Source organism: Ischnura elegans, chromosome 10 (genome assembly GCF_921293095.1).
Source record: "Ischnura elegans chromosome 10, ioIscEleg1.1, whole genome shotgun sequence".
Classification (NCBI taxonomy): Eukaryota; Metazoa; Arthropoda; class Insecta; order Odonata; family Coenagrionidae; genus Ischnura; species Ischnura elegans.
In genome coordinates, this window is record NC_060255.1 from 78,752,933 (window position 1) to 78,866,998 (window position 114,066).

The 114,066-nt window shown below is 36.0% G+C and overlaps 1 protein-coding gene and 1 long non-coding RNA gene across 7 annotated transcripts; one reads left to right on the forward strand and one right to left on the reverse strand.

The window, feature by feature from the left end:
* Positions 1 to 8,101: 8,101 nt before the first annotated feature.
* On the forward strand, positions 8,102 to 94,292 carry LOC124167344 (zinc finger protein 345-like). 6 transcript variants are annotated; one of them, XM_046545341.1, is made up of 13 exons: positions 8,102 to 8,336; positions 8,801 to 8,878; positions 12,239 to 12,382; positions 15,722 to 15,898; positions 16,617 to 16,881; positions 20,724 to 21,186; positions 27,638 to 27,691; positions 34,312 to 34,648; positions 52,051 to 52,218; positions 61,193 to 61,360; positions 66,124 to 66,291; positions 75,683 to 75,850; positions 88,487 to 94,292. In XM_046545341.1, the coding sequence occupies exons 3-13, from the start codon at positions 12,320 to 12,322 to the stop codon at positions 88,796 to 88,798; spliced, it is 2,343 nt and encodes a 780-aa protein (XP_046401297.1). In that variant the 5' UTR covers positions 8,102 to 8,336; positions 8,801 to 8,878; positions 12,239 to 12,319; the 3' UTR covers positions 88,799 to 94,292. The 6 variants fall into 6 exon arrangements, with proteins under 6 accessions (XP_046401297.1, XP_046401299.1, XP_046401302.1 ...); XM_046545342.1 differs by lacking the exon at positions 8,102 to 8,336 and adding an exon at positions 8,432 to 8,668; XM_046545343.1 differs by lacking the exon at positions 27,638 to 27,691.
* Positions 94,293 to 97,510: 3,218 nt separating this feature from the next.
* LOC124166655 lies at positions 97,511 to 106,131 on the reverse strand. Its single transcript, XR_006866472.1, has 3 exons — positions 105,410 to 106,131; positions 104,815 to 105,007; positions 97,511 to 103,607 (listed from the first exon to the last, which is right to left on the reverse strand). It is a non-coding gene; the product is annotated as an uncharacterized LOC124166655 (long non-coding RNA).
* Positions 106,132 to 114,066: the final 7,935 nt, after the last annotated feature.

Sequence of the window (114,066 nt, forward strand, 5' to 3'; positions counted from 1 at the left end):
AAAAGAAAAGGTACATGAATTGGATAGAGGTTGCTAACAAATTATTTTAAAATCACACGAGAATATGATACATAAAGAAAATGCCATGGGACGTAAGAAGATACTCAGGTATCTGTTACATTTTCCTCGAGGATGATGATCATCAGGTGTCTGTACATTATGATGGCAAAGCTGATTTGCTGAAATGCATCGTATGCTAATAAAAACTGTGGACATACACAGTTTTTTCATTTATCATTACAACATGTTCCACAACATATCACTGAACACCGTTGAATATAACAGTGGCGCTCCTGAGGAGGCCCAAAAAAATTCGTTACGGGTGTGAGGAAAAAATGTGTCAGACTAGTCGATTTTCCCCAGTGTCCAGATATCAAGATTCGAGTTAACAGGGTTCTAATGTTGATCATATGACTCTTCTAAAATGCTTAAAAAACTTAAAACTCACTACTCATAGAATTTCCCGGGGAAAGATCCCTGGTCAACCAGATCAATCTGGAAGATGAGATCAAAAATAGATTATTTGAATTTAAACGATCGTAATAAGCATGTGCATTTCTGAATCTATACTTGCACAGATTGTTCCTGCAGTGCTCCTTAGTAAAGAGCTGTTGCAGTTACCTGAAAATGTTGATTTCACTCACCTTTTCCATGCTTAAATCTTACCTTCAACTTGAACAACCATGTTTTGACCCCCCCCACCCCCAGTTTTGATACTGGGTACGCCCCTAAACGTCATTCTTTGCTTGCTAGAGCTAGGAAACTAAGTGGGATTCAAAGGAAAGGTACATGAATGAAAAAACAAGAGTCTGGCCAACATAAAGAGGAAAAAATGGAGTATTGTAGATAGTATGAAACCATTTTCGTAATCAGAACACTGTTATGATCATCACTCGAGTGTATTGAACGAAAAAAAAATTTCAAAAAGACGCGTGTCCGGAAAGTACATAATTACCGAAACGTCATTGGTGTTTTCCAGAAAATTGCGTTCCAATTGTCATTGTAAAGAAGTTTTACTTGAAGATTCTTCTTGAAGTCCCCAAAAGATTCATGTATCGGCTCAGTTGGGAAACGAGTCAAAGAAAGGGTAGTGTTCTTCAAAAATTTTTGTCTCACTTACCAAATACAGGCAGGAATAAATAATTGACCTCATGATTATCGCAGCAAACATAACGCCATCGCTTTGTTATGTAAGAAACGCGTTCAGGGCCACATTAGCCTACTTGATATCTCTTCATCCAAAATGAATTATTTTGGCAACCAGGTGGCATTTCTATAAACTCATTTCCCACAATTTGTTTTATTCTGGAAGAATATAGAAGCTTTATTTCATGAGCGCAAATACCAAGGAGGTAAATCAAACCTTCTTGGCAAATGCCACCAATGCCACAGTTACCGAATATACGCGCGTATTATTTAACATTCAATTGTTGTTAAGGCAAGAGGGAAAAGAGGCGCAAGAGCTTAGACCATTTAAGTAACTGCCGTTCGGGCGGAACGCTGTGGCCAACATCGCAGGGCGGGGAAGTGAGTGGGATGAGGGATCGTGACGTCACGGTTGGGACTGCAGACGATATTCCTTATGCGCGCTTGAGATATTTTAACGCTCATACGCTGCAAAGTCGCTGAAAAGTGACGATATTGGGCACGCAAAATGATTATACACTTAATAAACATATTTTTACGATGAACTAAGGCATTTTATAGCCTTGACTCTGCGCAAAAAGCTAAATAAATCAAGACGAAGCGATCGCATTAAATACATTTATTAAGAATGTAATTTTAATAACTTTGCATGGAGCAATATTCATGAAAATTGGCACACTTATGGGGAGAGGGCCTAAGATTTTTTGAGTGCAAGCAATATTTTACAATTTTGACCTTTTGACCTCACAATGTGGGTCCAAATTTGAATTTGCCCTATGGGGTTTAAATGTTTAAAAAGTCGAGATAGAAAAAGTCTGAATTTCATTGACCAAGATGTCAATTCTTAGGTTTTCGGACACGAGAAACCCGAAAATAACACTTTTATTTACGAAAATTTAACCGTTGACCCAGTAAGGTCACCGTCAAGGTCATAAAGGGTGGCAAAAAGAGTAGCATACCGACAAAGGTGTCGATCCATGGATTTTATAGGGCACCCAAGTCATTGGTATTGTCCAAATACCCGTATTATTCAATAATCGACCTCCAAGGTTAATACGGAGGTCAAAGACCATAGAGGTAAACGACCGGCCATCGTGACACCCAGGTTTCGAACCATATGTTTTGAAGGGTGCCAAAGTCGATTTTTCAGTCAATAGATCCGTATTGTTGATTTTTTTGACCACCGAGGTCTCAAAGGTCATAGAGTTAAATGTCTGGCCATCATGACAACCAACGTGTCAAACCATAGGTTTTGAAGGGTGCCAAAGTCGGTTACGCAGTTCATTCATCCGTACAACGATTTATTTTGACCTCCGGAAGTCGTAATGGGGGTCAAAGGTCATAGAGATTTTAGCCGACCGCTTTGACTTTCTGACTTGATTCAGATATTTTAAACTTCATTCACTAGATTACCAAAATTTTATCACCCTCAATAACTTCAATAGCATTTTAAAAAAAGGTGATTGATTGTTTTTAAACTCTAGCTAAATTTGAGGATTATTTTTCAAAACTATCTTCTACAACTGTAGAGCATTAAGCCTGATATAGAAAGTAGGAATTCATGGTGTGGTATAATTTAAAAATTCTATCTACAGCTGACGAAAGAGGTAACTAGCGCGTTTTACAGTAACCAAGCATTTTCTTATACATGCGACTTCCGCAGTTTCACAAAATTCTTTCAGCATTTGAAGACGCACAGTGTAATGTAAAAATAGAAATATATTTTAAGGACAATATTTTTCATATCTGCGGGCAAAAAAACAGCAGCTGTTTGAACGGCGTTATGTATCATGTGCGCTGCAAAACCGATCTGATAACTTGTGATGTACATGCCTTTGATCTGAAGGAATGACCATAGAATGACTATGAAAAATAGCATGGAAAGACATCCTAATGCTAGTTTCTTTTCTTCGTCTCCATAAATTGTTTTTACTAAAAATTTCTGTATTTTGGAGGAAGATGCAGCAGTATTTAAATATCTTTTATGCTCTTGCGTCTCCAAGTGCTTCGAAATATTATACTGCCGTGAAAAATAGAAAATTATCCGTTACATTTCATACATTTGACAGAGTAATCGCTTCTGGATTTTTTAATAAAATGAGATTTATTTCTTAGATGATCGTTGAATCCGCATCCTCTTTTCTTAAGTATTGTGACAAGAATATAAAAAAATAAATTATGTCGTAAATTGTTTAAAAAAATTAAATTGAAAACTCTGTAAGTACATACGTACAACATTACATGAAAATATTCAATAGTGCTATGCTAATTTATAGAGCTAAAATGCTAATGAAGTTATTCAATTTATTTAATATATTTGATTGTTATAAAGAAAATTTATATGTAAAATTATTTTAATCCAATCCTCTCTTCCTTTTTAATTATAAATTTGTTAATAAGTATTATGTATTCCCAGATTTTCCGTAGCGTACGTAAATCGTAGGTGTCACTTGCAAAGTCGGCGCTTTTCCGCCGACGACCTTTTTCCACCATCGCAAAATATAAATAACACGAGAGCTTTCTGCTAAGTAAAAAATTATGCATTCATGAAATAACTAAATTACTTACCTAAATAATATGAATGCTGATTTGTTGACATCCCTTTTTAGTAGCGCTAGCGCGCATTTCAATTTGCTTCGCATAATTGACCGTTTAAAAATTACTATATGCGAAGGCGTTACCGCGTTACTTCGTGGACGACCGGCAAATTCTTTACACCATTACCCTTTTCCTCTCTAAATTTCCCCCCGTTTACAACTTTTGTGCAAGATTTCATGTTTTTATAACAATGTTCCGAATGATGCTAGATCGCTAACGAGACAAGAAAAAAATCTGCGGAAGTTTACAAAGGGCTTTGTCTTCATTTTACTGCCACAATAATTTTTCGTCGCTGCCAATGCCGAAAAAGGCCACTGTTCATTAATTGTAAGTTCTTCAATCCAACCATGGCTGAGAGAATACTTCTCGTACATAACGCAATAAATATTAGTACTTTTAATTGAAAAATCGCGAAGAAAATGGTCAAAATACCCCAGTGATACAGTGAATCCCCATTCGTAGCCATGCGCTACGACGATAAGCGTCCCAACCGTGACGTCACGCCCCTTTAAAAGTGGGCGGGGAAGGAAGGGAGCGGAGGGGAATGTTGGCCACACGGCGAGACATGGGTAGGGGTGGGGAATGGCGGGTCTAGTTCTTATATGGTCTAAGCGCAAGAGGGAAGTATGAGAAATTTCATGAATTGGATGAGAAATATTTCAAGCATACAAGCTGATGGAAGCTTAACCGATGGGATGTACTACCATTCCTAACTTGCTCTACATTCGTTGTCTTAAGTTTCAATAAAAATAGGAGTTTAGGCGATCAAAATTGAGTGCAAGTAGATTTTTCTATCTTAATGGCCGCCAAAATTGATGGAATGTGTGTGATCCTAGACTGTTCATCCATGGCCAACTTTAAACAGGCCGGAACATGGAATTTTGGCAACGTTGTGCCGGGGTCCTATCGTGTTTGTTTGAGAGCATGGCGACTTATGCGTGAAGAGTATCCGTGTAACCGAAGAAGCATTAAATCTCTTGTTAAAAAGGCAGAACTGGACTTCTTTTGTGGATATCATATTGACTAAAGGTACGTACAATAGTTTTAAGATAATTTTTGGGAGCTGAAGGAGGAAAATCACGTTTATTACTTCAAAAGTGTCGCGGTCACATGCCGGCCGGCCATAAATGGTGGGGAATTGAGAGTGCAACAATACTGGTTTAAAAGGGGGAACAAGAATTATTTTTCTGTACTTTGTTTTGCCTTACGGTAAGTAAAATAGTTTAAAGATATTCTCAGTGAGTTGTGAGTGGATATTCAACTGTATTTCATCCAAAGCATAGCGTCTGTTGGCGGCCGGCCACGAAGTAACCTTGAGAGTACACAAATGAAACGAGGCGTATTTGTCGGGGTATAAATGCTGCGTTGTTTTTACAATTTTATTATTCTCGGGTTAACAGTGATTGCTATATTTGGTGTGCCTTATGAATAACTATGTGTAGTTGTGTTTATAATAACGTCGTATATTATTGAACGACGAATGGCTTCTCGTTTACTCTGTTAATATATGTTTCCAGGTACTGATGTTATTCATATTTTCCAAACTTATCATGAATGCACTGCTTTTTTTCTGTGATCAGCGAAACTATCTTTATTAATGCAACTTTCCATTGTTTTCATTAAAGGGGCCCAAGCGTTGTTGTGTGCATATTGCAGAAGCAACTACCTATCCACCAAAAACAAGGGGTATGTGACTGTGTTCCAGTTCACCAAAGATGAACGCAGTAGACAGAAGTGGCTGAAGAATATCCCTCGGAAGGATTGGAATCTTTCTTCAAGCGCAACAGTTAGCGTCAAGCATTTTGCTGAGCGGGATATCATACACCGAGTAACTTACATGAATAAGAACGGTGGAGTGAAAAGTTACGAGTTAGATCGCCTAAAGTTGTCCCCTGGTGCTACTCCCACAGTGTTTCAGGCCCTCTCCTCTTCTTAAAACTTCTTATTGTGATCAGTGAACCATGAAAATCTGTGAACATAAGTAGATGAGTTGTACTTCTAAGAAATGAAATCAGGAAATATTGTATGAATCAGAGGAACATGAAAAGACTGCTGATGAAATGACAATATATATCTTTATTTCCGAAAGACATGCTAATTTGACATCTGGCCGCCTTCTAATACTGAAGGTACATTGGAAAATCAATTGCTACTAAGTGATATGGAATATATAAGTGGTATTTTGAACTAATTCATCTTTCCCTTCCAGGTAAAACTTCTTGTTGTGATCAGTGATCTATGAAAACCTGTGAACATAAGTAGATAAGATCTTGGAAATGAGATCAACAAATATTTTATGAATCAGTGGAACATGAAAGAACATTGATGAAATGTCAATATTTGTTCTCGTATCGATAAGGGTACCTTAATTGATATTTATCTGCCGTACTATACTCTAGGTATGTTGAAAATCCAAGGGTACTGAGTGATATCATATATGCGTGGTATTTTTGAACTAATCCATCTTTGTATTGCAGGTAAAACTCCTTATTGTGATCAGTGAAGCATGAAAATCTGTGGAAATAATTAAATATGAATTATTTCTTGGAGATGAAATGAACGAATATTGTATGAATTAGTGAGAACATGAAAGAACTACTGAGGAAATGACGATACAAGTTCTCATATTGAAAAGACTTAGTAAATTGACGTCTAGCCGCCTTCCAATACAGTAGGTATATTGGAAAATCTATGAGTGCTGAGTGAAATTATGTATATATGTGGTATTTAGAACAACATAATAATTTTCTCTGCAGCTAAAACTTCCTTTAGAGTGAACTTTGAAAATTTGGTCTTATAATCAATTATTAAGAACCTGGTGTGGCTACCATTATCGAGATTAATTCAATAATTTCCTTTCGTTTGTAAAATTTGATTTGATTTTAATCAGTATTGAGTTATACGGTAGTATAATGTTATTTGTTGAGACATTTCTCCAATTCGGAAGTCATTATTATTTCATTATACTGGTCTTGGTGTTTAGAAATATTTGATTGACAATATATTTATCTTCCTTGTGGCTTCATATTTTTTACACATTTTTGTCTAATACATAGAATGTTAAGACTAGTTTTTTTGTTATATCACATAAAGTTTTCTAATTAGCCCTTACATTTGTACTAATCATGTTTTTTTCATCAAATTTTTCCATCAGATAATGTGGTGCCTGTGAAACTGATAGCTGTTGCTGGTGACGGTTCATCGGTGAACTTCAAATGGCACGATCTATGGAGGTTGTTTCCGGCTGAAATTGAAATTAAGAACCTGTGGCAGCTTTTATTTATTCCACTTTCTGGAGTAATATTTATGCTTTGATGGCCATGCCTTGTGACATTGTGAGGTTGTTTGATATGTTGTTTGACCTCTTCAATATGAAATGTTTACCGGAAAATGTATATATCTGATTTTTATTTTAAATAAATGTTGTTAAACGTCATACATTTTTTTCTCTCCTGAAATACCGTGGCGAAAGGTGCTATAAAATAACGCATTACTTTTTAACATGTTAATTTATTAGGTTATTCAGGGAGGTGAAATGATGTTTATTTTAAAGCCGCTCTTTATTTCTAAGTCAATAAATTTTATAGGGTGCTATTCTATATAAACAACCAATGGGTTAAGCGGTATTTCCTTCTTGGTCTGAATTTCTGGGTCGTCGATCGCGGTACTTAAATATATTTCCGTGCATAATCTCGTATCCCTTGCCTTGTTATTAGTTCTCACGATTACTTTTAATAAACAGCTGTTATAATACGAAATACAACCACTCGAATAACTCAACCCTACCGTAGTTTTTATCTTAACTTTAGGGAGGGTGAACGGATGTCCATCCGTATTTACATCACACAACGTCAACAGCTGAGAGGCCGATCCACCGGACCCCAGGCAGTAGGACCCCTGACGTCACGTAAAGCGCTGTCGCCAAATTGCATGTTCCGGCCTGTATAGAGTTGGCCATGGTTCATCGGCATTCGTGACATTATTTCGGAAACCTCTACATCATTACATACTTTATTCCTCGGTATTATAACTAAAAATATATGTGTGTGTGTGATATTCCGGTGTATTCATCACACCTCCCGTAGTACCATCTTGAAAGTTTGGAATTAATGCAGCGATAAGTTCATGGTTAAATCAATATTTTCCTGGCTGGCTTCCCTACAATGTTTCCTAAATGAAGGTCTTTCGTAAACATTCTTAAAATATGTCTAAAGGCACCCTCTTAATCCTAAATAATTTGGTTCCATAAGTTTTACAAAAAAATTATTCTTCCAATGGAAATGAAACTGGAGTTCGAAGCGATGGTCATTGGTCACACTTTTGCGATATGCTTTAACGAAATGAGAACCCATTGACAGCGTACATTCTATTCTTGAACATTCACAAGCAGCTATGGTTCGCTACTGAATGCTACGGCCAAGTATTCATAATGATTATTTTGTTGCATTTTTTTCGGTGGAAAAGGTAAAAAATGAATGAGTAGCTACAGTTGGTATCCCTGAAAAGTTGGGCATGTATGTTGATTTCCGTTGCCGATTGTTAGCTGAAATAAGGTCAATAACTTCAGTTCAATAGCATAACCAAACATAAAGGTGAGTTGTTTCATGTTTTAAATGCTGCATACGCAATTGTAATTTAGGAGTCAGAACCTTAGCACTTATTGCATTCACCTAAAAAAAGTATGGGCGCACGTAGCGGACAAGTACGCTGAGCACATCTCTCTAGGGTCAAATATTTATATCAAGTGGCATTCCATGATGACTGTCTCTATAACTAGATTTAGTTGTAATCACCTACCGCGTAATGTTAATTATGTTTCTTATGGAATTTTTACCTTTTTTAATACTGCTTCACTACCTGTTGTGCTTTGAAATGGAATAATGTGCAATTGATTGCGGTATTTACGTCCATGAATTGATGCCAGGTGCGAAATGCAGTATTTCATTAAAGAATTGACTGTGATACTGATTCCCTTACCGTATTTAAGTCGTTAAATGTACGGCTGTACATATATCTTATTTTAGTATTACTTATCTCTCGCTGTATTGTGTTATAGGGGAAATTGCTTCCAAAGATGTTAACATTGAAAAGTGTTTTTGGTGTTCTGCGGACGTCTTGAACGGAAATGGAGATGGTGAGTTTTCTTCGTCCAGTTAGATTAGCTTTGGAATGATTTTGTTTAGGCCCGTGTAAGTGCAAAGTGTTTAACGATTCAATTATTTCCATTGCGGAATTTTTGGACATCGTTATTTTATCGCGAAGTGGATTCCAGTCGAGATACAGTACAAAATTGTGCGTTGAATAAATATATTTTATATTAATTGAAAATCAGATGCGTATCGTTGTGGAATTGATTTCGTTTTCCCCCTTGACATGAATTTCGGTTGAAGCGGCTGTGTTATTAATTTTGGTGGGCGTATGATGGATCATTGAAATGACATCGTCGCGGATATTGCATGCTGTTTTAAGGGAGTAAAACCTTTTTTTACTCTAAGTGCGTTGTGATCAAACCAATTTAAGACTTAGTGGACATCCAGAGCCTTTTGAAATGGAAATTGTGTTTCGTTTCGTTGCCAAGCCTGTTGAATGCTATTTGAAAAAGTCTTTGTGTTCATATTTATTCTAAGGCTTTTGGAATTACTTTCTTAAATTCAAACTTCTATTCCTTTTTTCTTATCGATTTGCCCTCTTAATGTCATTTAAATATCCACCCTGCATTATTTTTGTTTTTGCTGGTATTAGCAAACAATAGATCCTAATTTGAATTAAATTTCTTCCATCATCTCTTGACTTATTCTTTTAATATCACAAACGGGAGTACTTAGTTGGTAGTGAGTCACTGAGAGATGTATGCATTTGCTTTTTTTTTGTAATTTTTGCTCAATCATGTGAAGGAGACCCAATAACATGTGTGTGGGAAAGTGATGGTAATATCTTAAACATGCTGCTTCTAATGTAATGTGTATCCTCCTCTTAACCCTACCTTAGATCCTCCCTCCTTAATCCAGTACATGATGTTGCTGTCCCCTATGGGAGAGGGATAGGGTTCATGGCACATAGTGCCCCATTGAAAGTTTTGGGAGGATGCTCAAAAGTTATATTTGTGGAGAATCTTCTCTGGATTGCTACTATGTGAGATGGCCGTTGCACACTTAAGAAGAATTCGCTCATATTATGTGCCAGGAAAGGGAAAAATCCTGCATATATTAGGGGGTTAACAAACTAGAAGTAAATAAATGCATTACTTAAAATGTGTCTGTGAAAAGAAGGATAAATATTACCACCACTACAAATACGAGCCTATGGAAAAAAAGCAAAAATTCATGTAGTTCAGTTATTGAGTTTGGAAGGGATTGCAAGGGGGGGCCATCCCTGCATATTATAACATGATATTGGTATTGCTTCTTCAGTTCCTAAGTTTTCCCTACACATTTATTTATTCCTATGACAACGAAAAAAGCATTATTGGCCTTTAAATTGGAGCTTTTAAGTTAAAAATCAAACATACATGAACGTCATAAACAAACATACATAATGCAGGTGGGACTCGAACCTGTGACCTGTTGTGTGGAGGACAGGGACTTTACTCCGCCGCCACTTAGGCCAGCAAATGAAGTGCCATGCATGGTTTTGGACAAAAGTTGACCTTTTTTGTAGGTTATTCTTAGGCTGCACACAAGAAGATTGCTATTCAAGCACAGTAATATTGCATAATTGCTAGGGCCCTGCATAGCGGGACATCTTTACACATGGTACAACTTTGGAGCAGGTAAATAGGCTTCAATGTAAGCATACAGTTTATTCAGAAATTCAATTAGAAAAGATTTCTTACTCTCAAATAAAGTGTGGGAAATACATATTGCATGGAGCCAATGGAAGGGAAAGTCGTTAAATCGCTAGCCCATTTGACCTTGAAAACGGTGCAAATATTCCCTTAAGGTTTCCCATTAGTATCTACAAAAAGCAGTTGAAATCAAATTCCTTAGCCATGTAAAATACAGAGTGATGATGGCTGGCAGTTACCTTGTGCCTACAGTCATCATTTGGACCTCACTTAGTGCACAAAATGTTATTTAACGGACAAAATACACATAAATTTGAGGAAGATTATTGTTAAGGCCTGGTTACACAATGCATTAGCAAGTATGAGTTAATGTCTAATCATAAAAACGCGAAAATACAAGCATTGAAATTAGGAAACAATTCATCAGATACTACATATAGATATATACAATCTTGGAAGGGCAGGTAGAAGGTATGGCCCCAGATGAGTCACATAAGACAGGTTATAAAGAATGTCAAAGAGAAAAAATGTCACTATGACAAGGCTAGTGGATAGAATAGCAGAATGGAGAATTGCATAACATGGATCTTTGGATTGTTGAGTTATGATGATGATGATGATGAATGAATGCAAAAATGCACCGTGCAACTTCCTAACTCGTGTGAATATATGAACAGAAAATAGAACCTGTTATAATTTGGTTAATGCACTTCGTAAATGTTCTGTACTGGTCCACAAAAATCATTCATGCATTTAGAAGTTGGCCGAATTCCAATCCAATTTGTAGTATACTAGGCAAACTTAAATTTCCCTAGTTTACAAAAATGCCATCAAGTTTTCACCTTCGGGTTAAACCTTTACCTTTTCAACCTTTACCTTTCATGTCCAAAACAAGATGTAGAGTGGCTGGTACAGTTTTAATTGCATTTCTGCTGGAGATGTATCAGCCTTACCTAAAAAATATGGTGTGCATGGGTCAGACGCATGACCATATTATTTGTTCATAAAATATTACTTTATCTCCCTAAGCTTCATTTTTAGATTTAAAATGGTTTCTAAACATTGTGTAACTATGTTTAAAAGCTTCATGTAGAAAAATTGTTGCCATTTTTTTTACTCATATTTTTACCTGGTGTGTGGGCGAGCTTTCAAAATTTTCAAATGATGGTATGTTATTTAGATTGAATTTCATGCATTTATTTATGTTACTCTGACAGTCAGCTATGTACAAATCACCATTTTTATCCATTAATTTAATGCATATCCTTCACCACAGTACAGTGCAAAGCTATATGTCTTGGTTTATGGTTCGTAAATGGCTGCATCAGTTTACAAACACTTCAGTCGAATATATGTTGGTACATTCCAGTATGCCCTTAAGATACACTTGAGTTAGTACGTGGTATTAACTAAGGTGGTATACTTGGGATTGGAATTTAACCGTGAACTTGTTCATGTTAATGCCATTTTTAACATGCACGTAAATTTTGAAAATCTAATTTTGATAGTATCACATATGCATATATATATATGCTTCAAAAATCATTTCTGAAAGAGATTCCATAGGTATTATTCACTTTCAAGCTATTCTTTTCATATCATGCTAATTGAAATTTATAGTTTTTCTGAAATAATAATTTTAATTACTCAGGAAATTAAGTTACTTCATAATGTACTTGTTTGCTTCATATTTGTCGTCTTGTTTCTTAGGGACAGAATCATCTTCATGATCAGGTGGGGGGATTTAATCAAAATTGAGCATTAATATGTGGAGGCCATTGAACTGAAACAATGTTTGAACACGCTGGTCTCCAAAGTGCTTCTCAGCGAATGTACATTGATGATGGCAGTAAGGTCAGTATTAAGTTTTACTTTGTTTGTATTTCATGCCTCTCTACTACATTTTTTTAATGGTATCGATAACATTGGCTTATTGGGAAATGGAATTTATGAAACATTGGTGTGCAGATAAGCTAAAAGGTGAAATGTACTTATTGTGTCAGTACACGTATACTTCTCTCTTTTAATAAAAAAAGGCTTACCAAACCTGACGTCTTGACAACAAGTGGAACATAATAATCATTTTCCTAATCATGTCTGAACTAATCATTCCCCACCTCCGCGACTTTGTACTGACGTAATGGTCTTATTCATCGGGTTGTATCAGGCTGTGTAAATGATTCCTTAACATCTAACAACGTGGGCTGATTTTGAGTGATGAAGAGTGACAGCTAACTGATTGTAAATGGCCAAAAAAAACTGTCAGTTTATGGGTTTCAGTTGATGTAACTTGCTTTAAAGTTACAAAGTTGGTGAAATATGACTATGCAATTACCCGACACATGGACTATAAGTTGTGCTGAGTTGCACAGCATGATGGATTTATCTTTCCTTGGTGGACTGACTTTTCCTGCATTTTGGCTTCTAAATACAGTGGAACTTGGTTAGTACGTTCCTCTTTAGCAGGTTTTCCTCCTAAACACGGTGATTTCTCTTGGTCCTGGAACCATCTGAACGAAGTACAGTTAAAACAATTTGGTTCGTACGTTTCAGATAGTGGCACTTTCCTGTGTAGTACGCTCAATTATTTGCCATGACGCAACCCGTAATTCGTTTCCTTATATCTTCTGAAGGTGTTTAGACCTTTGAATTCTTAAGTTATTTTACTATTTTCAGCCGTTTACCTTCTTACTTTCATTCCACACCTCTCTTTCTACAACCATGATGCATCCTAATGGATTTCCCAATGCGATAGTGACATGCCTCACTTGACAAGTGTCACGTGAGCAGACGTTGCTTTGGGTCTCCACAGGAAGCGTAACTCAAAAATACTTTATCTTGGCACAAGAATTAGAAAGTGGACTCCATTTGACAATATTTTTATGTGAATTTAAACTGTAAAATATTAAAAATGAGCTTGTAATAATCTTTAAGAGAGTTATTAATCGTCATATCAATATCGATGCATCAATCGATACAACAATCTATATGGTTTCATTCCAAGAATGAAGGCAGTTGCCGGGAGTTATGGTAAATAAAGTTTTGCCTATTTTTATGATGTTTTAACCCATTAGTGCATAAAGTTAATTTTTGTCAAATGTTCATTAAAACAGTAATTATTCTGGCTAGTAAGGTTCTTTTTAACTTATGTATGCCATTTTAAATTTTTACAATCAATAGTTTAAATAATACAGCTCGTCCGATATATCGGATGCCATGCACAGGGGGCAGTTGTGTGGAGCAATAGTGTGTGTTGTAGTGCATTTCTATGGAAATTTTGCTAAAATTATTTAATAAATGAGTACACTAATCATGACAATGATTTGTTATTAGCAAGGCAATAAGTAAACAGCATATCAAGTGGCAACATAATTTATTTTGATACTTTTGCATGATATTCACGGAAACATTTTGGTGATGATGCCCAACGTTGCATTTACCACAAATGAATTTTGCTCACCGTTACACTATATGCTACGTCTATCGGTAGCAATAAATAATGGCTAGAGGTTTAAGCGATCAAATCTAACAGAATTAATGGGAGCAGAGGTACATTTTCCCTTGGATAGATGATTTTCAAATTGTTTTTAGCATAATCAAGGCAAGTGACCTGCAAAATTTCAAAAGAGAATCTTTTCTGTTCAGTTATTTTTCGATAAATAAGTCACACATTTAGGGCACGAAAAAATTGGCCGATGTTACCCACCACCATTTATTCTGGACCTAGATGAATCAATATTCAAGTCCATTTTATCAGTTACACCCATTCCTAGGCTATGAGATAAGAGCACTATTGGCTGAGGTACAGAAATCTTGCTTTTTTTTCTCTCTAGCACTTCTTAGCACAGACGGAAAACTTTTCATAGTTTGATGCAATAGTGACGACACAATATTCTTTTCACCTGACAAGTAGAGCAATATTACAACTTTTAAAGCATTAAGCACCTCTTTGTTCTTTGATCATCATCAACATTATCACGAGAGGACAATTTTCTGCTCTATTGTACCACTTGCACAGATATTTAGGGAAGCAAGGTGCCTAATGAGTTTCACCGAAATGCACTTAGTAATAAAAAAAAAATCTCATATCTTAAATCTTTTGGTATATTAGCAGCATTTACCAGGGGTACAAAAGCATCTTCACTTAGACCAAATTGTCGAGGTTTGTGGGCATCTGTACCGGTGTACAAAAACTTCAATAAAAAATAACTTACTTACCCTGAGTGGATGACTGAAAATTCTTTCAATACCATGTCTCACATAAATGTTTCTCAAGTCGATAAATTTAAGGAGGCTTCTAAAATATTAGCATAATGGTGAAGACAGACATCCATTTGAACTTAATTAATTATCACAATGTAGCGCTTGTCAACTGGAGGCCAGAAAAAAATTCATACATCGGACGCTATGCACTAATGGGTTTAAACAACCAAATGATTTACACAGAGTTATCGTCATATTCTTCTAGTAAGCTAAGAGAAAGAAGAAATTACTTTGCTTAACTTTTCCCCTTATTTCCATGTATAAACGGAAATGGAACAGGCTCCCTACCCATATGCTAATTGTATAGTTTATGGTGAGCTCTAACTTCACCCATTCAAACTAGCCTTTGGGCTGAATCATTGATTGAGTGATGTTTTAACTCAATACCTGGTAGACAAACCTTTCATTTCAAGAAGATATCAATGGAGGTTGGCATTTCAGTTCATCCACTAGTGTTCAGATGAAAGAAAATCTACTCAACAGGTACACCTTCGCCACCACTCCCAGATACATACAAACATACATGACAAATCACAGGAGAATGATGCCGTTTTTATGTAATTTTCTCAGAGAAATCCATGAAACATTGATTTTCATTCACATGATACTGTTTTTACAATGCAGTGCTCATTCTTTTTATTTTTAATGTGGAAAGAGTTCAGGAAGGCGATCCTACGAAAACTTCCGAAAGTAATAGTAATTATGATGACTTTTCCACGGAGTGCAATTACCGTGATTGCTATTATCTACTAACTGGTTAGCACTTTTTCCTGGGTAGCATGTTCATTTTTGTGGTCCCTTCAGAAATGTACTAAACAAGTTCTACTGTAGTTGGGAAATGCCAGACATGCCTCAACCCTCACTTATATGCGTCATACAGTCTTCATGCAAAAGATGTTGACTTGCTGGAATCATGCATTCTGTTTTCAGGTGTTTGGATTCCAAGCTAAACAGCAGAAGGAAATGGAAGAAAAGTACAAGGTTGAAATGGGGGTAGTTGCGGCCAGTGGAGGGCCAGTCCCATTCTGCTACAATATGAATATGCTGCCAAAGGGAGTGGGGGCAATAACTGGGCCCCCTCCGGATGACCTTAAGCAGCCACATCATGTAAAAGGCTAAGGATTAGATGCTAACTAAATGCGATGTCAAAATATGGAATTTATGCGACCCAGTCTCTAATTGAATAAAATGTATTGTCCTAAGCCGTACTCTTTAGTAAGGAAGTTTAAAGTTGGGATTGGGTAGAAAGGAAGTGGATGAAATAGAAAATGTGGAAAATGCAGCATAGAATCTGTCTCCAAGTTTCTGGGGAGTAATTGATGAATAATCTCCACTTGTATCCACGATGTAGGCATTTTTTGGCTAACAACATTTTCGCCATTTCCTCAAAGTCTTAAAAGAGACTTACAATCTTAGAAATTATCCTGTAAGAAGGACTGCGTGGATGGTGAAACTCCTGGTGTCAGTTTATATTTTGCACATTGATATATTTCATTCTCACTTTTTTATCCAGGTCCATTCCTAAACTTGTTCCTTAAAAAGTACAGTTTTGGGGAACTCATACTATCCAACAAATTCATTGAGTTCTGCAAGTTGTCAAAGAATGTTGGGGTTTGGAAGCATTGTATTTATTTAAGAAAAGGAAATTGATTCCATTGAGAAATGCATAAGCAACCGAATAGCCCTATAACAGGTGTTCCTTCTATGCCATGTTGCAAGAACTAACATATTTGACAATTTCACATGGAAAAGTACTATTTCAATGACAGTCTAATGAGGGTAAGAAATGAATGAATGTCAGTCATGTGCTTTTTCTGTGTTGCAGGTACAACAGCAAGCACAATCAGTGGTTCAACAACCACCACCTCAGCAGCAGCAACCCCAGCAATGCTACAGGTTTGATGTGTGCAGTCAGCAGTTCAGTTACAACTATGCACTGGTCAATCAGATGTCCCTGGCTGCCCCTTACAAATGTGATGTGTGTGGTTTAGGATTTGCTCATTCATCCCTGTTGTCCCATCACAAGAGGGTGCATGCTGCAGTTGCATCAGCAGCAGTAGCATCTGGGAGTGGTGGCGAAGGTGTACCTGGTGAGTAGATTTTCTTTCTTCTGAACACTAGTGGAAGACCTGAAATGCACACCTCTGTTGATATTTTCTTGAAATGAAAGGTTTGTCTACCAGGTATTGAGTTAACGCATTGCGTACGGATGGCGAGAATTCTCGTAATTTTTTTCCCGAACGTTCGGGATGGATGACGAAGATTCTTGTCATTTAGGCGCGTCAACCTAAACAATTTTAAAGCGTACAATACGTATTTGTTAGTATGTTTTCAGTTGCTGTTCATTATTCATAATGAATTGATGCATCATAATGTTTGATTGGGTAAAGTTATATTCTAAACATTAGCTTTTTAACCATGTTTAAACCAAAGGCATTACGCCCTAATAGGCACATATTTCCAATCTCAACACCTCCACCCAGAGTCGGTGTTCCTAGGAATTTAAATACCCGGGTACGCAACTTGTTAAAATATCACTCAATGATTCAGCCCAATGGCTAGTTTGAATGGGTGAAGTTAGAGCTCACCATAAACTATACGATTAGCATCTGAAATACACACATTCAAGGTAGGGAGCCTGTTCCGTTTCCTGGATCACCATGAACTGAGAGGATTTTGTTTAGCACTGTCCAAAGGATTCACGATAAATTAGAGCCCAGCCCCCTTTGATCAGTAGCCAAATCGTAAACCCAGTTGGCTACCTCACCTCCATGGAGGACAGCACCATCGAAGTTAAAACTCTTGGTCGAGTCCTCTTAGAGTGGATTGTGCCATGTGGTCTCATTTTTTATTTCTTTTTCTCTTTCAGTTAAGCACTAATTGATCAACTTAATTCCATGATAAGAATTGAATAAATAAATTTATATACAGTAAAACTTTGATTTTACGCAGTTGGAGGGACCGAAATATGGGCACTGTGTAAAATCAAAGTGTGTAAAATCAAGAGTTGGTATTGAGGAGAAGTATAACTTTCAGGATAACACTTGCTCATTATTTTTAGAAGGCTTAGTCATACCTTTTTGTACATACAGTTCTCATATAAGCCAGAAACGGAACCAGAAAAAGTCTCATATGTGTAGTTTTACGGTAAATGAGCATGAAATCCTTTTCAATCACATCAGATATATGTTTCCCAGATTCAATTACTCATTTGGAGGCAAGAAAATGAAGGCTAATTATTTACTCACCAGCAACACCACGGATGACGTGCTACCCTAAGAGAAACAACGTTGCATTCCTGAACAAATTTCCCATGGTTGAACAAAATGGTTGAATTGCCAGCATTTCTGGCACTAAGATTACTTCTGTTACCCAGGAGAAATTTTGGAATGTTGACGCTAAATGCTCGCAGAGAAGCTAATTTTCAAAAATATTCTCATTACAAGCAGTTTTCAGGAAATCCGTTTAACCACCTGCAGACAAACAAAGATTGGAGATTGAAGAAATGAGGTATATGAGGATAGTCATCCAAATTAACCCCATTAACAGGGAGCAAAATTTCACTAATATATCACAAAGGCTTTACACCCTGTGGGCCTGGGTTCAAGTCTTGGTAGTAGCAGAAACTTATCAGAGATGGCCCTATCCCTCCTTAAGTGTAATGTGGAGAGCACTTCCAGAGCACCACTCTGTCCATTAGATGGGATGTTAAGTCCTGGTCCCTTTTGAGCTTATCATTTCAACCTGGCTAATGCCAACATAGGGTTCCTATCCCCTCAGCCCTTACTTCATGGCGCTGATGACCCCAGCTGTCGGTTACCTCCTTCCAAATGGCATACCGTAGATAATACGGAGCACACAGGACCCGGGATATTTGGAAATTTAGATTTTTCCTGTGTTTAGATCACTTTTTTTAAGAGAGCTATTTAAAGAACCGCGCAACTGCCGTCATGCCGCCAGTGATGAATAAAAAATGATTAAAAGTCCGGAACAATTTTCCCTCTTTATTATTTTTACGCATTAAAAAAGCATTTTCCCATGAAATTTTAGCATTAGTAGATTGAATCTACCGGGTATAGCTTCTCTTTCGGCATTCTTCCGCGAATTCAGCGCCGGGACCTTCGATTTACAAGCCGTGTGACTCATCTTCACGTAATATTTTGCTTCCCCATATCTGATAACAACATCGGACACTTTTTGTATTTCGATTTAATGGTGCTAAGCCATTCCTGAGTTTAAAGGGACTGCCTTATCACTCACGTCTTGAATTTGACGTCAATGATTACATGACGATTCGCGACGTGAGTTATTCTCCGAGGGCATTAGCTCCCGTTCCGTTAAAAATAAACGCTTACCACGTAGCGAAGTTAAGCTAATAGCTATTCAAGTTCCAACCATGCTTCATTTAAACCCACTGACAATGGCATACAAGTTGAGTCAGTTCTGTTAAGTGCGCCACGCAAGCAACTTTCCCTCGCCTCAATTCGTCCCGCAGGTGTGGGGTTAGCCCGCCGTACAAGACAACGCATGCTGCTTTTACCATCGTGTTGAATCACCATCAACTTACGTCCATACTAGACATACGACTATCTTTTTTCTTGGAAGCCAACATTTTGGCACAGGAGGATTTTTAACGGCTCATTTCGCTGGGGCGACGGAAAACATAGCGTTGGCAAAATTCTAGAAAACCTTATGTTAGGGATAGATATTCCGTAGTTCATAATTCCGGATGAATGGCCATCTACTGTAATTATAATAAATATGCTATAAAGAGCGTAGATCTATAAGTTGAATAATAAACGAAAGGTGATAATGTTAATATCTCCGGCGATCATGTCTTAATCAAAAGTATTTACGCATACACGACAATTGCCGTATGTTTTAGGTTTTGATATCCTTCTCCGGCAAATTTGAACTAAGAGCAATATTCGCGTTCGTAAAGGTGCAGTGGGAAGCAATAATTAGATACGCGATGTTTTTAGTTTCATGCTCAACTGCGCGACGTCATTTCAACCGATCCTGTATTCATTTTTGCAACTCATTGAGACAAATAAATAACCTAACTTCATATTGCTCCAGTTGGGATTTTCAAAACAAGTCGAAAGACAACTGCGTAAAATCAAGATTAGCGGCCTCTTTGGGGCTGGGGTAATGCTGCGCAAAATCGAAAAACTGCGTAAAATCTAGAAAAGATGTAAAATCGAAATTTCACCATTGCAATTCCCTATGCTTTCCGGCCGGACTTGAGTGTCGCTGCGTAAAAACGAGACTTGATGTAAAATCAAAGTGCGTAAAATCGAATTTTTACTGTTCATACATATTTCTCTACACTGCAATGCGTGTTTTGGTGCTTTCTCATCACTTTAGACACATTGCACACCACAATTAAAATAATGTGGAAGTATTGAAATGTTCATTATAATGTAGTGAATGAAGTTTCTTAGTGGAACCTGAAAAATCTCTTTCTTTTATGATATTTATTTATTTCCATTACCCCATAAACAGCACATTTTCGGCCTTTACAATCAGGAATTAACAATTAACAATGAAGGACAATTCACACCCCCCGATGCCCTGGATAAGGGTAACTAACCCAGGTGGGACTCGAACCTGCGACCTTTGGTTTGGCAGGGGAGGACTTAACCCCGCCACTACCAAGGCCGGCAATATAATATAAAGATCAAAATGATAGAGTGAAAGAGTCGGGGAAAATTAATATATTTGTCTGAGCAAAGTATGGAAAGGTTAGGGTATTGGAATTTGGTAATCATGCCCTGTTCACCACCCACCATTTCCAGTACTTCCATCTCATTTTCCTCTTCCATCTTGTCTAATCCTAAAATTCCAATACTTGACAATTGTTCATATAAACTGTTTGTTTTTCACATCCTGGCATACCTCTTTGAATGTGTTTATTATTTTAAATCTTCAGGTGACAAAGCCTATGGTGCTGCAAAGTTGAACAAGTGTGAAACATGTGGTGTGGAAATAGAAAGTCCTCATGGAAGTCCTAGCTCAAAGAAGAAACATGGGAAGTATTCATCGATAGAAGGCAGGATAAAGTGTGAGTCTTGTGAAGCAACAGCATTTGCGGAGGCAGCTGTCGGGGGGGGACACCACCCCCAGAACAATCATGATGGACCAGTTGCAGGACCATTGCCCGGGGGTAAAATGCACAATAACAACCGGAGGGTGGGGATAGTTGTGGGGGGACACCACCCACAGGTTCGGAAGTGCCAGAAATGTAATGGGTCGGGAATGATATTCATGGGAGGTGCTCATGGGGGGGCTGGGAATACTACATCAACTGTTTCCAGTGGGACTGGGAGGGGCGGTGGAAATGGAGGTGGTGAGAAGCCATTCACCTGCTCTGTTTGTGATAACACCTTCTCCAGGTACGTTACCTCCTCCTATGCCATCTATACTATGGAGTCCCTTAGAGAGGCTGTTCACTGCTTACTCCCTATATTTGCTCTGAGATAATTACCTCATCTATTTTATTGGACAAACCAACAGCTGAATAAAGTTGATGACTTCTGGGATAAATTTGTGGCAATGTTGATCATTCTTGATGGAATCATCTGAAATTTGCATTTTCCACTGAAATTTATTTTAACCTTTAACAGCCTTCTTTCTACTCAGCATTTCTCCCACTCCCATTCCATATATTTCTCCCACTCAACAATATATACTGTATTTCTTCGAATATAGTCCTTTTTGAGGCTTCAGTTCCAGGAAAAAATTTAAAAAATGCGTTTGAATATAGTCCCCCCTTTACTTTTACCATGGAAATTTTTGGAAAAAAAGAGGGTACTATATTCAGATAAATATGGTACCATATCAGCAGGGTGCATGGCTGCTGCAGAGAGGTGAAATACAGTGTGCAAGTAAAAATAATTGATGTGGAAAATACATAACTAAGATCATTCCATCATGAGATACAGCATCCTAAATCTAAAGTTCCATGTGAAATACCTGAAGAAGGGCTGCTTTCTTTCGGTGACTGAAAAAATTATACTGAATCATCATGTGAAGGGAATACCTTAATGCGATTGTGCTTCGAGTCATACTTGAGTTCATGTATGTAATTATAATTAAGAGTATGTTATGATTCATTCAAAGGATTTCATGGCAACTTGTATTTAAAGCTCTTCAAAATATAGTGTAACTCATATATCCTGTGAGGATAACTCTTTAATTACAAAAATATTATAATCTACTGACAGTTTTCCATACGACTCAGTGCATAAAATAACATACAAATTAGGCAACACTGATGTTGCGTAGAGCTAAGATTACAGTACTTGGTGTAGGCAGAAAAGGGGAAGAAATAAATCAAGTTATATTTGAGTTAAACTGAAGTCAGGAAGCGTTAAACCCCAAGTCCATGGGTGACAGGTAATCCCATACCTAATAGACCAAGGAGACTGTAGCTCATTTAGATGTGATGTTGTCTCTTGCATGTATGTAGTTTGTTCAGCAATTGTTCTCAGATGTTGGGTAGGAATGTGGTGATTCCACAAGTTTGGATTCAATGTTGCTTTTTTGGAGCATGGGAAGGCAGTGGGCCTGTTTGAGTATTTTTCTGGTGGTGCTGCTAGAGGTGCTTGGCTTTGAGGTAGAGAAAAATATTAGCATTCTATTAATGAGAATTCTCATTTATCACCATTGTATTCAGTGTGTGACTTGCCAGGCACCAAGGAGATCATTTCCATGCAGAAAATCTTTTATCCTTAGTGAAAATCGGTTATTTTTAATGATGTGACTGTGTACAGTTTTTGTGCAACAAGGTGAAAGTGAGTGCATCATAAATGACCTAGAAGATTCGTATGGTAGCTCAAGGTACAATTGGCATGGGGACAAGAAGAAGATACTGAGTAGTGCCTGATTCCAATTAGAAATATCAACCCAAAAGTTCAATCAAATGACTTTAGCTGTTGTTGTGAGTATTTTTATCATGAGGATTTATATATTTGTATTCTGTAACTCGAGAGACAAGTGCTAAAATTTACTCTCTACCCTATTGTATTCTGAAACTTGAAGAATAAGCTAACTTCTAGCGCTTATGAATTAAATATTCCACTGAAATACTGTCTCATTAATAATCCTCTTAGTAAACTAAACATAATTGCCTTCTATTTATAAGACATTAGTTCATATAATGTCTCGCTGGTGCCAGTGGTGGCAAGGTGAAGTCCTATTCCTAATCCGGGGGTCGTGGGTTTGAGTCCCACCTGGGTGGGATTTTTCCTCATCCAAGGTATGACTAAATGTCAAGCTTTGTTGGTTCAGGCCACATAAAATCTGATAGTAAATGATGGGATTCCAGAGGCATAAGGGCCAATTGAATCATCCGGGAAATAATCTTATAAGCATAAAATAAAAAATTACCATGTAGTAAAAAAATAAAGGCATTAATAACGTGAACCTTGATGTTGTTGCAATGTCCCTCTATTTTCAACAAATTAGTGCAGGTATGCCTTACTTTTAACTCCTCACTGTACTGCTATGGGGAGAGATGTCCAATCCATACCATACTTCAATCAAACACAAATTCGAGCCTTTCAAAAGATGCAGTAAATTCTATGATGCACAATGTGATTTATGGAGTGGGAGCTTCACCTTATAACCTTTTGTTGCATTTTAGAAAAAAAATTTGTTGAGGAGTATGATGTGTCAGTAGCTTGACTGGATAAAGCAGTTGGTGCATAAAAAAGGATCCTCGTTCAAGTTCCATTGTAGGCGAATGATTTTTCCTCTTTGTAATTATTTAGCACATATTACTACGTCTTCACTTCTTTTCTTTATTTCCTGCCAGAAGGTTTATATTGCAGATATTAATTTGATACTTTAATTTTTTTATAAATTTGATACGTAACACATTCAATGCGGGCCTGATTTTCATGGAAGTCGTCAGAATCTGCCGATAAAAATTTTTTTTTGGCTAGTTTGTATTTAGTACAGTTCCTTATGCATGTTTATGTATGATTTGACCAAAATTTCAATCATTTTTTGCAAAAATTGGCACCAAGTTACCTAACGTGCCCCGTATTTCAATTTCGCCAGACTTAAAAAAATGAGTGTGTTGACTATATTTCAGGATAAGTACAAATGTTTATGAAGTTTGCAGTAAAGCTATTTTTGTTGCTTTGACACTGGGTTTTTGTCATTGGTGTCGGGGATTATCAAAAGTAAAGGAAAATGCATTGACTGTGCTGTAGGGCCACACTGCTCTGAGTTATGAAATCAACATATGATGACATGATCCGAATCAAATGCAATGAAGTTTTTTTGTCAAGCATAACGTATGCTGGACTAACGATAAAATATGGTTTCATTATGCACCTTGATTTACAAGTACTTAAAACTTTTCACCAAATTTAATCAGAGGATTCGGAATTACTCGAAGGAAACAAATGAAATATGAGCTTCAATTTTATGTACTGGCAGAACCTTCCTCTCTTCGCCAGTATGGATTCATCTATACACAGACTCTGCTGAGTGTAATGCTCTGTTTCTGTAATTTAGTGAAAGTGCTACACTATAGGTCTAATCTTGAAAATGGTGTCCTTAGATGTTCCATCCACCGGATTTCTAACGGAATGCAGAACATGTCTCACCATCATGTCCCGAATTACGCGACATGATACGAGAGAAATAGTGATGCCCAAATTTTGCATTAGTGCCCCAGTAGTCGGCTAGCTGTTGTGGAGAAATAATCCCCATGTGGTATGTAAGTCTCAGGAAAACTTTGAACTTCTCTGCTGATAGAATTTTTCCAGTCCGTCATACGAGCTCTTTTGGAGACACCTCTATGAAAGAGTTCCTCTGCTAATATGTTTGCTTCTACGACAACTGACTGAAAAAACCTTCCCGTAAATAGGAGATCAAAATAATCTTGTAGCATGTCCTCTTTCCAAAAGAGATATTTGGAGGGTCCAGCAGATTATCAACCCACTCAATACTGCTTGGTTGAGAGGTTGTTGAAGGTCGAGGTTCAGGGTAGGAGAGGGAGGTGGGATGGGAGAGGGAGGGTAGGAAGAAGCAAAGATAGAGATTGTGGTTAGGGGTGGAATTTCTGGAACCGCTGGCTCCAGAAAATGGGCCCAAAGATATTTTCAATAACTATTGTCTCCATCCCTGATGCGTCCCTTATGTTTTCTTCTACCTCATCCTCAGAACTGCTCTCCACATTCGTATTTCCATCATTTGCCGAATTGAGTAAAGAAAAAAATGTCCTCAGAGTATATCTCTGTCACTTTTCAAAAGGAAACCTCTTTGAGAAGTAAAGAATGTCACTGCAGTTTAGAGAGAGAAAAAATGCATTTATTTTTAGAATAAAAAATGTGAGAGCCTTAAAACATAATGTGTTTATTTAAAATTCCGTAAACAGACATGTCTAATAAATCTTCAATACGTATAATTCTTTTGAAGCAACACCTACTTCTAAATTTATAACTTTCTGTACATCACTATAAATATGAAGGCAATTGACTATTTAATAAAATATATAATATTTACGCAAAGTTGGAATGAAAATTTACTGCCACTCTTACCAGGTGCTACGGAGAAATTTTTTGTGGAAAAATAAGATGTCCTAATATGCTAACAAATGCAACAATTAATTATATGTACTTATGGGGCTTAAAAAATGGAGAGCTATTCCCCTTTATAGTTCTTTAAATTTAGCAAATGAAATAAGCAATAATTAGAAAAGTACTAAAAATATTTAATATACAATGGAAATTTATGGTTTAAAAATGTGTATTTGAGGTAATTTGGTGTGAAAAAAATGAAAACAACGAAAAAGATAAAATGGTAACTATAAACTACAAAATTATAAGTACATATCTCATCCGTAAATACTTATAAAAGGTAATGACATGCACTTATGCGGAGTGCCAAAATTGGATGAAAAACAGAGGGAGATTTTGAGGCCATAACTTCCGTTCGAATACTGTTATGTAGTTACAAACACCGCACACTGTATGAAATAGGGAAGCTTGCTGAAGGCCTTACACAAGATCAGAACACTTGGAAGTGGATATAAGTTACGTAAGGAGGTGGAGAAGTGGGCTCCCAGACCGCACTGAATGTGTTAACAGCTCGAGCAAAATAATATTGTAGGTATTTATTGGGTTTTGGGTGATGGTGGGATTTCAAGCAGTTGGCATCTCCCATTGAAAATTTATTAAAATGTGCTCTGATAAGACTAGCATTCTTAGGTTTTTCAAGCCCCTCATGTTATTTGTACTCATTTAATGATAAAATTAAGGGCTTACTAATATTTTTTTGGTAAATTATATTGGCAATTTGTAATAAAGTTAATAATCAATACTAACTCAGCTTGTGGAATCCAAAGTATTTTACTTAGATCCTGTTCTTGAGTTTGAAAAAATAATCATTGAGAGGTTTAACTTAATTATGAGGGGAATGCATGCAAATCCAACCCTACAAGCTTGTTGTGCACAAAGAGGACTTGGGCCTTTTCATCTCAAATCAGGCAGAGGGTAGTTGAGTGACCATCACCGATTTATATGAAAGTTATATATATACATATATGAAAGCAGTATCCTTATGATGAATAATGATCACTTCATCTCAGCTCAGAACTGAACCATTATAAAGTTACCATCCTTTGAACATTGCCGAGTCAGGCCTCTAGAGTAAAAAATGAAGGAATGTTGAATCCAACTTTTTTGTGCCTCATTCCTTATTACATTTCATTGAATTTAGAAATCAACTGGGTGTATAGTATAAGACCAATCCAGCAAGAGCTCTTGGGAGGTGAAAAACATTTGTTATATGAAACCCCCATTAATCATAAATAATATCTTTTAGAAAGTTAAAAAAATTTCTTGACAAAAACAGCCCTTTTTCAGTTATTTCTTGCAAGTCGCTTAAATATTGTAATGATAAAGCTTTTAGAACTCCATTGTGATCATTTCTTTGACCAAATTTCTGATATATTTCAATACCACTAATCCTATGTTTCATGATTTATGCTGGGATGTAATAAGTCTAATCATTTCATATGATCATTGGTAGCAGCAGTTGTGTAATGTTGTAGATACTTACGGATTAGGTAAGAGTTAGTTTTTTTATATATCCCATTTCTTGTTGTTAGATACTTCATCAAATTTTTATTCTGTGATTTCTATAGAGTTTAGTAGACTTTTAACTGTAATTTTAATGCTAAATAGATGCATTGTCTGCTTTAATCATCTAAAATGAAGTTCAATGTCTAGGAGGTAAGTTGTTGGTGATTGTCTTTCACTGTTGCTTTAAATTCTGCTTTATTAGATGTTCTGATATATTTCATAGAAAATTAAAATGACATAAACTTCCATTTCTGTGGTCATTTTCAAAATTTAACTTATTTTGTACTGCATTAAAAATATACTTAAAATAATTTTGGTGAATAATTCTATTTTATTTGCTCTGCAAAAATATTGCTTTTTTATGTCTAAGATGTATGAGATAGTCTTCATATAGTGTTTCATCTCTAGAATTTGCATTTTTTTCTTCAGGTTCAGAAACCTTATTTTTCTAGCCATAAAAGTGACTCTAAATATTTCTTCTTGGAATCTCCTCTTAATAGGTGAATTTATTTAGTGATGAATTTTGTTTTGCTCACAATACAGCAAAAATTTGTCATCAATAAATGTAACTTAATTATTAAAAATTATTTGTTTATAGTGCGATATGTATTTAACTTTTTTGCGTTAAATTTTTCCTGTTACAGAAAAACCATTATTTTTTGGGATATATTGAAGTGAATTAAGCTGATTTCGTCTTGTTTTTTTCTGTGAATGAGGCATTTTTAAGTTTTTCACTTTACCATAGGGACGATTCCAGCCAAGGTGATTGTCAGGACAAAGCAAATATGGAAATGCCTAAGTATGTTATCCCTTAGTTTTTCTTCACATTTTCTTTGCAGATGTTATTTTACCTTTTTTGCTGCTTTTGTTTCAGACAGTTTATTTATTGAATTTTCTTGTGTCTGTAGCCATAAATTTTCAGAATTTGAATTTGGGACTGACATAAATTGTTTTTATTTATTTTTTAACGAGTGGGTAAAATGAAAAATATGATCATTGTTTCTCTGCTTTCTTCCAGTATATCAGCATATAATAAAATTTAAACTTAGACTTAGGGACAATTAGGGGTAATTTAGGGGAATTTTTGAAAAAATAACAGTAGTGGAATTTGGGGGAATTCCACAACTGTTGTGCTATGAGTGCACTCTTTGCCTCAAGTGAAGCCTTGTTGAGTATGGCATTAATGATATTGTAAGAATTGTGTAACATTTCAGGAATGGATGGCCAGTGTCACCTCCACAAATTCCAAGTGACCGAATTCAAGAATACGTACTGTCCCCTTATTGAATATCATACGTTACCTCAAAATTTAGGTACTAATGCTTGTGCATTTTTGATAAAATAGGCGTGCATTTTGGAAAAGGTTGTGTGCTTTTATAGTGCATACCAAATTATCAATTTTGATTCATGGTGTGCATACCTTCATACAGTTTTCATTATACTTATTCTTAAATTCCATGCTTGAATTAATTTTGGCTGTTAAAAACTCATTTTTAGGTTAAAATTTCACGTTTCAGGAGGTTCCTAGGGGTGGGGACTATGAGAAAATGACTTTAATTTGTAAAAATCCTACCTATCATCAACTAGGGGAGCCTTGAAAGCCTATGGATTAAAACCTTAGTTGCTACGCTTCTATTTATGTAACCTCTATAGCCTTGAGAGTAAACACCATTGGGGGCAGAGCTAGGAATTAAGACTAGGGAGGTTTTAGGTGCAACTAATACTGGGTGGTCTGGGAATATGGATTACCTGCCAAGCTAAGTGGGAGATATGGGGGCCCTCCCCCAGAAAAATATTAAGATAAATTGTTTGAATGGTGAATTTTACGGCTTTCTGAGGGATATTTTATTAATTTTTACACTATTCTAGTAATTCACTAGTGATATTACCCAAATTAAGTTAAATAGATTAAACTTAAAATTTATCTTATCTCTGGGGGGATTTTACCCCCCAAAACCCCTTGCTGTACCTATGAACACCATTATGACCTTACAGAGGTTTCGACAGAATTTTAGCGGATTAAACTAATTTTATCATGTTTCACATTCCCTGTATCTGGGATAGTGATATTTACATATGATAATTCAGACATTTTCCTTGGTTTTACTTTTTAAATCCCTGGATGGAAATTTTTATTGTGGATTTCTTTTTCTGTGATGTGGGAGAAAAGGTGAAGACACATAATTGATTTTGCTGTCCAGCAGGCCATTATAAAAAATTTAGAGCAAAGGGAAATAAAATTGTAAAAGCCAATAAAGGCTTATAGGTGTGTTCATATGAATTTTTAACCTCCTGAAAGTATGTAGACAAAATTTTTGCTAAACACGTAAAATCATAAAATGAGAGTGCCCACCCCGTGGCTTGTATGCTTTCCCTCTTATAGAAATGAGCAATCATTGCGTTAAGAATAGTAATTAATATTATTAATGCTCCATACAACTTGTGATTTACCATGCTAATGAGAACAAAACTGTTCGGAGCCTGTATTTTGAAAATTCAGGCGCATTTGCAGTTTCCCGTATGTTTTTCCGCGACTTTTTTTGTTTGAAAATTATTTACGTTTAGTTAAAATATTTTTCTAGTGATGGGTATCTTAAATCCCAATCAAATTCCGGGCTTTGCATTCCGTGCCGCGCCTGTAATCACTACTATACGGCATTACAGGTTTCTGAGAAATAACGCTTTAGACTCAGGGTAATTTGTTTTGAGCACTTTCAATGATAGTATTTCGAGGTTTTGTTTACTGGTCGTTTTCTACTGCTGCGTATTGTATAATCTACAAATGTTATAACTGTCAGTGCCCCAAGGAACGTCCTCAGCAGCTGACGACCCATTATCGATTTTCCTACTGTTGGTAGCATTGCGTTTGGTACAGCAGAAACAAGTGAATAGTGCACCGCATCTGCATCGGAGGAGTAAAATCTCAACTGTTGTTTGCATGGCGTTTTTAAACCGTGTGTGTATTGCGAACGCGTTTTTTCAGTGTGGATTGCGTTAAAACTACGGCTTTTCTTTATCCAGTTAATTTCAATATCCCCTGGAGCTCCAGTTCGTTGGATATCTGACCCATGTAAGAACTATGGCGTACGTATACCTTGTATCACTGTAGCGCAATGAATAGACGCCTTCTTTTGGAAAGTATTTGGTCTTGTCAGAAATAAATGTAAATATATTTGGGGTGTATCGAGGAACAAAGTAAATGAATTTCATGCTTTCGGAACCTGTTTTACCTCGCGAAATATTCCAAGGACAAGGATAGTATACCGTGACCTATGTAACATTAATAATGTTGGGTATATGATGAATTATGCAAGAGACGCATGGAGTAAATATTCTGATGTGTTCTCATATTGATGGTTGCAGTTCGATTATACTGCCTTATGGCATTAAATTTCTGGAAACAGCGGGCCTAGCCAGCTCCAAATCCTCCCCAGCTCCAAATCCTCCCCTTACTTCCATGGTAAGAGTTGTAAAGCTTTGCTTCGGGAATGAGTTCACCGGCCAATAAACTTCCTCTTCGTCTATCTATCGGAAAGTGGGATTGATAATTTTAATGTTTTATTACATTACTAATTTTCTGCGTTTATTGATTGTTGTTAGCAAAGAGATTTTACTCGTCTCACTACGGAGGAAAGGTTGACGGATTCATAATATATTTCCTCAAGTATCCTTTAATGCTGATAGCATTGCCTTAGTCGAACTAGTGTTTCGCAACGGTTAAGTGTATGGCTATAATGAAGGCTGAGCGTTATTAATTGAGTTCCGTTCGGTTAGTGTGGAGAATGTGTGCGGAATCTTCCTCTTCTTTCCCTCACTTCCTTTTTTTTAGGAGTAAGGCATGATTTGAGTTCATTTATTTTGCTAAAAAAAATTCGTTCGCTCTCCCCGGATTTCGAACGAGAATCCACCTTTTTTGTTCCAAGTGCGTGAATTCTATTAGTATCACGTACTGGTTTAAACTACTTAGGTTTTCCTGGATATCACACAATTACTTATACCACTTCTTATTTTCTGAGCGCGACCAGGGTTTCAATCAATTATCATCATCTTCAAGAGCAAATTATGATTTGTTTATCTTGTTATTGTTACCTAGTTACTTGATGAATTTTAAAACGGACGCCAGAATAGGGGAAAAGGATGGGTAGAGATATTCATTTATAAGAGTGCTGTCCTGACTTAAAATAATTTTGAAAATTTCTAACTGCTCCCTAGAGTCCAATTCACCGTGGTCATTACAAAAATAAATAATAATTAAAATTACAATGGAGTAAATAATTAATTTCAATTATAATGGAATACCACAAAGTTAATCAAGAGTTAGTGATTTTTTTTAACTACTTGGCGCAAATTTGGTTCGAGTTCAGGACTAGGCAAATTAGTTTTTGTCAAAAATTTTTCCCGCCTTAAAAGTTATAGCAGGTTGTAAAATCCCTTAAACTTTACTATAGTTAAGTATTTTGCATGACAATTCCTGTCATCAGAGATGAGTAACTTGCTTACCGAGCTATAATATCAATTATTAATAATATTCATTTTGGAGGAAAGGCATTGTTATCGAACAATATCCCAAGCAAGGCATAAATTAATTTTACTTCATCTCGTCCTAAGCATATTTTCGAATTATATCTCTCTGGGAGCTATATCCACCGATTTCTCATAATTCAATCAATCATAAGCGTTCTAGCGTTTCTCTCGGTATTTATACTGTAGCCAACCACAGAAATTTTAGTTATACCATTTATTCTGAAATTTGAGGTTAACGTATATGCACAAATTATCTTCAATTTGAAGAAATGTAAGGAACGACATGCCTAAAAAATGTATTTCTCTTTGTTTGTGAATATTTACTATTTTTTATAGTCTTCTCAACTAACATTAGCATGTCACCTGATCAGACGAGAAAGTTTCTTTTAGGAAACGTAAGGCCATAGCTATTTCGAAATGGCAGTAATCGTTGTGCATCCTTTGGAAACATCCATATTTAGGCTGACCCGCTATCCGGATCTCTCCTTGGATACCCTGATTTTTTAGTTGTATGTGACTGTTTGGCATCTTATTTGATTGAGTCAAATCATCTGGCTGTATCAATTGTGAGGCAAATTTTTTTAAAGTATGATGTATCAGATGCTGGAAACATATATTAAGATAAGCAAATTACGGTATTATTTGAGTCTGTTAGTTACATGATACATCTGAAATTGAAAGAAGAATTAGAGTTTGTAAAAAAAATATGTGTTTAGGTTGTTTTCAGGTATCAGATGCAAGGCGACAAATGAGTCTAGCAAGTGTTGCATTATGATTAGTTTTCACTTCTTGCTCTCCGATAAATATATGATTGATTAAACTTATAATATCACCTCAAATTTTCTATTTGGGAGCACAAGTTGTGATGCATTTTGTGGAGTCTTATAAGCTGCAGGAGGAAATTTCCTTTTCTTTAAGGAGCATTGAAAAATACTGTTAAGAAGTTATATATCTAAATTTATTCAGTTTATTTTAGCATAAAGGAAAGGGAAATGCCATTATTGTATTTTCAGGCATTCATTCTGGGTACATCATGTGCCAGTTAAAATTTTGTTGAGTTAAAAAATCAAGTTAACGATTTCTTCCATGTAAGGTAATGAATTTTATTAGCTGTTTTTCAGAACCACTTTGATGCAATAAAAATTTCAAATACTCTCACGTGCATTTTGGCATTCATTCTTGCATTCATACATCTAGAAATTGACTCATATATGTTATGTATCGTAAAACCAGGCTTTTAGTGCTGTTAAGTCATGAGCATGATTTAATAGTAGCTCAATTTAACACGACCTTGCCATTAACAGCAGTAATGTTGTCAGAGGACAACTTAAACATTATTCCTAAGGGGTTTCTTTTTGTGTGGCTTGTCAACACTGCCTAATTTGTGGATGTTAGGAGATATATTTGTACAATTTTTCATCTACTCACAGAATTTCAGGAAACATTTTCATAATTTTGTTTCTTTTCACAGCTAATTTTTAGTAATAGATAAGTGATTAATGGGGAATTCCCCTGAAAATGGATGATTATGCGATAAAAAATATCCTTCGTGCTGAAAATTACAGTGAAAGCAGTTCTTCTCTAACCTGCGTATTATTCGTAAAATTCCAATTTGAAAATTGTATATTAATCTTGAGCTCAAAACAACCCATTGCCATGTTGGCTGAGCGTGACGTCAGAGTCCAGTTAACAATAGGTTCATGTGGTGTCAGTAGACTATTTGTCCCAGTTTTAGAAAAACCTATGTATCTCTCTATACAATTAATTTTTTAATATGTTAATTCCGTCATCAGTCATGTGAAATATTTGTCCTGAATAATTGACAGGTTTAAAGAATGTATGCATACTGGAAGATCCAGCACAATCTTGACAAATAGCGTTTATGTATTACTTTTCCATCCTCCTCATCCACGGCGATTTCCACTGTGTGAGATTATTGTTCTCACTTAATGTTCTGGTGTCACCTTAGTCCCAACAGTGCAAACGCTCAAATTTATTAACACTTGAACCTAACAAACTATTGAAATACCATATGTCTTTCTTCCAGACCTTACGAATGCTTAGTAAATCGGCGTAAAATGTGATCCGTTGTATTTCTCCTAAACGTTATCTTCACATATTCAAATATTGCACCAAGTATACATTAAAAGCAATGAGCTAATAGCAATAGTTAAATGAGAGACAAACCAAGCTTTAGATTTCTAGGGAACGTAATTATTAATTTAATTTATGTTACAATTCAATTTTGCGGCTTCTCACCTCCGCACCGAGAAATCTTCATTACTAGAGAAGAAATAAGTGGCCATGAATTAATCTACCATCAGAATGTTCCCAGAATGCATCTTTACGAAGTCAGAGTCAACCATTGTACTATACAAGTACCGTAAAAACTTATAAACTATTCACATCTGTTTTTCACATACCCTTCACGTTATGAATCAGTATCGTCATAGATGTTTGTTATCGTCGTTACTGTTTTGTTATTGCCATGGAGCGAGTCTGCTTACTCGCATTCTGACATCACAGGGCGTTTTTGTAGTGCGAAAGAATTTAGTAATTTTTGCGAACTTTGAAGATCTCTAGCAACAGGAATATTGAGAATTATGAATTCATATTTTGCATATATTAATAACTTTAACTTACTTATCTAAACTTGTAAAAAAAATACCATTTAATTTTATGAGAGCACCCCATTAAAGTCTTCTTAGTTGCATTCCATTGGCCAATTATTTATACTTTTAAAATACTATGAACTAATGGGTTAACCGGTGCAGGGAAATTCTACGATTCCCAATGTATCACAATTAACTGGAATGCACTGTATATTTACTGATATGATGAAAATTTGTTTGCCTCCCACAAAATGTTTATTTTTTGTTATTTATTGCTCTGCAGGTATTCTTCGCTGTGGAGCCATAAGCGCTTGCACACTGGTGAAAAGCCGTATAAATGTGAGGTATGCGGCATGGCATTTGCCAAGGCGGCATACCTGAAGAATCACGGTCGTGTCCACACTGGCGAGAAGCCCTTTAAGTGCGAGGTTTGCGGTATGCGCTTTGCGCAGGGCCCGCACCTCAAGAACCATGAGCGAATCCACACGGGTGAAAAGCCCTATGCCTGTGAAGTGTGCGACAAGGTCTTCTCGAGACACTCGACCCTCTGGAACCACCGACGAATCCACACTGGAGAGAAACCATACCGCTGTGATGTCTGTGGATCTGCATTCTCTCAGGTAAGAAGTGACTGCATGCCATCAAGTCTCACACATTTAATTTTTGTTCCCATATTATTGTCCCGGTGTTTGTGGCAGATGCTTGTATCCAGATTGGTGAGAGCTGGGATCTGACTACCAAAACATTCAATCCTATTTGGTTCTGTACTTTTGTATGTTGTTCTATAAAGTAGTGGTAATAGCCAGATTTCAGTTGACCGTTGAAAATTTTTCTTGCTAATTAGGGGTTGGAGTACGCTTGAGTTGAATAAGTTCAGTTTTTAGTGTTTATAAGATTTTCTTGGAGGAAGGAGTTGAAAATATTTCACTTGCTTGAATATGAATTGTCCTCAATAATTAAATGCCTTAGAGAAGGAGTTGGGCAACTTTAAAGACCATTTTACATGATGAATGATCTTGTTAAAGGTCATTTGAATGGTTATGAGAATGAAATTCATTCACATGAATGCTTGAAACTTCTACTTTTACATGGTGGATGAAGAAAGATTTGGTTAACGAGGAAAGATTTTGTGCTTTCCCTTTGAGTAGATATCGTGAAGAGTTCTAGGGATTGCCACCAAGTCAGGAACTGCATTACTGCCGACGTTTCGATATCCGACTCCGCTATTATCTCAGGGCTATGAGTAATCACTCATAGCCCTGGGGACGATGCAATTTAGTGAATCCTGCAGATAGATTGTGGCAAATGAACATCAGTGCTCTTCAGAACATGTTCCACCTGCAAGCTTAGCTCTTTAGGAATCTAAAATCTCATCAGGTCTGTGCTTAGAAGTATCATTAGTGTGCCTACATGTGCCACCACCCACAGTCTAGAGCAGCCTTTGCCCTTCACCGCTGCTCTAGTATTGGGTGCGAATCCCCCTGGTATAGCAGGAGATGACCTGTTGATCTGCTGTCTCACCTTGCCCTCTTTCTCCAACCGGGTGAAAAATCTGCTGGGTATTTGAACTCCCTAATAGTATAGTCCCTACACAGCTGTTGTTCAAAGCTGTGTACCTCACAATGTTATAATCGCTCAGGGCCTCACTAATAGTAATTAACCATTGTCATAATACCATAATAATAATAATATAATGATAATTGTTATTACCTTCTGAAAATGAAATACGTTATTAAGATGAGAAACCAACTACCGATGTCAGGAATTAACTGCAATTGAAACTGACAAAAAAGAGGAACCAATCTCCTCTTATATCTAGGGATGGGTTGGCTCTGTTCTCTCTCCCACAAGTTCTTTTGGTTGGAATCAGGACCGTAACCAATGACAAAAAAAAGGGTTACAGTAATAAATTGTAGGAAAACCTGTTTGAACCCTGTTTTTTTGTTGAAAGTTAAGACTTGGAATAAAACTGTGAAATGATGGACAGTTTAAGATCACTGCATCTGCTGATGTAGAACGGATCGTTTCAGCGATTGCTCATTTTCATACACCACTCATTCATTGCTGTGTGTCACACAATGCGTAGCGACGTAATCACGGATCTGTTGCAGTCGGAGATTGGTATAATGCTTCCAATCGCTGCGTGACAGCAGAAACCTTATTGCAGACGCCCCATCAAACAGTTGCATTGCTTAAAGTTGCAAAAGCGGCAGTGTTAGAACCTCAGAATCCACAATACTCAGATATAATAAACAAACTCTTGATTGATCAAAAATTGATTAGGGCAAAGATAAATGCAATGCTGAGTGGAAGATTCACCCCAAATTCACAATAGGGTATGTATACATATTTCCATTCATTTTGTCTTAATTAAAAAAAATATATATATGTATACACATAAAGGTGATAAGTAAATTTAGTGTGTTTTTTTATGAACTTGAATTTGCTCAAAGTTATTAATATTCTTTGAACATCATACAGTTGAAGGAATCTATTTTAAAAAGTGATAATTTTTGCCTGTGAAACATCAAGTAAGTGGTGTCAGTGAATCTCTTCTCCATGGTCAATTAACAACCTTGTTGCATTTTCCAGTGATATTTTTATGAAAAAATGTGTAGGGAATGCAATAAAATTCTGTTTTGCAGTTTCTCAATACCTAGTCATACTATTGCAATAAAACAATAACATAACTAATAGTTAAGCAGGCCACATAAAATTGCTTTGGGATCACATATGACTGTCTTGCTGCAGGTTGCCGAAATCTGATATCATATATGTATACAGTAAGAAAATAACAAAAGTTTTGAGAAACCTCCCTATATCAAAGTCATAGCCCTAGTCTCGGACTCTTCCAATGGACAATGCATGTAGAAAAACCTCCCGTAGTGAACCTCTTTAATAACAAAAAACTCCGGGCATCGAAATCTGCCCCTGGGCTTTAAACCAGATAAGTGCACCTTTATAACGAATTTTTGTGGAAGCACTTGATATTTTAGTGTTTACAGGTACTTTTTTCCATCAGTGTTAACGCAATAGGTGGGAAGAAGAACAGGAGGGCACTACGTTTTAACCCCTCCTAGCTTTAATTTCCATGGGGCCTTGATGATATGCAATACCTCAAAGTAATTATGTGTCTGAAGTCTGGTATGCTTGGATGAATATAGATATTATACAATATTTTAAAATATTTTTTGTTCAGCTGGCAAAATAACAATTTCAAGTGAAGAACCACAGTTAAGATCAACATCTTTTCAATTTTTCGAGAAATTATGGGCTACCCCCATGTAATTCCCCCATCACTGCTGTGTCGATGCCGAGGCGACGTGCAAACATTTTTTAGCGAGGTGACGTGTTCCTTAAGGATATTTGAAAGAGAGATTTTTAATCAACAACTTTTCAAAATCGTGCATTCCCTGCTACATTAGCAAAAAATCATGTTTCATGTTACACAGGCAACCCATTCAAACATTCCCGCGTTCATCGGTTTTTTTCCATCCCCTTTGTAAAACGATGGATCAGGGTTCCACTGATGAACGTCAATATTTTGCTCCTCCAAATTTTTAAGCATGAATCTTATGCAAATTCTATGTCATTTTCATGACTTCTAACATAAACTTATCGGCAATTATCAAATCATTTGGTCGTAGGTAATCCCACATTGAATATGTCGCTGTAAATAATGAGTGATTGTGAATTTCAACTCTTCAACTGAATATTAGTTGTTGCAGCTAATTATATTAATGCGGAAAGTGCGGTATTTTGAAAAACTACTTGGCATTAAATTCATTAGCAATCTTTGACTAGTCCCCATTTATCATACAGAGAGTGGCCCTTCAAGCAATTGGCCTTGCGGCGGGGTCACTCTCATAACAACCATCTCGAGAACAAAATGCAGGGTGGTCTTTCACTCTGCTTATCTCACTCCCAGGTTTCAAACGCGGGTTCAAAATTAGTCATGGATTGGGAAGGGTTAAAAATGATTTGAGAATATCTACTCTTGGAAAGGGATTGACGTGCAGTATGAAATTAATGCTAAGCTCCCGCACTAGAAGCAACTGGCTATTCCACGCATGGATTTTCAAAAAAAGACAAATCTCTGGTCGGAAATGAGTGCTTTCACCTATGAGTGCATGTAGGTAAAAGACATTGGTGGAATTCCTCCCCATGATGGCTGGAGCTCAATGAATGAAAAAGTAGGCCATTCTATTTCTAGGAGTTAAATAATTATTATTTATATGCTACATAATGTTTTTAAAAATACAGATCTCCTCAGATAGATTTTAAGTAATGTTGCGCGTGGGCAAACGCAATGTTAACTTTAACCTACTTGCAATATTCTCCTAATTGACTCTGGAAAGTTTAAGGAATAGAAATCATACACATTTTGCTATCGCATAAATACGAGTTTCTGTCTTCATCGACGACAATAGCAGCAGTGACGTAAATCCTTCTCCATTTTTGTGTCTTCCAGCATTTGCTTTTCGGCTTCGCTATGGTGGTCGCCCGGGCGAGCGTCGCCTGGGCATCATCATCGCTGAAACATTGTCGCAGTTACAGGAACCAAAATTATTGTGAACTCGGCGAAAAAAGTTACGACAAAAACTCCGAGATCTACACGGAAAAATGCCTTGAAATCACTTTTTAGGTTCCTGAAAACCATTATGTCAAGTAAAACCTTGCGCACCTACGCAAGAATTCATTTTGCAGAAATTTTTGCTAGAACCGTATTCGCAATTATCAATAAACAACACCGTTTTACACTTTGTGTAGACTGACTACATTACCGCCCACAAAACGAACAACCTGCAACGCCCGCCGCTTCGCCTTTTTTTTCGCGCGAAATTTAAAATACTTGACGTTATCGTGAAGCGTAAGTGCGATAAACGAATGACGGTCTCAAAATTTTCGTGACGTTATCGCGAAATGACGTTAAACGGGGTGACGTAGAACGAGGACTCACTGTAACTGTATTTTTAGCGATGCAACTTAAACATATAGAAATTTTGAAAAACTTTTGGAAAACCTTTCATTGTTTAGATCATTCTGTTTTTTAGTTCTCCTGATTATCGATCTTCTACTGTACTAAAGTTGTGCAGTTTGTGAAGCTTGGAGGGTAAGGAATTTAAGGTTTTATATTTATCATGTGATCACAAAATAAAGAAGTTGGGGAATGTTTGAGTATTACCTAAGCATTGGGAGAGGAGGTATAAGAATGTGCTTATTTTTGGGGTTCAAAAATAGCTTATTTATGCTTACATGGGGGTAAGGGGTGAAAAGTGTTCTTACGTAATATTTGAATGCTCTGTATGCAACAAATTCACTGTTTCTTATGGTTGTTTCAGTAAATTATTTCTTATACCTCATACTTTTTTACAATTCAATTCAATTTTTTACAATGGCAGACATTGATATCTCAATTCATCTGTAATACATATTGCTTATTTCTCTGTTTCTTGGAGCATTAAACTATTTGGAGAGTATGTATAATTGAAGATAACAGTTGTGGAGAAAAGGGTATCAGGAAGCAAAGGAGGCAAGTATGCTTGAAAATGAGTGATGAGAAGATCAGGGTCGGCCTTAGGGTGGGGCGACCGCCCCGGGCCCTGTGTTCATGGAAAAAAAATTAAAATATACGATAGTTTTGAAAACGCAATTTCAACTATTACTGTATTGTTAAGTCCGTGCTAGACAAAAAATAATATTATGAAAAAGGAATAATAATGCAGTAATTTTTATTGTGCAATTGCGTTTGTCAGTACAGTACTGTGTCGTGTGAATGATAACAATGAGTGAGAGAACTTGACATGAGTGAGAGCGGGCGCGGCTAGGTAGTGGAAGGCGTAGTGTGGCGAGGGGAGGGGAATTTGGGAGGGGAACACATACTTAGCCAGAGAGTGGTAGGGATTCAAAATGCTCGAGTTTGTAGATGGGGTATAGAAGTTTTATTTAAGTGAAGGGCCCCGCACTGAAGGTTTGCCCCTAGCTCCGCACCTGCTAAGGCCGGCCCTGGAGAAGATCATTGTGTTTGTTAAATTATTGCTTGTCAAGAGCTATTATGAAGCATAGAATTTAATTTGGTGGAAGCATGGACACGTATGACCATGGTGAGGAGAGACTATAAATGATAGTGGGTGAGGAGAGGATACTAGAGAAGAAAAGAGGTAGGGTATAATTGGAGCCTGTATAAATGAGATGTTAGTTCCGAAATGTGTTTTAAGGGAAGGGTTTTAGTTATGGTGAGAAAGGAAGGGGACAAAGAGGTTCAGAGACTAAATAAAGAGTTATGGATCTCCTGCTATACTTAAGAAGAAAATTCCATGGAGAGTTCAGGAAAGGCCCGAGTGATTTATAAAATGTTTGAAGCTTACTTACCTTAATCAATGGAATACTTTGAATGATTAATCAATTTTGGTCTAGAGTGGGAAGCTTTTCTTGTTTTTAAATGGTAAATGTCAGATCCCATCTTTTACTTATTCCAACTTAAAAGAATTAAATTGGTATGAATGCCACCTGTTCTGCATCTAATCTTAGTGCAAGATTTTAGGTCCGAGAAATCCTTGTGTACTCTGTTGTGTGTTGTATCTATATTCATTATTCACATAAAGGGGATATCTAGCATCACTGATTACCCACTATGCTAAGTGATGCATAACAAATAGATGCTGCAGTGTTTTTTGGTTCTTTTGGGGTCCTGGAATTATTTGTGTCTTTTCTACATTATTTTGCCTTGGTTAGTTTTGATTTTTGGGCATAGTTATGGGTAAATGAAGCATTAGTGTAGTGCATTATTCTACTCCTGGTCTATCTGTAAATATTTTTTTGTTCTTTCCCTGCTGTCTTAAGACGTTGTACTGTTTTTATTGTTTTCTTAGGGTACTGTTACTTTTATTTGTAAGCTGGGGTTGAAATCATTTACCCTGCAGTGTGTCTTTTTGTTCTCTTTGTATTTCACGGCTTTATTTAAAAATTGATGACATTGTTCACCAGTGATGATATTAAGTAAATGCCATACAAATTTCAAAAGAAAAGTTACTTTTTAAGTGTGTTAAAGATATAAAGTATGTGTTGTAATTATTGATTTTTGACTTTTCATTTTAATGTACGTAATGGTTATACTCCATTGGTCTTCCTGTGTTGGTTGTGAATCATCCCTTACGTGCCTCTCTTGTCAGATTTGCCTCAAATTTGGCTCGAATAGCATTTGACAGCATTTAATTCTTAGGATTATTCATATTTTTGAAAAGGTGGACTCTTTGTATACCAATTCATTTTGTAACATCATTTTATAATTTTGGCAGTTACAAATGTTATCTAAATTTAATGTGAAATTTCATTATCATTATCTCTTTTGGAATTATCTCAGTGCATCCAAACACCCAGTAAAGTAGTTTCCCCATAAAAATTAGAAATGGAGGTGAAGTGGGGAGTAGGAATGGATAGAGCCAGGAGTTGTATAGCTGAAAAAAATTTCGCTGAAGTCGAGGGAAAGTTTCAAGTTACCTGAGCACAATGGGAAGTGGTTTCTTTCAAATGGCTTCTCCCCCTCTCCTTCTTGCCAACTCCCCTTTTTTCATGCGACCTGCCATCCTGGTTCCCAATTTTTTAAACACGCTGATAGCATGAGTCTCACATGTACTGTGTTCTTCAGTGACAACCAATAACTTTGGGAATAAATGGGAAGTGGTTTCTTTCGAATATCTTCTCCTTCTTGCCAACTCCCCTTTTTTATGCAACCTGTCTTCCTGGTCCCCAATTTTTGAAACACGCCGATACCATGAGTCACATATGTACTGTGTTCTTCGGTGACAACCAATAACTTTCCGCTATTAGTGTTTTACCCCTGTATGATTTCAAGAATAGGAATGTGCACCAAATATAAAAAAGAATGAGTACAAATATGACGAATTTCCGACAATTTTTACCTTGTCAATCATGGTTCTATCCCTTTTATCTATCGATTTACCTATAAATCATGAGTTCCTATGTTATACTGCACCCAAAAAGCGATGAGAAGTCTTCAATACAACAGCATAATTTTGCTTAAATTAGCATAATATTATTAATATAATTTCCACTGATATATCCAATGATGAAAGTAGCAAGGATTACATGCAATATTTAGGAAAAGCAGGTATGTGCACATTACTTTGTATTTAATACATTAGTACACATATAATTTTGCATCTTATATTTTAGATTTTCTTCCATATATAGCAGTTTAGAAATTGACAGATGGCAAATTTTTAAAAAAGTTCTGATTCAATCTAGCAAAAATAAGACAGTTTTCGGATTCAGCACTCAAAAATGTATAATACTCCATCAACAGAACTTGAAAACGTGGTTGAACTGTAAAAAATCAGGCCTGTGTTATTATAAGGCCAGATCCCACTTGAAATAATTTTCGGAGATCATCAAGAGCATCCTCATAGCTCTCAGCATGACAAAAAATCCAGGAAGTGTATTTTTTCTCACCTGATATTACGTGCCTCTCTTGTCTAGTTGATATTTCTAATACATGTCTAATACATATGTTGTTTATTTTGTGATTCAAAACGAGTAATTATGTTTGAATCCCTTTCTACTTCAGAAAAAGCACAAAACTCTTAACAGTGATTTGAATATTAGAAATTTGTGAAGGGAACACGCATCAGAATGATAATTGCCATAATTTATGATAGGCAAAAAAAACAGTAAAAATGGATTAGTAATTCAAAACTTACATTGAAGTTTTACTGGAACACACGCATATTTGAAACAAAAAGCATAAAAAACTGGCTTTGCAAAAGTTGAAGCTGGAAAATCATTGCGTTGTCCAACTCCGTGAAAAGGTAATGGGAATTCAGAAAACCCAAATCAAATCAGCAACACGAACTTGTGAATCACATTACAGCTTGACATGATACTAGGACAACAAGCACGCATTACTAGTGGCATTGCATTGGCAATGCAAGGTCATTCATTTTACTTAAGGGTGTTTCGCATGATGGTCCATCATGGTCTTCATTGTGGCAGGTTTCAACTAAAGCTACCTGGTTTGATGCCAAGGTTAACTCAAAAAGTGTCGTCGCTCTTTTTTCGAATTTAGATCATTATCAGAAAAGATAAGCTACAAGCGTGGGTCTTCTATTGTACATTTCTCATTTCAAGAATACCTGTTAAATGCTTGATCCAGTTAATTTATATTGCCATGATTTACATCCAGAAAGAGCTGTCTTCTTACCACAATGCTATAATTTCTCTGATCTGCCTGATTATTGGAAACTAAAATGATGCAAATATGGCTCCCATTCTCATGTTTATGATTCAATGGCTTGATAAGCTAGCAAATGGTTATCCCATGGTTTACCCTAATGCAGTTGATTCCTGGGAATTTATATTTTTGCCCGAGTAATGTATCCTGATTGGAGCTAAAGCATATTCTCTTGTATGCTGCCAAATCAGTGTCAAGGAGTCCGTTTAGAAATAAAGTATATATTTTAAAATACTTGTTCCTTGGTCATAATTCATGTTTTGGAATCCAGTCGCTGTCTTTCGTACTTAAAAGTAAAGAAATTTACCTGTCCTTGATGTAAAGTTGTGTTAGGATGCTGGTGTAACAATGAGATCTTTGGCAATTGCATCAGTTGGCCATATTAATCTCTAGATCTGTGTATGAGAAATGTTGCCCTTGGTTTTTCTGTAAATTTCATGATCTTCTTCTGTTACTGTCATAGTTCTCTCTCTGATGCAATTGTTTGTGGTAATTAAAGGTTTAAGCTATAAATCACTGTGGTGAAACCCCCTGCTTGCATTTTTCAACGACCATCAAAGATAAGTACATAATTTGAAGAAAAAATGTATTTTTTTCTGCAAATTATTTATTTGGAAAATATGTATTCGTAAAAAAAAAACATTATGGAGCAAGATGCAATTCGGAATTCCTTGTGTAGCATTTTGCTGGTTGGTGTTCACGAAAAAGCAAATCTTAAAGTTACCTGCTGGTTCGTAAGAAATGTTTTCTGTGCTACGAGTAGCATGAGAACATTATTAAACCGCTTTCTATGGAGTTTTTTTGGGGAGGAGTTGCCAAGGTTTTCTCAACCCTCCAATTTGGATCCCGGCTCTGCTGGGTGCTTAGCAAGGAGGTTGTAAATATACTGGAGGAGGCACCACTGGTTCCGAGCGTTGAGCGCAGTGTGGCAGGAATGGGGGTGCTTGGGTAGGATAGCCAGATACATACTGTCGGCATCAAAATTATGTGCCACTGTAATTTGCAAATTTATATCTGGACTTCAGTGCATGCCATAATAATGATTAATAACTAATTTTAAAGGAAATTTTATTCTCAATTCTGATTTATTTTTATGTTTTATGAAAAATTAAAAAATCAAGACACAGGAGTGCAATAAATTTAAAATGAAGTATTATTCATTATTATGGTATGGACTGAAGTCCACATATAAATTTGCAAAGTACAGCGGCACATCATTTTGACGCTGACAGTAGATACTTAAACCAAAGCATTGATAATCCCATTAGAGTCAATACTATTTGGTGAAATATTCGGTCATGATCATTGTTACGTTAAAATAAACTATCGCAAATGAACAGAGTAAACCTTTTTTCTACCGTAATGGGAAGGCTTTGTGAAAATATGCATAGAATATATTTTCCCAAGGAAAAATTATTGTCAATCGCCACAGTTCCACTCATAGGCGGATCCAGGGGGGGGGCACGGGGGCACGTGCCCCCCCCAGACCCTTAAAAATATGCTAGATTTTTAATACGGTCCCATTATCATTTCGTTCGTTTTGTATGACGAAGTATCCTTGTGCCCCCCCCTGAACAAAATCCTGGATACGGGCTTGCTTGTGCCCCTCCCAGAAAGAAATCCTGGATCCGCCCCTGGTTCCACTGTGCGACTAGCTTAGCCGGAAATAACATTTTACAAGTGTAAAATATCCATTCCCCTGCACTTCTACTGGTAATTCATAAGATAACAGCCAATGGAAATCTTACGATAAAGAACGGTCGCAATAATAGTATGAAAGTATGTTCACGACGATATGTTATCTCCATGATATGACTAAATGGACAGTTTAATATACAAAGTAGTATGACGAACGATTGGAAAACTCCGACAACAATCAAGATGTAATTGTTGCATTTTCATTTTATAAAACAAAGGCGACAAAAGAGTAGAATACTTGATTATATACATACACTGTTTGAGACTGAGTCTGAAAATTGTCAAACCAAGATGGTGGAATTCTGACCAAGCTTAAAACTCGAATACAGTGCCTCCAGATATTTACTACCTCCTTGGCACCTGGCCATTATCCTAGTCACTAGACTCAACCCTCCTACCCTTTTGTAACAATTCGGTAGTAAACTCGTTGAATTTTCTCTGTTTTTAGAAATAAATATCATTAATGACTTTTAATAATTTACACTAATATAAGAATAGCCATAATTTTTTCTGCACTGTAGAATTTTAAATGGACTCACAGCTTTGATAACAACTATAATTATAAATAGTAATATTAATGATTTATTTACTCCCAACATTTTGGTTATGCCATTGATAATAACAAAGGTGAGGGAGCTTTAGGTGGTCTCCAAAGTCATAATACCAGAATGGAGTCACCATCAAACAACAGAAATGTTTGAAAAAAAATAATGCAGTAAATATTATATAAGCGTTGATAAAGAAATGACAGACTAATTTAATAAACACATGGTACTAAGTAGTTTACATCAGAAGTCCGTTAGTGATAATGCTAGAATTTTGTTTAAAAATTGTAAATGCTGTAAACAATACAAAGATTTTTTTTAAGTAAAAAAATTTGAGTATGCAACAAAATTGTTTTTGCTGCAATTCAACCACTTCACTATGTATTCCTGCTTTGAGAAGGATCGTAAATTAGTAGGAGTGTTGGCGCTCAATTGCCAAGGAGTAGCAATAAGGTCTCGCTATGCTGGATCTAAGGCAGGGCCTGAATACCTATTGCTATACCATTGCTACCTGAGGAGTTACTTCCCTTTCCCCTGATTGGCTATAGCTGACATTCATTCGTTTGCATTGAAAAAATTTCTCTGGCTATAGCCGGCCTGAGCATTTTCATACCATTGATCTAACATATATGAAAATGCTTGTTGGCTATAACTGACATGTGGCACAAAATAGTTAATCATGCCGTTTATTGTTATTGCTTCCTTGACCTTAAGAAGCCAAAAATATCACTTACAAAACTATTGTCCAAAGAATGATGTATGTATATATACGGAGTAACAGTCACGAGATTTACTTTTTTGGAAACCCTTGTTTTTTTATCAATGGAGGTGAAATGGATGATCCATCCTAGTTTTTGCATGTATAGTCAGATGCTAAGAACAATATTTTATGTTGCCCCTTAAGAATAAAATGTTAATTAACTCTGTGTTGAGGTTTTATGCTGATTGATTATTGCTCGGATGAGTAGCATTAGTTGCCGGTGGAATCAGTGAATAGGCATATTGGTTAAACTGTTATGCCATGTTAGATTTAAGAACTCATTAGTTGCTATAGTTTAATTGATATTTTGCTGTGTGCTCGTCAATATTACTCATGGTGTTTTATGTTTTATACCTCAGGTATTTATCTTTTTCATGTTCATGTTATATTCTCAGCTAAACAGAAGACTTAACATTCCATAGACACATAACCTAATGAATCTCATCATCGTATCAGAGAATGCCATGCTATATTGATCAATGTGCCTTGAACCTATGTTAAAGATGTTACTGTCCATTTTAAAGTTCCATTTGATGTTGTAGTGTAACTGGTGTGAAAACTTTGGTCTTTGAAGAGGGTGGTGTAAGGGCCACTGTCATTAAAATTAAGCAGGTTTCATCTGGAAATGGTGAAAAATTAAACCTATGTTTAACAGTATTGTAGGGACTTCTGAAAATGCTCAAAACAGAGGAAGATAGTTCATATGAGGTATTTGCTGAGATGCTGTAAAATTTGTGTAGAGTGAGGGAAAATATGTAATAGAGAAATGCAAAATAGAGGTTTCACTGTAATTGTCAATTTTTCTAATTTTTTTAAACTTTGTATCCTTTTGTTTTGCTACACCAGTGCCGGTTTAAAAAAAATAGGATTAACATGCTCCGTATATTTTCTGGGTACAGGCATCCCCCGAGTTACGTATGTCTCGACTTACGTAAATCCGTACTTACGTAAGCGATAACCGTATTTCAAATGATTAAGTTAATTTTCGAATGCGAGCGCGAAGTAGTAGATATTCGCTCGTACAACCTATGGAAGAAAAAATATCGAATAGTTATAGAGTTTTTTACGTGCTAAAAATAACAAAGTGACCCATTTTTGTCATTCCTCGAAGGAAATTTCATTAATTTCTGTAGAAAAATCGCTTATAAATCCCAAGTCAGCAATCAACGTGAAAATTTGCAGTTCTAGCGATGGATGTGGTGGCGCATGTGGTTGCGCTCATTGCTGTACGATACAACTTGTTATACAGCAATCTCTGAAGCGCCAACGCAAAGGTTCGACTTACGTAAATTTCGACTTACGCATAGTCTGCCGGAACGCATCTCTTACGTAACTCGGGGGATGCCTGTATTGCCAAACAAAATCAGAAAATTTCCTATTTTTTTCCTCCTTTTTTATTTTTATTGACGCTCTGCCTGTATAAAGTGAATTTTCTAGGTATCACACTCAAGTACATATACACATAACTCATTCCTTTGTGTGATTTTGAAGATTAAAGTGGCAGATGGAGGTAAAAACCCGGTCCAAATAGGCATTGACCCTTGCATAAATTCACAAATACATGACTAAAAATTTACATGAACACTAGGAATACGACTCCAATGAAATCCTGAAAAATCCCCATCGATCCCTTGTGTGCAAAATATTTTGAGGTCAAAGGTGCTGCAAATGGTTTTTTTTTTGGAGTTTTTGGCCAAATATTTAGTTTTAAAATAGAAATAGCTCAGACCTAAATTTTAGATCAGAAAGATATCCACAAAAAATGTCCTTTTTTCTCTAAGATTAATCATTTTTGAGAAAAAGCCATTAGAAAGTTAGCTGAAGCTGTATTATCCATAATATGCTGTCATTGAATATTATTGGATGCATAATATGAGTAAATTCTTCACTATGAAAGTAATTCAGTTTAATCTAAAACTGAAAGAGTACGAAGGACGAGGACCTATGGCTAAACTCTGGGTATAGTATTTTCACATGGTGTCCATTGCTATAGAGGTTATAAGAGCTTTAAGAGTTATATTATATGGGAGATTGGCAAGCTCATTTAATTCAGGAAGATATTAAATAGATAAAACATAGTCTTGAGCAATTACTTACTCATTACACCAAATGGTCATTCCATTTCAAGTCGCCCAATATGAGTTAAATTTGTTACTCGACATTTTTAATTATTCTGATTTATTTATCATTGGTTCCCTACAAGTAGACAATCACAAAACACCGTTTGAAAAAAATTTACAAGTCATACTTTTTTTGTCAGCCATTTTTAAAAGGACGGATGGGCAAATTTAGATGAAAAACTTGGTTTGCATAAATTTTAATTTAAAAGCTATTTTAAAAGATATCAGAATAATTTAAAAACGAGTGTGTTTATCATGAAAAGAACTTTTGGAAACCATTTTTAAAATTTTCCATCACAAAAGACAGTCAAAATTGTTCCGCAAAAACTCAGGAAAAATTTGTCAATGCTAACTTTTTAACGCCAAAAATTTTTACGAAGGAAACGGGACTCCTTAATAATATGTTATTTCTGAGTTGAATACTCAAAAAACTACTTGCAGTATAAGTTTTAGCACTGAAAATACACTCCATTTTTTTCTAGAGCTTGTCAAACAATGCCGAAAGTGTTTTAGCGTCGATTTTTGCAGGTCAATATCTAAAAAGCGACTGAATATAAACACGTGAAAATTTTACAGAATGTTCTTTTATGAGACGTATACACATAAATATCTCACAAAAAAATTATGACTGAGACTCTACTACATTTAGAGTAGTAGAACAGTAAATTTCAATAAAAATGCAACCACTTTAAACACTCCTGCAGTGCAAATAAAGCCTCGTGCAGTACAAGTTAGTCCAAAGGGGCTTGATTAAATAATTACTGTAACAATATGTATTGTTTAAACTAAAATTACATTTATAATGAAAATTTAATTAAATATAGAAATATTTTGCAGTCTGCATTGTGACCGCCATCTATTGTAAACATTTTGTACTGCAGCTTACTCCCGCAAGTGCGTTGTGGTTTCGAAAAGTTCTTTTCATGATAAACACACTGGTTTTTCAATTATTCTGATATCTTTTAAAATAGCTTTGAAATTAAAATTTATGCAAACCACGTTTTTCATCAAAATTTGCCCATCCGCCCTTTAAAAAATGGCTGTCAGAAAAAAGTATGGCTTGTAAATTTTTTCAAATTCTGTTCTATAACCCTTTTAGGGCTGGCCTATTTTGCCTGTTATGCTGAAGAATTCCAGGGCTCTTTTGAAAAATTTGTAGATTAACACTTAAAAATTTATATAAAGCCTAGTATTTATTTTCAGAAACTTTTTTCTGCTCCCAATACTTACGGGCATGTTAAAGCATGACAGGTACTAAAAAATAGTTACAAAACTTACACAAAGCACAAAAAGTAAAGGGCGTGAGTGTAAAAAAGCACGGCTGATATATCGGCCCTAGGCACTCTTCACACATGCCCCCAGGGCCGATGGATTGGCCTGCTGGCAATAGAAGGGTTAAACTTCATCATCGCATGCATTTAATAAACAAGCTTCACAACCGACGCTATCTGACACATTTTTTTTGGATCTAAGTGCTCTTAACTGCAACTGCCAGGATTTCTTTGTGCATGTCACCACAGGTTCTGATGTATTAGAAGGACCTGTTGCAACATCCTTAATACATTGACTCAGAAGATGTGAAAATTACTCCTGGTACAAAATGCTGTGGTAAGATATGCATTAAGGCCTTTGAAATTCATGGGGCACGTCTGTGTCTATTAAGAACATTCGAAGGTGTATTTGAATATTTGTATTTAAACAATTACTATATTATATCTTTCACCAATGAGATGATCAGAGCTGTGACAAGAATGTAAAGATTCTGTCCAATGCTACGGAGAGAAAGTATAATTTTATCGATGCATGTCTTTACAAGTGGAATTTATTTATAATTTATGGTGCAGCGTTCAATAAGTAGAAATAGAGAAATAATAGAGAGGAAACCATTTTTATTAACATTTTCTGGCTAAATTCCCACTACAATGTATGAGAACTTAGATTAAGATTTTTCTTTAGGAATCAATACCTGCATCAAAATTAAGCATTCAGCCATACTAAATGGTGCCAGAGTTATTGTGAAGGCTTAAGTTGAGTGATTGAGAATCTTTTAGGGCTAATTTTGCTTTCATTTTGTTATTCAAGCATCTGTAAAATACAATAATATTCAGCAGCAAGAGTTGTTTTTAAATATATCTTGAACTTATGTATCTATTACCTTTCATGGAGGTGGGATGAGTACAAATTTCCTTGAATCGTTGTGAAACTGAAATGAGCCAGTCACTTTTTAAAAGTTTGAGAATATGTACATACGGAAAGGCCAAATCGATACCTGCTCTTAATATTATTGAAGTTATTAATTAATAATTTCCATTACTTTTATCGTATACTATTTGCACTACCATAGTTGTCGACCAAATTAAAATGTTTTAGGTCCATATTGTCATCATGTTTTGATGGAAATATTTGAGAATCAATCATGGGATCAGCGTGTTTTCAAATTTAGGTACATAATGCCAAGGTAAAATTTTTAATTTTGAGTTTCGTACTTGTATCATAATGGACTCATTTACTCAGACACGAAATCACAATTCATCAAAAGACTACAGTAGATTGACGGGAAAGATATGATATGACTAAAAAAATCTCTCCATGATTCTCCTACAAGTTTAAAAGAAGATAATGCCAAAGTTTATGCCACTTTTCATGAGTTTTTGATGTCATTAGAGATCTGTCTCATTTACCGTATTTGTCTGAATATAGTCCCCCCTTTTTTTCCAAAAATGTCCATGATAAAAGTAAAGGAAAGTAAAGGGGGACTATATTCAAATGCACTTTTTAAATTTTTTCCGGAAACTCAAGCCTCAAAATTAGGGGGAGGGACTACATTCGGAGAAATACGGTACTTGTTCAGAGAGAACTTTTCATTTGGGGAAGGAATCACTGAAACATGTATCCACAACAATTAACCATACGAGTCCCATGCACAAGGCCGAAGTGTGACAGGAGAGTGGTGACCACAGCTCGTGACTTCATCTTCTTATCTGCCTTAGAGTAAACTGTCAATTTTTTGTCATCAATAGCTTGGGAAGTGGGCTACAGACTGGAAAACAAGGAAATAACAGGTATCACTAAGTTTCTAACAGAACCTTGCATATTCATTTTCATAAATTCATTTTGGTACCATGATTTATCTCAGTACCAGTTTTGTTGAAGTCTGTTCTTTCTTTGAATTTACCCTAGATTTGAGTCTTTTTCAGCTAATTTAAGTTGTGTGATGGTGTTTAGCAGAGTTATCCTTCATCATAATAGCAACACACATTTTGAATTAATTGACCACATTCCCTTAGCTGAAAGTTTTTATGGCTGTAAAAATATCTTGAGAAAAATCATCCGACTTCGTAATTATTCTGACAAGTGAGTTTTAATTGAGAATTTGTCACTATTCCTTATTCCTGAATATCATCTAGGAATTTGGGTGAAATGCCCAATTCTTAAATCATGTGGTAAATTGTGATAAGGTGATGAATTTGAGAATAGAGATTTATCTCTTGAGTTTGGGGGGATGGTTCACAAAAATGCAGACTGGCCAAGAAAAAGATAAAACTAAGCAAATATATTGTAAGGAGTTATGAAAATGTATGCTGGAGGATAGTATGTTGCGTTCAATTGATGTAAGTGTATGTATGTCGGATTACAAAACAATACCAAGGGCCCTCAGTTGAAGAATCATCAGCGCATCCATACTGGGGAACGGCCATATGCTTGTGGTGTTTGCAACAAGATGTTCTCACGGCAGTCAACCCTGTGGAACCACCGTCGGGTGCACACCGGGGAGAAGCCGTACCGGTGTGATGTCTGTGGCATGGCTTTCTCCCAGGTGAGACTACAATAAAATGGCTTACAGGAGCATTAACCTCAGTCCCAATTTTCTTGAAGCCTTGCATGTCTCTGTTAGGACTCGGATAAAATCATAGTGATGGGATACTTCAGCTCTTTTAAGCGTATATCAGGGTTCCCACTCAACCGTGAAAACCTTAAAACCGTGAATAAGCCGTGAATTTCGTCTACCATGAAAAAACCTGGATATAGCCGTGAAATTCGTCGTAAAACCTTAAAAACCTCTCAAACTTGATTGTGGATCTAAAGAAAAATCGATTTTTCGGTCATATTTAAAGGTCAGTCACTCGCAGACGCAGTCCACGCATTTATCTGCACACGTATATTCGAAGCGAAAATATTGGTCCGTGTGCCATGACGTCACACAGACCTTAAGGCTGTGATTGGAAGATCTTTAACCAAAGTCATCATTAACCCTGGCGAGAAATCAGACACCTCTTCACTTCCCTGTAACCCTCCATTTTCCCACTCACAACTTTTAGCCGGCCCTAAATTTTGCTTACGGTAGGCGACGTCACAAGAGCACTTTCATTTCTGCGTTTGCATTCCCAGTTCTTATCGCGTTTGCTATATTTTTAGTTGACTGCGGCCAGTGATTTTCATGTAATCAGTATTTCTTCCTAAAATGGCTTATCAACAGACCGTGAATTTGACGTAATTTTGACCGTGAAAACCTGGAAAAAACCGTGAACTTTATAATTTAGATTCAGTGGGAACCCTGGTATATACAGTACCAAATATCTGTGTGGATCAGGGTGTGAGGCTAAGCTAAGTGGAGAGGATGCCCTTCATATAACCCTCGACTCTTTGGTTAAGGGGCCTGCCAATGAACACATAGCCAAAACTCTCTCCTTTGGGAGTCCATGGCCATCTTGAGTTCATGTTCATACGCAACCGGGTCAAGGGGGTGCCCATTTGTGGCTATTCAACTTCCTAGCTGTTGAGCTATTGACTCTCTGCCTAAAACCGGATCAAGGAGGTGCCCGTTTGTGGCTATTCAGCTTCCTAGCTGCTGAGCTATTGACTCTCTGCCTCAAACAACCCCTTCCATAAGAATGTTTACCTGTTTCTTAATCTGTTTGGGTTCTTTCATAAAGTCGGGAAGTCATGGGTCCCAAACGTGAGTTCAGGTTTTGCATTTGTTTACAGGCCTCTAGTATCAGTGGGCTCTGCAGATGGAGAAGGTTCTGAGAGTAATCAGGGTTCTTAAGGGATATCATCAGGGAAGTCATGGAAATATGCAGGAAATTATTCTCTGTTCATTTTATCATTGCGGGTGAGCTGGTGTGGCTGAAGCAAGTGGGGGTGAGAGGAGAGAAAGTTTCTCAAAACGTTACTTTGCCTTGGCCAATCAGCAGACAGTAGGTGTGGCCTCAGTCACTCTTAGACCTCCGTCAAGTGAACATTGTGAATCTGCTAGTGGAGCAGTGTTGTCAAACCTCACACACTCTCCTTGTATGTCTTCAAGTATGCCTTTCACCAACGGTGCCACTTTGTCATTTGCTTCTGTGAGAGAATTATCCTCAATACCTTGCAAATGAGCAGGTATATTATCTTGGCAGTGACAAACTAGGGCGACTATGTGCATTTGGCTTCATTTCATTTCCTCGGATTTTTTTGCAAATTAGTTTCATCAAAGGTGAGCTCAACAACAAAGTGTTCCCGAATATGATTGATCACCACAAAAATCTCAAATGGTTGATTGAGCGAGCAATTTTGACGGCCTAGAACGAAGATGTGGATGACTCAAACTAGGTAAATCAGGATAAAATAGTTGGTTCTCTGCATAAATTCAAATTTTTTAAATGTGTAACAAAAGAAGACGAAGTCACCAACTATCTATCTGAATATTTAAAGTCCTTGGATGCACCTGGCTTACCACGATTTACAGCTAAAGGTAGGGTCTGTGTTCATGATCTTTTGAAAGCTAAACCAACCAAAAATATCCAACGGAACGCGTTTGGTGATTTAAGAAACTGATAATGAATGTGATTCACGCGACTATACTCAACGGAAAATTCAAAGATGAGGAAGTTCTCACTCCGAAGATTCCATAATCCCAACTTATATGCCATTTTGAGCTTACACGAATTCCAGTTCGTGTTGCATTCATGATGATGATTAACAAATCACAAGGTCAATCTTTCAGTGTTTGTGCTCAAAAGCTCCAAAACCCAAGATTTTATATGTAGTATTTTCACAAGTTGGTAAACCATCTGATTAATCTCTTTCAATGCTTCGCTATATTTATTTCGATTCATCTGCTTTATCTTGCCCCTGGTCAAAAAACAAAAACTGTTACATATCAGAAGGTGCTTAACTCAAGAGATTAAACCCGAATATGTAGGTGCCGTGGTACGTTTACGCAGTGCACTTCTCAATGCTGCTCCCTAGACTTTTCATGAGATTTTGAGCATCAGTCAATTATCGGTCTAGCGTGGCATAAACTTGCCCCAAGAACGGGTTGGTCTTTATAAATTTCTGTATAAGACCACAGTTTCTTAAATTTCCTAAGTGAAAACATCAAAATTAGAAAATTCATTGAAAAAATCCACATGTACATCCCTATGTCTACTTCCCCAGTGTAGTTTGAATAAAGAATATATATTTCTAACAAGCCATTTTTATGCTTAATTAAGTTTTTTAATTTTTTATTGTTTTATTACCGTAAGCTAAATATTATTAAAATCAGTACAGCCGCTACTGACTAATAAATGGTGTAACTAAACTGTTCGGTAATTTATAGGCACTACGAAGTTTGCCAGGTCAGCTAGTAGATTATAGATTATGGTTAGGGAAAATCTCTAGAGGCGCTGCAAGAAGATGAAAACAGTGTATCAGCATATTATGTTCGAGTGGTGAGGTGGTCAATTTTTTTCAGTCCTGGCTAGGTAGCATGGGGTGCAGGGCACATGGACTTACAATTAGTGCTACTTGACTTTTTTCTGTTATTATTCCTAATTGACTTTATTTCATTGCATATATACTTTGCTTCATTTTTCCATTAAAGCTCTATGTCTTTGCTGCTTTGACGTTGAGTTAAGGAAATGTTTAGAAATTCAGACTGGAAATCTGGGAAAAGTCAAGGATTTTAAGAATGGAAAAATGTAATGAACTCTGGTAAGTGACAGAGCAAACTTTTGGAACGGAATTGCCAAATCGTATCTACTTTCAAATTTCACCAAATAGTAAGCATTGACCCTTATAGGATTGTCAATATTTTGGTCTAAGTGGGTGCGATGCAGGCTGCTAGCAGGTAGTGTTTGGCTTAAATAAGGATTATTAATACCTTATCAAATGAAGGAAACTTTCCGATCATAGGCAATTTTAATAGGTGATTACTTTGTGAGATTCCCTTAGACTGACTGATATGTTTGAAACTTTTGAACTTTGGAGGTCGACAAAGAGATAATACAGGTACATAAGTGGATTATACCTCTGACTTGGGCTCAATTGAAAAGATGACACCTTTGTTGCCACCTGTGTCATAATAATTAAGTATAGGATTAGTTTTGAAAGGTATTGCTGCTGAGTTTTGTCAACAATTTTTAGCTTATTTCATCAAATATAATTGTTTCACAATTGAAAAATACCACGTCAATACCATTTGTAATCTATGAGGCACATGATTCGAGAATCCAGACAAGCAATACGCCAACTATTGGCCGAGTTTGGAAGCAGAGCTCCTAGGATACCTAAGGAAACCACGTTGACAAATCATTGGTATTTCTGGGAATTTACTGATTTTTCTAATTATATTTTTGGTATTAAGCCATCATAACGTCGCAGGTAATATATTTTAAGCATTCACATTAATGTAAAATGCCTTTTCAGTTGCCATTTTTTGCTACAATTCATCATTTACTGGGAAGGTGGTTTGTTTGTTTAATGCACTTGGGGTAACCGACGTATTGCAATTTTTCTTTGCTAGCCGGCTGAGAATAATGTTATTTTTATTGCAGTCACTCATTTATGATCATTGGGAACCCTTTGAGTAATGTCCGTGAGATAGTAGAGGATATTTCAACTGAATTTTATTAATTCCTTAATCTTAACTGCTATTTGTCGTTGCCCGTGGGAATTGAATTACCTCCTCTAAGCCAAGAAAATCTTCTTAGATATTTTCTACTTTAATTATTGCAGTGGCTCGACGACTCATCCTATTGCACCTATGTTATCATCACAACAATATCCTCGATGCGTCAGCCATGTTGGCAAATTACGTCACTGCTTTCAGCACCGCCATCGGTGATTTGAGTCTCGAATAGTAATTCTTGGTTAAAACTTTCGCGTGTACTTGTCATGTTGAAAAAAACTTTTGGGCTATGTTGCGTCACTTCTTGGGTGGCCCCAACATTTCCGGAACGATGACAGTCGCTTTCTCGAGAATCCTATACTTAATTATTTTGACACAGGTTCCACTTAATGTACTTCAAGTTCTATCGGTATCGATAAGTTGACTTTGTTTACTTTGGGTTAAATACATTGCGTTTTTAGGACTGTTGGGTAGTGTTTCTGATAGTAGTCATTGAATACTTAATACTGTATTTGCACAAATCTAAGACAAGGATTTTTTTCACCCTCCCATGTGACCTCACTGGCTGTCGCCATGGGAGGCCACCTTGGCGCGAGGCTATGAGCGCTGCTACGATGCAGGCTGCTAGCAGGTAGTGCTTGGCTTAAATAAGGATTATTAATACCCTATCAAACGAAGGAAACTTTCCTACCATAGGCAATTTTAATAGGTGATTACTAAGAAATGTTTCCCTGAGCTCTATGCTTCTTGCGTACAGTGGTAATCTCAAATGATGTAAAACTCCTGAATACTCGTATAGCATCTGGGCCCTTGTGACGTCATGTGGAGTGGCATCGTATGGGCACCCATCTGGCCTCTTTCAAATGTGCTTAAAATTGACCATTAATATTTGTCTAAACTGGGACTTCTAAAACCAAATAATTTGTATATTATGAATACACCAATGGTGGGTAAGGAATCGCAATCAATGCCTTTCGTTTTTTTAACGGAGGAAACTACCCAATTCCTGCAGAAAAGAAGGCAGTAGCTTAAATTCTCGTTATGACGGGCTCATGAAATATACAGAATCGAGTTTTTAGATTCCCTTAGTCTGGCTGATACATTACAAGCCTTTTAACCTTGGAGGTTGAAAACACAGGTATGTGGAGTATACCTCTGCTATGCAATCAGATGCCGATTTCTTGACTTCAAATAGGGGTTGCATCTAGCCTAAATTATGGATACCAGAGTTTGCTGCCAGATAATTTTGCAACGAAAACCCATGTTGTAAATATCAGCACCATCATTTAAATAATTTTATTTTACGTTTTAAAGCAATAAGCATTTCCCATAATCCCGGTCAAGGCGAATGATTTTTTCTCTGTGGATTTTTCGCACAATAAGCATTTTTTTGGCTGCAGGCAGAGATTCAGCCAGCACCGATCAAACGTTGGTAGCACTCCGTAATATCCACAATTCACCAGCGTTACCCTTGGTTTGGCTTAGAAAAGCATCCAATGTCTCCCAAGAGGTACCACTCTTTTGGCTAGAATGTGAATTTATAAATATGATTTAGAAAACTTATATCCTGAACTACACTTGACCATGACTTAGATATTGGCTTGTCATAACTTTTTTTGGTAACGAAAATTTCTAGAAAAGTGTGTGTCACCTTGTTCTTGTGGTGTCAAACCATATCTCTTTTCATTGGAGCCCAAGTCAGCTTCTTTCTTGAGGCTAGGAACTTCCATAAAATAAATTCTTACTTTACTGAAATGATAGAATCACCATAATCACAATGCCTCTGCTTTAAATTCTTGCACTTATTCCTAAAAAGCTTTAAAAGTTTCCATTGATGCATTGCCCTTTGTTATGGCTGCTAACATGAGAAGAAAAATTTTTCTCTGTGCTACTCAACTGACTATCATTTGCCCTATGACAGATGTTTACATAATTATTCAAATGCACTAGCCGTCAATTCTTTCCTGTGAAGACAATCATCCATCATAAGCTTATGACATTTTCAGAATCGAGGTGCAGGAAAGTGCAAAAATTTTTGTGTATTAGTACCTATTTCTTTTTTACTATTGACATTTTCAGAATGAATTGGTGCCCGAGTATTTGATTGTATTGGCTCTGCTTTCATGGATATTTCTTGTGGTTAAATTTACAGGTTTAGGCATTTCTAGTGAATAGTAGAGGGACATGCTATTCCACTGGCTGCATGAAAAGTGTTAAGTGGATGATAACCTTTCTTCCTTTTTTTTTGTAAAATGAATTGCTGCTCAAATATTAGGTACTTCTACAATTTTTTTTGGAATGAGAATCCGCAATGCACTGCTGCTTTAATCGACTTCATGATATTTCACACTTATTTACCTAAACCCATCTTATCTCAAGGTAATTAAGTCATTCTTAAGGGACAACAAAAAGTTTTTATGCCCTTGAAAGTAATGCTTTAGCATTGAAATGTCTAGGGCTCAAATAATTTAGTGTGGAAAATAGAATAGTGACTAATTTCGTTGCTTGCAGTTTAGAATTGAGTTATAGTTCTTTTAACTAATTATACTTCGGAGTGCTCTAATTTACCCTTCACAGCATGAATGTACGGCTTTTGGGAACCTGAATTAGGTACTACAAATGACATAGGGAAACAGCATTATATGTTATCTGAATGAATCGGCGTTTGCTAGCTACTTCCCATATGTCTTCCCTGGTTCTTCTCTTGTCTCCTCACCAAACACTGGTTGAGTATAAGGTTGCTCTTTTTCTCTTGCTAAACTGTGATTTATTAATTAAATGCCATTTGATGATGAAATTGAAGTATTGTGTAGTTAATTATTTTGTTTATCTTTTATATTATTTTAAGTTGCTTAGCACAAATGGTTTGAAATAATTCTATTATTTACATAACCATTTTACATGCACAATGTGATTATAATTATTGCTGCAATATTCATAAAGGTGTCACACTGTGCTAAACCATGGCGAGTAGGTATCTGATTTACAGCTTTACATAGTGTATTCCTATCATGTTTTTGGTCTTAGAATGGCATACAGTGTTTGGGAAAGTTAAATTCCATTATGGAGGATAAGTGGCACCAAACGACTCTTGGAAATACTTTTTAGACCAATATTACGTGATATCATTTTACTGGTTGGTAATTTCTCAGAGTTCACTTGCCCTCTCATGGCTTGGGACTGAAGTTATGTTATGAATGCGGTGAAGCAGTACAAATTCCTTAGCTATATTAGGTGATGAGTTCTTTCCTGTGCTATATGTCAATCATCTGGAATTAACATTGTTTCAAATTCTGCATTTGCATACTAAATGCTCTTCAAATAATAGGTGGTACTATGAGAGAAAAATGTACCCCAGCAAAATTTGTGTTGTCACTATTGCTATTTGGGAAAAAAAAGTTTATTTCTTAGTGGGTTGATATTCTATGGCTGGTGAGGAAAATTCAAAGGAACATAATTTTTCATTGTTCAAATATGTATAGGAGGTATTCCCTGATGTCCCTCTAGGTACACTTGAAAGAGCCCCTACTCCATGGAATGGTGGCACATTAGAAAACATGTGCTCGATGGTATTGTTCACTGGAATTCTCCTTGACAAATCTTCAGAGAAGTTTTATATGTAGTAGATTTTTTTTTTCAAAATATGTACCCATTGGAAGAACGGCTTACTTCTGAGGAAAATGAGACATTCTACGTTTGATTAAATGGATGGGAAGGAATATGAAATATCAAAGGAAAAGAGGGTGAGAGGAATATGATTTTATGCACCACAATTCTGGTGAATAGCATGCATTATGTTTGAGACAGGCAAGAGTCCAGTGTACTGTCCTTCCTTGGTTGATGAAAGAAATGGCCATGCTTTAATGTTCGTGGTCTTTCTTGTAAGAATGATTTGCTGCCAGAAAGGTTACCAAAGTTCATGAAGAGTGATTGTGTTGGCAGAAATTTTGCTGGGATACTTTTTTCCACTGTAGTACATATTTTCAACTGAGAGCTCATTTTGGTGAACTTAGTCACGTGTGGTAGTTAAACCTTCTAATTACTCTCTGATAACTCAGTCGTAGTATTGAGGAGCACCAGATACATAACTTCTTTGCAGATGCATAACTTCTTTGACTTTTGTGCATCAAGAAATCTCATTTGTTGGATAATAAAGGTAGCGTAAAACATAAGTGATGAATACTCATGTATTCAATATTTTAAAGGATTATCCTGTCGTGGGTTGATTTCCTAAGTCATGCAACTTGTGAAGAAATTCTTTTTGGATTGCATTTTCTTGGATGCATATCTGCTTATTGAACATAAATGTTGCTTCGCTTTTGAAAGTCCTGCATCAGTCATTCTATTCCACGAATCAGATGTTCAAAATTTCAAGTTACTCTTTATTGACTTTAAGTTATCAAAAATGTTGGCCCATATGTATCTCAGGCAAAGCATTGTTAATTGCCGAGTAGTGAAAAAATTCCATCAATATTTTTTAGAATTTCAAGCAAACAATTTTATTGAAACGATTCTTGTGTGACTGCATTTCACTACTTTAGCTTATCAATTTTTAGAGCCTCAAATACAGCATAGGTTTAGGAATTTGGTAACTATTACTGCTAAATTTAATTTAGTAATCTAGTCCAGGAAAAATTCTTGGGCCATAACACTGTAATTATTTGCACTTCATGGAGGGAGAAAAAATTATCAGGGATAAAATCTTAGGGATATACTAAATGCTGTCAGGGGATGGTTCACATGCACATCTTCTTAATAACAATAATGAAGAGAAAGAAAACTCAATTATTTGTGACTTTTAGCGTGTAATATCAATCTTTGATAGCTCTTAATTAGGTGTCTATTATGGAACAATTTTTTGATGGGCTCATTTGTGTGTGTGTGATTGTGTTGACTCCTGTGTGGCAACACAAACAAGGGCCCCCAGTTGAAGGATCACCAGCGCATCCACACAGGCGAGAAGCCGTATGCTTGTGGCGTTTGCAACAAGATGTTTGCTCGGCAGTCGACCCTGTGGAACCACCGTCGGGTGCACACCGGGGAGAAGCCGTACCGGTGTGATGTCTGCGGCATGGCTTTCTCCCAGGTGAGAGTCTTCCCCGGAGCCGAGTTTTTCCTCTGATCGGCTGGATGCTGCATTGGCACGTGTCACTCGCTCAGGTCCAAAATCAAAAAGTCATTCAGATCAATGAGGAAACAGTTTTATGTTCAAGTATGCATTCAAACCTAACTATTGGCATAGTCTTGTTGTGAAGAGTATTGTATTTTCATTGTCTCCCCTCAACGTCGCCCTGGAATCAATTTTGTTATTTGAGGTTAAACCATGGTGATAAATAAAATTCATTTGTAGGAAATCAGTTCTTCCCTTGCCTCTTAATGTCAGGTGAATTGGCACACAGTGGATCAGAGAGGGTATTCTATTTCCTGAACAGTAAAAATCTTCAGGTGAAAGTAATAGCCTTAAAACCTTGCCTTCTGGTTTTTAGCTGTGCTGTTGCGATTATGCTCTTCAATTAGGCTCATTATTTTATCTATGTGGTGTGAATATTTATGGTTTTCAAAAGTTCTTAATTGCTATGGTCAATTAAACTCAAAGAATCCATTCATTTTATCCTAGCTATAGATATTAGTACATGATTTAAATTCGCATTTGTTTGGGGAAGGATATCAGAGTAGAGACCAATGCCATGAATTTCTCTTTTACAATTGTTTTTCCTGGTAGCTGAGGAGGCACATCAGACATGGTCCACCACGAGTTAGTTACTTTAACCTGAAAGCCACTTATAATAATACCAAGAGACGACAAGTGGCTGTTATTATTACAAACAGTATTTTTATGCTTCATTTGATCCCCAGTTTTTCTATTATCTTTGTTTTAACAGAGCTACTGGCGATTTCGTGTCCGTAAGGCAGGAATTTTGCCTTTGCTTGATTTAGCCAACATTTAACTTGTTGGAAGTTGTCAGTATTTGAGAGTTTCAGAATTCAGAGTTGGCAGAATCAGCAATACTTGGAACCCAGTCATCCGCAACATTTCGTTATCTTCCCCCTCCAGTCCTAACTCCCCACACCCTCCGCCCACCCCTCCCACCTGAAATATAAAAAGGCAGCAAAAACCCAATCCTAACATTATTCCCTTGAAAAAGTGACCAGCAGTCGGTCGCGAAACGTCGGGGCTATCTCCATCACGACACGCGGCATACACCCGTATGTGACTTACTTTTAATCATCATGAGCCGCGAAAGCTTCAATCAAGATATTAGTTAACAGTCAAAGAGGCATATATCATTTAAGGGCTTTGAAGCAGGTGTACTTACCGATGATCATTACTGTCAAGAAGGAGTATTACCTCCAAAAGCAGTGCTACTGTTGGAAAATGCCCCGTCCCATCTGAATGAGATAATACCAACGTTAGATGATGGTTTAATAGTCACCAAGTTTTTACCCTTAAACATCACATCCATATTTCAACCAGTGGATCAAGCCATCATTGTGTCAATGAAAAGGAATTATGTGTTGGTCTTCTGCTAATGCTATCCACAAAAGGTGAAAACTTAATGAACTTCTGGAAGAAAATGACTACAGTAGATGCAATTCATGGTGTGTGTCAGGCCTGGTTCATGTTGAAACATATATCTCTAGTTCGTTTGTGGATGAAACTTTAGTTAGACCTCACAGGTGATTTCAAGGGATTTCCAAACTCAGAAGTGAGTAACTCCAACTTGGGGCATTAGTGAAGCAATGGAAGGCTTTGAAATTGTTGATGAAGAAAACTTAAATGAGTGGTTGGAAAGAGATGAAAGTAATTGGAATTCCATCATATGTTGAATGAGGACATTATTGACTCCGTAGCCTTGACCAGACTAGTGGGCAAGGAAGGAAGTGGAGGGAGTGAATGTGGCGAGAGCAAAGACAAGGGTAGTAGTGACCACATGAGCCAATCACTCACCTGCATAGACAATTAGCTGCACTACATGGAGCAGTGGGATTATGATTATAATGATGTTATCCAGCAAAAAAATACACGGTTCGGTGAAGAAAACTATCAATGAATCCTTGAGACAAATGAAATTACCGGACTATTTGCAAAAGTGAAATCATGTTAATTTTGTGAAAATTACAATATCTTAAGAAATGACATGGAGTTTGAATTTTCTGTGTTTCCTGATTATTCGTGCACCCTCTCCCCATCATTAGCCCGGAAAATCAAGAGTCTGCTGTACTTGAATAATTTGTTGAAAATATATATACATAATTATAAAACTACACCCATGCCTAGTGTGGTTTGTTGTTGTTCACACTTTTGCAAACGATTTCATCCCTCAGTGGAATGTTCTTCCTTTTAGAGGAAATAAACCAAAATATAATCACATCACTAAATCAGAAAAATTTCGTGTTAATGACAGTTTTAACATATAAAAGAATGGCCTAATGAAGAAGAATTTTTTTGTCATAAATTATCTCTCAGGAATTGTGATTTCAGCTCTGACTGAACAACCCAATTGTAATTAATCATTTTTATATGGTGATGAAAGGATAGTTTTGACTGGCCTTTAATTAAGTTGTAGTCTACTCTGTGGATAACTACTAACCCATTAGTGCATATAGTTAGTTTTGTCAAATATTCAGTAACAAATTAACTATTCTGGCTAATGAGGTCCATTTTAGCTTATTTCTGCCATTTTAAAATTTTAACAATCAGTAGTTTAAATAATACATTAGTTAATTATAATAGTTTAATAAATTATAATAGTTTAAATATATCGGACGTGTTGCACAGAGAGCAGAAGTGTGGATTACTGTGGTGAATTCCTATGGAAATTTTGCTAAAATTATTAAATCAATGAGTAGAATAATCAGGACAGTGGTTTTCTATTATAAGACAGTAAATAAACAATATTTATTTTAAACAATTTATTTTGACATTTTTACGTGATATTCGCAGAAACATTTTGGATGGAGCCCAAAGTTGCATTTACTACAGGTGAATTTTGCTCTCCCTTTACACTCTACGCCTTTTGGCAATAATAAATAATGGTAACAATAATAATGAGGTTTAGGCGATCAAATCTAACAGAATTAATGGGAACAGGGGTACGTTTTCCTTGGATAGATGATTTTCAAAATTCTATTTAGAATAATCAAGGCAAGTGACCTTTGAAATTTCAAAGGAGAGTCTTTTATGTTCAGTTATTAGTCAATGCATTTAGGACATCGAAAAAAATGGCTAATATTAGTCACCATCATATATTGTCTTATTTTGGACCTACTTGTATATAAAGCAATCAACTGCTCCAAACTACACCCATTCCAAGGCTATGAGATAAGAACACTATTGGCTGAGGTACAGAAATCTAGCTTTTTTCTCTCTTGACCATCTTTTTGTAGCACAGACAGAAATTTTTTTATTGTTTGTTGCACCAGTGACGACACAATAATCTTTGCACCTGACAAGTACCTAGAGCATTATCACAACTTATAAAGCATTAGGCACCTCTTCGTTCCTTTGTCATTGTCAACTTTATCTTGAGAGGACAATTTTCCACTCTTTTCTCCTGTGTTGCACCACTTGGACAGATATTTAGGGAAGCAAGGTGCCTAATGAGTTTCATCAAATTGAAGTAATTGTAAATAAAAAAACTCATATCCTATATCTTTTGGTACATTAGCAGCATTTATGAGGAGTGCAACAACATCTCCACGTTGTTTGTGGGCTTTTTTACCGGTGTATACTTGAAATGTGATCTTATAACCAGCACTGGTACATAAGACCCAATCTTTAAAGCCAAAATGAATAGGCTTTTCTTAAAGATTTCTGAGGTTATAAATTTCTATGATATTTAGTGGCCATCTAAAAGCCTTGTAAATAATAAAAATATATGTACTCTGTGTTTGCTGTTAGCTAATCTTTATTTATTAAATGTGTGTCTTTTGTTCAGTACTCTGTTACTAGCACGTATTCCAGAAGGCAAGGGCTAAGATATTGTTATTCATGATGGCTATGGAGATATTTTATCCAGTGTGATTGAAATAATCTCTTCTATCTGCCTTAGGCTCAAATTTTGAGAAGAAATATCAATCCTATGTTCCATTGAAAATAAGCCTTTCAGTCTGATAATAATGAATGTTTTTTGCTTCTTGAAATCTCATTTAAATGTTGAGTTTATGATCTCATATTAATAGGTTTAGGTTAACTTTTGGAGGGCAAATTACTCTTGAGTTTTCCATATGAGTACATACTCCTTTTTCATATGACCTGAATGAGAAATAAGAAATATTCATTATGCTTTTAATTCATATCTCTGTTGCAGCTCTAAAGTATAGCTGATTATATCTTGCATTATCCCCTCTATTATAAGTATTTTGTTGTGCCAAATAAATTCAAGGTCTTAATTTTAGTGGAGTTTGAGATTTAGGAATTTGTATGTTGTCATGATGCTATATTAAGGTACAGTAAAACTTGGTGTGGGTAGAATCTTAAAAGGGTTTAATTTTTAATTTGGACAATGTACTCGGGTTTTTAATGGCATTAGAAATGTAAAATTTTGAAATAATTCGTGTTTTTATTCCTACATGTGTGGTAATTATTTAAAACGATTGCATAAATTGTCTGAAAAGCCTACAAATAACCAACCATTTCTAATGTACTGAAGAAGAGCATGTTGCTCGCTTCTCAATGCCATCAAGGTATTTCATGACTGAAATGTTTGCCTTTTATGTTCTGCCTTTCTCAAGTTTTTTGCTGTACAGAAGTGTGACCTAGTAAGTTATAGCTGCATTAGACAAAACATAAATATTGCCGTTGCGTAACATTTGTGTGTATGTATGGGCTTACGTGGCATAACAAAGGGCCCCCAGTTGAAGAACCATCAGCGCATCCATACTGGCGAGAAGCCATATGCTTGTGGTGTTTGCAACAAGATGTTCTCACGGCAGTCAACCCTGTGGAACCACCGTCGGGTGCACACCGGGGAGAAGCCGTACCGGTGTGATGTCTGCGGCATGGCTTTCTCCCAGGTGAGACTATTAAATGGGTTTCCAGTATGCAATCACAGATCACATTCTTTTCTCAGATAATTGCTGCACAAGTTGCATTCATGTATGTTTATAATAGTGATGGAAAGGTTTTGTGGTAAATTCTGAGAGGAACTTAGGACTTAGATAAAAAATAAATCATGGTTAGCAGCCAAAAATATTTCACCAGCAATCGATAATCAATAAATCTTTGCTTATTTTCAACGACTTTCAAGTTATTGATTGTCTAAGCTAGCTTTTTATATTTATTTATGTTTGGTCTGAGGCTAAAGTTCCAGACCGGAAGAAGCACAAATTTATTGTAAGAAATATCAGCATAAAATACCAATTTGTAATTTCGCCTAAGGTCTCATGTTTCAGAATTACAATGTTTATTGATCACACATTGGTCAAGAAAGGAATTCATCTGCTTGTTCGTGTTGAGAAAAAGTCTATTTTTAATACATGTGGATCATTTTTACTTAATGACAGACATGCCTTTGCTTCATATTTTCGTACATGTATGGTGACATGTTAATGAAATGATCTCTATAGATCGATGATTCTACTGTTTCTCATTCTATTCATTGGAATTTTTTCATGATGGGATTAATAATAACTTCGTAGTATTCCAGACAATTTTTTGTTAACCAAACTGTTTTTAGTACTTACTGCACTATTATCAATGGTTTTACATGGATCCCATAGATTTTCATGCCTTGTTTGAGTTCATGCTGGTCATTAATTTTTCTTTGCTGAGGATTTTATTGGGAAAGAATTGTCTCAATCAGCTGATGAATTGGATATCGTGATCATAGGGTCCTGTGGTAGTGGTGTTTATAGCTCAATAAAAATTCTCCACATAATGTGGTGTTTGTACCTGTTAAAATGTAGAAATATTTTGCAAGTTTTAAAACTAATCTTCATGTGTTAGTGGTGCTTCTAAATTCTTGAGCCACAAAATGTGACTGTTTATTTATGTTTTAATATGAGCAATTTTTGTCAAAATGTGTCCTGAATACAGAATTTTAGTGTGCTGTAACACCTGTATCATCTGATAGTTGACCTACAGTTTAGAGTTAGAAGGGTTCCGAGTTGTTTAAAACCTTTGGTGTTGTACTATTTCTAGCTGTTTCCCTCGTGTGATACTTATTATCTATTTATTGGTGTTATAGACTTTCACTTACCTGTCAGTTGTAGTCTAGATGGGAATTACTCCTACGCAACTCTTATTACTTGCCATTATTTTGTATCTTATTTTTTAATATCTTTGAATCCCTGAGTTGGTGTAATTCAATTTGTTTTTACATAAAATAGTTTCAGGTAAATGTTTAAAAAGTGTACATAGGGCAATCTTAACTGAAGGAAGGTTTGATGATATTTAATGTTTAAAATGGAGACCTTTGTTGCAATTCATAATGTTTTATTTCTCAGCATACTCTAGCTTCTTCATATTGTCTATCAGTTGTAAATGATGTATTCAGTGCAGTCAGTAGGCATTTGTCTTGTAAGAGTGGTCATCATCACTGGTCAACAATCCTAAGATTGGTTTTTTCAGCTCTCCACTCCACTCCCCTTCAGACACCACCAGAAATACTAAAATGACATAATGAAAAAACACCAGAAACGAATTTTCCTGAAACACGCTGGAGACAGCCAGTAGGCTGGACTAGTGAACACAATAAAACCAGAAATTCCGGCGAGGCACTTTCCTTCAGCTAATCTTTTCACTTATACGTATTTCCTCTCTTTTTATTACTTCTGTACTGTTCCACATATTTTATTCAAGGTCTTCCTTTTCTACTCTTGCCATCTAATTTTCCCTCAACGATTGTCTTCATCAGGCCATCATATCTCTAGAAATGGCCAATAAGGTTGTTCCATCTTAGGACTTCCTTTGGAAGAGTAGGAGAGAAGAGAGTGACAGCATTTAAAATATTTTAATACATAATCATAAAAGAATACATGCACCTGAAAAGTACTTTGATATTTCTCAACAATGTGCATTTCTTCCACCTCCCTGCCCATTTTATGTCCGTTCGGAAGATTTATTAAACAAATCTTTTAACTTACTATTTGCAATATTCGCTCATTTTTTAAGTAACTCCTCATTTAATTTTTTTTAGTTTGATGCAAGTCTAGAGGCATAGTTACCAATGTTAGAAACAGGAATTAACTAAATGTAGCAAGTACAGGGGTCGGGAAAGCAATTCATTTAGCTTGGAAGTGTCAATTGTGGATTAATTTGCTTTTGTGTTGTCATGGTGAAACATCACATCCCTACCAAATAATGTCTCCAAGTTTTTGGTAAAGAAGTCTCACAACTTAGTGTGGTATTTTCTATTTGCATTAGTGCTTAGAAGTCAACCATTAGGATTCCTTTAGCATCCTTATCTGCAAATGGATTTAGAAGATAGAATATATTTTTTGCAGCTTTTAGGAGTTTTTTGGCTCTGTGAAGTAGTCATTGGAAGCAGTCCATTGCTTTCTTTTCTTATTTCCGGTACCTAGCTATGTAAAAAGATTTGTTTTGAGGCTGTCTTGAGCCTAGTGTGAAACTTGTAAATTGCCTTACACTCTCTTGAAGCTGACTTGAACTAAAGTGAACTTACTATGACATGCCTTGCTTTATCTGGGCTATGGTTTACCCTAACTACTGCTACATGGATATGAAATTGTTTTTGCTTGTGAACATCAACTGAATTCTACCTTTTCAATATGAATCAGCAATCTACAATGATCCATAAACACTTCCCTTGACTGATGTAATCTCTGGATTTTAAATTGATTTCCCCTCCTGACTGCATTCCATTGTCATGGAATCCTAGTGGAATCATTCTCCTCACTCATCAGGCAGTATTCCTAGATTCTTATGGACCAGTCTAAATACGAAAGAAGCATTTGCACCTTTAAACTGATGTCAGTCAAAGCCAAAATTTTGGTAGCTAACAATAATCATTTCCTCTTATTTGTCATGTATGGATCGAATTATTTTTTCCATGGTAGTTTGAGACTGGATTAAAAAATACTTGTTATGCTAGTTTTAATAAATCCATTGACTTACTATTTGCTCCACTGCAAACAATTATTCTTAAAAATTTGAATCAAAGAGTGTATTTTTCCAATATCTAGATTGCTTAATAAACTCTTTGGCATAGGAATTATAGGCTTGTTTTTAAATTTATTAATACTTTGGTACTTTGATATTTCTCAACAATGTGCATTTCTTCCACCTCCCTGCCCATTTTATGTCCGTTCGGAAGATTTATTAAACAAATCTTTTAACTTACTATTTGCAATATTCGCTCATTTTTTAAGTAACTCCTCATTTAATTTTTTTTAGTTTGATGCAAGTCTAGAGGCATAGTTACCAATGTTAGAAACAGGAATTAACTAAATGTAGCAAGTACAGGGGTCGGGAAAGCAATTCATTTAGCTTGGAAGTGTCAATTGTGGATTAATTTGCTTTTGTGTTGTCATGGTGAAACATCACATCCCTACCAAATAATGTCTCCAAGTTTTTGGTAAAGAAGTCTCACAACTTAGTGTGGTATTTTCTATTTGCATTAGTGCTTAGAAGTCAACCATTAGGATTCCTTTAGCATCCTTATCTGCAAATGGATTTAGAAGATAGAATATATTTTTTGCAGCTTTTAGGAGTTTTTTGGCTCTGTGAAGTAGTCATTGGAAGCAGTCCATTGCTTTCTTTTCTTATTTCCGGTACCTAGCTATGTAAAAAGATTTGTTTTGAGGCTGTCTTGAGCCTAGTGTGAAACTTGTAAATTGCCTTACACTCTCTTGAAGCTGACTTGAACTAAAGTGAACTTACTATGACATGCCTTGCTTTATCTGGGCTATGGTTTACCCTAACTACTGCTACATGGATATGAAATTGTTTTTGCTTGTGAACATCAACTGAATTCTACCTTTTCAATATGAATCAGCAATCTACAATGATCCATAAACACTTCCCTTGACTGATGTAATCTCTGGATTTTAAATTGATTTCCCCTCCTGACTGCATTCCATTGTCATGGAATCCTAGTGGAATCATTCTCCTCACTCATCAGGCAGTATTCCTAGATTCTTATGGACCAGTCTAAATACGAAAGAAGCATTTGCACCTTTAAACTGATGTCAGTCAAAGCCAAAATTTTGGTAGCTAACAATAATCATTTCCTCTTATTTGTCATGTATGGATCGAATTATTTTTTCCATGGTAGTTTGAGACTGGATTAAAAAATACTTGTTATGCTAGTTTTAATAAATCCATTGACTTACTATTTGCTCCACTGCAAACAATTATTCTTAAAAATTTGAATCAAAGAGTGTATTTTTCCAATATCTAGATTGCTTAATAAACTCTTTGGCATAGGAATTATAGGCTTGTTTTTAAATTTATTACTGACAGAAAGGATGCTCCTATACTGTTCAAAGCCTTAGCAAAAAGTTTCATATATCTGTAGTAATTTAATATAAAGTTACCATAGTTAATAGTATTTTGTCCATACTACATTTCTATTTAATATTTCTTGATCTGACTCAAGTGAAAGTAAATAAACTTTTTTTGAACTTATTGAATTTCTCACTGAATCTCTGTCAGTGTAAAAGTCACATCATCCTTCTCACTCGTAGATCCCACGACTTGTCCTAAACTCTCATGTTTCATTGCTTCCTATCTTAAACTAGTGGTCACGTTAATCGATACAAATGGCTGTTACTGAAGGAATAATGATGAAGCATGAGTTAAGTATTAGCTTGTTAAAAGAGAAAATAAGAAATATACTTTACAATAAAGATTCACTGAGTGATTCAACCTGAAATTGGCTGGATTGGTGAGGGTAGACGTCACCCAAAACTATGCCATTGGCATATGAATTTCAGACGTTCAAGATAGGGGGGCCAATTCTGTTCACACCTTGGTCTTTAAGGATTCTGTTTCGGGGTGTCTGAAGGCTTTTTCTGGGATTTGAAACAAGACCCTTCCATCAGATACTAAGCTCTCTAACCACTAGGCTACCGTGCTCTAATAATTAGGATAGATAATATTAATATATGTTGGTTTGCTGTTTCCATGTAAACCAAAGCACTGCTATTGCATATACATTAATTTTGACATACCTTTTTAGGTTAGGGATTGGGTTGATGTGATGGGTTCCCATCCTGTGGGCCCGGGTTCAAATCCTGGCAGTGCCAGAGATTTTTCAGAAACTGCTTGAGTGCTTGGAAGGCTTATCAAGCATAGCACTCCATCCATTGGTTGGGATGCTAAGCTGTGGTGCCCCCTTGGCACTTCTCACTGAGAACAGGCTGCTGCTGTTTCTAGGTTTCTCTCGACCCTATCTTCCTTACCCTTCCCTCATGGTGCACATGCCCTTAGCTGTCATTTGCCACCTTCAAATATACTATCTATCCCAAAACTATTCCACCTTTTTAGGTACATAATGAAAAGTAAAGAAAACTTTGTAATTAATTCCACATACATATTTAATGTACAACCTAGGTTTCGATGTGGCACATCATTGTTTGGTACAGATGCACAGAGGACAGAGAATAAACAGTCACTCACAAAATTATTTCAAGAATCTCAAAAACGCAACAGTTGGAGGAGATGGTCAAGGGATGGAATTCCCAGGTCCGGAGTTTGGCCAAAGAGGTGGGGAATAGGTGTAAGAGCATGGAGAGGATTTGGGATTTCCATACTTACATTGTCTTCAAAAAAAAGGGAGGGAATAGCATCGTGTGGGTACTCCATAGCACTCCATCCGTTGGTTGGGATGCTAAGCTGTGGTGCCCCCTTGGCACTTCTCACTAAGAACAGGCTACTGCTGTTTCTAGGTTTCTCTCGACCCTATCTTCCTTACCCTTCCCTCATGGTGCACATGCCCTTAGCTGTCATTTGCCACCTTCAAATATACTATCTATCCCAAAACTATTCCACCTTTTTAGGTACATAATGAAAAGTAAAGAAAACTTTGTAATTAATTCCACATACATATTTAATGTACAACCTAGGTTTCGATGTGGCACATCATTGTTTGGTACAGATGCACAGAGGACAGAGAATAAACAGTCGCTCACAAAATTATTTCAAGAATCTCAAAAACGCAACAGTTGGAGGAGATGGTCAAGGGATGGAATTCCCAGGTCCGGAGTTTGGCCAAAGAGGTGGGGAATAGGTGTAAGAGCATGGAGAGGATTTGGGATTTCCATACTTACATTGTCTTCAAAAAAAAGGGAGGGAATAGCATCGTGTGGGTAGGATGAAAGGGAAGAGGGAAATACCAGCGCATCCGTGAAAACATAGTCATCTGAGGGAGGGGAGGCAAGGTTGGAAAAGAGTTAGGCTTTTAGGTACATTTTATTGAGATACACCGATCTTTTAAAGGGTCCCATTATTGTTGTCTTTGAAATATTCTTTGAAATTTTTAATGATCACCGGAGAAAATATCCTGGGTAATCCTCAAACCAGATGTTAGGGAACTGTATTGTGATGTTGGCTGATGAAGAATTTTATGCACTAAAATATAATGAGGGACGTATCAGCCTAAAACACTTATTACATATTAACTCATTCCGACTCGAAGTGGGGAAAGGTATTTATTTAAATGCTTTTCTTTAAGCTTTGTCTATGTATTGCCATTTTTGGTGAAAACTTTTTTTTGGCAGTTTCATCTCTGAAATTTTCTAAGTCCCAAAAATAAATTTTTTTCAATTTTTGGAGCTACTTTTTGTGTCAGTATTCCTGATTTAGTGATGTACGTAATATAATATATATTTCAAAAGAGACTTCCCTGCCTAAGTAAGCACTGAATGTTTCTTTGGCTTCCACTCGGGTTTATAACTGCATCGGTGCCAATATTTCAAAGAGCTTGTTGCTCATTGTCTTAATGGCAGTCTGATGAAGGGATTGAACAACCCGGCTTATTTACAGTTGCCCAGGGTTTGTGGATGTGATTAGTGGATGTACCTAATGATTGGGTTTCATGATAGGTGGATGTGGAACCCTTGGTCTCAGTTAAATACATACCTTAACTTTTTTCCTTCTTGTCAGCTGAGTATCAATTGCTTCTTTCACCACCCAGAAGCCGCAGGTGTGGCAGAGCAGTTTTGTGCTCTGCAACTGCCAACTTCTCAGGTTGTGCCAGCCTGAAGTGCCGTTGATGCCCTTTCAGCCTGATTTCTATGGCCTTGCACGTTTCCCCCATGTATACTTCCCTACACGTGTATGGATTCTTACATACCACCTTGATACCTGTAGGATCCTTGGCATGGAATGGTCAGCCCCAAATCTTTTGTGGTGGAAGCTGGGATGGTCTTGATGTTGTTACCCAGTACCCTAGAAATCTTTCCCAAAACTATTGAAACATAGGGCAGTAATGACGTGGCAGGAGATCTTTCTTTTTCTTCCTTTCTTTCCATAGTTTGGCCAAAGACTCCTTTGATAGCCTTAGAGAATTCTCATTTTCCATATTCGTTCTGAAGGAAGGTCTCATTCAAATGCCGTTATTCTCCTGGAAAATTCTTTTTGTCCGAAATTGTCTTCGCTCAATGAATTAGAGACAATATACCACTTGTCTTTGTGCCTCCTGGTGGTGGTGATAGCTCCTTCCATTCAGATACAGGTTTATGTGCATTGGATTGCAGATGACATGTGGACAACACCTTTGTTGTTTGGTCTCTTGGGATGGATTCTCTGGAACCTTTTCTGAAGCATATGATTGGACTTCATCCCAACATATGCTCACTATTAAGATTGCGAAGAATGGAAAATTGCCACTTCCCTCTTTTCTCATCTGCAAGAGAGAGGATAGCAGGCTTGGACATGAGGTTTACCACAAACCAATGCTTATGAACCTGTATCTGAATGGAAGGACCCATCATCACCTGGCACCAAGGCAGGCAGAACTATTGTCTCTCAGACTGCTCTTAAGACAATAAGTAACACATTGGTAACACACTTTTCAAAATGTGGCAACAATGGAGATTTTAATATAATAAATATATCTGGTGGTGAGTATTTCTACTACAGCAGTGTACATTTATGAGGAAGATACTCTTGAATTGATACAGATTTTTGGTGATATTTGTTGGCATGGCTCCATCCTGAATATTAAGGAGGACCTACCTAAAATAGATTCTATATTCATTTCAGGAAAGGAGATAGGTAATTAAATAGGAGAATTTTTAATTTTCCCAGATATTTCTGTGCGGATTGCCTAAGCCACTTACATTATAAGAGAAGGTTTGGCTCACCTGCCAAAAAGTTTATTACTGATTAGATTTTTCTGTCCTGTCCACCTGTTTGAACATGTATACATACTCAATTCAAATAATATTTAATTCCATCGTTATTGTATCATTACTTGGGTCACTTACTGACTGTATAGTTTCTTCCTACTCACAATAATATGGCCACCTGGTATGCCATGTCTCAAACCTCCAGTCTACTCTGAAAGACTGGTCTGCATTTTGATTACAGTTTCGGTTGTCATACAAAAATGATGACAGGGAAAATTTTTAGGAAAAATGAATGATTTGTGCACGCAAAAAATTACCACTGGAAATTTTGCGCGCACCATTCTGTGAATTTTGCGGTAGCTTGACAGTAACCATTAAATTTTACCAAAAACTTAAAATAATTTCTTCAAAATTCCATCAAATATATCTTAACACTCGACTATTCTTGTGAATCTGGAACGGCATTATGTGTAAGCTGGTTACTAGATTTTTTGTGGTCTTATGTTATCATCCTGAGAAATGTTATCAAAGATATTATTGGTTATTTCTGGTTCTTGGATATAGGAATAGATTTTCTGTAAGGTAGTAATTAACAATTGTAAATATTATATGAAAATAGAAAATCCTTTATAGTTGGCTTTGAATAGTGAAAATATAGAATGTCGTGGAGCATGAACATTATTTGTATTAGTCAATTAATATTACCTTTTGGCCAATATTCGTGGTAAATGGTTGAAGTCATTTTTATTATCATTGAATAATGCCCTTCATTAATAAACTTGCATGTATTTTCATGCGAAGTTATCAGTTGAAGGTTTAAAATTTTATTTTGGCCTTTTGACACCTTTTTAATGTTTTATTTAAAGTCCATGCCTTAACTATTTTGTGAATCCTTCATACAAATTACTCTGTGCCTCCTCTTTCAGAAATCGATTTATTGATGTCCACTTCATGTACCTTTGAGTCCACCAGGAGCTAATTTGTATTCTATTTGTTGGATACTCCTATTTTAAGTAATTCCTGTGAAAAGAGGTAGTTTGGTATGGGTGTGCGAGCTTGATGAGTTGAGATTCCAAATTGAAAATGTTTGAACCTCCCCGAACCCCATTCCTCCCATTTCGTTTGGGCCATAACCATTGTAAACTCACCCCAGGGCCCTCAGCTCAAGAACCATGAGCGCATCCACACAGGGGAACGGCCGTATGCTTGCGGCGTTTGCAACAAGATGTTCTCTCGGCACTCGACCCTCTGGAACCACCGTCGGGTGCACACCGGGGAAAAGCCTTACCGCTGCGACATCTGCGGCTCGGCGTTTTCACAGGTGAGGCCCGAGGGATGGGCAGATGGAAGGACGGACCAATCGCTTGCACGCACACCCACTATCAAACCTCTCTTTGATAACCCTTGCAATTGCGTTGCTACATCTCTGGATTAATTTCCTTTGTTAGTGCCTGAAAGCTATGGGTAGTTGACAAAATGGCCATTTTGTAGAACAGATACACGAGTAGAGAGCATGCACGATTTCTTTTGGGATGTTTTCGTGTGAATTTACTAAGCATAATGGAAACACCTCACTTGGGCATCCACAAATCTCATCCCTGATGTAGGCTTTTTATTGGCGGAAATCACTTGTTCCCTATTTTCCTTTGGTCTGGAGAAATCAATTAATCTGAAAGCATTTCTTAGTTTTCCAGTCACACAAAATTCATTCAGTGCTTGATTGATGGTCAACTATTTTTACCATATGAAATATCATACTTGTTGGTCAAGCTGTGAGATGAACACGTTTTGTGTAAAAGGGTAAATTATTTTGTGGAAGGTAACTCGGGATTTCTACTAGGTCAGGTTCTCCATCACGGCAGAAATTTTAATGGACGACTCGTTCATCAAAATGTCGGCCGTGATGAAGAACCTGACCCGATGGGGATTCCAAGTAACCTACCACAATACAATACACCAGGAAAGCCTGGGATCTTGGTAAATTAGTTTGTTTTGTTTTCAAGATAATTTTTAACCCTATACAACTTTCATTTGTCACATTGGTAAATAGTCTAATAATTTTTTCAAAATTCTGAAATGCTTATCCCTTTGTTTGATTCATATTGGTAGCCTGAGTTTTGGGATGTCATGGCATCAGATTGGCTCTTATGCTTTCACAGAAATTATTAAATGCTTAAGTATTTTAAATGTCATATTTGGCTAATAGTAGCTTCCTCTTTGTGTAACCATTTATCCTTTGCTTATAATTTTCCCTTTGCTTTCCGCCTTATAACATTTTTATCCACTTTTTGGCTTTGCTGCAGTACAACGCCAGAATGTTGGCTAGTTTCAGTTTCAAGATTTCTGCTTTGATCCCTACCTTAAAGCTTTTGGGATGTGATTTTTTTGTAATTTCTTGTTGGGAAATTTGAATTTTCTGATTTTCTTGTTTTTTTTTTCATTGTGTTACAATGGTTTTTAGGATTTAAGCAAAAGTTTTTTACCTTTAGTCACCTCTGTATGTGCTTTCATATGTAGGGAATCCAAGAATCAAATGCTGTCCACATGTATGTTTTAAATTCAATAATGTAGATGATAAAAATATTGCATTTCAGGCAGTGATATCTTTGATATTTATTGTCATGTTCACTGTCATTTATTATGACGTTAAAATTGTCACAATTACTCAAAGAAGAATCTCAAAGAATTTTGTTGGTGAGTTAAATTTTTATTTAACAGAATCATTTTTTCAGTTAAAATTTAAAAATGCACAAGATTTTATGGTAACTCTCAGTGCCACCACTTCTGCTTTACCTTAGCCATCTTACCTTTTCTAGAATTTTCCGACTATTTTTTAACTCACTTTTATTTTGAGCAAGATTGAAATCTGAATTGCTGAATTTATTCTGTTATTGAAGAGGTTAGAGTACTGTGATGTACAAACTTGGCGAATTATCAGAACCAACAAATAGATGGCTGAAGTAAGAGCATTTAGATAATGTAGGTTTTTGTTGATTCAAAGAGTCATTAGCTTTGCATTAACTAGTTTACTTGTATGCATTGAGAACAAAGGTATAAAGAACTATGTATAGGAAAAAGTATGATAAAATCGTCTCAGATTGAGCTCCTTGTCGATCATATTAGGAAGTCACCCAAGAATTCTCAAACAACTCTCAATTTTGTGCCTTTTGTGAACTTAACCCTTGGATTTTTTTAACACTTTCACTATGGCTGCACGTCATTATTGATCACAAAGCTGCCTGATGCCAATTGGCGTAAAACAAAAAAAGAACTGCTCCGCACCAAACTACAATAAATTGGTGCTGCAGTGAATATGTTAAACATAGATTTACTTTTTACAACTTTTTTTTAAAAGTTGAAAATAAATAAGACTTTTCTTCTCCTTATAAGAATTAGATTACCTGCTCTTCAGCTTTTAGAAATTTTGAAAATTCAAGACTCAAGGCTTTTTTTTTTTTTTTTAGTTTTCTGGGTAGGTTAAGTCATTCATCTTACTTGAAAATTTAATTCACAACTTGAGTGTCATCTGCTTGGTAGGCTTGTCTCATCTCTCCTTACAGTAACTCTATGTTCAAGTGCAGAAATGGCTGTCATAACCTGGCCCTGTAGCAGACTGGAAATTTTATTGATGCCAATATGTCAGGATACCATCCTACCTTAAACAACAGTGATTTTTTTTCTATTTTTTGAAGCATAAACACCTGTTACATTTAGATTTATGTACATATATATTTCTCTCTCAAAATCTTCAGTTTATTAATTATTTGTTTGTGATGTATTGCGAGAAGAAAAGAGATCAAGTCAAAAGTAACCATTGCAATAGGAAAAGAGGTCAAGGTTAGAAAGAGAAGATTTTATGTAAGCAAGGGTAGTAAATATCATTAGGAGCTTGTCAGGTGGAATTCGCGTTTATGTGGCTGGCAGCTCAAATGTAGTGCAGGCTTAAATGTGGAATGAAAGAAATAGATTTGATTAGCAGAGAAGATTACTGGATTGTTTTGTTGGGAAGAAATATTTGGTCTTAGTAGAGCCAGCCTTAGATCTTGTAAGGTCTGAAGTTGAAATGGACATTGAATTCTGTGTACGTATTAGAAAGAAAAATTTAGTGTATAGATCACACTCAAACATTGAGACATTATTAGCTGGAAATATTTACAAGAGGGTTTTTTAGTTGGTTCCTTTACATTGAAATTTGGAACTAAAGGCTTTTTTTGTCCACCAAATGTTTACTGACAATCGCTGACATATTCTCCATAGTCTTTTTAAAGCCAATGGTTGTTTGTCGTTGGCTATGAAGAAATAAAGCCTCATTCAGCTTTCCTCAGGGTTTAAAAGAGGTATTGAAAACCCTTTTGCGGTCATATGCCTTTTATAGGTTCTTCCTTTAAAAGGAGTTAATTATGCTCAAGGTTTTTCATAGTAATTCACAAAGCTACCGCATAGTGCTGTTGCAGATTTTTCATCACCTCTCTCATTTTGCAACATTGTTGCCACCTCATCAGAGAATCAGTACATATCTGTTCTTTTGTAGCATCTCAGGCTCGATCCTCTGTCATTGAAATTGAAGTGGCAAGCTACTTCCATGCTTCAGTCAATACTCTCATCTTATTTTTATCTACCAGCTCCAGATGCATAATTTGTCTTACATGAAAAGAAGTCTGGAATTCTGTCATTATGTAATTTTTCATGTTTCATATACCCATGACTTGCCCATAGTGGAGTTGGTTCTTTAAGCTTGATTTGTGTGATTTATCAGTATTCGTTGATAAATTTTATCACACTGCTTTCTTTTCTGATGATAAAACGGGGTAAAGCTCTGACTTACATTTAGGGAGCTGATTCTGACATAGAAACTAAGGGGACTCTATCTCAATACATAATTTGGCTTAAAGCAAATGCAGTAGAACTTCAATTAGAAGTGATAGATGATTATTTATGATTCAATAAATAATAATCCTGTCCTAATTAAACAATTCATAATTAATAAAATATAAAAAAATAAACTAAAAATCATCCAGGATTTGTAGGAGGACCTGTTTTATCATGGTAAGGGACTAGTGTGATTACAGTAAACTCTTGATTTTACGAAGTCAGTGGGACCGGAAAATTGGCACTTCGTAAAATCGAGTTTCGTAAATTCAAACCTTTTTCATAAGTCACGAAAAAAATGTTCGCTTTTGTTTCTTCCGCCGTTTTTTGTCTTTAGTGGTCTTATTTAAATGTTTTCGGTGGTTATTCTCGGTATAATTCATAGAAAAGGCTTTTTGCTATCGATTTATGATGTGAAAAATCGTTAAATAATTATACCACCATAAAATTCCCATTTCTTGTTCATACTTCAACATCAACGATCGCTAAAGAAATTCCCGACCAGTTTAGAAAACGTAATCAAATAATGAATTGCAATGTTTATTATAAGAATTAACAGTTATAAATTTGTGGTTAGGAGCCAATAGCTACTATTAAGTATGCAAAAGATAGATATTTGTTTCTGACACCCACGGAATTTTAGCGGCAGCCGGCCTAACCGCCATTTATGTCGCCCTCTATCGCTCAGTGACGAGAAAAAAAAGAAAAACAAGGGTCTTAGCCCGTTTCCAAAATAACCTTCGTAAGTTAATATTTCGAGTTACTTCGTATTTTCAGCAGAATGTGCTCTATTTTCACTGTGATTCAATTACGATCATAAATAACGTAGGATGTGATTATCTTCTGGCGAATATTTGAAGTAAATTCTGTTTGAGTTCTCCGTCCGACTACTGTGTTCCATCATCTTCGCAGACGTTGCCATAAAAGACTTAATTCTTCATCAGGACTGTATTCTTCATACCGGGTGTGAGGTGACCTGTTCATATAGTATGTTTCTCTCCTTTTATGCCGACAGGAGCAAGGTTCCAACCGGAAAACGACAGGAGAAACATCTTACAGTATCGCAGAAATATAGATAGAAACGTTATTATCCACATTGATTGTTTTCCTACAAGAGACGTTTTATCATTTCTCAACGTGGTTAAGTATTGGTTCGCTAGCGTGAATTCCCAAAAAATGACACGCAAAAACCTGTACCGTCACCTCATTTAGTTTTCGTGTTCCTTTCTCCGCCGTATTGAAAGTTAGGCAAAGGATCATTGACATAGAGAAAAGATTTTCTTAGTTTTAGCACTAAAAGTAGTCGCGCCATAATCGTAAATAAATATAGTGTGGAAAGAGCAAAGAAATTAATTTCAATTGAAAAGTCAGCAGAGAAGAAGATAGACAATTATAAGCGCGGCACCATTTTCCCGATAGTGGAAGATACTTCTTCCGCCTCTCTCCGGTTAATAACTTCCCCCCGTTGCAGGTAAAGATGAACCATGCCCTTCTCCACAATCGGGGAACCTTCCCAGTGGGTGGGGTGAATAAGAGTGGGATGGGGATTGCCTGAGGGAAGAAGTGTGGTCAGCACAAAGACTGGTGAAGGGGGCAGGACAAAGAAGGGTGGGGAAATGGCCTTCAGCTCTGCCTCAGTCTACTTTTGGGGGCCGTATTTTTTTGCGACGCACACAATCTCAGTCTCCTTAGGGAGGGAGTGAATGGGAAATGCTGGGGAAGGAGGGGTTTGGGATGCGTAAGGTGGGTGTCAGCAAGATCAGCCAAAGGCGGCAGGAGGGAAGGTTCGGCTTTGGAAAGACAGAACCCCAGCATGGGAGAACGGGGAAGCGCGTGAGAAGAAAGTTCATGGTTAGACTTGGAAGTGCTTCTTCATTACGAGAAGCCTGAAATATAAATTGGCGGTAAATAGAGCCCAGTACTTAAGATATTTAAGTTGTTCATTCACAAAGGCCAATATATACACGAAAAGATATTATGGCGCGGATTGCATGTATCAACGTCCATTTCGGGATGTTATTAATTTCTGTTCCCATTTATAAAAGTAGCAAATAGATTTGAAAGAATGATAATCATGAATAAAAATATCTAAATCGATATCCAAACGCACATGAGCAAAATAGATGAATGTATACATACCGATCCATCGCAATTAATACCGCTCAAGCTTCTTCCGGTATAGGACTTTAAAATTCTGGATAATGCCTTGGTCCAAGGGCTGGGACTTGCTAGTCGAGTTCGGGGGTAAAAAGAGGACTCGAACATTAGCCAATTTTAGATCTTCCACGTATTTATGACCGGTGGCATTATCCATTATTAAAACAATTTTGCTGTTCTCTCCAGCAATTTTTCTCTGTAGACGTATAACCGTTTGCTGGAAAATTTCTCGGGTCATCCAGCTGTTTTTATTTGCATGGTAAAAAACGGGGAGGGCTTCCAATTTTACATGTTTTAAGCACCGTGGCCTTTCAAATTTCCCAATGACAACGGGCTTATTTTGTCCGTGCCCGTTTGGTTGACGCACAGCCCCACAGTAACACGCACTTTACTCTTTTTCCCCCCATGGCACCTTTGCCCTTTGAAACCCAGGGTTGCGTCAGGTAATGCATTAAAAAATAGCCCCGTTTCAGGGGCCAGCGAGGGTGAGCTCGTCGAGGAAAGGGTCCCGGATTAGGGACCCTTCGAAGTGCTTCGGCGAAAAGTAGTCAAGTAGTCTTCGAAGTACGTTCACAGCAGTGCAAAGGGTTAATTAGGGGTGTACGAAATACTCCGCGCGACCTTCCTGAAATGTTAAACTACGAATTATTGTCGATGCTATGTTTACGAACAGGCACGTAAATAGGGGCATAATGTCAGCCGCGATATTTTAACTGAACTCCTACTCCCCCTAAATTCCCACAGTGAGGTTTTTGGCGACCCATTTCTCTCCAAAGTTGCATTATCATTTACGATTTCGCACTTTTGATGGACCACAGTTGGAAGCGCTGATTTTTTAGCTACTTACGCCGGCGTAACTAGTTTTGTTGACAAATTTTTCGCCGTAGTTCGTATAAACGAATGCCATTTGCTCCTAGGGACCGAGCCGAGGTTCGTAAATTCAAAAAATTTCGTATAATCGAAACTTCGTATAATCGAATAGCGCCATGTATTTAGCATAGGCTTTTCACCGGGACCGCAATATCACTTCGTATAATCGAAAACTTCGTAAAATCCTGCTTCGTAAAATCAAGAGTTTACTGTATGTACAATACAATGAATGGTTATTTGACCATCTGGTAGTCAGGGCTCTACTGTATTGCCTTTAAGATAATTGCATCTAAAGTGGTACTCCTCTATGGAACTTTCGAGTAAATGGAATGTTTCTGAGGTTCATAGCAATATTCATCATTAGCGCACTTAGCAATAGGTATTTATCGTGCATCTTATTAGCCTGTGCAGAATTTTGAAAGAAGTCAGTTAAGTTTGGTAAAGAATTCCAGCTCAATGTTTGAGTGGCCATGTTGAATAATTTTCTATAAAACTTTTTATTTATAGATTGGAATGCTTAACTGTATAGTAGTTTCTAAAGGACATACTTGTGAAACACATCTGAATATAAATAAAAAATAGGAACATTAGATTTTTATTGCTTCCAATGGATTTATTTCATCCTCTAAGTGGAGTCTGTAATCAATGATGTCATTTACTATATAGGTGTAGTCATTAACTATAGCATAAGCTATTCATTAAAGGTGAAATACCATTGGCATCGCCTTATTGGAAATTAGAGTTAAATTATGTATTTCTTTTTTTATGCTATGATTTACTAGGAACGGTAGCTTTATTTGTTATTGAATCAAGCTGGTGTGTCTCATTTTGTCTGCATATCATGGAGTAAGGGAGATAAATTGAATTTCAAAAATCCACATTGATTTAAGAGGGATCGTGTAGTCACGAAGATTTGGTTATTATCATTAAATTTCACCTGGCAGCAATGTTATGGATGTATAAAAATGTATCTGATTCGCATTTTCGTGCATGTGTTTGCTGGCAGGATGCAGTGAAACAAATGTGCTTAGTTAATTGAAGATTTATTGTAACTTCCTTACATTGTATTTAATAATCGATTGATTGGATGATCATTTTTAGCTTCCCACAAGTGTATCATGTTTTTAATTGGTTACTTAAATTTTCAGTGAAATTAAGTAATCCCAGAAACACATTCGTTGTCGTGGGAATCATTTTTATTGCTCTTTTGTTATCCTCCTCATTGAAGGCTGCTGTATTTTTTGCAGTGGTTTGGAGGTGTGTTCTCCTGTAAAATTAGGCAGGAGTTTTTTTTATCTTTTGAAGGTAAAATATTGGTAGTTTAAATAAACCTTGTTTGATAGTGTAATTGACTGTGACCAGTTTCATCTTTTAGGTGTTTATCAGTCTTCATTATGGAAAAAATGTTGGCTATTTTCTTGTATTGGTTGTCATAAATGCTAGCATGGAGTGAATATTGAAATATATGGATTTGATCTTGTGCTATTCATCGTTGGATTAACTTTTATTTAACTTAAGTTAAATTTTTGAATTTTTATAGTATAAACTTAGATTTCATTTCAGGATTCTAGGGTCTCTGGTTTTGTCAACATATTCAGTGAATGTTTTAGTTTCTTATGGATGGAGTATCCATGCATCAAACATCACCATGTTTAATAAGTTTTCATGAAAGTTAGAAATATCTTTGTGTAGTACAGAGCTGAATGGTTGTGAAGGGATATACAAAACTTTAGGAGTGTTCAACCAATCATGGTTCTTTGCAGCTTAGCTCTTTGTGCTGATGTGTACCTCTTAATTTCACTTTCAATTCTTAATAAGTTAATGGTACATGTGAAATGTATTCCTGTTCAGATGTACAAGTTATATTTTCAAAAATACCTGATTGACCTATTAGATTTTCATGATTTCCAATGATTTGTTTTTGATAACAGTGATATTGCATTTAAGTGAAATTCATGGCATTTACTTCATGCTATCCTGTGTGTATTGACTTTGTGAACTCCTGCTTCCTGAAAACTCTGGATTCAGTTTTTACGTTAAAGAGAGTGCCTTGGTAGCACTATCATTCATTAATTGTCGAAATATCTATGTATAAATGTAACTAAATCAGGGAATATAGATTTAATCCTGGTGATTGAATGCCCCCCTGTTATTTTCTACAAAAATGAGAGGTTGGCTGTATTGTTGTGTTTGGTCATATGTGATGGTATTTTCCTTGTAGTTTTAGTTAGAGAGATTATGAATGCTTTATTGGTGTGATAAATTTTATTTCTAATTTCTAATGAAAATAAAAATGTGCTCTGTTCTCTGTATTTTTAGTCACATTGATGTGATATTTTTTACATTTCAATCACTGCTTTTAGGCTTGGCATTCAGTAATAGGTCTGTATAGGTTAGTGTAACACAAGTATGCTGCTTTTGTTTTGTATCTGGATATCATCAGTTGCTTGCAGAGAGCAAAGGGTTAAAACTTATAGACATAAATATTTGTGAAATATCTTGTTTTTTCTTTATTGTCCAGAAAAAAATTGTATAGAGTGATAATCAAGTCTACTTTCCCTTGGTTCTCTGTGAGCTCAGACTTTTTGTTTAAGAATTTCTGAAGTGCATTGAGATATTTATTTCCTTGAAAAATGGGGTATGTTTGTAATCAATGAGAAAAATTATCACCCTATTGCATTTAGTTTTCCTATTAAAAATTTTAGTTTTCATTCTTACCATTAAGTGCATGATTTACATTTTATGAAATTATCTAAGAAAAATAATTTCATGAAAACTCATGAGAAAACACTATTTAAGCAATGCTTGTATTTAATGGGCATATGCCTATACATTGTCATAGCTTAGGCTGTTGTTTTGCAATTTCAAGGTTGATTCTATTTACTCATGTGGTTGTATGGGTACTATGGTAGAAAAAAGATTCCCAACAAAGTTAGTGCTTCTGGTATTGCTTCACCAGAAAATTAGGTTCCTGTCTGATGGTATATTATATGAGAGATTCCCTTACTTAGTATCGTCATTCGTAAGAGGTGGTATACTGGTAATTTGCCTGCCCTAAGCATAAAGTGCACTGGTGACCAGTGTGGTGGCATATTAGATTATCCTTTTTCGATGCGTTTGAAGTGTTTAGTTTAACTCCCTTACCATAATCCCCCTAAATACCCTATGTAAATATTAGTTTTGATATCTGTTGACGTATCAGACTGCTCAAGTTCCTGTCTGTTGTATAGAAAGCATAAAAGTGGCAAAAGTACCCGTGAAAATTCTAGTTGGCTAATTTTAGCCTTGCCTCAAAGGTGTATTGAGCGAGACAGATGTCTTATTAAAACATACAAAAACTATATTCTTGAGTTGTTACACATGCTGCACAGTAGTCTTCTGAAATCTTAAAGTTGTCTCTTAATTTAATATGATATCTGTTGAGTATTAAGCTCTTTCTATTACCAAAGATAAGGGCATGTGAAATCAGAGTTGGGCCCAGACTGAATTGTGAACTTGCCTGAGTGCTTGCTAATGTGCTTAGCATGATGGAAAAAGAGGGGAAATATCAGTGAGGGAGCTAAATGTAAGTTTTCAAAAGTATAAAATTAGGGTTTTACAATGTCTCTCCATGTCATTATTCTGCTTACCAGTGTTAATTACTTTTGGAGCAGGCATGTTGTTAGTATTCCATCTGTAGCTGGTAGGGGAAACATGAGAGGAATGGGATAGTTCAGATTTCTTTCTCTTGATTTAAGTTTTTTAGCTCTTGCTTTTCTCACATGTATGAAAAGCAGTGGTTGCATTTCCTCCTAAAAATGGCTCCTGGCTCACATCTGTGATTCTGAGTTAAGAAGAGGATATTGGTTTTCACATCAATTTTGGAAACTTTCATGAGATGCTTTAAGTTTAAATTTCTATTATTTTAATTTTGACTTTCTCTCGCTGGAAGGACTGATGAAAATGTATGTACTCTTGGTTTATCACTGATAATTTTATTAACATTTTGCTGTTTTTTTTTTAAGCCTAATAAATCATTTGAAACACAAAATGGCCATTAAGGGAGGTCTGGGACATCAGATATGTTGGAGGAATGGGACAGTGTCCCACTCCTATTATTGCACTATTATTTTTTAAAGTTTTATTCTGTGAGGCATTTTAATTTTTAGTATTAGATAAGTATGCCTAATAAGTAATCCAGAATGGTAATAGTGAAAAAAAATCCAGATATGGTACCAGTGCCTAATTGTACCATTCTGAAACCTGTGAAGATGGTTTCTGAAGAAGGCAAAAGTGTGAGAGAGGTAGCAAGAGTAAAGAAATCATCAAAATCTGCATTATCAAGACATGCATTGAAATCATTTGCTTCCAAGGACAAGGACAGTGGCATTTTTCAAAGTAATCTAATATGTGGAATGATTTTCCTCTTTTGTTTTACACAGGGAAAGGTTTTAGTAATGAGTATGATGATGGAAAATTCATGCAAAAAAGGGGAGCTAGTTTAAAAATTTTCCTTCCTCAACAAGAAGACATAAGTTTCGTAGAGAAAAAGATATTGTTCTGAAACTGAATTCCCCAATTTTGTTTAAAGACACTGAAAGAGTGAAATCCTTGTTTACATTTACTACTGATACCGTTAATCGTATAAATATGATCCGAAATTAATAATGAAAAACACTTTGTTACCTCCACAAAATTCACAGAGTTATTTTATTACCGGTTTCGGCTATTACACCATTTTCAAATACATGATGTATGTATTTGAAAATGGTGTAATAACCGAAACCTGTAATAAAATAGAAACTCTGTGAATTTTGTGGAAGTAGCAAAGTGTTTTTCATTATTAAAATGGACCCCTTCCACCACGTAAAAGCTTCAAGTTTCGATTTAATGATCAGAAATAACTACAATATCTATTATTTACGTATTTTGAATTAATCATTTATTTTTTTCTTACCATTATTGCTCACACACGTTAGTGTCCCATTCCTCCCGGAATGAGGGACAAATGTCCTATGTTCAGAAAATGCTATGATCCACAGTACTCACCCATTCTAATATCTCTAGGAATTTTATATGGAATTTAGAAGGGTCAAGGCAACTAAGGATTGCAAAGAAATTTGATTTAAGCTGCTAATATTTTCACAAAAAAATTTATTCCAAAATGTGTCCTAATCCGCCTTAGTCTCCCCTAGTGTGAGTAAAGTAAGACTGTGGGACTTTGAATTTTGTCGTGAATCAAGCCTAAGAATATTGGATTATTAGAAAGGAAACCCATTCTCTCCCATGCCAACAGTGGCAGCTCAAACTTTGTAGGGAAACTTTTTCTGCTATAGTACATGCTTTTCATAAAAAGGACCTAAAGTATTGTAATTTAGTTTTTGCAATGGTATGACTGCCATTAGAGTCTTAAAGAAATATGCTTCCAAATGAAAGTATCAACATTAGAATCAAAATGAATTGTGGGATTTACTTGACTCATTCATATGTCTTCATATTGTTCAGTCCACACATTTATATTCAATCAACTCATGGTGTAGGATGTGTACATACCCTTGAAATCTGAGTAATGTTCTTCAATTATCAGAACTAGGAAATTTCTTTAACTTATTGTTGAATTGATGGTGTAAGTTTGAAACGTTAACAATTATCATTATTTCGACTAACTTTTTCTTCTTATGGACTTGGTGTATCGTTTTCATTAGAAGATGATGCAAGTCTTCAATCCTGACTGCGGTTTGTCTTCTGTATACTCAAGAACATAATCCATTTACATTACTTTATGTAATATCATGCATCTAGCTTGGAAAAATTGTATTCCTTCAAAAACTTATTAAATATCAGATCTAACAAAGAAAAGCTTGAGAGTATAACCTTGAAATTTGTACAACTATCCATGAAAATCTGGAATGCTTGAATTTTATGTTGTAATTTTTGTGGACACTCTTTGAGATGTTACCCTGTATGTGGTGAGCAAGGCTAGGCTTAATTGGCTGAGTTTTAGCATTGTATTGTTTTCAAGGTTCCTCCTCTTGAAGTACTTCCTCTCACCATCACATCTCTTCGCTTTGTGTCTTTACAGGGAACCCACCTGAAAAACCACAAGAAGGTCCACACTGGGGAGAAGCCCCATCGTTGCGACGTGTGCGACGTTGGATTCTCGGACCGCTTTGCGCTCAAGAGGCACAAGGGAGTGCACGGGGGAAATGCTCCTGTGAGTGGAGGGCCATCGGGTGGGGGCGGGACCCCCGTCGGGGGCCCACCAGAGGTTCCTGGAGGCCCTCCAGAGCCACCTAGTGCCACTGGACCCCTGGAGCTGTACAAATGCGAGGTGGGTCAGGTGGCTTTCCCAGGATGCTCGCGACCTCCAGACAAGCCTCTTCACACTGGTTAGGCTCCGGCGGGCGGCCACGCCTTTTTGCCCTTAATTGCGTGCCATTGTCCCGGGCCGCCCGTGCCGGTTGCCTGGATGAGGACAGCTCCTGGTGGCAGCGTGCCACACCAACCATTAGGCCGATGCATGATGGCTCAGCCATACATGCACGAATAAGTTAGGGGATTTTTCCTCTCTCAGCCCATGGAAGGATTTTTTTTACTGGAACAGGAGAATTATCAGAGGAAGACTAGTGCAATATTAGAGATTTTTATGTACTCTGTGGTAACTAGGTTTTACAGTGGAGACATAGTTTGGTATTGGCCTCAACAAGACAATATTGTTGGCTTGGCTGGAGGCTCTATGAAGTTGTGATTTGATTTTGTGCTAATGAAATTGGTTACTATTGCTGGTATGTGATATTAAGGAAGAAGTTTCTCCAAAATTCTGGGTTTGGAAGATATCTCAGAGTTTTTGTCAAGAGTGTGTATTCCTGAGGCAGCATAATGACTTGTGCATTCAGTGAAATTTCATGTGGTCCTCTTCATAAAATCAAATATTCTCATTCTTTGTAGCAATAGTTTGCTGTTTTCATTGAATCTAAAGGCTTCCATGACATTATCACTACATCAAACTTCAATGTTTCGAATATTTTTACTATTTTGATGTGGTATTAATCTTATTTTTACAAAGATAAAATTCCTATTTTAATAAACTTGACACATTATTTTCTCATATCCATCAAGATTATCTTATGATATTGTTATGTATAAATAGACCTCATTTCTTTTCCCAGTGTCAAACACTATCTTGAAGCTTATATGCCAGAATATTCTGCTCAATTAGGGGGTTCCCTTAAAAAATATATTAAAAGTTTTAATTTCATAAATTATCAGTATAGGTTTCCAAGGTTGATCTTATGCAGCTAAGTTACATCAATATAATATTTTAAGTTGTTAATTTTTAATGTTATAAATAGAAATTCTTCTTCAAATGAAAATCATCCTCTCCTTGTCCATGGCATCATTGCTATAGCTCTGAAGTGAGTTCCCTATCTTTCTCAACTTAATGACATCACAGCTATCACCTACAAGCACAAGACATTTAAGTGAAGCTTCCCTTTCTCCAAACTTTCAGGTTCAGTATCTCTGGAATTTTTCCAAATGTAATTCATTTTTAAACAATTATGTAGCAATTTTCAAGGGTCCCGTAAACAGTGGCATACTTTCATTATAAAAATTAATTAAAATTTTGTATTATTTCGTATCCTAGTTAATTTTATCTTGTGGAGTGACAGGTTTTCTTTGATTGGCTATATGGTGCCTATACTTTGACGTTTAATTAAGTTTTGTCAAATTCTCGGTTTTAGAACTGAAAGAATTTACTTATATTACTTCAAAAGCAGTATCTCATCAATTTTTTAAAAATCAATGCACAATATTCATAAGTTTCTTGCACTGTGACATTATGCATGAAACATCATTCCTGAACATAGCTCTTGAAAGCTATAATTAATTTTCTATGTGGGAATCTTGAGCCATTACGTGTTTAAATATGCAGTTTCTAATGTTATATGGTTGAAAAGCCTTTTTCTGTAATTGTTGATCACTTAAAACGTGACTAATTATTTTATTTTGACTTGAGGAAGTTAACTCGGAAAGAGTGGCACTCATATTACTGCCATTAGTTTTTTTATGGATCACTTAGAATAGATATTCAATATTTCATGCCCAGATACATTATATAAACTTGAATGGAAAGGAGGTAATTCTTTCAAAAATTTGCAACATGCTGTAAAAAGTGATACTTAATAATTTAGGAGGAATGTATCTGTAATTGCTGTTCCTGATTCTAAACTAGGATCCATGTGTACAACTGAAACCAAAGTTAATATTTTGCCAAGTTTTATGGTAGTAAATTGATTGAGGTGATAGCATGACGCACTTAAACTCACAATGACATTGCAAATCAAACTAGAGAAATTGATATTTTCTGTGCTGTTTTAAACAATAATCCTTGATGTCACCAGCTTCCAATCTTCCCTTCCCGTGAGGCCCAGACCTTAAAAATGTAAAGAATTTTGATGTACCTATACTGTTCTCTTTCAAGTGGCTGATTAGTGCTTTTGGTATTCTTGTAAACATAACGATTTTTATAAGGTAGCAGTCGAAGAAAAATGTAAATTGTGATTACAGGCATAGCCTACGTATTACAAGGAAGGGGTTGATGCTCTGCCGGTGGTGAATAGGAAGTGAAAAGCTGCCATATCCCTGTGATTGCGTGGAGTGAATTGGAAAAGGCTTTGATAACATATTTTAAGTACTCATGATAAATATTTACAGTATTGATTCAGATTTTTATACAATATTAGGTGCAACCTGAAAGACTATTATTTTTCTCCTTCCTGGTGTAGACTTTATGAGTAAGACATTGTCATGCATTTTTCTTTGAAAAGAGAAATGATTACTGTCCTTTGCAATAGCTAGATAAATTTTATCTAATGGGATAGTGGAATCCTTCAATATATTTTACTTGTGAAGCCTTTATGGATACTTCAATTTTGCAATAATTCTTATCTTATATCCTTATGATGGGCTGTGCAGTTATATATTAGTTCATAATTAATGTTTCTGCTTACTACAGTAAGTTTAATGCTTTCAACACCAAGATATCTACTGGATGTGCATTGACGTGAGTGGTAAATTATTTTGGAAAAATAAAGTGATATGATTTTTGATTGATGAGAAAGGATCAGAAGTTGGTCTCGAGAGTATTTTAGTACTGAAATCGCTGATGACCCGATGTGTCATATCTATAGGAGAGCATTGTGAAGTATGCGCTTAATACCCTCTCATGCCATAGAAGTATCTTATCTAACAGAGGTTCTTAATCAACCTAGGATGCTCTGAAACAAAGTTCTCCCTTTTAAAATAAATTAACCAACCATTGGCTATACTTTATCACATGGAGGACATTGCGTCTCTATGAGAACTCAACTTTAGGGTATGTATTAAGAGCCTCTGGTTAGCAAAGTGTACCCTCCGCTGATCAGCAGATCGAGTTTAGTATATAAATGCCTTAGTATATCCTAATGGAATAGTACTTCATCGGACGGAAGATGTTATAAAATGGCTCCCATATAAGCTAAAGTATGTATGAATCGATGGAATAAGTGTATAAAGTTTGCGTGGGCTTGACATTTTGAATGGAGGAGACTTTCCTTTATTGAGAATATTCTGTCATTAGTCTTTAAGTTCAATTTTGTATTTCTGTTACTCATGGGTAGGGCTATTCATAGACTTCGAATACATGGCCGTGTAGATAGATAATTGCCACTGATCTGGTATAAGGATAATAATTATGCTCATCTCGCATTTGTCCATTGAGGATTTATTTCAATCGGGAAAGTAATTACAAATTGAAAAAAATTAAAAAATAATAGATTTTTATGTAGCCCTGTCAATGTGTGCCATGTTTGTTTTGTTGGTGAGTGAATCTGGATGTGGGAGAAGTTTCTTAACTTTCGGATTGGGCTTGAAGTGGATATCCAGTGAATTTAGATTTTTAACCAATAAGTTATTGTGCTGATATTTTGCCATCATTTTCAAACTGCAGGCAACAATTTACCTTGAAAAAAGAACTGAACTTAAAGCAGCATTTTATGATTAGGACTTTACTGTATGTATAAACAAATTATAGCCCTGTAATTAAGTAATTTATGGAATTAATTTCTCCGCAATTGACCAGTATGCACCAATGTGTAATAGATTTTTAATTTTATTCCCCAAATTGATTTAGTCATTCGAAGTTCCTCAATCCATAGCTAAAAATCCCATACATGTACAATGTCTGGTGAAGTTTCTAATTCTGGGCTCTGTCATGGCCTAGGCACTTTATTTAGCCATGTGATGAAAAATAACTTATGTATTTCAATACATTTCGCTGTAGAATAGCATCTCTCCCAGACTGTGATTGAATTTCACATTCTTAAGTTTGCTTGCATTAAGTAGTATTTTATGACAAAAAAGTGACCATTGTATAATTAAGGTTGATTATTACAATTATGTCAGCCTTGAACTACTCATTTTTTAAGCATATGAAAAATGTTAGCGTTGAAATGCTAAAATAATTTGTGTGTGCTGAATTATCAGTTTCTTTCAGTGTCATAAAGGGCAATATGCGATTTGGAAATTCATGTGTTGTTCTTGCCTTACGTTTTGTCGGAAATTTTTTGTGTTCATTGAATACCTTGGATCCTTTGTCCAAAGATGTGTAATTTTCATCTAGCTTTGAGCTCCTTTTGAAATGCTTCTTATATTTATCACATCCATCACATATTTTGTTGGTACTTCATCAAAAATGTCTATTGAGTTCATTTGTTACTAGATTGCTTGTATTTTTAATTTTATTCAAGATTTTATGCTTTTCAATCATAAATAAAACATTAATGCATACGTTTTGTATGTCAAAGACTCTATTTGGCTTTCTCTGCTTTAAGGAAATGGTTGTGAAGCCTTATTTAACTTATTCTATTAGAGTATGAAATTCTTTTTCACAAGCCACAAAGCGAAGTATATACCTATATACATGTGTGTACATATATACATCGAAGATTTTACAGGTGTATGGATTTTAATTTATTTTCATTATTTTGATAAGAAATAGGTGTGAGATACTTGCCATATCGAGGCCTATAGCTGAATGAAAGGCTATCCTTAAAACTTTAGCACAAGAAATGACTTGAACTCTTGCTATATGTTTAATCCCATCGTCTTGTACAAACAGCAGCTAAACAGTGTCTCCGGTCATGATTTACAATGATTGATGTAAATATATATTTTTTAATGGGAATAGTATTCGTAAATGCACATATTTCATTACTTCTGCTTGAACAATTTTGTTGTGAAATAAGTGGAGGTGATTTATTTCTCTTCTGTGTGTCTGATATTGGTGCAGAAAGGCTAAATTGTTGTCTAATGGACTGAATGGAAGTGTTGTACCTACAAGAATGGCAGTATTTTTATGATGTGTGCCTGTCTCATTATTTATCTAGAAATCCCTGAAAAAAGAATGTATAAGCAAATATATATAAATATATTTTTGTTTTGCTGTATGAGCTGTCATCTTGGTCCTATTCATTCACACATTTTTTTATGTGTGCTTGAAATAAGGAGAAATAGGTGGGAAAACTGGAGAATGTGAATGTGATTATGTTTTGTGCTTGTATGATTGTGCTATATGAGGTTGTTGAGTCAGTAAATGTAAAAAGTGTATTCTTCCTTCTCCGTCCCCCTGAAATTCTCCTTGGTGTTGAAATCTATTATAATAGGAATAATCTGAAATCAGTATTCTTAGTCCTAAATGCTTGTCTCCTGAAAGTCAAAAAGTTGTGAAAATGTGTGCCTGAATGACTGTGTTGATGTTTTTTTAATTGTGAATGTCTTATAGACTATGTACCACTTATTCATGCGCAAGTACTACAGTTCTTTAGTATGAAATAAAAGTATTTCTTGGATTTTGTCGAATCATTTTATTACATGCTCTTTGCTAATGCTAAAGACTACTTAAATCCTGCCATTCCTTGAACCACCATTGAGTCCAGAGAGACCCTGCTCTCTGGCCTTTCATTGGTGAAACCAGTCTGCTATTGTTACTACCCTTGTAGAAAGTAATTCTAGGTGTTATCATATCTGGAAGTAATTATGTCACAACTACCTAAATTCTGAATATTTATTTGTGAAAATCATGAAAAAATATACTCTGAAAGTTGGATGCAAATATAAAGATGTTTTCATACTTAAATATCAAGAAATTTTAATCAATGACATTGCTGAGGAGATAGAAATACATAGCAAACCTTGCATACAGATGTCCTTAATGTAAAAGAGTCTCCTATCTTCTAAATCTCATTTGTATAAAACTAACATTAGGCCTTAAAAACAATTTACCTGCATGTGTTATATAAGGTTGAAGCAGGAAAGCTGTTCAAAAGGAAAGAGTAAGAACATGGTTTTCAAGAATTGATAAATTAATGGAGAAAGTATGATAAATCTCTGAGGACATCCAGGTATTATTATTGAATTATAGCCCATCAGAATTCAGTGAGCAGGACATGATTTGAGGAAAAAAGAAGGATTTTCACTGAAAGAGTCATTCAGCAAAAATCGTGTCGGAAGAAGAACATGTGGGATATGGTGGAACCAAGTATGTACTGATGGACAAGGAAAAGATCACAGGGACAGAAAGGAAAGATGCCGGAGTGGAGCTCTTGCTTGGAGCAGCATTTCATAGCAGAGCGAATGACAGTAATGTTGCTCTGCTCCGGAATGGAGTATCTCTGAGATAAACATCATTCCAGAAATTCTATTGCCTCTTGAAAGTGCATATTTTCAAATTTGCAATGTCCATAATTAAATTCAAATAATGTAATGAAGGGTACTAATAATATTAAAAATTGATTGTAGAGGTTGTGATTAAAATGCCACTTATTTTGCAAGCAAAATATCGATTCTTTGATGCTTTAGGAGCAGTATTAGAGTCTGTACTTCTCATTTAGAATCAATGGAGAAAGAGTTTCAGGAGGATGCTGACGTATGTGCAGGTAGCAATGATGGATAGAATAGGGTAGTTTCCTTCATCAAAGAAAACAAAATGCATTGATTGCGATTCATTACCCACCATTAGGGTTTTCATAATACATATATAAATTATTTGGTTTTAGAAATCCCAGTTTAAACGAATGGCAATGGTCAATTTTAACCTCATTTGAAAAAGGCCAGATTGGCGCCCATGCAATTCCTCTCCACGTGACGTCACAGGGACCTAGTTTCTACACGAGAGGATAGGAGTTTTACATTGTCTGAGATTACCAATGCATGCATGAGTCACAGAGCTCAGGGAAATATCTCTTAATAATCACTTATTAAAATTGTCTAAGGTTGCAAAGTTTCCTTCGTTTGATAAGGTAGTAATAATCCATATTTAAGCCCAGCGCTACCTGCTAGCAGCCTGTGTCTTATCAATGCTCAAGCTTCGCCTCAAGGTCACCTCACAGGGCGGCAGCGGGAACCAGAAATACATCACATGGACTTTTCCCATCATTCCTACTTAGCCGTCACGTTTTCGCGGGCTTGAAAATTTTTTATTTTCGTTTAATCGCAAAAAATAGATATCATCATTCGAAAATCTAAGAGCGTGAAATGCGTACTCCAGGAGTAATAATCTTTCGATTTAGGCAATAAAAAAATAATAGGAAACCACCCTATTGCTATTTTATTTCCAATATTAATGATTCATAATTATTTTTAGTAGCAAATACTGGAACTAAAACAAAAGGAAAGAAGGATGGACTTCTGCAATAGGTATAACTAAAGGCATGTGAGTATTTCAGATTTTGTTAAAAATGTGTGAGAAACATTTAATTATTGATTTTAAATCATACTGTATTCAAGAAGCAACGCGAACGCTGCAATCAAGGTTTACATCTGCAATAGCAAAGTGCGCGCATTCTAGTAGTGTTTGTTGCCTAGTGGAAGTCAGTGACACTCCCCTCCCTCCTCAGGTGTTACAAATGTCATTGCTACCTAAATCATTGCAAATGTTGAATAGATTTGACAAATAACGTATTATGATTGCAAAACGAACAACAGAAGTGTATTGCGGGCATATCCGCACGAAGAATGTAGGCGCTAAAACCTAAAGTTACGTATTTTCGTTTGTATTTGCAAAATATCGCAGCAAATATATTTTTATTCTTCAAGATCATTGATCAGTATAATCGAGAGTCCGGACTAAGCCGATCCGTATGACCGCGAGCCTACTGCATTTAGTATTTATTAATCAAGCTTTATTAGGAAAACTAGGTATTTTTGTTGAAAAAAACGGAACATATGGCATCACAAAATTTTATTCCTAGATTGCCGTAAAAACTTAATAAAATACACGAAATATTAAAAAATTATGACCCCTCGGTGGGCCCCCCCCCCCCCCAGCATTTGACTCACGAGCCGCCACTTGCCTCATTATGTCATTACCCTCCCTGTTTCATTTCTACCAGTAGTGACAGTCACTCATTCATCCTTCCCTATGTTTCTGCTACTGTTAAGCCTGCCTCCAACAAGCGGACTTCTTTTCCCCCTCCAACCTGCTGACAAAGGCATCTTAAACCAAGGTAGGAGCATATCCTTCTTGATCCAAAGAAAAACGCGTTCTTGCCATGTGCTCGTCAGTCCTTACAGAGAAGCTAAAATTTCTTCAAAGTCAACTGTATTCATATAAGTGGCCCATCGAATCTGCTCATTGACTATCTTGTTTACCTCAAGAGAGAACTTTCTATGGCCTGTAGTGTTGTTTGTTGTTTTGTTGATATATGCGAAGGAAAATACAGAGGAGCGCTCCCAACGTGCACACATGATGCCGTCAAATGCATCTCTACACAAGAGTTCATAACGAGTCATGCTCTGGATCAGTGGGCGGTTGCATATTTGGATGACAATGAGAGGAAATGGTTTGCCTTATTTAATTTCCCTCACTGACCAAAGAATAACAACCCACTGGAAAGGAAACCCACTAACCCATGGAGATATAACAGCAGCACAACCTTTGTTGGGATACTTTTTTTCCCCCATAGTACATTAGCGAATCATAGTATTGTAAAGATTCCATGATGTAAATAAATGGCTATTACATATTGCTTCAAGCAGGCAGTGTAATAAATAAATTAGACAAGCCACATATGAGAAAAATACTTTAATAGCAAATTTATTTGTGTATATATGAAAAAATTGGTACAAGATTGTTAACAGTATAGTAGCAGTAATTCACATGTGATTTAAAGTTGCAACCATACATATTAAGTAGTTACATCATCAAAATATGTGAATAGAAAAATGAAATATGTATCAACATTAACAAAAATCTGTTACAAGTTGGTATCATTGACATTAAGTAGGTAGTAAATTGTGTTGATGGTGCTAACCAATGATCATTAACTATTTACTGAGAAGTATAAACTTAAGATTAGAAGTATTTAGACTTTGATTTTTTTAAACAAAGCCCTCACAGGATCAACAACCTTTTTGATTTTAGGTTGTAATGGGTAAAATATATCAGATTTCACACACACAATATACTCACACATTTTTACAGAGAAAAATTAAAGAAGCACAATAAATAAATATCATCTTAAATAGGCAATATAAAAACCCTGTCATCAGGTAGCAAAATAAACATTTAGGGAGTGAGCATAAAAATTATTCTTCATGCATCGGAACTGCACTGCTAGGAAGAAAGTGTTCAATGCTCATTTGCAAAGAAATTCAATCAATGCTTGACAAATGTTTCATTTAAGAAAGAGAAAATATAGATAGAGAGCCATATTGCACAGGATCCTAATGATATCTTTCATTGCTAGAATGCACAATAACTCTGACCAGCACTTAGAATTTTCAGATAATGCCTCACAAGAATAACTAGCATTAGGTATATGCTCAAAACCCATTATTTTCATTATTTATATGAAGATTTGAATTTTCCATTCTAATATTCAATTGGCATTAGCAGTGATGTTTTTCATGAGTCATTTTTTTATCAAGAACACGTGAGGGCTTATTCAGATTATTTCTGAGGTCATGTATGCTGACATTTAATAGTAAATAGGTATATAAGAAATACGCCGTTAAAATTAAAACCATGTAGAATTTGACATCTTTGTCTGAGGAAGTTTTGGGTAAATTATTCCAATCCTACTCTATGTTCAAAGATATTCAGTCATTTTTACATTGGTCGTTTCCTTGAAGCACATATTTAGACTCCATGTGGCCTAAGTCATTCATATTAATTTTTTTTCAAGAATGCATTTCCCAAAATAATACTAAGCAAAATATAAAGCTTGTATTCTGAAAGAGGTATGAATGAAACTTGTATTTTGGCTCACATTCCCTATGTAAAAGTATAGAGTTTCATATATGCATTGGAGAATAAGTGCGATGATATCACCATATCTCTATGTAGATAATTTTGATATATTTACATACAAGCAACTATTATAATTGACTAGGCTTTAATTAAAAAGTTGCTTGAAAATTGTTATTAGTGTTCATATGTATAACAAGCGCTAACTTCATTAAAAACTTTTCAATCAGTGAGGCTATATAAAGCCAAAAATAATTTCAATGCATTATTTACATTGCTTATAATGCTATCACGTTGGCAATTACAAGTAAAATAGCACCAACTTCCATTGGATATTTCAAATGATTCATCTCATTTCACACACAAAACCCATTTGCAACCATCATTTGTGTATCACTATGCCTAATCAAACATTCCTGTTAATATAATAGGCATTCTTTCCCTTTTCTAGGATTAAGACTACAATTTGATCCCTATTTACAGATAATAGTAGTTGAGCCATATGTCTTCATACAATTTTTGGCAAACAATGGCTAGTAATGTAAAATTCACAGCATATCATGCTCTTTCTTTTGGATCTTATGAGGGCCATAAAGATTCATTTATAACTTAAGTTAAGCACAATCAGTAGAAAATATACAGCCATTAAATTTACCTGAGGGCCACTGTCTGTATAATTCTAATTTTGCATCACCAAGGAACCATCAATGACTTTTACAGGCACTTCAAAATATTTCTTTAGCAATAATGTTTTCTAACCTAATGTATTGGAGGGAAAAGTCGATCATTTATTGGTCATTCATGCCTTCTCATGCACTGGAATATAATCGGTAAGTCCCAAGGACTAGACAAACATTGAAAAGGGTAATTAAGGCCTTAGAAACAAAAAGCATGAATAGAGATTATAAACTTGGAAACATCTTTAAGACTGCAATATTTTCATTTGATCTCAACAACTATGTTTAACTAAGACTGATTGTATAAGTAAATACCTGAAGAACATGAAATCCATCTCTTGTGGCCCAACTGTGTAATAGTGTTTGGATACAGAAATGTGTTCATACAATTGAATCAGGCTCAACAATGTGGAAGTCGATTTCCATATAAGGAAAAAATGACTTAGTTCTCTTCCTCTAATTAATTTTCATGAAATGCCATGCGTTGAAGCATTAGTGTTATTATCAAGTACAAAATTGAAAAACTTCAAAGGCATAGTTAGGTACATGATACATTAACCCATACACATTAACCCTTCAGCTGCGGTAGTTATATCGCAAGTCTTCCAATGCTTGGGTATTTTTTGGAGGAAGCCACAGCCTTTCTTCTGCAGAGAGAGGCAAAGCAGTTATAAGACTCGTATACTTTCCTGAGGACACCCACTAAGGGATAAATTTGTGGGAATTATAATTTGGTGAAATTACTGTGAAACCTCTCATAATTTTGGTGGAACGGAACAAGTGCCAACACATTAACCAAATTAGAATAGGTTTCATTCCCTGTTCCTGCATTAGCTCAATTTGGATGATTGTATACAGTGCATTTTTGCCATTCATTCTTGTGTTCATGCATTAAGACATCAATTCCGTACATGTCACTGTACTGTGTAAACAGGTCTTCACATGGAATTATACACATCATGAGGGGAATTGGGGGAAAGTAGAAGAGAAGGGGTAAGAAAGGGTGTTAGGGAAAGGAAAAAAAACAGGTGAGAGGTAAGGGTATGGCTGCTACTGAGGGTTCATCTCCTTATGTTCCCAAGCAACACCATGATATGTTGACGCAACCAGCATTTCCAATACGTAATTAAAGTTGCATAACCTCAAGGATGTTTAAGCTTAATTTCCAAATATGTATGTTATTTGATTATCAAAGGCTGAAATCTATTGTGATTCAACCTTATACGCCCTCTTGGAAGTTTTTCAATTTCATACCTAATAATTTGATTAGTCAAAATATGTATGTTGCACCACAAAAATTAATCTTTGGAAGAAAGAAAGGTATTATAAACACATTTTGCAGCATTTAATTTTTGTAACACAGTGTATCAACTAATAATGCTCATCATTCACGATTCAAGATAATGCGGAAAAAATCAGGCAATTTTTGCAGAAAAAATTTCTAAGTCTATTGATTGTATCGTAAATAAGAGTCGTAGTTTTTTTATAAGCCAATAATTAAAAAAAATACATATTTTATACTTGAATTAAGATCCAAAACAGGTCGCCTACGATAAAATATATTCATATATATAGGAAGATACTTCACTCACAAGTTTATTCAATAAAGAAAAATATCATAAAAAAATAAAAATATAATATTAAAAACCAAATATAAAATTAAAAATAAAACAAAAAATATAGGTAAAATAAAAATATGAAGTCCATTCCATATAAAATAAGAAAGTGAAATTCCCACCGAGCACCTGAAAAGGTATCATATGAATTCAAGATTAATAATTTGAGCGATGCACTTGGGAGATATATTTCAGATAAAAACGTCTATGATGTTTAGTTGATGCCCACTGTAGACTTAGGTGATGAAGAAAAAATACGACTCACAACAAAGATAAATAATATTCTGTAGTAAATATTAGGATTTTTTAAGAAGATTAGCCTGACATATCAAAATTAAGGTAAATGAAAATGATTCATGTATAAAATAGAAATGCAAATTTATTGTGTGAATTCAGGAAATAAATTACCCTTTTTATCCTCAATGCATGTAAATTCTCATGATAATAGGGAGGAGTATTAAAAATATTTAAATCCTGTAGTCCTTCAAAGTGGAGTCATGACAAAAGCAAGTTACAGTCTTGATATAAAAGAGAAGACAATTGAGGATTAGTTGTGCTCAAAAATATTACTGATAAGGATGAAGAAAGGTGCAAATAACATCTGATGAAAATTCACTATGAGATGGGAAGTAAGGTTGTATACTGATCGCAAGGAGAGTAAACCTCATTTGTGCTTTCCTTTTTTATGCATTTGATATTGGCAGGCAATTATCTTGTGAGATGATTTTTAAAAGGAAGTAAGTATTCATTATTGGTACGGGAGCAGCAAAAGGAATGAAATTTACAGGGAAATATCCAATTGCTATCGTAGGTGTCAAGGCAACTTTTTAATTTCCAGATATATATTAAGTGGAAATCTTTTGTATGCAATATATGAACAGTGATTACTATAAGGTCTAGCAAGACTAATAGAAATTATGGGGACTGTAAAAAATTGGAATAAATTGAGGAACAAATTTAAGGTATGAGATGTCTTAACGATAACAAATGGTTGCTTTGGTTTTAAGAGCATTAATATTTTCAATGTTTAGTAAATTTTAGTATAGAATGTCAATAAATGGTTGTGTTTATGGAAAATCAAATGATCATGTTGTTTGCATCACAATTTGCTTATGAAATCCTTGATCACGATTACACTTTAAACTGGAAAGAAGTTCAATACAAGATGATGTACCTATTTTCCATCAGCATTTTTAGCTCAATAGAAAATAAGTCATAAATAAAACAGGAAGTTTAAGAATGATTTCAGTTAACTGAAAATGTATTGAGGACACCGTTGCACCTAATTTAATAAAGTAACATCAAACCCATCACTAGGACAAAATTGGATTAAATTAAACAAGTTTACCTCGATAATTATTAAATGAAATACCTTAAGAGTTATCTAATGAAGTATGAAATAATGATTCTTAAATATAAAAAATTGCTGCCAAATCAAAGAAACTGAATTTACATGAAGGGGAGAAAATTAATTAGCAGAACAAAAATTTTTTTAAATTTCTTATTCTGTAAAAACGGGGAGAGGAAAGTTTTTCAAACAAGGGATACGCAGTGTCATAGTAAAATAGACTTAAATTAATAGGGAAGAGTGACATAACTAAGAAATACATCAATTTCCTTAACAGCTTTGCTCAAATTTTCCATTTAATGCTTGTACGCACTTCGTTTTATTTAGGGTTGGAGCACCTGAGGCTGAACATTGCTGAATACACTTCTATTCCCTATGGAAAACATGTTAAAAAAGAAATGCTAGGATGGTTTAACATTTGCTGAGCTCACAAATTTTCAAAAGTATGAAACTTATTTCACTTTTTTGGCCTTCAGTAATACGAGCCAACCATCATGAAGTATTTCTGAATTTATCAGCCATTACCGATCTATTTTGAGTTGGATTCAAAGTGAGTAATATATGTGAAAAAAGTTCATCATAAGTTGGCTTGTATCAACTCATGTTTTACGTAGAGTACTAATTCTTTCCCTTTCATCTCTGGTTTTCCCTACAGGCCACCATTTTCTAATGCATTCAAAAACTTAGTACATATATGCATTCATGCACAAAAATTCTTCATAAGATTAAGGATCAATAAAAACCATGTAAAAATCCCTGGAATTAAATCCAGGAACTATCACTTTTGTATGTTAATCGGATTAGAATAAACTATTTACTGTGACATAAATGAAGTCTTGCTGTGCTGTGCTCAAGAAATAAGCTTCCATTGTAATTTGAATAATAAGTAGAAAAGAGTAAAGGCCATATTGAATGCTGAAAACCATTTGATGTAATGATGTTTCCCTAATTATAAATGCTACTGAAGAGTGGAGTCCATAAATGTTTCATGTTGTAAATATTTTTCTTAGTGAAACTGTAAATAAACATGACCCACTCAATTATTTAAATTATGGCATTAGAGCACCATCATTTACACGATATGTATGAAAATTTAGTTCCCACGATAACATTCTCCTGGTATGATAACAATAAAGGCACAATGCGTAATCATAACCAGTACATGGAGTGCCAAGTCCAAGGGCAGAGAAGAGTTTGAAAAGCTTATATTCCAAAGAGATAGTTTTGGCGAGTGATGCAACTTTCACAGGCCCGTTCCATATTTTTCAATGCTGCCCCTGAAATGTACATCTGTGCTTAAACTATGTTATGCTTAGTCTAATATCATTCACAATACATTAGCAGGTATATACTATAACTAAAAAATTTCTTTTTTTCTTTTCATTCTGCCTAAAAACAAAATATATCCGGTTGAGTCTTACTTGACTTGGTTACATGATACATTAACAGGCACAAGTTTATGTAAAAATGCATGACTGCAGGAGCAGGAGGAAATATTCACTGTGTGACTACCCAATATGTATGACAGCATGAACATAAAATATAGAGCTTATGTTCTAATTTGGTTCATACATTTTCTCATGCAACATTTCATCAAAATTGTTCATGTGTGTGCATGAACTTGAGCCCCAATGAGTTAATGTATCACATAACAAGACCTTAACATAATTGTTTGGTTAACAACCCCATCACTGTATGACTTACAACTTTTTGGACTGGAAAATACCTAAAATGCAACATTTACTGCAGTAAGAAGGCAGATAACTATTTTGTAGATTGCTAATTTTAAAAAATCATTAAAATTAAAAATAAGAATCCCATACTTATCTTTACCGATGAAATTAAAAGCAAATCTATGAGAATCATTAATTAAGATTACAATTGGAGTGACTGCATTCGCATTTTCGACTGACAATATTAAAATCTTGATTGGTCAAATCAATCAAAATTCGAATTGAGAGTTCAAAACCTGGTAAAATCCAACACTTTTTTCATGAATAATATGATCATATCTCTTTAATTCAAATTATGTACCATGGTATAAACATCAATCGAGATCAAATGTATCTGCCATATATCAATATATGTAGTTCTTGCAAGAGTATACATTACACCATCCTCATGAAATGTATGTACAGATTGATAGAAATAGATAATTTGATTTTTTCTGACTTAAAATTTTCGTCGCTGAAGGGGATTAAGGACCAAAAAACTAGAATACCCACTCAATTGCTTCACTTTATACCCTGATGATTCATACCCCAGGAGACTGAGGTAGATCATCCTAGTGGTGAAAGTCTTCCAACCACTATTCTGAAGCTGCTATCCCCTTAGATTAGTTCATCCATTAAGGCTAGCTGTTTCCTTCTAAATGCCATACTCATACAAAGGCAGAAGTGCTGCATCAATCATAAGAATAATAGAATTTATGAGCAAACAACACCATGGTACCTAGGCTGAATTTTAAATTAGTGTGAATCTTACCTCCACAACATTTTGGTTATTGTCCAAATAGTACTAATAAGGCTGTTAGTATGCAAGCAAATGCATGGCTGGAAAGGACTGTTAGGCTACTGGCACAGTTCTCAAGATCACTTATGAGAGCCGTAGGTAAAGGATCATCCAAACATACAAAGTCGCAACATCTTTTTCCGGTGAAACGAAAATTTCGGCAAAACTGTAAATAGAAAGTGAATGATAAGGAAAGTTCAATTTTAATTTCTTGATGATTCTGATTTTGCTCTTATGGCAGCTTAATCACTTTTGAATCTTATAGCCAATACATCATTAGTCATTTACTCTAAGCTCATGAGGACCACTACAAACATTAACACCTGGATTCTTTAAAAATTATTTGTTCAAAGCATACCTTATATTTCTCTTATCTAATTGGTCACTTCAAATCAAATAGACCCAAATAGAATGTCAAATTTTTTCTTGAAACAAAGAAAATCGAATGCAACTATTTAAAAATTTTTATTTTAGTATCTCCATTATGACAAAATTATATGAATAAAAAGAAATATGCCATCAATTCATATAAAAGTTTGTGCGGAAATGTAGCGAAGAATCCAAAAACCTGTATGGGGCTTGATTCCTCCAAAGTTATGTGGTAGATGAGCATCAAAGAGCAGCTTCTCAAGCCGGCATGTTTTAGCATTTTTTTTGAAGCTTTAATTTTCCAGTTGGTAGGAGACCATATTCAATTTGATATGGAGAGACCATTCTAATATCACATGCAACGGGATCATGATCAATAAAGTGAATTCAAGTGAAACGAACAACAAAGTAATGAAAAAATGTAGTACATTATGAATAAAAATAAGCTTCAGGAAACAATGAAAGGTGGGATAAGCAATGCAATAAGACTGGTAAAAATGCGCCTCAACACAAATTTAGAGTGCAAAGCAAAATATCAATGCTTTGGAATCAACTAAACCTCATTCGGTACTTTTAAATGTGCAAATATCTATCTTCCACCTGATGTCTCAATTACATTGAAACTGAAACTTAGACATTGCAAGTGCAAGAAGAACTTAGAAATTTCAAGAGACAGCAGCCCATCAGTACTATTGCACTCTGCAAATACATGTCATGATGGCTACATTAATATTTCTGTAATTATAATCACTGATTACTCAGATTCTGAATCCATTTTTTGCAGATAAACTTCTCTTCCATTCCTTACTAAAGTATTACATCTCTTCTTTGATTCTATCAATTCTGGCACTTCAAAGCAATTACACTAACAAGAGCGTACCCAGGATCAACTAGGGGGGGGGGGGGGCAAGCCATGGTTGTTCAAGTTGTAGATAAGGTTTAAGTATGGAAAAGGTGAATAAAATAAAAATTTTAAGGAAACTGTAACAGCTCTTCATTAGTTTTTAAAATTATTTACTTGAAAAAATATTATTTTCCTTAAAGACACTTACGATTTTTGCTTCTAGGGGGAGGGGGGGGGGGAAGCTGCCCCCTCCTGCCCCTCGCTGGGTACCATGAACACTATGTACCACGTATTTTTGTCTTTAGTCACTTATGGCTATGTGTATATAGTTCCAGGAAATTACTTATAGCCAAAATGTAGCCAGGGCCAATTCTAGACATTTTTCTAGTGTAAGCAAACAACATTCCAGCCCCCCCTCTCAAAAATAACCTGAGAGGTAGTAGGATATGTACTGAACATTGGACTGAGCGCTTAGGCACCACTTATGCTTGATGCCCTATGCACTCACTTACTTTGCTTACTGCTTAAACTGACCCTGAATGTAGCCATAAACCAAAAAAATCCAAATCCGTTATGCTACTATACAACAACATAGGTAATGCAAATTCATTACCTCTTGGGTGAATTATATCGGAATATTGTAAAAATTTATACTATATCATTGCTGAGAGGCATCATCTGGTATAAATACAACGCCATAAATGCACTGGATCAATTTCCAGAGAAGAGGATAATTTGGAAGATAGGTATATGTAGTATGTCCATGAGGCATGCCATGTTGCAAGGTAAGAGGTTTCGGAGGATGGGAAGTGACAAGTGGTGATGGGAAGTTGGGCAAAAGGGAATGCGTCAGCTTTAAGCGAAGAAGAAGATAGGAAAGTTCGACACTCTATTGCGCCCATTGACAGCTCAATTCGTCAGTTGCTATGAAGACATTTTGCTAGGTGATTTTCTATTTATCTCCCATTCCCCTTTACTTGACCTCCAATCACCTGTTGTTAATACGTACTCTGTACCCTCCCTTCCCACCTTGCAACATGAATAGACTCACAAACTCTCTATAGCTATATCTTACTAAATTTCCATTATGCTCACGCGTATCCTATAGTAGCACAAAGAGGATGTCGTTCAACCATGATATTCATCTTTTTGTTGCACCTCTGGAATTTTACCAAGACCATAGTCTAATTTCCCTCACATTTCAGACCCTGACTGGCATGTACTACTACAGTACAATGCCAGGTCACACTAATTTCTGCACTTATACTCCCAAGTTGCTTACAGAATAATTGAGCTAAAATGGCACATAATATGTATTGAACAGTAAAATACATACATGCTAAAATTTACAGCCCACATGGCATGTGGCACATGCAATGCATTCAGCAAAGTATGCTCATGCTACTCATTGCTGCTATGGAAACCTTATACTAAATTTGAAGATGGTCTTTGTGATGACAGATTTTTTTCCCAAAACCTGTGAAGAACATCTTTTCAACTATCACCCGATCACCTATCTAAGTCTATGTCCGCTAAGGTTTAACCCTTTTTCTGCTAGCTTGCCATTTCATTGACCTTGAGTGCTTGCTTGAACTGCCAACAGCTGATACATATTGTAATTATATGATCACATTTAAAAATAACTTTTCTTAATTACAAATACAGGTATCCCCTTAATTATGAATAATTTATAGGTTCCTGAAAATATTCAGAAGGGAGATTTGAGTATTATGTAAGCACTCCTAGGGGAAATGGTTACAAGTTTGATTACTTGGCTAGAGGGGTCATAGCACTCTCCACGTTAGGTAGGAAGGTTTCTTTAGCCGAGAACGGAGGAGTGGTCCAGTGGAGCATATTTTTCAGTGTACAGAATGCCCAGGTAACAAATATGGTGCTATGCTCACCAAGAATAATTTATAAGTGAAAAAAGTAGACTCCTGCTTCACAATGGATTTGATTTACTATGGATATAGCATACGATTGGAGCTGATTATGCGCATGCTCATTAAGATTTCTCATTTTGCCAATATTTTTCCCTATTGCAAAGTATTACCAATCATGTAATTAATAATAAAAGCAATTCTCCACATTATTTGTTAACATAGAACATTTATTAACACATTCAATGCGGGCCCAATTTTCATAAACGTCGCCAGAATCGGCCGATAAAATAAGAAAGAAAAATAGAGAGGTTTTTGTGCCACGTCTTCCATTCAAAAACTGCTATTTACAAACGGCGTACATGGGTCGAAAGAGGGAAGCTTGCTCAATGCCATGCACATGATCGGAAGACCGGGAAGTGGATATTAGTCACGTACGGAGGCAGAGAAAGGCAGAGCATGGCAATTGACGTGCTCCGCATTTCGGCTTGGATGAGACCACGTCAATTGACGTGCTCCATGCTGAATGTGTTAAGATGGCAACATTTACATGCCCTGATGCTCTTTAAACAGCTCCCTTGTGTGGAGGTAATGACATTTCATTATACCATAGAATTCACTTTCTGATTGGTCCAAAGGAACGGATTAATATTGAAAAGTGAGGGCCTGGTTAACAATTTAAGTACATACATTGGTAGCAAACTTTTTTCAAGTACGCATGTGAAATTGCTGAAGAAACTTGAAAAATAGCATAAAGTATTGTTAACTAATGAGAAGCAAAGATAAAAAATTGAAAAGTCTTAAGCAAATGCTTATTTTTGCTCACAAGGGGGAAAGGTAGGTGAATAATGGCCAAATAGGTGATTATTTAAAACTTGAATGATCCCATAAGTCAGATTTTTTAAATAACTCAGATTCATGTGAACAGCACAGAAGATTAATTGTCATATTATCAATATGAAGCCATTCACCAAGGAATTATTTAAACAATCAATATAAAAATTATGATTCAAAAGGCTAATTTACAGAAAAATAAGGGATTTATCAACTCTTGCATGAGCGTACCCAGCGAGGGGCAGCTGCCCCACCTAGAAGGAAAAACCACAAATGTCTTTAAGCAAAATCATTACTGAATGAAAGTATCCAACAAATTTTCTTTAAACCCATGAAAAATGATATATATTAGTATTAGATATATAACTAAGAACTGACTATTGTAAGTTAACTGAATTTGTGCTTAAGTTAATGAAATCAGGTGTATTTGAGTTCATACGTTTGTCTTGCCGATAATTATATATATATAATCTCAAGAATAGCGCACTATGCAATAATGTATGTATTTAACCGATTGAAAAGAACGGACAAAATTGGCTATGAAAAACACAGAAACACATACAAAACACAACAAGAGACACTCACAATAACAAGCAGACGTTTCAAGGGGATGATCCACTATCTTCGGTGAGTTCACCTTCGGCACCGAAGATAGCGGGTCATCCTGTTGAAACATCTGCTAGTTATTGTGTCTCTTTTTGTATGTGTTTCTGTGTTCTTCATAGCCAATTTTGTCCGTTCTTTTCAATCGGTTAAATACATACATTATCACGTAGTGCGCTATTCTTGAGATTATATAATGTAAGACCTGCCCAATTTTTACCCCTCCTTCTATCCCCAGTCATCTCGTCTCCTACCTACCACCACCTCCTGCGGCCTCCTGTACTTCAAAAAATGTAGTTTACCTTATTCATTGCAAGCACTGTCCCTCCTTTTATATAGGCAAATCCTCAACTCCCCTTAACCTTAGAATCAATAACCACAGAGCATCATGCACTTCCTCTGACTTTGCGCCCTTCCCGGTGGCGAAACATGTGGCCGCTCATCAGCGTCAATTCAATGATTGCTACAATGTTTCAGTTTTAGCCTCCCTTCCCCCCACAGACCACCCACTCAAACTTAATTCTATTTAATTAAGTTACATTTGGCTATTCAAAGCATTTCTTCCTCCCGGCTTAAACATCCACCGCTAATCCCTTAATTGCCTCAACCCACTTCTTTCCCCCCCTCTTTGGACCCTACCTCCCCTCTATTTCCCCTTCCCTCAGCTATCCTTTACACTCTACCTACAGTCTTTTACCTAACTCCGAGGAAGGTGGTAATGCCACCGAAAATTTAGTGAGTGTGAGTTTCTAATCTTTTTCTTGTGTGTTCTGATACTGCCCATCCTAGGGTTTTTTATGTTATATATTGTAGCCGTTGCCGTTTGGCTAGGTTCATGATGTAGTAAAGAGGCATTTACGAGGTAGGGAAGGCTTGCGTAAATTATGAAGGGTCGAATAAATATTGTAAAGTGTTATTTAATTTTATGTAAATGCTCATGTAATTTTGTATGAATGTGTGTGTGAATGTGAAGTGATGAATGAATGCCTAGATTTTGTATTTTCCCATCCCCCATCCCTCCCACGATTCTTCCGTCTACGAAGTGGAAAATTCCGGTGCCTACGTGATACGTGCCATGTTTCTCCCCACCCCACTGTGAAGCCGGAACACCTGCGTACGGAGATGATGAAATCCTCCAACCCCACCCTCCACAGAAAACCACCCCCCCTCCCCTACGGAAGAATAGCCGAAAAAACCCGATGCCCGGGGTTTTTCCGCCCACCCATTCCCCTCCCAGAAAGTGGCTATATAAGCGGAGCGGACGACATGAGGAAGGAGGATTCTGCTGGAGACATCGGCCGGAGGCTCTGCCGGATTAGGTACCAGGTCTGGGAGGAGAGAGAAAGAAAGGGAGGCAGCACAACGTGGAAAAAGACGCGAGTATTGAACGGCGGTGACTTTGGAAAGAGGAGATAAGAAGGAATCTTCCTAGCACGCCCAGCAGAAGACGTCAATCCACGGCGCCAACACAGGAGTTCTCTCATCCCACAGCCATACTAGTCGCAGCATCGAGCCAGCCGAGGAAATCTTCTCCACCAGCAGATCAGCGAGAGTGATAAGTACTCTAGCCACCAATATCCCCAAAATTTCAACAGAAGCCGAAGAGCCCCACTCCCCATTCCCCTCTTTCTTCCATTCAAGAGAAGAAGAACAGTGATATTCTCCCGTATATTTTTTTTTAAGTTCCCCCATGTCCCCGTGTGTGTGTGAATGATTAATGGTAGTTTGTAGGACAATAAGAGATTATTTGAAATTGGCGTTTATCATTTTTCAAGCATTTTTATAATATTTCACGCCAACAATTGTATTCAAGGTTTATTTTCTTTTCTGTCATTTATTAATTAATGTTATTAGGTTCATAACTGGCCAGTAGCAGTAATTTAATTCGTGTTATTCCAAGAGTTATTCATTTATGTATTTTGTGAAACATTTTCCAATTGAAGTGCTCATTAAACGTGTTGTTGGAATTGTAAACTGTTACGTAAGCCTTCATTATTTCGTACGCGCCAGCCTCCATTCAGCAAGTGAACCTACCCCAATTTATCTCTCCATTTCTTTCCCCCTCCCTCCATTTCCCCTAGCCATCGAACCAGGGCCCGCTCACCTTGAGCAATCCCTCCAAACCATCCTCCCCCCCACCCCTCAGAAAGTGGAACCCAGTCGGACGGACGACGGTAAGGTGGGTTACAATATATATATATAATTATCGGCAAGACAAACGTACGCATGCATGTTCCTAAGGGACACACTTGCCCCGGAATAATTAATTTCATTTTCTATTCTATTTTATCAAGGAAATAATCTCATAAATCCCATGGCTTGCCGCCCCCCTAGTTTTGATCCTGGGTACGCCCTTGAACTCTTGCTTTATGTTGTATCCACGACTTACAGGGAGTGAATTTAATTTTCGAGCCTTGGAGGCAGGTTAGAATATGATAAATTATGACATTAATGAAGACCAGGATGAGGTTATTGCCATTGCATGGTATCAATAAAATGGACATAAATCTTAAAATACAAAATTTAAAAAAAATTGATAATTTAAATGATCCTTAAAAGGAACTTCGAGTGGTTATAAGTGCGGAATGCCATACGTCCGCGCATAACTTGAGGACACCCCAGTATTTGAATGATTGTGACGGTAAAACAAAAATACATATTATTTGACTTCTCCCAAAATTAAATGCCCTGAGGTAATAATTACAAGAAGTAAGCCTTGGCAGTATCATCACACTCTAATTATTTTGCTAGCATTGAAAGGGTCAAAAAATATCTATTGGAACAAATGCATGCTATCAGAATTTCCTATTATGTCCTTTATGCACCTTTAAGGTTATCCTTCATGAGAACCATCAACTGAAGCTGATTCTGTTTAGGGAGTCACAATATACCATTATGATGGATGAAACACAGCCGCCACTCTTTTCTCCACCTACAGAGGAATTCAATGCAGGGCAAGAAAAAGAAACTTGAGGCATATGTGTGTCCTCTAGGTGCTTTTTCTATGACAGTCCAGCCAAGAAAAACATCATAAATGTAGGGAACAATTCTAATTAAAATGATAAATGAATAACAATGTCAATTAAGAGGAAAGACTTCTACTTGGTAAAAGTAACTCAAAATTATAAAAAAAAATTACATACGTCTTGACTAGAATTAATTTCAATAGAAAAATATATGCTGAAAATCTACGTAAGAGACACATGAATAGTGAATCGAAAATATTTAGGTGCTCTGAAATGAGTAAGGCAAGGGTGAGATCTAATAAACAATGTAAATATAGATTATATATAACTGAACCACCCTTTTGGTCCTAAGTTCATGGACAGAAAATGGAAAATGAGGCAGTACACGAACATTAGATATTATGTATCTAAAATTGATTTCATTACAAGTATCTTTTTTCAGCAATTTCTTAACACTAAGTTTCCACTACAATGACAGATTACGTAAACTACAGGGTAGAGGTACCTTGTCAATGTTAGATTTGGGGATGAAATTTAATTACACAGATACATATGCAGAAGCTTTAATCACTTTGCTGGGGAGCAAATGTGACCATACCATATCTGCAAACAGGAACAAATAACACTACAAATATAATAATTATGGACAAATAGCAGCCACCTTCACTTAAAACTGACATGTTAACCACTCCTAGTATTCACCTGCAAGGATTTGTTTGCGGATACATCTGAAATAAAGGTTTTAAGAGAAAGAAAAAGAGCTTTCTTTCTCACTTTTAAACATTAAGGTGTTAAGATACCAAGGATCAAGCAAGAAATTTTTTCCAGAGATGCTGCTATGAACATAATCGTTTTAGTGCTTTCCTTTTTTAGCAAATACGATATGCAGTGCCATGAATGGCAGGGCTTTTTTGAATAATTTGTATGACTTTACTCAGAAATTTTACAAAAACACCATTAAAAATATGTTGAAGCTAATGTCTTATAATGTATTTTCCAATACATACTTACTTATGCCATCAACAAAAAAAAGTTCTCCAATGATGTCATCTTGTACGCATTTGGGAAAAATACTTTAATACATTAAAGCAACTGGCCAATGGCATTCTTTGCATGTATCCCTGGGGCTGATATATTAGCTACCTGGCACTTAAGGGGTTAAAAGAACTATTTTGAGATAAGATTGTGGGATTATACAACTACATATATATTACATTACTTATGAACTTGTAGGCTGATATATGAAAGGATGAACAAAATGAAATGCAGTTATCAACTCATAAATTCATTGATGCATCATGTAGCAGAGCTAGATTATAGATTCGATATTTCCATTCTTCTCTTTAGTTTTTCTAGTACACATACATGGGTAATTATTCATGATGCTAGGTTCAGTGGCGTAGCCAGGGGGGGTCCGGACCCCCCCAAAATATAAAAACATAATTATTTTCCTTCATAAAAGAAAACAAAATATTGAAAAATTACGAATTTACAAAATATTTATTTAACAAATTAAGTTTTTTCGATTATGATAAGTGTTGAAATTAGTTTAAAACCCATTACTTAGTATCCTGTTTTTCAAAAATTTCCCTCCCTGGTTTTGGACCCCCCCATACAAAATTCCTGGCTACGCCACTGGCTAGGTTCTCCTTTTTTAAGCCCATTTTACACGGGAAAAGTAATTCACATTAAAAAGAAGAACTTTGTGCTTTCACATTAATATTTATTC

Excerpts from the sequence above, each read along its gene's own strand:
- LOC124167344 (XM_046545341.1), top strand. The coding sequence starts at position 12,320 with ATGTTTGAACACGCTGGTCTCCAAAGTGCTTCTCAGCGAATGTACATT. Across the intron at positions 16,882-20,723 it reads TGGTGGCGAAGGTGTACCTG|GTGACAAAGCCTATGGTGCT; the intron begins GTGAGTAGATTT and ends TTAAATCTTCAG. Across the intron at positions 75,851-88,486 it reads GCGGCTCGGCGTTTTCACAG|GGAACCCACCTGAAAAACCA; the intron begins GTGAGGCCCGAG and ends GTGTCTTTACAG.